Source organism: Eschrichtius robustus, chromosome 19 (genome assembly GCF_028021215.1).
Source record: "Eschrichtius robustus isolate mEscRob2 chromosome 19, mEscRob2.pri, whole genome shotgun sequence".
Lineage (NCBI taxonomy): Eukaryota > Metazoa > Chordata > Mammalia > Artiodactyla > Eschrichtiidae > Eschrichtius > Eschrichtius robustus.
The window spans coordinates 14903782-15038143 of NC_090842.1; the positions used below are offsets into that span (position 1 = coordinate 14903782).

Consider the following 134362-nt stretch of genomic DNA (forward strand, 5'->3'; position numbering starts at 1 on the left):
TCTGCCTGTGTCTCTTGAAAATTGTGGGAAAGAAATAAGAGCCTGGTTGGGGTTCATTCCAAGAGTTCAAGGATGTTTCAGTATTATAAAATCTTCCTTTATTTACTGATATTGTGAATTAAATTAGCAGATCATTCAACTTACTATGTGGAGAAATAGATTCACATGCCCGGTTTTATGTCAGGTCCCCTGGCTTTACATCAGGTGCCCCAGCTTTATGTCACGTGCCCTGGTTGGTTTTTTTTGTTTTTTGTTAATAAAACTATTGTTATTTGTGGTTTACAAGAATATGTAGATGAAAAAAATAGTCAAAAGAATCTACATACAAGCTAATAGAATTAGTAAATTATTTTAGCTAGGTAGGTCCCTGGATAGATCAATAAACAAAAATTGTATTTCCATGTACTTACGACAAAAGAATTTGCAAATGAATTTTAAAATGAATTCCATTATAAGAGCATGAAAAAATATTAAATACCTAAGCATATAAGTATATCCTCCTTATCTGTGGAGGATATGTTTTAAGACCCCCCAGTGGATGCCTGAAATCAAGGATAGTACTGGACACTATGTATAAAGTTTTTCCTATACATACATACCTATGATAAAGTTTAGCTTATAAATTAGTCACAGTAAGAGATTAACAACAATAACTAATAGTAAAATAGAACAATTATAACAATATACTGTAATAAAAGTTATGTGAATGTGCCCTCTCTCTCTAAATATTTTATTATACAAATTTAATGCCTTTTCCATCTTTTAACTAAGCACTTATCACACACTGTGGCCGTATCTTTTGCAGCTTGAGGTTCAGCAAAACTAGCACAAATTTCTTTTTCTTTCTTCACAATTTCATGACAGAACATTTGTTCTTACTAGATCTTAGCAACCTCAGCATAGGATTTTTTTTTTTCCTTTACTAAGTCAAGAGCTTTCACCTTTTCACTTAAAGGAAGAACTTTATGGCTTCTCTTTGGCATATCCGAATTGCCAGCATCTCTACTCGTGCGCTTTGGGGCCATTGATAAGTAAAATAAGGCTTCCTTGAACACAAGCACTGTGATGCTGTGGTAACCAGGCAGGACCTACGGGGCCTTCCCGGGAAAGACCCCCTCCCCCCAAGTCCTCTGCTTTGGCTCCTCTGTGAAGTACCTAATAACAGTATCTGATGCACATTTCCCGAGTTGTTTTACAGATGCTAAAACCACTACTAAATGGAAGAAGTTAACTACTTGATGACCATGATGAGCACATAGCCCCCAGACCAAAGGGAGCCTCAGTATTGATAATGTTAACCCCTGTGACACCGCCCTCTTACCTCACATCAACCAATGAGAGAATTGTGTCCGAGCTGATCACCTACGCAGGGACTCCCCTTGCTCAACTTGCCTTTTAAAATGCCTCCCGGAAACCCACTGAAGAGTTCAGGTGTTTTTGAACATTAGCTGTCCTGGACTCCTTGTCTGATGCCTTACAATAAACAGTGCACTTTCCTTCACCATAACCCCGTGTCAAGTAGATTGGTTTTACTGTCCGTGGGCAAGTGGACCCAAGTGTGGTTCAGTAACACAGTGACAGTCGATTTGATAACCACGACGGCTGCTAGGTGAATAACGGGTGGGACAGAGCAGGAGGGCGCGAGATTTCATCACGCTACTCAGAAAGGCTCACAATTTAGAATTTATGAATTATTTCTGGAATTTTCCGTTTAATATTTTCAGACTGCGGTTTGGTGCTCTGGTTTTGCATAAATCTCATCTGTATTACTTAAAATGGCTCAGCATCCTGAAAATTGACCATAGTGAACTTTAGGGTTTAACTTGCTAGCCACTTGATCTCAAATTCCTAGATTGACTTTGAGTGTCTCCTAATGGTCTATAGTCATGTGTCAGTTTTATATTGAAGCAAACATCAAACCTCACTTAGTTATGGTATTTGGAGCTTGCTTACTCATAGCATTAAAAATAATTTCAGAGAACTTAACTGAAAAAAATAAGACACTACCAAATAAAAATAAATCATGACTAGCTTGTTACCAGGGAAATAAAAATACAGGTCTATAAAACTGAGGCTGCCTCCAGGGGACACCTCTACATCGCCTGGCTCTGGTGGCCGTGGGGCCTATGCTTTCAGCCCAACAGCACTGTTTGTATTTGCATGTTTTAAAATCTTCTGCCTGAGGGTCTGGCTTCCAATCAGCCTGAATCTAGGTGCTGACTGAGATTCCCCTGCTTTGGAACACCGACTGGTCTTAGCAAACCCTCATCTACTAGGAGCCATTAAAAATAAAATAGGCTGCTTGGACAATCACTGAGGTTTGAGAGACAACAAGAGTGAGGCAGGATTGAACGGTCAGGCTCATCTCCTGCAGGAGGCCACTCCTTTAAGTCTGGCTGCTTTATCTAATGCATAGAAACCAACAGAGAGTCAAGCAAAACGAAGAAACAAAAGAATATGTTCCAAACAAAAGAACAAGATAAAACCTCAGAACTAAACCTTAATGAAACAGAGATAAGTACTTATTAGACTGAAATAGAGCTGTTCAAAACACAAATAAAAAATTATTGAAACACAAGCACTTGTGTGGTTCTGGATTAGATACTAATTTGGACAACCAGCTATAAAAAACATAATTGGAACATTTGGAAATTTTATATCATGTTTCAGGTATTAGGTGAGAAAAAATTTATTGATCTGTAGAGACCGAGATAGTCAACTGAAAAAAGCATATTATTGTACAATGTGTATGATCTGTATAGTTAAAAATATAATATTACAGAGGTTTATAAGGGCAGTGAAAATGCTGTCTGTGATACTGTCATGGTGGATACATGTCATTATACATTTGTCCAAACCCATAGAATGTACAACACCCAGAACAGACTCTAATGTAAAGTATGGATTTTGGTTGATAATGATGTGTCAAGGTAGATTGATTAGTTGTAACAAATGTGCAAGATCTCTGTTTCTTCTCAATTTTTCTGTGAACCTAAAAATGCTCAAAAAAAATCCTTTAAAAATATAGATACATAGACTTCCCTGGTGGTGCAGTGGTTAAGAATCCGCCTGCCAATTCAGGGGACACAGGTTCGATATCTGGTCCAGGAAGATCCCACATGCCGCGGAGGAACTAAGCCCGTGTGCCACAACTACTGAGCCTGCACTCTAGAGCCCGCGAGCACTCTAGAGCCCGCAAGCCACAACTACTGAGCCCCTGTGCTGCAACTATTATTGAAGCCCATGCACCTAGAGCCCGTGCTCCACAACAAGAGAAGCCACTGCAATAAGAAGCCTGCGCACCACAACAAAGAGTAGCCCCGGCTCACCGCAACTAGAGAAACCCCGTGCACAGCAATGAAGACCCAATGCAGCCAAGACTAAATAAATAAAATAAATAAATTTATTTTTTAAAAAAAGAAAAGAAAATGGACCAGAAGAACTGTTCCCATGCACAATGGATGGCGTCTGTGAAAAGAAACACCTGTTTATTTGGATGTTATTTCTTTATCAAGGTGCTTATTCACTGATCCTTCTTCTAGGAAGCATGCTAAAGATGCTGCCAACATATTACATCAGCACAGGAGCTGAGAAGCCAGTTGAACGTTTCTCTGACCAAAAATACCACATTTTCAAGGCAACCATCTCACCTGTGTGTGGGAGGACGTGGGACTCTGCTTCCAGGGGATACCTATGTATTTTAGTTTGCTCAGGCTGATTTTACAAATACCACAGGCTGGGTGGCTTCGACAAAGAAGTTTTTCTCTCAAGCCTGGAAGCTGGAAGTCTGAGATCAAGGTGTCAGAAGGGTTGGGGAATTCCCTGGCAATCCAGTGGTTAGGACTCTTCGCTTCCACTGCAGGGGGCACGAATTTGATCCCTGATCAGGAACTAAGATCCCACATGCCACGTGGCATGGCCAAAAAAAAAAAAGGTGTCAGCAGGGTTGATTTCTTCTGAGGTCCCTCTCCTTGGCTTGAAGATGGCAACCTTCTCCCTGTATCCTCACATGGTCTTCCCTCTGTACGTGCCTGTGTCCTAATTTCTGCTTCTTAATTGAGTTAGGACCCATCCCAATGACCTCATTTTAACTAAATTACATCTTTTAAAGCCCTATCTCCAAATACAGTCACATTCTGAGGTACTGGGGGTTAAGATTTCCACATGTGAATTTTAGGAGATCTAATTCGGCTCATAAGACTGGATACTCATGCTTCCTCATCTCTCTACCATATTCTGAGCAGACGGGGTATTTTGCAGCCAAGACATCAATCACAGCAGTCCCATTTCTCAGAAGCCACATGAATGACTTAAAAAGCTGATGATTTTCTGCTGAAAGCCAGAAGACCTAAGGAGAGAAAGATTTTGACTACAAAATAAAGATCTCAGTTTTCTAAGCTCTTATGTGACATAAATATGAATTGAGAAAATACCCCAAACTAGAATCATAATAACAGGAATAATAGTGACCCTCACAGGGGACCAGAGGATGTCCTGACTGTGACCATGGCATCCAGTGGTCAGATAACAGGATGTGACGACATTCTGAGTGTGACCTCAGGGCTAGGGGTCAGAGGACAGGATGTGAGGATGTCCTGGGTGTGACCAAGGTGTGTGAATGTCCCCTCCCTCCTGTCACAGCCCAGGTCTGAGTGTCCCCTCCCTCCCGTCACAGCCCAGGCTCTGAGTGTCCCCTCCTCCTGTCACAGCCCAGGGTCTGGATGTCCCCTTCCTCCTGTCACAGCCCATTGCCTTTCGACAATGTTGAAGGTGACCTAAAGGTCCAGAAGTCCCCTCACCCTCTGTGTCTGGGAAATGGCTTCCTGAAAAGACCCTTCCCCACAAAGACTCTGCTGAGACTCAGGAGCCCCCCTTTCCTGATCAGGCCACACAGATCCAGTCCCTCCCCGGGCTCATCTGCCAGGAGCTGACCCGCTCCTTCCCAGGATCTGTCAGAACAAGGGCTGGTGACCCACGCGTCCCCCTCCTCCCCGGCCCGAACTGCAGCCGTCGGGTCAGAAGCCCCACTCAGGGCACCTCCTGAGTCGGGGCTCTTGATCCACGTGCCGTCAGGCCACCTTTCGTGCTAACCCCTCACCTGGGCCTTTATACTTGTGTTTATTTACTCCTCTCCACGGAGAAACCGCCTTTGCCCCAACTCTCCAGATGCTTCCAGACCTTGTCTCTTTTCCTCCAGATTTTCAGTCTCAGAGTTACCTGTCACCACTCACAGTCCCTGCAGAGCCCAGAGATTTCTCTTTGAAGGAAAGGTTCTGGAGAAATCGGAGGGTTAAATAAAGAGTGCAGCCATTTCCCGCCTGGTGCTGATGCCCAAGAGGGTGAAGAGAATGAGTGTTTTGTTAACGCAAGTTCTTGTGCCCACTCACGGTGAGGTCAAACAAACTGAAACGTTGGAGTCTGGAGCAGAGAAAGGTTTATCGCAAGGCCACGCAAGGAGACGAGGTCGCTCATGTCCCCAAAAGCCTCAAGCTCCCGGGAGGGTTTGGCAAAGCATTTTTAAAGACCAGGGGGTGGGGTGGGGTGGGGTCGGGTTGCATGGTGTGTGGTCAGCTTGTGCACAGTTCTCTGATTGGCTGATGGTGAGGCAGCAGGGCGTGTCACGGGGCTAACATTATCAGTCCTTAGGCTCCAGGAGGCCTGGGGCTACGTGCTCGTGGTCATCAAGTAGTTCTTGCACCTGGCGGGGGGGGGGGCGGGGCGGGTTTCACATCTGTAAAACAACTCAGGAAATGTGCATCAAATACTATTATCTAAGGCCTTCAGAGAGGAGCTAAAGCAGAGGATACGGCGGAAGGCCTGTCCCGGGAAGGCCCCATAGCGTCCTGCTCCGTTACATTTTCTCGCTAGAATTTTAAAATCCTCCAAGTAATAGATCATTTGGGAGCATGCTGTGTCTTCCTGTTCGTTCTAAGAGCATGTCCCTCTTGAATTTTAAGGGGGGAAATTCTTTATCTCATAAATATGCGGAGTGGGAGATCCATTTATAAAATATTATCAAGGTCACTGCAAAGGTTTCCAAAAAACCAGGACACAGCGCCCGGTGCTCAGACACTGGCTGAGAGGTTCCCGCCTGGAGCCTCAGGCCCGTGGGATGGCGGGGCAGTCATGACCCTCCTCCCACACGTGGGGCTCTTCACGCGGGCCCAGATTGGCCAATGGCAGGCAGCTGGCTACATTTGCGAACGAGAGAAAACTGCTCAGCAGCCTGGGACCACCCCTGGGCGTGGCCTAAGGAGCCTGGTCCAACCCAACAGCTCCTCTGCGGAGCGCCGTGCTGCGCCAGAAGCTCCTCTGGTCCGGCGTGTGTCAGGAAACTGAGTTGAAAGGAGAGGTGTTTGGGGGGGTGGGGGAGCTTTCCGCTGAAAATAACTTCTGCTTCCACCCCTGCCGCCGACTTGGTGTTTGGTCTCCAACAAGCCCCTTCCCCCCTTGGCCTGGGTTTTCTTACCTGTGGAGAAATGCGTTAGATGCCGGCTTATTGAGTTTTCCTCTGAGTTTGAGGTGCTCCTGCGACACCCCCCCAGCCCCACGGCCCCTCCTTCCCACTCAGGCACCTATTGGTTTGGGGTTCTCAGTTGATGCAATTTTAATAGGTTTCCATCATTTCCTGAGGGAAAAATGGGAGGGAGGGTGGTTTGTTGTAGAGACGGATCTCACTGCACCTGGGAAGGCGGGACACTCGTTTACCCTTTAGCTCCGCTGATAACCCTCCACTTTCATCAGCAGGTGAGTGAATGTGGCTTCTTCCCAATCATGGTACAAAATGTATAATTTCTCCTAATGAAATTTGATTTTAATGAGAGGCTAGATCATAGGAGAGAGTAATTATTTAGATGGTATGCACGTGCCAGGTTAATTTTAAATCAGCTTTTAGATCAGTCTATCTTAGTTATTCAATTAAGTGTTTTCAACTAGCGATTTCAATAGTTGTATTAGCACAATGCCTGGCAATGTAATTGCTTTTTAGATCCTGATCATTGTGACATCAAAGTCAGTGCCTGGGCTCTTTCTCTGGGCTGGTTTAAGTGTGTGTGTGAGAGTAGAGTGTGTGAGAGTGTGCACACACACGCTGGGGGGAGGCTCTTTCTCCTGATTTTTTTCCCCTACATTAGGACTTGTTTATTTTATATTTAGTAGTTTGTATCTGCTAATCCCCAACTCCTAATTTATCCTTCCCCTCCCTTTCCCCTTTGGCAACTGTAAGTTCTCTATGTTTGTGAGTCTGTTTCTTTTTTGTAAGTAAGCTCCTTGTGCCATATTTTAAATTCCACATATAAGTGATATCATATGGTATTTGTCTTTCTGACTTAACTGCACTTAGTATGATAATCTTTAGGTCCATCCATGTTGCTGCAAATGGCATTATTTCATTCTTTTTTATGACTGATATTCCATAGTAGATATATACCACATCTTTATCCATTCCTCTGTTGATGGACATTTAGGTTGCTTGCATGACTTGGCTATTGTAACTAGTGCAGCTATGAACTTTGGGGTACATGTATCTTTTCAAATTAGAGTTTTCTCCGGATCTATGGGGTTGGCGGAACCCCAAGGACGTGCAGAGAGGAGGGGTTCATTACCGGGCTCCTCTGACTCTCCAGCCCAAATTGCCTCGCCTCGTAGAGGGGACATAGGTCTGCCTTCAGCACGTGATGGGGCACTTCTAGCCTGGCCGGGTGGCCCACTGGCCGGACAGCCTAACAGGCTCTCTGCAGTCTGACTGCCCTTTGTTTCTCTAGAGGCAGAACTCTAGACCCAGAAATACCTGGCTTGACTCTTGGGCTTGCAGTTTTCAAGCTGCAGGCCTGCGTGGGTTTTGGCATCTGGAAAGTGGTGCTGGTGGTCGTGAATACGGAGCATGTAAAAGCCGTGGTATTTTGGTGCGCAGGCAGTGCTCATCCCTGTGCCCTTTCTCTTGAGAGTTCTCCACAAACTTCCTTCTCCCCTTTCCGTCTGAGCCTCTTTCTCCTGTCCCTGTTAGCACAAGTTCGTGTGCCTGATGCACAGTGAGGCCAAACAAACCGAAACGGAGTTTGGAGCAGAGAAGGGTGTATTGCAGGGAGACGTGGCTCATGACCCCCAAAACCCCGAGATCCCCGAAGAGTTTCAGCAAAGCATTTTTAAAAGCCAGGTGAGGGAGGGGTGGATCAAATGGTATGTGATCAGCTTGTGCACATTTCTCTGGCTGATGGTGAGGTAGCAGGGTGGTGTCACAGGGGTTAACATTATCAAGCCTTAGGCTCCCGGAGGCCTGGGGCTATGTGCTCATGGTCATCAAGTAGTTCTTCCACCTGGTGGTGGTGGGCGGGGCCCGGGGGTTCAGATCTGCAAAACAACTCAGGAAATGTGCATCAAATACTGTCATCTAAGGACTTCAGAGAGGAGCTAAAGCAGAGGATATGGGGGCAGGCCTGTCTCAGGAAGGCCCCATAGGGTCCTACATCCCCACACCCCTCCCTCAGCAGAAGGTTCTCACTTATCCGTCTGTTGAACAACCACTGATAGCCTCTATGCCAAAAGCTATGTTAGGCCCTGGAATCAACAGGAAGTTCCAGTTTTTGAACTCCTCCAGCTTTTGCAGGATTGAGGGGCAGGCGTGGCATACATCAGGGTTAGGTGACATAAAACCTGGGAAATTGATATAAACAAAGTCTGTGATTGTGCCGTAAAGCAGGGCCAGGTGCTGTAAAGCAGGGTCAAGTACCGTAAGGCACGGTCAGGTGCCGTAAAGCAGCGCCAGGTGATGTAAACCAGGGTCAGATGACGCAAAACTCGGGAAATTGATGTAAACAAAGCCTGGGGGGGGTGCCGTAAAGCAGGGTCACCGGCCATAAACGTTGGTAAGTGACGTAAAAGAAGCTTCGGGGAAGTGCCGTAAATCACAGGTGAGGTAATGCCTGGCACCTGACCAAACTGGGCTCCTGCGGCAAACCCGGGCACGTGACGTATGAACTGGGATATATGAATACCCCAATTATAAGCCAAATCCAAAGTTTTACATAATGTTTAGTGCATAGTTTATGGGGATTAAGTACATAATTTATGTCAGACGTTATATTCCAACTTGAGGGATCAGATTTCTTGAATGGATACCTCCACAGGCCTTTTGTCCAAGTCCAGAGACCCGTATTCATTAGAAAGAAGTTCAGTGGCAGAGAAGAAAGGACACTGGGAATTAGGATATTTGTGTCCTGATCTTGGCACTGCCCCTGGGAAATTGGCATCAATCTTGTGTCTCTGTTTCTTAAACTGTTAAACAAGGCAATTGGACTACATCTGTATTACTCAGGGTGCTCTAAAAACCGTCTTTGTAACAGCGCTTCTGGGATCAGGAAAGTTGTTAAAAAAAAAAACAAAAACCTGCATACTCCATGGGGTATTCAAACTATAATATTAGAATTCCCTAGACGTCCAGTGGTTAGGACTCTGCTCTCACTGCCAAGGGCCCGGGTTCAGTCTCTGGTCAGGGAACTAAAATCCCACAAGCCGCGAGTGGCGGCAAAAAGCCAAACCAACGCCCCCGCCCCCCAAAAGTATAATATTAAAGTTTATATAGATAATATCTAAGAGATATAATATATTATGTACATGACATAGGAATTTTAACATGATAAATATTAAAGTTTATCTATAGTATTATATATTGTGATATGCATTCTATTAATATTGTAAAATGTATAAAACTGTGCATTTTAGCAACCACGAGGCTCTGAGAAGTCTGTGGGGTCAGAAAAACAACAACGAGCCACAGATAGTGTTGACTACAAACCATCTCTGCTGAGAAAGCTGTTAGCATCATATGGGCCACCTGGAGGATACTGGATTTGATGAGTGTAATATCCTCTCTACCTCCAGCATGCTATGGATATCTTTAGAAAGATCTGGCTTTGGTGAAATGCAGCAATGGCTTATCTTCCAGGAGGCTGAGGTGCTTTGTCTTTTTGTCTCAAGGAGACCTGGAATGTTCAGAGTACACCGTGACTATAGGGAGGCTGGTGAGCCTCCTTTTGTTTTCTTCATAGACAACAGCGGCACCGTCGACAGCATCTTCTTTGGCTGTTAGGAAGGCTGCATTTATTCAGCTGTAATCTGCCCTTTCCAATTTTATCTTGATTCTTTGATTTGACGAGGGTGTTGTAATGGGAAGTTTTGTGTTAAATTAGAGAACACATTTAAGTCTTCTGAGGGAGTAGTGGCTCCCTTTCTCCACTTCTCAGCTCCTGGTCCCTGCGGAGAGGATCCGTGGACCCTCCAGCTGGGCAGTGCTGTCCCCACAATGACGTCCCTTCTGAAGTTGGGGGTTTGCTCCCTGTGTTGCGCTTGGGGCAGGTCAGCTCTGGGAGGTGGCTCCTCCCGCACCCTCACAGGAGTGGGTGTTTCACATCCAATCACGGCCCAGGAGTGTTTCGGCAAGTGCCTGAGGCTCCCCCGGAGAGGGACAGGGAGAGCCGGTGGAGCTGCAGCCAGAAACGCTCCTGAAGTCAGCTGTCGTGGTGAGTCCCGCCTGCCTGTCTCAGTTCAGAGGCTCGAGATGGGGCGGTGGTGAAGGGTGGTCCGCGCTCCCCTCAGGTCCCGGCTCCTCCTTCCTTCCTGGGACCCAGGGGCTGGAGGGGCAGCAGGAGAGCTTGGAGGGCGCCGGGGTGGGGGGGGGCAGGGGCCCCCAGGGGGAAGCGTCCGCTCGCAGGCTCCGGCGTTCCCAGCGCAGAGGGTAGGAGCCCCGCTGGGTCAGAGCCGCTGAGCCGGCAGGAGCCCCTGGACAGTGGCTCACGGGGGGCTTTGACAAGCCCACTGTCTGCTGTGCCGCGAACTTAGTCGGTAGGACAGGTCTGGGTCAGGCACGAACTTGTTGGCTGAGGCCTCCTTTCCTGTCCTTATGCTGAGGGGACAGGGTCATCTAATCTGGGCAGGTGGGTGTGGGTGAGCATTTGGGGAGCCCACTGAACGTTCAGGGGGTCTGATGAGTACTTGGGGAGCCCGCTGAGTGGGGAGACTGGTGAACATTTGGGGGGCCCAGTGAGTGTGCGGGAGGCCTGGTGAGCATTCGGGGAGACTACTGAGTGTTTGAGGGCCCGCAGAGTATTCTGGGGGCCTGGAGATTGGGGAGCCCACTGAGCACTTGGGGAGCCTGGTGAGCATTCAGGGGGCTAGTGAGCATTTGGGGGGCGCCTGGCGAGCATTTGGGGAGCCCGCTGAGCATTCCGGGGGGGCTGGTGAGCATTTGGGGAGCCCGCTGAGCGTTCGGGGGCCCAGGTGAGGAGGAGGATGGGAACTCCAGTGGGTTTGCCAGCAGTGTGCACGTCCATCCGTTCCTTTACCTGAGAACTATTTCCTGAGTATCTACTCTGTGCCAGTCACCACCTGCAGGTGAGCGTGGGCACAGAAGGAGCCTTGCTGCCACAGTCACAGGTTGGCGGCTCAGATTTCTCACCTGGTCACCCAGGAGGGTCAGCGGGACTGGGGCCTTAGCTCATCTTGCACCCACTGCATTTTGTGCAAGTGTCTCCTTGTGCTCACCTGAGTCCCATGTTGACTGAGAAGGCAAAGGGTGGAGTGGATCCAGCTGAGGAAGTGCTGGGTGGGGAAGGCATCGGGGTGTGCGGGGGGCACCTGGCTTACTCCCAGGGGTGCTGTCCCAGGGCTCGAGGTTGGGGCTGCACCTGGGGAGCGGGGATCGCCTGGGCGGTTCTGGGATTGTGCTAGTGCTGAGCACACCTGAATCTGTACTTGGAAACCAGAGAGCTGGGGTCTGCAGTCGAGGGAGAGGGTGGGTAACTCACACCTGTGCACCTGGGAGGAGGTGAGTGCCTGGCAGGTGCAGGATTGGTTTCCACGGCGATGGGACGATTTTCCTCCCACCATGGACAAACCCATGACCTTCTCAGGTGGGGGCAAATGGGAGGATGAGGGACTTGTTACAAAGTGACCCAGATTCTGATGAAACGGGGGGATGTGGGACAGGAGGGGACATGACACTCAGTGCTCAGGTGACCTGAATTATGGGGAGAGGCCTGGGGACATGGGGACAGGAGTTGACAAGACACCCTCAGTGTCATGTGACTTGTGTTTGGGGAGAGGTCTCCTCTGTGATGGGGATGCAGACAAACACCTACAGGTGTCCCCACAGTGGTGACAGTCACACGCACAGGTGCCCCATGGTGGTGACACAGGCACACTAACAGGTGGCCTACATGATGGGGGACATACATCCACAGGCGCCTCTACACCACCCATGCCTGGGCCCTGCAATAAGTGTTTTGCTGTATGTCACCCTTGCAGTCCCTTGAGGCCTATAAAATAAAATCAAGTCTGGGTTAGAAAGGAGACTTTTATTTCAAAAGAATTATTGCGAGGAGGAAGGGGGACTATTACAAGGGGATGAGAGTGTACTAGTAGGGGGAGGGACTATTACAACAGAGGGGGGACCCTTACTGTAGAGGAAGGACTATATCTGTACAAGGGGCAATGTTAGTGTAGAGAGGTGACTAATATCATAGAGGGGGGAAGATGACAATAAATGGGGGCTCTGACAATGGGGGGATATTACTTTGGAGAGGGGACTCATACAGTAAAGGAGGACTACTGTAGTGGGGGGACTATTACTGTGGAGGGGGGAATGTTACAATGGGGGGCACTATGATAATGCAGGGAGCTGTTACAATAGAGGAGAGACTATGACAATACAGGGGGAACAATTATAATAAAGGGGACGATTACAATAGAGGGGACCACTACAATAGAGAGGACCTATTACAATAGAGGCAGCACTATTTCTGTAGAGAGTGAACTCTTACCATAGAGGGGGGACTATTACAAAAGAGGACGACTATTGCTGTTGAGAGGGAACTATTATAGTACAGGCGAGACTGTTACAATAGAGGGAGGTCTATCACTGTAGAGGGGGGACTGTTACTGTACAGAGGTGACTATTATAATAGAGGAGGACTATTACTGCAGAGGGGGGACTGTGATAATAGAGCAGCATTGTAACTGTAGAGGGGGGACTGTTACTAGAGAGTGGGGTCTATAACAACAGAGGAGCACTGTTACTGTAGAGGGGGGATATAACAATAGGGGAGCACTGTTACTGTAGAGGGGGGATATAACAATAGGGGAGGACTATTGCTGTAGATGGGGGGCTATGACTATAGAGATAATTCCTGACAAGGTCTGGAAGCATCTGGAGAGTTGGGGCAAAGGCGGTTTCTCTGTGGAGAGGAGTAAATATACACAAGTATGAAGGCCCAGGTGAGGGGTTGGCACGAAAGGTGGCCTGACGGCACGTGGATCAAGGGCCCCGACTCAGGAGGTGCCCTGAGTGGGGCTTCTGACCCAACGGCTGCAATTCGGGCCGGGGAGGAGGGGGACGCGTGGGTCACCAGCCCTTGTTCTGACAGATCCTGGGAAGGAGCGGGTCAGCTCCTGGCAGATGAGCCCGGGGAGGGACTGGATCTGTGTGGCCTGATCAGGAAAAGGGGGGCTCCTGAGTCTCAGCAGAGTCTTTGTGGGGAAGGGTCTTTTCAGGAAGCCATTTCCCAGACACAGAGGGTGAAGGGATTTCTGGACCTTTAGGTCACCTTCAACATTGTCGAAAGGCAATGGGCTGTGACAGGAGGAAGGGGACATCCAGACCCTGGGCTGTGACAGGCGGAGGGACACTCAGACCTGGGCTGTGACAGGAGGGAGGGGACATTCCACAAACCATTTACTCTGGACCCAGCCTGAAAACATAGTGTGACGTGCATCACAGGTGGCGTCGGGGCAGACCCCCTGAGAAGCTGCAGAGACAGAAGCGTCTCAGCCTTCGTGCAGCTGAGTGGAGACCACCCACTCCACCCATGTTCCCAGGAAAACAAGCACTGTTGTCTTCATAATGGAGGCGGTGTTGTGTTGGAGCCAGGCCCCAATGGACTCAGGCCTCTCTTCCCAGGAGCAGGGAGACGGGGTTTCCTTCTCCATCACATTTCAGACACACGCCCAGGTCTGCAGGAAACATTCTGAGCTGTGGTAGTGTCAGAGGTGTGTTCTGCCTGTAAAAGATGTGTACACGCTTCAAAGAGACAGAGAAGGAATTCCCATATTTTCTAAAGTAAATGTCCTACAAAAGGGGAAGAAGGGAGTCTTCCTTTATTCTCCAGGGAAATTAAGCCCCGTGGTTCGGATTTGGATTTGCTGTACACTGCCTACTGTGCGTCCCGGGTGGGCTGTGTAGGAACCGAGTTCCTCAGCCTGCTTTGCAAATGCATCTGCACTGTGGGTGGATGTTTTTTGTTCTGTCTCAGTGTAGATGAGGCCCCAGGAATTATTTCACTCGGTTGAGGATTCAAATTGCAAAGCAATATGCGAGTACTGTAGTGGAACAATTACCACCACCATCCCCACTTCTGGAACAGCTGCCACTAATATTAGTCACAGGCACATCGATCAGGTGTGTGTGCCTGAGGATGCAGAGCAGGTGGGTGGGCCTAGGGGAGGTACGCGGTAGGTACAGGGAAGGGGTGATCTTTTCATTTTCAAGTCCACGTTTTTGATGGATTTTCCTGGAGGAACACTGGATCCTATAAGTAGAAATGTCTGTGCTTCTATGGTACAGGGGTAATCTTAAAAGGTAGGGGCTCTTGTGACTGTATCTGGGAGTGCCATTTGTTTGTTTACTCAACATATTCATGTTTGGGGTCAAGGAGCATGTGTGAGGGCCTGCAATGCAGGTGTCGGGTGAGCTCCCTGTTGGGAGTGACTCTGGAATTTCTCTCGGGGAGGGGCTGGGGTCCCTGTGGACACCCTGCTGGGTTACCACCAGTTCCTTCCTTCCTTCATTCTTTTCTTCACTCAGGCATGAGTGAGGCTGAGGTCTACTGGGGTGACCCTTTCTCCTGTGGTGACAGTGCCCGGACGCAGACGTCCTGAAGCAACGGCATCCTTGTCTGGTTCTCAAGTGAGGCTGTCGGCTTCACCACGGCCATAATCATGGACCTGCTGGTCGGACACAATGTTTTCCTCCTCTTCCATCTCGTAGGAGCTCTGCCCACTGCCCTTGCTGACATCTGAATGTGCAAAGTGGCCGTGTTTATCCAGTTTGGCAAGTTGTGGAATTGAGGTGAAAATCTGGAAAATCCATACCCTTGGACACCTAGGTTTTGGGTGTGAGTCCAGCCGATGTTTCAGGGTCTGAGTGCTGCCAGGGGGTGGTGACAGGGTCAGGGGCAAGGACGTACTGGCCAATGGTCAGGACCCTGCTCTCCAGGGAAAGAAGAGCCAGCATGCCTGCACAGTTTATGATGTAAGATGATGTGAAGGACAGTGGTACACAGATAACAGAGATGACGCTGTGCTGATATCACGTGATAACAGGTAACACACAATCCTGATTCTCAAGGGCTCCCCCAAAAGGTGCATATATGGGCACATACGTTCATTAGCTGAATTGATACCCAGGATGTAGCAAACAATTAACAAAAAATACTAGTGGACAGGACTTTGGTGTAAATTCCAGAGAGACCAGGGCTTCGTGGGATGCTTTTGTGGATTTTTGCCCGGCTCCTGTTCCCCCACCACTCGTGGTCCCCTAGTCGACACATGAGAGCAGTTCTGGTATTGCTTGGAATTTTCTTGTAATTAAGGAGTAAGACTACGAACTCCACGTGTGTAGAACCTCACTTCTTCCTCCACGACGTCAGCAGCCTCTGCTGAATTGCGTCCTGGGTTTCGGATGCAGAGTGTTCTCTCGGTCTTTACAATGCAACACCACAGGCACACACCTGCACATCCGGTCTGCATGAGTCACACTTCTCCCATCACTTTCTAAGTCTAGACCATCAACAAAACAATCACCCAAGGCTGGATGGTGGCATCTGCCGTTTCTGTGGTGTAGATATTCCCACGGTGGCCAGTTTCGAGTTTCCGATGTGATGTTCGTGAACGCGGAGCCGGGAAGAACCCCAGAGAGTTTCCACCACACACACTGTGGGTGGGAGAGGGTAAGAGTGAGCAGAGACGGTAGTAAATGCAGTACGATAACCAGTGAGGTCTACAGTAATGGTAGTGAGTTTTGAGAATTCGCTGCCTTTATTCTGAATATAGTTTATTCAGTGTAAGGCTGTAAGTTAACTGCTAACGCTAGCTGTGGTTAACGTGGCTCACGCCATTCCTGAAGATTCCAACATGGCTTTCACGATGGGTGGCAGGCAGCCCGCTCCAGCGCCCTCTCCCCTTCCAGGTTCAGTGCCTGGAACCCAGATGTTAAACTGAGAAAAGGCAGACTAACAAGAGGGGAAAAAAAGATGGAATGTGTGGGAGTTTATAAAGCAGTATTCCTCAAGAGGCAGTGAGAATTGGGGGCTGAAATACCGTCATGGGCTGGACAGAGGGAAGGGGTTCGGGGTTGGGGGGGGGAGTAAGCCGTGGGAGGTCAGTCCAGAAAGCCCGGTGAACAAGAGTGTTAGTGGGGCTTGTGATGTAGATTCAAGTCGGTGCCTTTTTTACTGGTGAGAGTTGTTATGCGGCCTCCTCTTCCAGGTGTGGGAGAAGAAGAGGTCCCTACAAGTGGGCATTTCCTTTATAAATGTGAATTTCCTTTATGGAAGGAATGCTTGTGCCTTGTTCTCAGAGCGTTTCCTGAGTCTGCTGGTTCTCAGTGGCCTTCTATTCAGAATAATCCTTATGCCAAACATGCACATTTGGGTTGGTGAGTCCTGGTTCCTTTCATTTGAAACTCAGCGGTTTTCCCTTAAAAGCAAAATGGGGAAGTCCCAGGAGTCACCTGAGCCCCTCGGTCTGGGATCATTGCGACCTGGCCCAACTTGGATAGGATCCAGGTGGGCTTGGATTCCAGTCAGTACTCCAGTTGGCTGTGAAGGGGGCCCGCTGGGGTGCGTGGTTGGGAGGGGCGCAGACCCACCCCTGTTCTCCTGAGGACAGCAGAGGTGTGTCTCCCTACATTGAGGCTGACCACACTCCTAATTGGGGTCCCTATGATGCAGCCATCCCACACTACAGAGCCCTGAGTGTGGGGTTTTGGGGTCTGAGCCCTGGCCCTGATCCACCAGCATTTCAGAAGCCTGAGTGGGCGATGTGCGGGCCATTGTAGCTGGAGGGCACTGGGATGCAATCATCCCCGGGTGTGCTGCATGGCAGAGTCCAGCGCCAGCCACCTGGACACTTGGTGCTGGAATGTCACACCCCCCCCCAGGTGGCCTGGGGTCCCGGGTTCTCACCTCGGGGGACATTTATGAGACAGGGTGTGACTGAGGGAGCCACGGGACAGGCTGCGAGAGAAGATGGAGGCAGGAGTGCTAGTTGAGTATCTCATAGGTGGGGAGAGGGTTGGTGTCTGTTGCTGCTGAGGCAGAACAAGAACAAAGGGGAGGTTGGCTGTTGGTGTATTTGACGTGGTGTAGGGGATGAAAAATTTTTCCTCTACTCTCTTATGTTCTGTCCCAGGGACCTGCAAATTGAACTGACAAACAACAGATTAACAGGAGCAAAAGGTTTTTTATGTCTGTGTACAGAGCCCTGCCCAGAAAAGAAGTGGAGATGCAAAGAGACAGTTAGACTTAAGGACTTATGTGCCATGTTAACACAGAGTGATAAGTTTCTGGAGAAGTGACAAGACAAAGGAAAACAGGTTTCAGTTTCTAGGGACAGGAAGTTGTGGGAAGGTAAGTAAGTGGGGGAAAATAAGAGAGGGCAGAGCTGACTTAGTGAGGTTTGTTATGCAGACTGAAGTCAGTACCATCTCAGACGATAGGATTGTTTCTTCCCTTCCTGGAACAGGAGAGGGAGGGGGACATCCTCACAAAGGGATCAGGCAGATGGAGGAGGGCAGAGTTTTTCTTTTTGCAGCTTCTCAATCACCTCAACTCCAAATAACCCTTATGCCAAAGTGACATATTTGGGGTGGCAAATTCTGAACCCCCTCAGCTGTATACAAAGAGTTTATAACAGCTGGTTGTGGTACCGGTGGATGGGCCTCCTCTAGACTAGAGGGAAGACTTCCCTACCAGAGGAGAGGGTCCAGAAGGGTCGGGGTGATGGCCAACATGCTGCAAGATTATTGTGGGCCTCAGTTCTGAGTGCCTCACATGCTTTAGCTCACAGAATCCACCCTGCGACCCTGTGAGATGGGGTACTATAACCAATCCCATTTTACAGGTGAGAAACCGAGGCCCGGATGGTGGGGTGACTGGTCCAAGGGTGGCTCGTTGGTGGTGGAGCTCAGGTGCAAACCCGACTCTTCACCGCTCTCCATAGAGGGTGATGTCCGTGTTTCCTGGGGCTGCCATAACAAACACCACAGACCAGGTGGTTAAACAACAGACATTTATTTATTGTCTCCCAGGTTCCGGAGGCTGAAGCTCCGTGTTCAAGGTGTTGGCAGGGTTGGTTTCTCTTGCTGTCTCCCTCTTTGGCGTGTTCTAGAGCTTTCCCTGCATCTGCTGGTTCTTGGTGGCCTTTAGCTCAAAGTAATCCACATGGCAAAGAGGCACATTCTGGAGTGGAGTGTTCTGGTGCCCTCATTTCTGCACTGACTGAGCAGGATTCTTGCTGAGACCGGGCTGTGCAGGCCCCGCAAGGATGGGGCCAAGGTGGAGGCCAAGGACAGGGTCTGGGTGAGATATGGTTCAGGAGAGTCTTGGTCACCTCGGGTGGTCCTGGGCACGTGCCTGGTGTCTCTGTGTCCTGATCTCCTCTTCCTGTAAGGACACCTGTCATATGGGATCTGTTACCTTAGAGTGAAGGGGGATTGTGTCTGCCCACCCCACCCCCACCCATGGAGAGAGACAGCCCATTCCTGACCCCAGGGCCTCAGGACATGACCTTATTTGGAAATAGGGCCCGGTGCTGTAAGTAGTTAAGACAAGGGCATTGGGGTGGCCCTCATCCTGTGTGACTGCGTCCTTATAAGATGAGGGGAGATGACAGACACAGAGGAGAAGCCACGTGAAGATGAAGGCAGAGATGGGAGGGATGCAGCCACAGGTCTAGGGATGCCTGGAGTCCCCAGAAGCTGGAAGAGGCAGGAAGGACCCTCCGCTGCAGCCTCAGCACTTTGCAAGTAGACAGTTGCAATGGGTGGGCCTGAACTGAAGGCAGTGCTGTGGCCCTTGACCGTTCTGTGTTCCCCACACGGTGCCCTGAGGACTGCTGTCACAGGACACTGACCAGCAAGTTGGTTTCACAAGAGACTGCAGGGCTGGTCCTCCAAACATGCAGGCCTGTCTCACCCTTCCTCCTGGGCTCTGGTCGCACAGGATGACTGTGCGCCGTGTGGGGCTGGGCTCTCAGCTCCTGCACAGGACCCCTGGGTGTTGGTTAAAAATGCAGGTTACGGCCCAAGAATGACGGGAGGTGAATTTCTCATCAGCCCTATACAGTGTGGGCAGGGAGTCACAATAAATTATAGAGTTAAAAGTAAGGGGGCGGGGGTGGGGAGTATTAACTCAGCCATGAAAAGGAGTGAAGCGCTGACATAGGCTGCAACATGGATGAACCTTGAAAACACGATGCTCAGAGAAAGAAGCCAGACACAAAAGGACAATTTATTAATTCCACTTACATGAGACATCCAGAACAGGCAAACCCATAGAGACAGGAAGTGGATTAGTTCCGCGCTCAGATGGCTTCTGTGCTCCAGCCTCTCCCTGTGTTCGCCCCTCACATCAGCCCTGGTGCACGAAGCCGCCTGGCTGGGTTGCTGTAGGAGCCCTCACCGCCCGGCACACGCTGCCGGGAAGCAGGACCTGTGCGCGGTGCTCTCAGCTGCCCTGAGCGTGCTCGCCCGATTTGCCTCGCGGGATGCACCGTCCTTCCTGGGCTTCCAGTGAGGCCGCCTCCTGTTGGGGGCCTGGGAAGCTGGAATCAGGCCACTTCTTGGACTGGGCTGCACTGCAAGAATTTCCAGGGTTACCCCGGGATCCTGACCATCACGTGGCCAGAGATATTGGTAACGTTTTTGTTTTGCATGTTGAAATGTTTAATGTCAGAAAGATTTTGTTTAGTTTCCTGATGTGGGTAAAGTGTGCAAGCCCAATGTTGCTTTATTCTCTCAGAAATGTACATCCTGGTTCCCGCACGAGGGTGAGACCCTGTCCAGAGATGAGAGACCCCACATGTGTGACCTGTGCCTCCTGGGAGAGCAGCCCTAAGCTAGTTTAAACCTGACCAAGTTCTGTCTACACGGTAGGGTTAGACAGCTCCATGTCCTGTCTAAACTATGTTTAGACCTGACCTTGTGCTGTCTACAATGAGAATGTTTAGACCTGACCGTGTTCTGTGTGCGCTAGGACATGGAGACCTGGCCTGGCCTCTGTCCTGGGAGCTTCAGGGGGATGTGGAGACCTGGCCTGGCCTCAGTACTGAGAAGCTCCATGCCTCTCTCCGAATGTCAGTGCTCAGACGTCTGGGGTCTGGAGCTGAGGTGGGCTTGTCTGGGTGACAGCGCTCTGCTCTGAGTGTGGTTACATGGCCCTCCCAAAGGAGCCATGGTAGGGGCCTTAGTCCTTGCCCCTGCAAGGTTCACCTTCCCTGCGGCTGGTGGAGACTCCTCAGGTGGGCTACCTCATGATTATTCCAATTCACCAGCACACGCAGAGCGAGCAGGGAGGCAGGTTCACGTGGTGAATTGATTGCCGGCATGTGGATCTAGGTGTAAGGCCAGTCGGCAGCAGGTGAGGTGTGCCTCTGTAATCTCCTTCTGGTCAACCATCTCTGCTCAGCAGAGTCCGGACCTGCCCCTCCTCTTTCAGCCCTGCTGTCCTGTGAGTTTTCTCAACACCCCAGCAAATCAGGAGAGGACCGAGCCTGCCAGAACCAAGGTAGTGTGTTCAACTTCAGCACAAAAAAAGTTAAAAACAAAAGTGAAAACAGGAGGGGACTGACTTCTCTGGGGCAGGTGTTAGGAGAGGAGACAGACCCTACACTTCTTTCTCTGGTCCCAGGGACCCGGCTTGTTCCCACGCTGGGGGCTCACGCAGCACAGCCATGATATCCTGACCAGGGGGACGTGTGACCCTAGTTGCGGTGTCTGGGGATTGTGTGGGGCTCACCCCATCCGTGTGGGTCAGGCTCATGTGCAGACCGCATATCTGCTCTTTGCCTGCAGTGTGTCTTGTCCCCTCTGAGATTTCCAACATCCGAATTGAGGGTGTTGCCCTGATTAACCTGTGGTCCCTTTTCTTCTCTTAACCTTGTCAGGTTCATATGAGGACAGGCACCTTTGAGCAGGGTGGTCCTCCTGCTGAGTGACAACCCTTGGTGGTATCATGTTGATATCATAGCAGATCATATGTCTCATCTATGGGGTCGCTGCTGTCTGGGTTCCCGTGGACACAGCTCAGGTAACACAGACTGGCCCCCCCTAAGAATGGTCCTCCACATGCCATGTGCCTGAGGTGGGGGACAGTGCTTTGACCGTGCACATTTGTAACAAAGGGGTCAGATTGGAGTCTCAATTAACTAGACAATTTAAAATTTTAAATGAAATAAAACACACATCACATACCATTTACCATCATCATCATTTTAAGCGCATGTTTCTGAGGCATCAGGTACATTCACCTTGTTGTGGAGCCATTACCACCATCTCTAGAAAATTCCACAACCATGAAAGTCTCACTTCCCATCCCCTCCCGAAGCCCTGGTACCAACGACCACTTAGGTCCGTGAGTTGTCGACTCTTGGGCCCCTATTTGAGTGGAATCCTGCAGTGTTTGCCCATCGGTCATTTTGGAAGAGCTGACTTTCAGTCTGAAGCTCTGCCTGTTTGCATCTGCATACCCTATATTTAGGGAGAGGGCGTAAGAGGAAGAGGCTGTACGAGGGACAGGGTGTGCAGGGCACAGATGAGCCAGGACCCGACCCGCCGCCTCTGGGGCCCTCCGCTCCCGTTTCTTGGGCTGTTCCTCATCTGCATCATTGCTGTCCACGCTGGCAGCCCTGGGACACTGATGTCTGAGTGAGTGAGATTCCTCTGGTGCCCCGCCTTCCACCTGCTCTTCCTGCTGGTTGGGGAGAAGGCTGCTAGCTGGGTGGTCTCTGCTCCTGCAGCAGAGAGGACCCTGCAGGGTGGACCCACAGAGTGTGGAATGCGATCCCTGGAGCTTGGGGGGCGGGTCACAGCGTGAGGGCCGTGACAGATGCTCAGGCTGCCACATCACGGACAGAATGTTCCCAAGGCCCCGCTCAGGAGGGAGTGGTGGGTGGCCCGGGACCCCAGAGACCCCCTTCCTGTCCTGGAGCTCAGAGAGCACATCCTCTGTGGGCTCTGGATTCACCCCGTGCCTCACGCCACCTCCCTCTGTCCTGTCTTTGAATGAAGGAAAATGATTTCTACTGATTAGTGTCCGCAATATAGGTCTGGTCCCGTCGATATTATGGTTCTTTAATTTAGGCATCCTGGAATAGCTCATGAGTATAAAACATTTTCAGATGGAACTAATATTCAATGACTATGCTACTTCATTGTTGAATTAGTCATAATTCTCCTGGTTTTAGGTCTGATGTGGGGATTATAGAGGAATAAAAATTTAAATCTTCATAGTCTGTGTATTCGTAGCTTCAGTATCATTGATGACCCCCAGTTTTTACGGTTAGGGAAGGGTTACTGATTTCATGTATCATGTAAAAGATTCGTAATGAGGATAGGGCAATTAAGATTCGAATGATAGCCGGTACATGGTCCAAATTTTCTCTACTTGTGCATCTATTGTGTGTACATGAGTCAGTTTAGTTGTCAATATTAGTGAAATAATACAGAGGGCTAGAGAACTTATTTCAAAAGTGATTATTAATGTATGATCATGAAAATGTAAAAGTTTTTCCATAATAGGTGATGTTGCATCTAGAAAGCCTAGGTGAAATGGATTTGCCATCGTGTTATACAGTATTTTTGTCTATGATTCAACTTTGACAAGGTTACATAATTTTTTGCTATTATCTCACTTATTAAGAAAGACATAATAGTTATGGTGTTGGCTTGAAACTGGTTGAGAAGGATTCAGTTCCTTCCTTATTTTAAATTTACATAGGTATGATCTTCAAGTATAGAATATGGTGGAGGGCATCCATGTAGCCATTCTGGGTTAGTAGTAGTTAATTCCTCTTCTGAAACTTCTCATTTAGATGCAAATACATCTCAAAATTTGAAGATTATTAGCATTACTGCTGTTAATGAGATGAATGAGTGAAATATTTCTTGTTGTGTGTGCATGACGGTAGCTGGAGTAAAGTCGTGGCATCCCTGAAAAGCCAAGAAAGTGCTGCAGGGGGAAAAAAAAATCATATTTTCTACTACAAATAAAATTGTGAAGTGAATTTTTGCTCATGTTAAGTGTATAACCTGAGGTTAGTGGAAATCAGTGTACAAAGCCTCCTGTAATAGTGAAGACTGCTCCCATTGACATTACATACTGGAATGTGCTACTGCATAGTCTGTATCATGGAAGACAGTGTCCTGGGAAGAATTGGCTAAGATGATTCCTGTCAAACCACCTACTGTAAGAAGAAAAATAAAGCATAAGTCTCATTATGCTATACTATACCATAATCTCTATGAAGAGTTGTTAATCAGCCACTTTTACTGCTAAAGGAATAGCAGTAGTTATGGTAGCTGATGTAAAGTATGCTCATGGGTCAACATCTCTTCCTGCAGTAAACATATGATGGGCCCACAAGATAAATCCTAAAAAGCCAGTGGACATGGCTCATACTGTTCCCATATATCTGAAAGGCTCTTTTTGTCCCAAATAGTATGTCATGATATGTGAGATTATTCTGAACCCTGGCAGGATAAGAATATAGACTTCAGGGTGACCACAGAATCAAAATAGCTGTTGGTGTAGGATTGGGTCTCCTCCTGTAGGGTAAAAGAAAGCAGTGTTTAGATTTTGATCTGTTAACAGTATGGTAATTCCAACTGCTAGAGCTGAGAGTGATAATTATAGTAATATGGCTATAATTAGGGCAGATCAAATAATGGTGTTTAATATTGGGATAATGGCTGGTGGTTTATATTAAAGATGGCAGTAATAAAAGTAACAGCACCAAGAATTGAGGAAACATCTACTAAATGTAAGGAGAAAATGGTGAGGTGGACAGAGGCTCCTGCATGGGCCAGACTGCCGGCTAGGGCTGAATATACGGTTCCACCGGTACCAGAACCAGCTTCTACTATTGATGATACGGGTAGGAGTAAGACTGATGGGGGAAGTAGTCAAAAGTTTATATTATTTATTCGGGGAAATGCTAAATTGAGTGCCCCAGTTATTACGGAGACAAGCCAGTTTCTGAACCTTCCAATCATAATATGTATAACTATAAAGAAAATTATGACAAATGCATGTTCTGACTGCATTATGGATTTGGTCAGCTCCAAGCAGCACTCTGTTGGCCTAGCTCAGCACAGATCAATGGACTTAAAGTGGCGCCTACTATTTCAGTTCAAGCACCAAATAATAAAGTCCTGATATCTTTGTGATTTGTTGAAAATAATCAGCGGTTTGTGAACATAGGTAAAAAGGCTGAGCAAGTGTTAGACTGTAAATCTAAAGACAGAGGTTATGCCCTCCTTTTGTCAAGCCCTGGGGTGGATCAACAAATTGAACTGCAAATTCAAAGATGCAGACGTTTAGAACGGACTTGAGGACACGGTGGGGTGGGGAAGGGTAAGCTGGGACGAAATGAGAGAGTGGCATGGACATATATACACTACCAAATGTGAAATAGATAGCTAGTGGGAAGCAGCCGCATAGCACAGGGAGATCAGCTCGGTGCTTTGTGACCACCTAGAGGGGTGGGATAGGGAGGGTGGGAGGGAGGCTCCAGAGGGAAGAGATATGGGTATATATGTATATGTATAGCTGATTCGCTTTGTTATACAGCAGAAACTAACACTAACACACCATTGTAAAGCAATTATACTCCAATAAAGATGTATAAAAAATTTATTTTAATTTAAAAAAAAGCAGCTTCAGTTCTGCTGGATCTTCTTCCACCTCTTTTTTTCTTGACGGTGGGAGAATTAGATTCAAGCCAGTTGACTAGAGAATTTACCTGTTAACTAAAATTTTGTGGGGTGGAAGCCCAGCAGTCTAGTAAGGATTTAGCTTGAAGTGTTTGATTTGCATTCAATTGATGTAGGATAGTGTCTTGCAATCCTTATTTTCAGGAATTAAGTAAACTGTACTTGCTTAGGGTTTTGAAAGCTCTTGGTCTATACTAACCTAAATTCCTAGTCCAGCGCTGATAGAATGGGTATTAAGGGTGGTAATAGTGTGGATATTGAGGATTAGTAATGATAGGAAGGTTATTTGTTTTGTATGTTTGAATTGTCATTTTATTTTTAAGTTATTTATTGAAGGAAATATAGTTAGTAATATGGAGTATGTTAGCCGAAAGCAGAAATACCTGTTGAGTAGTGCTCTGATGGCTGTTAGTGTTGACAGAATGATGTGATTGTTGTTTGTTTTCTGTTGGATAATTACTCATTTGGGTAAAAACCCTGATGGGGTGGGAGACCTCCCAGTGATAATATGATGGTAATGATAAGGATTGTGTTGAAAGGTGTTTTGTTTAATGTGTGTGATAATGACAGTGTTGCAGTACATGAGCTGGGCATAAGTAGTAAGAAGATAGTGTTATTCTGCACTGATGAAAGAAATGTTCACATATTGAGGTACGGGGAAGTCATTCTGGCTTATACATGATTTAACTCAAATTTTATGCTAACTTAAAAATAGCCAGTTTGTGGGCTATCAAACATACATTGTTCACCTGCTTTAATTGTTAAAGAAAAGGGCACAGTGACCAGAAGTAAAGAATGTCCATGTTAAAAATAAAGATTAAATGCCTCCCTTCTTGGGATGCCAATGCTGGTAAGACCCTTCAATGATAAGACGCTTTCCCAGGTGTCAAGGTCATACTGACTTGTTGTATACATGTGTGGTTTTCTTTCTCTTTTTTATTTATTTATTTTTGAAACCTTGAAGGAATGTATCCCTGACTTTAATGTCCTTTGTTCTGATGAGATATAAAACTGTACTGAAAACCATGCTTCTCTGAAGCAGTTCCTCAGAGTTATCTGAGAGGTTGTCTTCTGGGTTATAGTCTTCAGATTGGCTCTTTTATAAAACAAAACTCTTTTCTATTCCTATTCTAGATTGTTTATTGATTATTTTCACTGAAATTACTTGGCATAGTCGGCAGGATATCAGAAAAACCCGCCTGAGGTCACCTGGATCTACTTTGGACCGGTGCTCGGGAGACCAAGCCTGGGCCCTTTGAGCCCCTCCGGCTTCAAAGCACCCTTCAGGTGCTTTGGTGAGTTCTTCCTCATATCTGGATCTCCTTGTGCTAAGTGACAGTTTGACTTTTATTTGAGCTGTTATCTTAAGACTTGGAGTCTTAAGGGGATACTGGTACATTTCCTAGGTGAAGAGGTCCTAGGGATAAGTTTCCAGGGAGAGGACCTAGGGGGGGATTCCTAAACAGAGGACCTGGGGGAATTTCTAAGCAGGAAGGCCTGGAAGAAATTTTGGAGTGAACTGCGTTGGCTGACTTTTTAAAAATATGGCTTAAAATTGGAAATTTAAATTTAATTTTAGATGTGTACTTTATAATAGAATGAAACTAGAAGAAAGCAGGAAATTGCGCTTCTAAAACCTACCAGCTCCCCGGCTGGCATCCACCCACTGACACTCTAGCTGGCTTTGACAACTGGTATGGAGCTAACACTTACAAGTACTTACCTAATCCAAAAATGGCCAGGATGGAACTTTTTTGACATTCAAAACTGATTTTTGTGTGCACAATTAAAGAAAGCTGGCTTGATACAACATCTTTTCAAAATTCTGACCCTGTAAGAATAAAAGTACTCCTAGGAGAAAACTTGTAATTATGACTCTTATCATGTCCTTGAAATGCGAACGCAGCCCACATTGTTTGAGACTACAGCCTTGGCTCAATTAGTAGAATGTAAAACTGAAGGGAATAAAAAGGCCTTTTAAAACTCAGGCAGGAAAACTACGAGATCTCTGTCTATCTGGATGTGCGTATGCTTGTATGTACGTTACAAGTATGTTTCTACTTCCGGATGATATCATCAAAATGAATTCATAAAAGAGCTCTATTTAATTGACTTAAAAATAAGCATTTACAAATCAGATATTTCTATTCTACTTCCGGATGATATCATCAAAATGAATTCATAAAAGAGCTCTATTTAATTGACTTAAAAATAAGCATTTACAAATCAGATATTTCTAATTGTAAAAAAAGCTAACCCAAATTTTTAGAGGAGCATGCGATCTAGGATTAATCTTCAGTAAATGAAATAAGTTTAAGTTGTTGGTTTGATGAATACAAACATGCCTTTAGGGTCATCAGTATGAAGTATAATACTTTTATTTGGTACCTAGGTTTCCTAAAAGTCAATAAGCTCATGCTACCTGTTACAAAATTTGTCAACAAGAAAGTTAACTTACTATGGTGATATTTTCATAAGTAATAAAATTGAGATAAATGGGATAAAAGCTTTTAGGTGAACTCTTTAAAAATGATTACGTTTTAAAAAAAAATGATTATGCTTTATGGTATGTATACCTAAAAAGAGTTTGTCCAGATTTGGGGTAACTTGAAACCTTGGAGTCGTGCTAAATTAAATTAAATGATGGGAATTCACTAACTATCCAGATCATTTCCAATTAAGATAAAAATACTAGAACATTAATTGCTCAGCATGTCTAAATTTACCTACTTTGTCTTATCAGAGAAAAACTAAAGATGTTTGGGTTTATTGGACACATGTCTTGTACCACACTGAGAAAAGAAATCATGCTATGAGAAAATGTGTGTTTCTAAAGGTTGTTGAAATATGTTGATAAGCTTGCCAATCAGGAAACGCTGGTATAACAGACAGTTCACAATGGACTGTTTCTTGGTTTTTGTTAGGGATTAAGGTTTTCAAGGGTTAAATATTGTATATGTAATTAAAGTTAGTAGAAATAATAAGGTAAACATTTGAGTATTCAAGGAAAAAAAAAGATGTGTGTTTTCAGTAAAAGGAGGATTGAAGAAAGAAAATGGATTTAGTTAATGGAAAATAAAGTGATACTGTCCTGAAGTGTCTCAAAGAGAGAGATATTCAACTAATTATGCTTATTTGGTCTATTATATTACATGGGAAGCATTGTCAACATTAAGCCTTCTTTATGTCTAAAGTATATAGTGTAAATGTTCCAGAAATTATATGAAATTCCTGAAAATCTTATATGTCCTGACATAGAATGTTTCTTTGTCATCAAAATCGAGGCTCACACTAAAGGGACTGAACCCCCGAGTATCAGGGAGATGCTCTTTCATGCAAAGGCAACAACAACAGAGCTGATGGCACTTGTAGGTGAAGTCCATTCTGTGTCTACAGAAAGTTAACCCCTCATTGTCAGACTCTTGCCGTCCTGATGTCCTTATAACACGGCAACAGTCTGCTCCTAAATCAGAGAAATTAAGATGGGTAAACAATAGCTGTGAATTAAACAGTCCGGGATATGGGAAACCAAGACGGCTGCTTGGCTTTTCCTGGCTTCCTGGCAAACCCCATTTCTATTTGATGGATTAAGGCCTTCCCTGGCTGCAAGGCTGATGCCCTCACAATGACAAAGAAACTGTTGGAAAATGTGTTTTCCACTTGGGATATACTTTCCACAATCTCCAGTGAACAAGGCACCCACTTCATGTGACAAATCATATAAGCCTTAACAAAAACCTCAAAAACTTTTAAAAAATATCCTCAATCATCAGGCAAGGTCACCAAAACTAATGGGAAAACTGGACTCAAGCAGAACAAAAATTAATTATATGGGATTGAATGAGCTTATAAATATGATTATAATTTTTATGATTTTTTTGTCTGAAATATTACTAGCTTTTCATCTTTGTTTTCCAGATATAAGGAAACCTTTCCCCTTAAGCAAAGTATGACTTACAGCAATTTGGTAAATTATTCCTTTGTAAGCAGAACTGAAGCATTTATCTTTTCTACCTGATTCCTCCTGAATGTAGGATCTCTTAGGTTCCTCGCAGCCTTTCCAGGTGAAAAAGGAAGCCCACTTCCTGGCAGAAATAAGAACCTCAAGATATTTTGGAACATAGTTAGAGAGGAATCCACCTAAATCTGTAGGTATTGCAGGTAGAATCTAATGGCATGGCTTTCCTGGCTTTGAGAGGCCTTTTAAAAGTTCAGTTTGAGATCCCTTATGAAAAGCTGATATAAAGCCAAATTTAAAAGGGCCTATATGATCAATTACACTTACCTAAATAATCAGGGTAAGTGTATAAAAACCAGATTTATGGGCTTCCCTGGTGGCGCAGTGGTTGAGAGTCTGCCTGCTAATGCAGGGGACACGGGTTCGGGCCCTGGTCTGGGAGGATCCCACGTGCCGCGGAGCGGCTGGGCCCGTGAGCCACAACTACTGAGCCTGCGCGTCTGGAGCCTGTGCTCCGCAACGGGAGGGGCCGCGATAGTGAGAGGCCCGCGCATCGCGATGAGGAGTGGCCCCCGCTTGCCGCAACTGGCGAAGGCCCTCGCACAGAAACGAAGACCCAACACAGCCAAAAATAAATAAATTAATTAAAAAAAAAAAAAACAAAAAAAAAAAAAAAAAAAAAAAACCAGATTTATTCTGCAAACAAATTAGTCTTAATCTGACTATGTTTGGTCAAAATGAAGATAATTTATATAGAAAAATTAAGTTTCAGTGATATACCTTTGTGGATATTGAGGTTTTATATGTACTGAGGTGTTGTACTTACTGCCTACATCCGAGATGCCACTTTGTTATGTCACATTATTGTAAAGTTTAATTGAATTATTAACAGGATATTCCAAGCTTGCTTCTGAAGCCGATCACAGTGTTCTATCTTCGGATGAAGATTAGATGCTCCGTGACCTGCACCTAGGAGACTGGGCATACTGGAAAAGATATCATTTAAAGGACTATCTCAAACCTAAAAGGAAGGATCCTTATCAGGTACTCTAAACTAGCTCATGCACAGTAAAACTGAAGGGAATTAACTCAAGTTTTATTTCTCACTTAAAAAGGGCCTCTGCATCAGACTGGTCTATAGAGGGGACTGCTGACCTCAAACTCACCTTGAAACAACCATCAGGCCAGGACGAGAAGACGATGACAACAGTGGTGGACAGCTGACCCAAGAATCCAGGCCAAGCCTGTAAGACCCATCCTACTAGTTCGATTGAACTGTTATTCAAATGTTTGTCTCCCTATCAAAACTGAAAGTTACTCTTTTACTTCTAGCTATACTTTTGCCCCAATATTGAGGATGGAAAGAAAATTCTTTAGTAAAGTTGTCACAAAGCATAGCTACTGGGATAGACCCCTCAGAATACCTGTCACTGACTTTTCAGATGTTGCTAATGTTACCACTCACCCAGACCAACCTCTCTCTGACCTAATCTTTCAGGTTTAAATTCTTCAACGTATTAATATGGCCATTCCTTGTCTGATACTATCTTCAGTCCCTAGAGACTGAGCAATACTTACCCCAGGACCCCCTCCCTCTGTCCCTTACTTAACTGAAAAATGTCTTAATAGCTGACAAATAGAAGGTTTATATTTATTAGAATATTATGTTATCCCATTGTCTATACATCAGGAAATAAATGAATCTCCTTTCTCTCTTCATTAAAGAGTCAAGCAATCTATGTTAGCAAAATACCAAGATACCAGTGGCAAATCTTTTGGTAATCTTGGTTCCTAATGCAGGAGTGTATGTAAACAAAACGATGATCAGAAATTTATCAGCCACCACTGGTCAAACAGCCATAAAGACTGCACTGCAGCACAACAGATACCCCTAAATTCCTTAGCCCAAGTAGTATTAGATAACTGGGTTGCCTTAGATTTTCTACTGGTATTTGTGCTATTGTTCACACTTATGGGTTAAATTTTTTTTTTTTTTTGATTAGAATGGGGATAATAGTAACCTGTGTGAGCTTGTTATTTCAATTATAATTCCTGAGATAATGGTTAGTAGAATGATAGTAAACACAAGAGGGTTTATTAGTACTGGAAGGATATAAACCAACATTTTTGGGGTATGGGCCCAATAGCTAGTTAGTTGACTTTACCGTGAAGAATTTAAAATTCTTAAGGGTAGGTTCAATTTCTATGATTCTAGAAATAAGAGGGTTTAAACCTCTATTATTAACTCTATCAAAATAACTCTTTGTCAGACATATTTCTTACGTTTGTGGTGGGATGCCTGATGTGATGACAGGTAGTGAAACTTCTCATACACATAGGGCTAATGTTAGTGGTAAAAATTTTTTCATAAGAGATATATAAGCTGATCTCATCAAAATTGTGGGCAGGATGCTTGAATTCATAGAAAGGAGATTGTTAGGAGGAGTGTTTTAATGATGACATTGGCTGTATAGAATTCTAGCATGTAGGGGTTGTTAAATGCTCCTAAAAATAGGATTGTTGTGAAAATATTTATTATAATGATATTGACATATTCTGCTAGGAAGAATAGGGTGAACAGGCCTGCTACATTTTCTACATTGAAGCCAAATATAGGTTAAATCAAATGGGACTCCGTTGGTTTCTGCTAGAGTAGAGATAAATCACATTCTGGCTAGGGGTCAGGATGGGAAAATTAGTCATAGGTATTCTTGTGTAATAATTACTGCTGAAAGTGTAAATGATCATTTATCACTAGAACTGATAAGAGAATAATTGCTACTGTTACATCATATGAGATTGTCTGTGCTACTGCACGGAGACCTCTGATGACTGTGTATTTTTAATCCAAAGCGCATCCAGATCAGAGGATGGAAAAAATGGCTAGGCTTGATATAGCTAGTATAAATAGTACACCTAGGTTTATATTAACTAGTGGAAAGGGTAGGGGGAGCGGAATTCATCTTGTGAGAGCCAGGCTCGAGGCTAGACTTGGTGCGATAATAAATACAGAAATTGATGAGATTGATGGTCACAGTGTTTCTTTAATAAATAATCTGACTGTATCAGCAATGGGTTGTAATAATCCATAAGGGCTGACGATGTGTGGCCCTTTCTGGATTTGTATATAGCCTAGGAATTTCCGTTCCATTAACGTGAGGAATGCTACAGCTAGTAAAAGTAGAATTAGTGAAAGAATGCAGATTATAAATATTTCCGTAGGAAAAGGACTTGAACCTCTGCGGATAAAGGTTTTAGTTTTACACAATTACCGGGCTCTACCACCCTAACAAACCCTGTTCTATAGTGGGGTATGTATAAATAAATTGAATTGAGATTATATCATCAATTAGTTTGAAGACATTTTGTAAAGTAGGACTTATTTCTCTTGTTCTTTCATACTGAGAGAAATATAGAATAGAAACCAACTGGGATTACTCCAGTCTGAACTCAGATCAAACAGGACTTTACTAATCACTGAACAGACCGTTAATAGCAGTTATACTATTGCGATGTACTGATCCAGCATCAAGGTCATAAACCTTATCATCAGTATGAACTCTACAATTGTGCTGCTACTCCTAGGGTAACTTATTCCACTTATCAACATTTTGGATCAGTAGTGATAAAGCATTTTGACTACCTGGTCTAAATTTTAATCACTCCAATGTTTTATTCTCCAAGGCTACCCCAACCAAAATTGTTAATCCATTAAAAGCTATGTTGGAGGCTTTCAGGATGGCAGAGTGGAAGGACCTTGAGCTTACCTCCTTCTCATGAACACACCAATATCACAACTGACTGCTGAACAACCATCGATTAAAAGAAAGACTGGAACCTACCAAAAAATATCTTCTACATCTAAAGGCATAAAGAAGAGACCACAATGAGACGGTAGGAGGGGCGTACTCGCAATATAATCAAATCCCCCCCATCCCCCCACCCCCGCCCATGGGTGACCCACACACTGGAGAATAATTACACTGCAGAGGCTCTCCCACAGGAGTGAGAGTTCTGAGGCCCACATCAGGCTTCCAAGCTTGGGGGTCTGGTGTTGGGAAGAGGAGCCCCCCCAGAGCATCTGGATTTGAAGGCCACCGGGGCTTAACTTAATGCAGAGCTCCACAGGACTGGGGGACACAGAGACTTAACTCCTGAAGGTATCGCACAAAATCTCACGTGCACCGGGACCAAGGGCAAAAGCAGTAACCTCATAGGAGCCTGGGCGAGACCTACCTGCTGGTCTTGGAGGGTCTCCTGGGCAGGTGGGGGGGTGTCTGTGGCTCATGCTGGGGTTATAAAAGCTGGTGGCAGAAGGGGATTGTTCATCTGCATGAACTCTCCTCGAGCACCAAGACCCGGCCCCACCCAACAGCCTGTAGGCTTCAGTGCCAGATGCCTCAGGCCAAACAACTAACCAGGTGGGAACACAGCCCCACCCATTAGCAGACTGGCTGCCTAGAGACTTCCTGATCCCACAGCCGCCTCTAGACACGCCCCTAGCCCTGCCCACCAGAGGGCCAGGACCCAGCTCCACCCACCAGTGGGCAGGCATCTGCCCTTCCCACCAGGAAGCCTACCCAAGCTTCTAGACCAGCCTCACCCACGGGAGGCAGAAACCAGAAGGAAGAAAACTACGACCCAGCAGCCTGTAGTCTCAAACGCAGGCCGGACACTACCCTGGGGCCCCTGGCCCTTGGGTGACGAGAGAGGAGTGCACTGCTGGGACACACAGGACGTCTCCTACAGAGGGCTACTTCTCCAAAGTCGAGAAAGGTAATTAACCCAAAATGAGGTGGCAGAGGAATGTGTTTCAGATGAAGGACCAAGATAAAACCCCAGAAGAACTAAGTGATGTGGAGGTAAGCAATCTACCTGAGAAAGAGTTCAGAGTAATGATTGTAAAGGTGATCCAAGAGCTTGGGAGAAAAATGGATGCACAGATCGATAAGTTACAAGGGTTTTTTAACAAAGAGTTAGAAAATATAAAGAACAAACAGTTGAACAATACAATAACTGAAATGAAAAACACACTAGAAGGAATCAATAGTAGAGTAAATGAAGCAGAACAGATCAGTGAGCTGGAAGACAGAGTATGGGAAGTCACTGCTGTGGAGCAGAAGAAAGAATGAAGCACGGAGGGTTCCATACAGGATAAACCCACGGAGGAATACACCACGCTGTGCTGTGATCAAGATGACAACAATTAAAGAGAAAATATTAAAAGCATCAAGGGAAAAGCAACAAATAACATACAAGGGAACTCCAATAAGGTTATCAGCTGATTTTTCAGCAGCGACTCTGCAAACCAGAACGGAATGGCATGATACTCTGTTCACTTACTATTTTAAGTGTATCTGTCAGGCAAGAGCTGCTGTGATGGTTTACAATGATGCCAATAAAAAGTGGGTATCAGCTGGTGGTTCAGCTGGGTTCAGCACAGTTCATATGTATCATCATACATGGAACACCACCTTCACAGTGGTGGGCAGGAAGATTCAGGACCATCAGGTCGTGATAAACTGTGCCGTTCCTAAAGGGCTGAAGTACAATCAAGCAACACAGACCTTCCACCAATGGTGGGACGCTAGACAGGTGTATGGTCTCAACTTTGGCAGCAAAGAAGATGCCAGTGTCTTCGCAAGTGCCATGACGCATGCCTTAGAAGTGTTGAATTGACAGGAAACGGCCAACGTCGCCTAGACAAAATTCGCAGCTACCTGCCCAAGTTCAGAATGGCGCATCACAAGAAGAATTGGAAATTCAAAGAAGGCAACTACGAGAACAGCAACAACAAAAGGAGCTGGAGTGGGACAGGCTAGAGAGAGAAAGAATGGAAAGGGGAGAGACTGGAGAGGGAGAGGTCAGAAAGGGAAAGGCTGGAGAGGGAGCGACTGGAACAGGAACAGCTGGAGAGAGAGAGACAAGAAAGGGAACTGCAGGGTCACCTGGAGTAGGAGAGACGAGAGCGGGAGAGGCTGGAGAGACTGGACCAGGAAAGGCAAGAACGAGAGCATCCAGAGCATCCAGAAAGGGAGCAGCTGGAATGGGAGCGAGAGCAAAGGATATCAGATGCTGCTGCCCCTGCCTCTGTGGAGACTCCTCTGCTTCTGAGCCAGCCTTGCAGGCCGCCTCTCAGCCAGCCGAGACTCCAGCCCAACAGGGCATTGTCTTGGGGCCACCTGCACCTCCAGCCCCTCCTCTGCTTCTGAGCCAGCCTTGCAGGCAGCCTCTCAGCCAGCCGAGACTCCAGCCCAACAGGGCATTGTCTTGGGGCCACCTGCACCTCCACCCCCTCCTCCACTCCCACCAGGTCCTGCCCAGGCATCAGCCGCACTCCCTCCTCCCCCAGGATCCCCTCCACCCCCTCCACTTCCGTCCTCAGGGCCCCCGCCTCCACCTCCTCCACCACCTCTTCTTAATCAAATACCCCCTCCTTCTCCACCACCTGCTCCTCCCCTCCCTGCATCTGGATTTTTTTCGGGATCCATGTCTGAAGACAATCGCCCTTTAACTGGACTTGCAGCTGCAATTGCTGGAGCAAAACTTAGGAAAGTGTTGCGGATGGAGGATGCCTCCTTCCCAAGTGGAGGGAATACCAATGGTGTGAATTCAGCGTCATCTAAAACAGATACGGGTCATGGAAATGGACCCCTTCCTTTAGGGGTAGTGGTTTAATGGAAGAAGTGAGTGCCCTGCTGGCCAGGAGGAGAAGAATTGCTGAAAAGGGATCAATACAAACAGAACAAAAACAGGACAAAAATGAAAATTCAGAGCCTGTAACTTCTAAGGCCTCTTCAACAAGTACACCTGAACCAACAAGAAAACCTTGGGAAAGAACAAATACAATGAATGGCAGCAAGTCACCTGTTATTTCCAGACCAAAAGCTGCGCCCTCGTCAGAGCCCAGTGCCAGCGGAGTCCAGACAGAGGGACTGGACTGTGACAGGCTAAAGCAGAACATTCTAGATGAACTGAGAAAAGAATTAGCTGAAAGAAGAGCTCATTGATGCAATCAGGCAGGAACCGAGCAAGTCAAACACCGCACAGAGAAACAAACTAAGGAGAGATAGGACTTCAATCTGGAGGGAAAAAAAAAAAAACAACCCTACAAACAACAACTGTTAATAACAACAAAACCCCTACATTTTGTGAGCTGTAAGAAGAAAATGGAAATAAACAGTCAGAAGGAGGGAAAAACCAACATACTTTGAAAGCCTTCAGACATTACTACTCTGGTGATAAGCCATTTCCCCCCCCAGTTTGTTGCTTTTTTCTGACCTTTACAACAGGATGGAAGAGAGTCGCATAGGAGTTCTTGTATCAGTTATGCAGAAAATACTAAACCCATCAGGCAAGATGACTGCAATGAAATATTTTCATGTCAAGAGAAAACCGCACATTTTCCACAATCCATTGCTAAAATAAAGAGGAGAAAGGCTTGAGAAGTTTTTTTCAGAGAATGCTGATGAAGAATTTAGCAAGTTAGGCTATTGTATTGTAAACGCTTCTCTCAGGTTTGTCTTCCTATCATATTTAATATTCCATGAATAACTGAGATCAGCCCTATGTAGTTAAGATCATAAAGCGTGGGACAAAAGGAATTGTATTTGCTTTCAAAGGGTGATATTTATAAGAAAGAGTCCTAGAAATGATTTGTCCAGAGTGAGGAATTTTAGAATGATAGGAAGTCTCTCAAGTTAGCCTTCATGCAATTTTGTAGATTCAAACATAAAATTCATCCAGAATTTAAAGATTTAGATGCCTTCCTGAATTGTTACAGTGCTTTACCAAATCTATTGACTCCTACATAACACAAACCAGTGGTCAAATGTAAAACAATATATTGTAGATTTACTGTAGGTTTTTTACCTTTCTTAGATTAATGCCTGCAGACATTTTTGTAATGTAATTACAATCTCCACAAAATTAGCTTTTTAAATTGCAGACAGTAATGCATGTCAAACTAATATATAGTGGCCTTTTCAAGGCTTAGTCCCAGGGAAAACATTTTGTAGAGTATAGGGGAGTGGGAGGAAGGGAAGGAATAATTTTTTATTTAAAGTTAACTTCTGTACTATCTTTTTTTCTCAATTATCTGCATGAATAATAATGAGGAATATTTTGTGACTTTGATAAATATCTTAACAGAACCAAGAACTTAATCTTTTACATCATGTCTTTGGCTATTTGTATTTTAACTTCAGTAAGTTCAGTGGTCTGAAACATGATTCTGAGCTTCACATGAATTATATCTTACTGTGGAACTCGAAAGTTCGATCCCTGAATTTGGCAGTTATTATTACCTAGGGGCCCTGCAGTTATACAGGTGTTCAGGTACACGTTCCTGACTACAAAGTTGCTTTTGAATTTTTGTTATGTTGAAATACTAAAAAAGTAACAATGATGGCAGCAATTAATGTCACAGAAATCATTAGATAAAGGGAAAACGAGGGGTCCTGCATAATTTTCTTTTAATAGACTTAGGTGGTGGGAAGAAGGAACTAGATACTCTACTTACCACCGTGTGCATGTGTGCGTGCGTGTTTGTGTGGGCACTCACATGTGTGTATGTTATGCACTCCCTTTTCTTTGAAACTTCTAAGATTAAAATAGGGGAGAAATCCTGTATGTTGCAAAGATAGAATTTTTTGAAAATTTAGGAAATCAAAAATTCTCCAGGCTCTCCATCTTGATTTATGCTTGAGTTATGTGCCATATTTGCTTTGAAATCTTTGGTTATCAGTAGTTGTACTAAAATTTTGAATAATCCACTTTCATCTGCTTTCTAGATTTCTTAATCTAAATTCATAAGACAGAGCTTGTTGATAGCATAGTTTTCTAAATGCTGCAGGTTTGCAGCCATTACCACTTCAAAGAGGTTTGAATGGAGGAATTTTTTTTCCTTGTTAAGATAGTTCCTGTTTCTGTAGAAACTTCATTTTTAGATTAATTTGTGACGGATGAGCTATCATAATTCAAGTATACAGTTCTTTTTTTCTACCAACTATTGTCATCCAATAGTAAAGACATTAAAGATGCAGCAAGCTTATGAAGTACTACTTTCTAAAAGAAATAGGAGGCATTTTCATCTTTATTATTGTACTTCTGGTTATGCAAACACTTTGAATTTTTTTTTTAATTAAAGATTTATTTTTATTTTTGGCTGCATCAGGTCTTAGTTGCAGCATGCAGGATCTTTCATTGTGGCGCACAGGCTTCTCTCTAGTTGTAGCGCGGAGGTTCCAGGGTGCGTGGGCTCTGTAGTTTGTGGCGCACAGGCCCTAGTTGAGGCGCGTGAGCTCAGTAGTTGTGGCGCGTGGGCTTAGTTGCCCTACGGCATGTGGGATCTTAGTTCCCAAACCAGGGATTGAAGCCGCGTCCCCTGTATTGTAAGGTGCATTCTTTACCACTGGACCACCAAGGAAGTCCCGATGATATAAATGTTTATGTCCCCCATAAATCTAGTCAGAAATCACTTTGGATTTTGTTGATTAAGTTAAACAGTCTATAGTAGGATAGAGTATTGGGTACAAGTGGTCCAAACTACGATAAAAATGCTAGATCTTAAAAAAGAAACTGGTTTTTTAAAAATTAATTAATTAATTAATTAATTTTATTTATTTATTATTTTTGGCTGTGTTGGGTCTTCGTTTCTGTGCAAGGGCTTTCTCTAGTTGCGGCGAGTGGGGGCCACTCTTCATCGCGGTGCGGGGGCCTCTCACTATTGTGGCCTCTCCTGTTGCAGAGCACAGGCTCCAGACGCGCAGGCTCAGTACTTGTGGCTCACGGGCCCAGTTGCTCCACGGCATGTGGGATCTTCCCAGACCAGGGCTCGAACCCGTGTCCCCTGCATTGGCAGGCAGATTCTCAACCACTGCGCCACCAGGGAAGCTCAGAAACTGGTTTATGCACTAAACGTTTTGTGCCTTGGTCTAATAGTAACATGATGTCTGTGTAAAAACAACAGAAAGAACCAGTGTTGAATCACGTTTTATTTCCTGTCATTCTGCATTATCTCAGATTGCTAAATGTGTTCTTTCCAAGAAGTTTTATTGAATTACTGTATACATTTACTGTCCTGTGACAGTTTTGTCATTGTTAGAGATTTCAATAATTAAAATTGGAAACAGAGGCTTAGGTTATTTTCCTTATCAAAACTGTTACTTGGAGCCACATTACTATGATGATTTTCATGCCCTGTACATTGGATGTCTTAAGCTGAGTGCAGTTTAGGGGATCCTTTCTAATTACAGGAAGGTGATCTGACCTGTGAGAAGTCTGTACTATACACTATTTAAATAGCTAACTAGTCAATTGCAAACCAACTGAATGTACAAATCTTAGTGCTGGTGCTGAAATCTCTTTAGAATAGTCATTATGATCTCAAAGTTTGTTTGAAAACTTGCAAGCATTAAGTGTCAAACAAAACTGAAGATGAAACACTAAACACTAATTCTTGTGCTTTAGGTGTACTTCCTTTTTAGAGTTTTTGGTTCTCTGCTATTTTTATTGTACTGTTTCATTTATATTTCCTACACGCGAACTTCGTTTGTGCAACTGAAATAAAACTGCAGTATACACGTTAAAAAAAAAAGCTATGTTTTTCTTTAAAGTACAGTTATTGTTTATTTTTTTGGATTAATTAATCAATTAAATCTCCATAGGGTCTTCTCATATTATTCCTGCCTCTTCACGGGAAGGTCAATTTCACTGATTAAAAGAGACAGTAATACTCTCGTGTGATCAGTTATACAGGTCCTTATTTAGAGAATAAATGACTATGCTACCTTTCCACACTCAGGATACCATGACCGTTAAACAGATGTCACTGGGCAGGGAGTGCCTCTAATACCAGAAGTGCCAGAGGTAATGTTTTTTTATAAAGGAGCAGGGTTTGTGATTGCTGAGTTCCTTTTACTTTTTAAAATCTTTCCTTAAATGCATGCCTGTGTTGGGTTTAACAGTTGTTTTAATAAATAACTAGGTATTGGTTAAGGTTTATTTTACTTTTAACTCTCAGTAGGTTAATGTTCTGATATAAGCATATGCAAGGAGTAACACTGCTTGTTACTCATACTGACAGTATTGCTTCTATTAATTAATAGATTAGTCCAGTATTAAATTAGGGTTGGTTTATTTACTATTGGTATTTAAGATGAATGTGTGGTTGACCTTGAACACTTCTGTAATTGGTGGCTGCTTTTAAGCCAAGTGTTGTTTATGCTTACTCTCTGCGGAACTGTGTATCCTGATACTAAAAGCTGTACCTTTTTCGAATAACATTTAAAGTTATAATAAAAGTTATGTTTCTAAAGTAATATTTAAAGTTGAACTAAAATTCTTTTCTAGACAACCAGCTATCATTAGGCTTGTCACCTTTACTTGTAAATCTTCTCACTATTTTGCCATATAGGTGAGTTTGTTCTTGTAAACTGTTCATAAGTAGCTCATCTGCTTTCAGGTTACCTAACTTACGTTCTCTATGTTAAAGTTTTCTAGTTAAATCATTATGCAAAAGGTAAAAGAGGTAAGCTTTGCTTTTTGGTACTTTTAATACTTCTTTCATCATTCCCTTAGCATACTTTATCTGTAGCACCAGATTTAAATTTCTGTCTCCTATACTTTAGATGTTGAATGAATGTTTAATTCACTTACGGTAGTTGAATTTGGTGGGAAGTTTGGGCTAGTTTCAGTACAAAGTGTTCATGCAGTATGAAATCTCCTGGGTGTAAACCAGGTACTTTTCTTTAAGCTACACTTTGATTCATCCAAGCATATTTTCCAGTATGCTCCTTACAACTTACCTCCTCTTGTATGTTTGGAACTTATTACTCGGATATGAAGTTATCACTTCATAACTTCAAAGGGGGGAGTCAGTGTGTGTGTGTGTGTGTGCGCGCGTGTGCGCGCGCGCGTGCGTCACTATTCTCAATTTACTACTAAATCCTCCTTTGGTTTTTTATTTCATACAGACTTTTATATAAATTATTTTATGTTCCTGAGGTACAGAATATAGCCTATTTCTTCCCCTCCCAGAGGTTACAACTTGATCTAACGTTTTGATGTCTGATAATTTTGCTTACTATTGTTCTTTACCAAAGTTTCCTGAGGATGGCAATACTTAGGGCTGGTGAGGTTTATCAGAGTTTATCAATTACAGAATAGGTTCCTCTAGAGGAGTATGAATCACTGCCAAGTCTTTTGACTTTTAGGTTGATGCTGGTAGTATTCTAGCAAATCATTTTATTGTTATAATTATTTGAATTTACGGCTAAGCATAGTGGGATATCTAATCCCAGTTTAGATCTTAGCTGTCGTGCAATCAGAAATGTGAAAGTCACTTTCATAGCTTATTTTTGTTTTAGCTATGGCTTTTTACAGCTTAGCTAGGACTTCATTTTATTTTGGGGTAATCTTTAACACGCTTTTCACTGGATTTCTAGTAACACGGGTTAATCTTATGACCAAGGTGGCTGACACGAAATTTACCAACCCTAATTAGTTAAAAATTAAGCCAAAAACAAAAGTTTTTGAGTAAGTTATATTATCACTGCCATTTCCCATAAGGGTGTAGTTAAGTAAGTTGTTTTGAGCTACTTTTTAGTGTGCTTGATGCCTGCTCCTTTTAATCTTTTTTTGATTTAAAGGACATTCTCACTGGGATGCAGATACTTTCATGTGTAATTTTATTTGAAATTAATAGAAAGTGTAGGACCAAATCTATGGGTTTATGGAGTTAGTAAACTCAACTAGGTATTTACAGTGCCTTGCTTTAATTATTAAGCTTCATCATGAGGTTGAGTCGGATTCTGTATGTATCATATTTATGTAATTAATTGACAATGTGTTGTGTTAAAATATTGAAATAATTTTTTTCTTGTGGAGATTATTAAAATGTAATTTTAATTTTGTTTGAGGTAAATGACAGATCGAGGGGGATGGCTGTCTGTATAAGCCTTATATATGTATGTAATTCAATGGTATAGTTAAGAGGCAAGTTTGGAGTTGTTATACTTACTTTGGGTTGGTGAAGTGAGGGCAGTATGTTTGTTAGGTGAGTTAGTTGAATCTTATATGCTTTGACTTGTTTTGGGGGTTTGGCAGGGTGATAATGGCATATAAAATATGAGAATTAGTGGGGTAGGGGTTTGATTAAGCAAGCTGTTTACCAGATATGAGTGTGCCTGTGTGGTATGTGTGTAATTGCTCTATATCCTGTGACCATTGATGCAACAACATATTATGGTAGATGATGTTGGAAAATAATACTCAATTCAAGCTCAGCTACAAGTTTCTCGGCAGTGTTAAGACCTCTGATGGCCAGAGCTGAGTCACAGCATGCCCCCCAATTTAAAAATACCAAAAGCATGAAACCAGTTATGTGTGAACATGGCTGATTAGTCATTAGTCCATCGAGGTGTATTATTGAAGGGGAAAGAGTAGGCGATTTTAGGTGAGATGGTCCTGAAGTAATAAGAACCAGATGCCAGATATAGTTCATTTATAGAAATCCTCATGGTTCATTGGCCTAGAATGAGGAGAGAGGCATGTCTGTGGACGGGCTGATTGTGGCTTGATGATTAAGCTCTGGTTATCAGTTATGATAAGCATGATGACTGGGAATGATTTGACTATGTGATATGTATGATTAATAAACATATGTCCTGTGTAATATCAATCATCACTTCAGTTACCCCTGGAATCTAATGTGAGTTGAACTGTTTAATGTGTATGTAATATCAATAGGCTGATGTACTTGCTTATATACATGGGATAATTAATTTATGATTATACATATCATGTATTATGCATAAGAAGGTGTATATACTTACATATGTTGAAGGGCACAAAATGCACAAAGTACACAGTAATGTTAGTTTTCAAGATGTCACTTTTAAATACTTACACAGTACTTAAAGACAGTGTTAATGTCCCATAAGCAAGTTGTTCAGGGAATTGTTGAAGTGGAATTTCAGCTTCGGGTGTTGATGGTGGGGCTGGAGCTTCTTCCTCGAGTCTTAGGGAAAAACGTTGTTTTCCTTTTCTGGTTTAGAAGAACAAAGTAATAAATAACTACAAAGACTCTTCATTTTCGGAGGTTATTTTCAATAATGCTTGTTAGTGGTATAAGGACTATAATTGTAAGAAAGTATAGAATAGATCCTGTTTGTCCGATGATAATAAATGGGTGATCAATGGTTTGTCTTCCAATTCATGTTACTGTTAATAGGTCCCTTACAAGTACTCAGAATAAACATTGGCTAAGAGGTCATGTTATATACTTCATTGTTTCACTGTATGAAGTACTGGGACAATCAATCAAATTAGGAATGAGATGCTTAATGCTAGTACACTTCCTATTTGTTGTGAATAGATCACAGAATTGCATATGAAAATAAGTATCATTCTCGTTTGATGTGAGGGAGAGTGCTGAGGAGGTTAGGTGGAGTGTAACTGTCTCTACCTAGAAGGTCAGGTGAGACTAGTACTAGTATTAGTAAGATTACAAATAGGAACAAGGAACCCAAGATATCCTTAATTGTGTAGTATGGATAAAATGGGATTTTGTCCATATAGGATGAGATCCCTGTTGGATTATTAGAGCCTGTTTCATGAAGGAATAATATGTGAAGAACTGCTAAAGCTGCAATAACGAATGGGAGGATAAAGTGGAACGCGAAGAATAGGGGAAGGGTGGCTTTATCAACTGAGAATCCTCCTAAGAGTCCTTTGACTAGGTTAATGCCAATGTAAGGAATTACTGAAAGGAGACTTGTAATGACTGATGTTCTTCAAAAGGATGCTGGACTATTACCTTAAATAGTAGGATGATTCCGTTGTTTCATATTTCTAGGAAGGTGTAAGATCCATAATACAGGCCTCTCCCTACATGGATAAATAAGCAAACAAAGAATAAGAATAGGAAAGGTCCGTTTGCATATACATATCAGATAATTCATCCATAGTTTATGTTTTGGTAGATATGAGTTATAGATGAGAAGGCAGTTACTGTATCTGATGTATATAATGTATTGTTAAGAATAACCCTGTCGGGCTTCCCTGGTGGCTCAGTGGTTAAGAATCCGCCTGCCAATGCAGGAGACACGGGTTCAAGCCCTGGTCTGGGAAGATCCTACATGCGGAGCAACTAAGTCTGTGCGCCACAACTACTGAGCCTGCGCTCTAGAGCCTGCGAGCCACAACTACTGAGCCCATGTGCCACAACTATTGAAGCCCATGCGCCCTAGAGCCCATGCTCTGCAACAAAAGAAGCCACTGCAATGAGAAGCCTGCGCACCGCAACAAAGAGTAGCCCCCACTCACCACAACTAGAGAAAGCCCATGCACAGCAACGAAGACCCAACGCAGCCAAAAAAAAAAAAAAAAAAAAAAAAAAGAACCCTGTCAAGATTTGTAAAATTAAATATAAAGCAGGGACGAAATTTTCATCATGATGAGCTATTTGATGGGGCTGGTAGATCATTATATGCATTATTAACAATTCTGATTAATGGGTGGGATTTTTAAATGTTGGTCGTTAGTGTTCCTATAGCTGAAATACAATGATGATTTTTCAGGTCATTGGCCATGATTACACTGCATTTAAGAAAAATGATGACACACTGTATTTGTTTTAAGTACTATTTTGGCAGTTTTGTAGGTCTTTCTTCAAAACCTTCACAAATTTATGGTGGGCTTGGGTTAACTGGATTAATTGAGTGGTTGTGATATTGTAATGAATTTTGGTGGATCGTTTTTGTGCTTAATGGTTTTTAAAATTTGTTTAAAGAGAATGTGAATAGTTTTTGGTTATACAACAGTTATGTCTACTAAGCAGTATCCTGAGGTTTGAGAGTCTAATAAAACCCTCTTAGGTACATTTCTTTAATGTTATGATGGACATGCAAATTAAAACCACAAAGTGACATCCATTCACATGTAATAAATGGTTATAATCAAGAACAAACAAAAATGCTGGCAACAATGTAGAGAAATTGGAACCCCCTTACACATTGCTTGTGGAAATGTATAGTTTGGCATTTCCTCAAAAAAGGTAAAATACAATTAGAGTCTGGTTCAAGAACTCAATGCCTAGATATATGACACAAAGAATTGAAAACAGGAGTTCAAACAAAAACTTGTACATGAATATTCATAGCAGCATTGCTGACATTGGCCCAATGGTAGAAACAATTCAAATATCCATCAGTGGATGAATGGATAAGCAAAAGAGGGTAGATCTATGAAGTTCCATATTATTCTGCCATACACAGAAATATAGCAAAATGGTGCCATCTGCTGTGGAAAAACAGTATGGCAGTTCGTCAAAAACAAAGTATGATTCATCACTTCCACTTCAGGGTATATACCCAAAAGGTTTGAAAGGAGGGAGTTAAACAGATATTTGTACACCCATATTCACAGGAGCATTACACTGGCCAAAAGGTGCAAGCAACCCAAGTGTCCATGGATAGATGAATTGATAAGCAAAATGTGATATATACACAAAGGTACGTTATGCAGCCTTAAAAACTAAGGAAATTCAGACACATGCTACAACATGTATGAGCCTTAAAGTCATTATGCTAAGTGAAATAAGCCTGTCACAAAAGGACGAATATTATATGATCCCACTTCTATGAGGTATCCAGAGAAGTGAAATTCAGAGACAGAAAATAGAATGTGGTTGACAAGGGTTGAAGGGAGTTAGTGTTTAATGGATGCAGTTTCACTTGGAAAAAAAGAAGTACAGGAGATGGATGGTAAGGATATTTGTACAATAATATAAATGTGAATGTCACAGAACTATATACTTTAAATGGTTTAAGTGGTAAATGTTATGTTTGACATTTAATCACAATGGAAAATGTGAATGAAGTACTGATACAAGTTACAACATGTATGAATATTGAAAACATCCTAAGAGAAAGAAGCCATGCAGAAAAAGCCACCCAGATCATACTCATCTTGTGTGCTTTAAATCCATCAAGGCTGTGAAAATGAGGGGAAGTCTCAAGATTGCTTCCAGAAAAAGAAAACTGGGTCAGAATGGAAAAAGACATTTTCATGCTTTGGGGCAGGTGATGGAAGTGGGCCAGTGGATTGGATTAGAAGGTAAAAACCGTAATGATTTCTCATATGGGGGTTACAGGGGTGTTCCCTGGGAGAGTGTCCCTTTTTGGGGTGAAACACAATGGAAGCAGTCATTTAAATTGGCATATGTGGTAAAACAGTGATGACTGGGGAATCTGAACTTACAAATAAAGAGTACATTGTACTGCTACTGCAAGTTTTCTGTATGTTTGAAGTTAGTAGAAAGTAAATAACTTTTCAAAACATGTCAACACCATGCCAGAAGAATAGATAAGACATCAAACTTCATGATGAGGCCAAGCCCTACCCAGATTCAGTTCACCCAAAATGGTTAAGCTAATTGCTCTTGTAGGAATCATATATTATTAAGAGGTACTGTGGGAAGATTATATTACTAGTAGTCACTATGTCTTGGGGGTTGTGGATGACCTGGGATGTGGTAGAAACAAAGGGATTTTTGAATTACAATTTTCCACATGAAACTGCCAAAAGTTACAAGTAATACATGAATTTAGTAAAGTTGCATGATACAAGAGCAATACACAAAAATCAGTTGAGTTTCTATACACTAATAAAGAAGTATCAGAAAGAAAAATTAAGAAAACAACCCCATTTACAGCTGCATCAAAAAGAACAAAATGCCTAGGTATAGATTTAACCAATGATGTGAAAGACATGCACAATGAAAACTGTAAGACACTAATAAAGAAACCGAAGAAGACACAAATAAAAATATTCTGTGATCAGGCACTGGTAGAATATTCTTAAAACGTTCATCCCTCCAAAGCAGTGTACACATTCAATTCAATCTCTAACATAATTAAGTGGCATTTTTCACAGAAACAGAACAAACAATCCTATCTATCCTGTGTGGAACCAAAAAGGACCCCAAATAGCCAAAGCAATCCTAAGGAAGAGAGCACAGCTGGAGTCAACTCGCTCCCGGACTTCTAACTACACTATGAAGCTACAGGAACCAAAACTGTGGAATTGGCGTAAAAACAGGCACACGCACCAGAGGAACAGAACAGAGAACCCAGAAATACACCCACCTGTATGTGGTCAGTTAATTTATGACAAAGCTGCCAAGGACATACACTGGGGTAAAGTCCCCTCAATAAACTGATGCCAAAGAAACTAGATACCATACACCAAAGAAAAACACTGGAAACTGTCTACACTACACACAAAATGACCTGAAATCCACAGTTTTCCACATCAAGCCCATTGTCTGCTGGCTTCTCTGAAAATAGACCCCCTTTCAGCAGTCAGCCACATACAGGAAGCTTCTCCCCACTTTTTCTTTACCTTTTACTCCCACGGCGGTGCCTCCCAGCAGGTCCTGAAGACACTGGCTCCTGTCTGCACAGACTAGTGTGTCCGGAGGAGACCAACCTTCTGTCTGTGTTGACTCAGCCAGTCATTGTCCGGAAGCCAAAGCCCTGGAGAATCCTGAGAAGACCAAGCCCCTGTCAGCTGCATGGAATCAAGTCCTCCAGCTGAACATGCACGAGCCTCGAAAGTCAGAGAGGTGGACTTGGCTCCACCTGCTGGCCAGTTGGGAAGTGCAAGCCTCAGCCACTTACCTTCCACTGGAGGCCCTGCTCTCAGCTGGCAGGTCTGATGAATCCACTAAATTTGAAAATTCAGACTCAAATGGAGCCCAAAATCCCATGATGAGCCACAAATGGAAAGAAAAAGATTTGCAAAACACTTACCTGATAAAGGATTTGTACTCAAATTATATCAAGAACTATAGAACAGGGCTTCCCTGGTGGCACAGTGGTTGAGAGTCTGCCTGCCAATGCAGGGGACACGGGTTCGAGCCCTGGTCCGGGAGGATCCCACATGCCGCGGAGCAGCTGGGCCCGTGAGCCACAACTACTGAGCCTGAGTGTCTGGAGCCTCTGCTCCGCAACAAGAGAGGCCGCGATAGTGAGAGGCCAGCGCACCGCGATGAAGAGTGGCCCCCACTCGCCGCAACTGGAGAAAGCCCTCACACAGAAACGAAGACCCAACACAGCCAAAAAATAAAAATAATAAATAAATAATAAATAAAAAATTAAAAAAAAAAAAGAACTATAGAACAAACAACCCCATTAGAAATGGGTAAAATCTGAATGGAGACCTGGCCAAAGTAGATTGTAGGTAAGCATACAAAAATATACTCAACATCATATATCATTAGAGAATTACAAATTAAAACAATGAGATAGCACTACACAACTATTAAAACTGCTGAACTCCAAAAAGAAAAAAAAAAAAAGACTACCAATTGATGGAGTGTGAGGAACAACGGGAACTATCCTTCACTGCCAGTAAAATGAATATACAGCTACTCTGCAAGACATTTTGGAAGAGTTTTGCAAAGCTAAACAAATCTCACCTAAAGAGCCAACATCCTGCCTCCAGTATTTAGACAACTGCTCTGCAGAACTAGGTCCAAACAAAAAGGATGCAATTAAGCATAGCATCTCTATTCAGAATGGCTAAAAACTTAAAGAAATCAGTATGCCCTTCAACAGATGAACACATAAGAAAACTCGGGTACATCCATGTTAGGGGAACAGAATATGCCACCCCAAAATATGCCTGTTTGGCGTAAGGATTATTTCGGCTTGATTGATTGTGTTTAAAAAAGACGATTTCTGAAAACCAAGTCAAGATTACACTTTTGTGAAGGAAATTTACATTTATAAGGGAAATCTCCATTTAAAAAGTTGTCTCCCTCTCTGTACCAGGAATAGACAGATGAGTAAATCTCATGAAACACTTATCAGTGGAGAAGGCCGAGACTTAAATCTGCGTATCAAACATATCCTTTTTTTTTTTTTTTAATTTTAATTTATTTTTATTAATTTATTTTTGGCTGCATTGGGTCTTCATTGCTGCGCACGGGCTTTCTCTAGTTGCAGCCAGCAGGGGCTACTCTTCATCGTGGTGCACGGGCTTCTCATTGTGGTGGCTTCTCTTGTTGCAGAGCACAGGCTCTAGGCTCACGGACTTCAGTAGTTGTGGCACGCGGGCTCAGCAGTTGTGGCTCATGGGCTTAGTTGTTCTGCGGCATGTGGGATTTTCCCGGACCAGGGCTCAAACCCGTGTCCCCTGCATTGGCAGGCAGATTCTTAACCACTGCACCACCAGGGAAGCCCTTCTTTTGTTTTTTAGGTGAAGATGGTATTTAAGGTGATGACTTAGGCCATTTCAGGGACTAACTTTTCCTGGGCATCTCCCATGCATATAGGAAGTACAAATGTTATTAAACTTCTCTTTGTTTTTCTGATGGTAATCTTTTATTATGGGGGGCACTTCTCAACCAAGAACCTAGGAGGGTAGAGGGAAAATTATTTTTCCTCTCATACACATGCAATGGAATACTATTCAGACACAGAAAGGAATAAACCATCAACCCTTGCAAAAAACATGGATTAATCTTACATGTATACAGTATTGCTAAGTGAAAGAATCCAGTCTGAGGAGGTACACACTGTATGACCCCACTTATATGACATTCAGGAATAGGCAAAACAAAGATGGTAGGGCTTCCCACTGGTGGCGCAGTGGTTAAGAATCTGCCTGCCAATGCAGAGGTCATGGGTTCGAGCCCTGGTCCAGGAAAATCCCACATGCCACAGCGCAACTAAGCCTGTGTGCCACAACTACTGAGCCTGCGCTCTAGAGCTTGCAAGCCACAACTACTGAGCCCATGAGCCACAACTACTGAAGCCCGTGTGCCTAGAGCCCGTGCTCCACAACAAGAGAAGCCACCGCAATGAGAAACCCGTGCACTGCAATGAAGAGTAGCCCCCACTCACTGCAACTAAAGAAAGCCTGTGCACAGCAATGAAGACCCAAAAATAAAATAAATAAATTTATTTTTTTAAAAAAAAGATGGTAAACAAGTTATGGGGTGGGGGTTGAAATGTTCTATATGGTACTTTGGTGATGGATACTTGCCACTATGCATTAATCTAAACCCATGGGTTTTTACAACCCAACAAGTAAATCATAATCCAATTTATTTAGGATATGGGAGTGTCACAGGATGGAATACAGAATGTGACAAAGAATCTAACTGATTTAGAAATGTACGAAAAAAACTCACTGTTGGTAGGGCAAAAGGTGCTGACTTAAGTAACTATGGAAATAAATGGACTCTGTAGAGTAAAGGCAAAATGTACCATACATAAATACTGGACTCTATAAGTTCTTTCCCATGGTGGTAATAGCTAACAATAGTAAAACTACTATACCTGTAATCTGGAAGGGAGCAAGCAATGAATTCAATGTAGGACAGAGGTGGTAGGTGGGCATCTTACATTTGGAATCGGAAGTTACAGATAAGCAAAGGCAGAAGGTTACAATAACCATGCAATAATGGATAGATTATATTTCCTCAATTTTAAAAACTTTTGTGCATCAAAAGATGATATCCAGAAAGTGAAAACACAGCCGGCAGAAAGGAAGAAAATATTTGTACATTGTATTATAACAGACAAGAATCTGTTCTTCAGAATATATCAAGAACGTTTACAAAACATCAACAAAAAGACAACACAAAGTTTAAAATGGAAAATGACTTGAATAGACCTGTCTCCAGACAAGAAAAGCAAATAATCAACAAGCACGTGAAAAGGTGTAAAACATCAGCTGTTGTGATGGAAATGCAAAGTAATACCATAATTCAGTACTCCTTCACACATACTAAAATGGTTATAATCAAAAAACAGAAATTAACAAATGTTAACACCGTAGAGAAAGTGAAACCCCACATTGCTTGTAGAAATGGAAAATGGTGCAGCTTATGTGTACAATAGTTTGGCATTTCCAATAAAAGATAAAAATACAATTATCATACGGTACAACAACTCCACACCTATAGACCCCAAAAAATTGAAAACAGGTATTCAAAATGTTGGAGAGGATGTGGAGAAAAGGGAACCCTCCTACACTGTTGGTGGGAATGTAAGTTGGTGCAGCCACTATGGAGAACAGTATGGAGGTTCCTCAGAAAACTAAAAATAGAACTACCATATGATCCAGCAAGCCCATTCCTGGGCATATATCCACACAAAACTCTAATCCAAAAAGATACATGCACCCCTATGTTCACAGCAGCACTATTCACAACAGCCAAGACATGGAAACAACCTTAATGTCCATCGACAGATGAATGGATAAAGAAGATGGGATACATATATATGATGGAATACTACTCAGCCATAAAAAAGAATGAAATAATGCCATTTACAGCAACATGGATGCAACTAGAGATTATCATACTAAGTGAAGTAAGTCAGAAAGACAAATACCATATGATATCACTTATATGTGGAATCTAAAATATGACACAAATGAACCTATCTATGAAACAGACTCACAGACATGGAGAACAGACTTGTGGTTGCCAAGGGGGAGGGGGGTGGAGGAAGGATGGATTGGGAGGTCGGGGTGAGCAGGTGTAAGCTATTATATATGGAATGGATAAATAACAAGGTCCTACTGTATAGCACAGAGAACTATATTCAGTATCCTATGATAAACCATAATGGAAAAGAATATTTAAAAAATATATATATATATGTATAACTGAATCACTGCTGTATAGCAGAAATTAACACATTGTAAATCAACTATACTTCAATAAAAAATAAAAACAGGTGTGCAAACAAAAACTTGTACACAAATATTCATAGCAGTGCAGTTCACAATAGCCAAAAGGCAGAGACAAGTAAAATGTCCTTCAAAGGGTGAATGGATAAATAAAATGGGGAAATCCATAAACTAACCTATACCATATAAAGGAATAAAGTAAAATGGTGGTGCCACTGTGGAAAACAATATGGTAGTTCCTCAAAAACTTAAACAGACAATTAATATATGATCTGTCAATTCTACTTCAATGTATATACTCAAAATATTTGAAAGCAGAGACTGAAACAGATATTTGTACAACCATATTCATAGCAGCATTATTCATAATAGCCAAAAGGTGGCAGAAACCCAAGTACCCATCAACAGATGAATAAGTTAACAAAATATGGTATGAACGAATAAACACAATGGGACATGATTCAGCCTTTAAAACTAAAGTAATTCTCATACATGCCACAACATGGATGAACCTTGAAGTCACCACGCTGAGTGAAATAAGTCAGTCCAGAGAGGTCAAATTCAGAGACAAAAAGAATGTGGTTTCCAGGGGCTGAGGGCTGTGAGTGAATGGATACAGAGTTTCACTTGAGAAAAATTTTTAAAGTTCTGGACATGGATGGTGAGGATATTTGTACAACAGTATGAAGGCAGCTAATGCCACAGAACTGTACACTTAAAATGTTTAAATGGTAAATGTCATGTCATGTATTTTTAATAACAGTGGGGAAAAATGAATTAAGTACTGATAAGTGTTACAACATGGCTGAACACTGAAAACATCCATACAGAAAAGGCCACCCTGATCACACACTTGTCTTGTGTGCCTTAAATCCATTAAGGTTATAAAAATAAGGGAAAATCTAAGTAATCATTCCAAAAAAAAGAAAACTGGATCAGAATGGAAAAAGATACTTTCAAACATTTGGACAGCTGGTGAAAGTTAAAGTGGGCTTGTGGATTAAATTATAATGTGGGTACCATATAATTTCTTGATTTGGGGGTTATGTGCTGGTTCTCAGGGAGAGTATCCCTGTTTTGGGTAAAACACACTGGAGTATTTTGTGTGAAGTGGCAAATGTGAATACTTTTTACCTTTGTGGAAAATTTTCTGTATGTGTGAAATTACTAGAAAGTAAATTACTTTTCAAAACAACCATGTCAATACCATGCCGAAAAAACAGAACACATTGAACTTCATTATAAATGCCAGGACTTACCCAGATCCAGTTCAATGAAAGTTGTGATGTTAATTGGCCTTGTAGGAGTCCACATGTTATTAAGAGACACCGTAAGATTACATTAGGAGCCACCATGTCTTGGGTGTTATGGATGACCTGGGATACAGCAGAAACAGTGGGATTTTAGAATTACAGTTTTCCACATCACTCCACAAAAAAAAAACTGTTGGAATAAAATTTAGTGAAGTTGCAGACTATAAAATCAATGTACAAAAATAAGTTAAGTTTCTATGCATTAATAATGAACCACTAGAAAGAAACAGTAAGAAAATCCCATTTATAACTTCATCAGAAAGAACAAAATACCTAGGAATAAATTAACCAAGGACATGAGAGACCTGTACTCAGAAAACTATAAAGCACTGACTTAAAAACTGGAAGAAGACACAAATAAATAGAAAAATATTCTGTGCTCATGGATTGGAAGAATTACTATTACTAAAATGTCCATTCTACCCAAAGCCATCTACAGATTCAATGCAATCTTGATTAAATTTCCAATGGTGTTTTTCATAAAACTAGAAATAATAATATTTGTATGGCACCACAAAGGACCCTGAATGGCCAAAGGGATTCTGAGAAAAAAGAAAACAGTTGGAGGCATCCCCCCCTCTGACTTCAAACTGTATCACAGAACTAAGGTAACCAAAACAGCGTGGAACTGTCACAAACACAGACACACGGAATAAAGGAACAGAATAGAGAGCCCAGCAATAAACCCACATGTGTGTGGTTAGTTAATTCATGACAATAGGGGCAAGAACATACAACAGGGAAAGGACAGTCCCCTGAAAAAATGGTATTGGGAAAACTGGACACTACCCTCCAAGTAATTAATTAGAAAACACATGGAATGAAATGAATATAGACACAAACTTTACAACTTATACCCAAACTCACCCAAAACTGTCCACAAACTTAAATTACAAAACTATAAAAATTCTAGAAGAAAACGGAAAAAAAATCTACATGACCTTGGGTGTGGAGATGACTTAACACACACCACCAAAAGCCTATCAACAACAAAAATAAGTTAATAATGTAGATTTTATAAAATTAGAAAAAACACAAATTGAGAGAAAAATATTTGCCAAGCACATAGCTAATAAAGGATTTATAATCAAATTTTCCCAAGAACCCTAGAACAAAAAACCTCATTAAAAATGGACACAGAGGGGCTTCCCTGGTGGCGCAGTGGTTGAGAATCTGCCTGCCAATGCAGGGTACACGGGTTCGAGCCCTGGTCCGGGAAGATCCCACATGCCGTGGAGCAACTAGGCCCGTGAGCCACAACTACTGAGCCTGCGCGTCTGGAGCCTGTGCTCCACAACAAGAGAGGCCGCGATAGTGAGAGGCCCGCGCACCGCGATGAAGGGTGGCCCCTGCTTGCCGCAACTAGAGAAAGCCCTTGCACAGAAACGAAGACCCAACACAGCCAAAAATAAATAAATAAATTTTTTTTAAAAATGGGCAAAGATTGGAACAGACTCCTGGCCAAAGAAGATATACAGAGTGTAAAGAGGCATACAAGAATATACTCAACATCATATACCATTAGGGAAATACAAATTAAAACAACAATGAGCTAGCACTGCACACCTATTAGAACTGCTAACTCCAAAAAATGACAATATCAACTGGGGGAAGAACAACAGGAACTTTCCTTCTCTGCTGGTGGAGTACAGGTACAATCACTCTGGAAGACAGTTTGGCAGTTTTTTCCAAAACTAAAAAAGTCTTGGCATAGCATAGAAAAATCAGACCTCTAGTATTTAGACAAGTGCTTTGAAAAACTGTGTTCAAACAAAAACTACCATAAAATTATACACAAGTTCTATTCATAATGGCTAAAAGCTTAAAGATATTAGGATGTTCTTCTGTAGATGAATGCATAAGATTATTGGGGCACCTACATATCAAGGGTAAGAGCATATGGACCCCCAAATATGCCTGTTTGACAGAATTATTTTACTGATTTTTTTAAAACTGCGAACATGAAACAATATAAACCCATCAGAAGTTGCTTTTTATGAGGTCATTACAGGGTGGGATCTGAACCAAGAACAAAGAAGGGTAGAGGAAATTTTTTTCCTCTCCTATATACGCAATGGAATACAATTTAGCAATAGAAAGAAACGAACCACAAGCCCAAGCAAAGACAAATATGACTCTACATGTATATTGCTAAGTGTGTCAACCAAAAAAAAATAACATAATGCAGGAGACAACAAACAGGAAAAGAATTTATTTGGGGTCTTAAGAATTGCTGTTTGGGAGACACAGATTCAGGTAACCCTGAAAGTGTTCCTGGTGAAAGGTTCTTGCCTCGTCCCAAGCAGAATTCAGAGATGAGACAGGGAGGTCAAGAAAGTAAAGTGAGGATTTATTTCAGCTATAGTACGCTCTCGGGGAGAGCGGGCAGGCTCAGGTGAGTAGCTGCCCTGAGTTTTTTCGGCAAGCCGGTTACATGGGGTTTAATATTCATTGGGGAGGGAGGGATTTGGGGGTCATATTCCCTGATTTTCACCCCAGTGCCACCTTCCCCGGGGGAGGAGGAATTTTTGTCCTTATTTAGCCTTGATCAGAAGAGTCATGGCTTCTGTGCATGATGGGTACTTCTTATCTGCAAGGCTAATTTTATTGTAATGAGAGCATAATGAGCAAAAGGTTACATTCGGACACCAGATTCCCGCCTTTTCCACCTTTCTTTGCCTCCAGGACACTTATCCCAAAATGTATGGTTTCCTGCCAGTTTGGAGGTTCCAAGAATCCCACCCCACCCCTGCCTTTTACAAGACGCATGGTTTCCTGCCATCTGGCCCATGCCCCCCTTTCTCTGCTCACATCTAGCTACCTTCCTGCTTTAACAAAAGAATTTCTGGGGAAGAGAAAGAGGGGCTTTTAAAAACAAAAAAGCAATGAGGTTGATAAAAGTTGCCTGGCAATAAAGGCAACTGATTCTGTTGGAAGTCTGAATATATTTGTCCTTAAAGAATCGCCAGTTGTTAGAGGTAAAATAAGTTGATAGATTTTCATGAATTATTTTAGTGTAGGAGTCCAATAAGTATATAGACTGTCAGGAGTTTCTGGCAGATGTTCTGGATGATTTCAACAGGTGAAAAACACCCCATGTAATATGGAAAATACAAGCAGACCAATTAACCATCCTCTGACCCTTTCTCCCTGCTAGTTCTCCTCTCTGTGTTCTGGGATTTCCCTCTCCTGGGACACAGAGAAAACAGGGACAGAGTTGTTTGGCAGCTCCCCTTAAATCTGACCCCACCCAATGTCTTCATCTTCCCCAGACATGCCCCGCCCAATGAGGACACCATGCCAGAGGGAGTCTCACGATGATCCTGATGTGGGCTTCCCTGGTGGCGCAGTGGTTATGAACCTGCCTGCCAATGCAGGAGACATGGGTTAGAGCCCTGGTCCGGGAAGATCCCACATGCTGTGGAGCAACTAAGCCCATGTGCCACAACTACTGAGCCTGCGCTCTAGAGCCTGCAAGCCACAACTACTGAAGCCCGAGTGCCACAACTACTGAAGCCCGCACGCCTAGAGCCTGTGCTCCGCAACAAGAGAAGCCACTGCAATAAGTTCATGCACTGCAACAAAGATTAGCCCTCACCGCAACTAAAGAAAGCCCGCGTGTAACAATGAAGACCCAACGCAGCCAGAAGTAAATAAATAAAAATTTAAAAATGATCCTGATGTGTCAGGACTTATTTGATTATAAGGGACTAGACACGCTTACTCAAGTAAAATAAACATTTTAAATGATAGAAATTAATCCTTACAAGAGACAAGTCGAAGACTGGGTTCAGAGGTGTCAGGTTCAAGGGTTCACATGCTTGTAGTGTGACCTGGTCCCTCCCCGACCATCAGCCTGCTGAGTGCCTTGTGGTCCCATTCACAGGCACAGTTTCTCTCATTGCATCCAGCAACTCCAAGATGACACAAGCTCAAAGTCCATACTGGGAATGGTTTCTCCTTCAGTAGGCTTCCTTGAAAACTCATGGCTTGGAATGCCTTTGGCCTGGCTTGGATAACATTCTCATCCTTGCACTGATCACAGCAATCAGAGGATGGAAAATGGGATCGGCCAGGTGGGTGGAACGTGGGGTCAGCCCTCTGAAACTATTTGGACTGGAAGCAGGTAAGATGTAGCTCCCAAAGGAAAGCTGAGGTGCTGCACTTGGACATGAGGACAGATGCTGGCTCGGTGAAAGCAGCAGGTTCCCTATCACTGACCACCTACTGCACAGCACAGAATCTGAAGCACAAGGTAGAAAGGGATTCACTTAGGGTCAGGGGCTGCAGCCACCCATCTAATGTTCTTGCTATCCTTTCACGACAGCAAGAAGTTTTTCCATTTGCTGAAAAGCAAGGTTGATGATGATGGTAAACTCAAGGCTCCTGCCTTGGGCATCGGGTCCTTGCATCTCAGAGACTGGCCCAGAATAGCTCATATGCCCTAGGAAGGCACACAGACCTCACTCTTGTTCCTGGGAGGTGGTAGCCCAGGATTCATGCCTGCCCCCTGGCCACATTAATCAACCACTCCCAAAGAACAAACATTGCTCATTTTTCCAGTCTCCTCTCTCCATGACAAAGAGCAGACACCAAATGCTAAGGGTGATAGAAAATTCTTGTTCAGTGAAGTACTCGTAGGTTCGAGGATTATTCAATACCATGGAATTCATAATTGGCAGGCTTTCCAAAGTCCACATGGGTGCATGTGGCTCTCCAATACCATTCAGCCACTGTGAAACTGCCCATTAGGAGGCCCAGCTGCTTAACGAGTATGAATGATTAAGATCTTAATGAGTAGGAATGTCAAAAGTTTGTTAACAACTGGAAGGCGAAAGGATTGCCAGGCCACAGTCTGCCGTCTGGTTGTTGTGCCAGGGCCACACTCACCATTTACAAGGTTATTAACTCTTGCCAAGTCTGGGATTCTAACTGGACTATCTTGGGTTATCTACTGACATCTGAACCAACAGCTATAGCTTGAGGGAAGGAATCTGCAGCTGAGCTGGGCCTGTGTCACAAATTCTACCCCTGCGGGGAAGACGGAATCCAAAAGGAAATGTAGTGTACTATTACCAGTAAAAGGGGGTAAAAAATTCTGGGAGGCCAAAACATCCAACATCCAGCACTGGCTTCTCTCCAGGGTGGACATGATCTAGCTGGGAAGAAGTCCTAAAGGTTTTTTCATACTTGACACATTCACAGGGTTTCTCTCTAGTATGGACTCTTCGATGCTGAAGCAGATTTCTTTTGCTAGTAAAGACTATTCCACACTCATCACACACATAGGAAGTCTTCTGAATATGTATTCTTAGATGCCTTTTTAATTGATCCTGAGCACTAAAGGCCTTTCCACAATCTACACAGTCAAAGGGTTTCACCTCACTGTGGACTCGCTGGTGCCGAGTTAGTTTTGTATGAAAATTGAAGGCTTGCCCACATATTTTACAAGAATAAGGCTTTTCCCCTGTGTGAATACGCTGATGCTGACTAAGATAAGAAGGCCGTCCGAAGCTTTTGCCACACTCATTACACTCATAAGGTTTCTCTCCAGTGTGGATTTTCTGATGTCGCAGCAGTGGTGAATTACCAACAAAAGCTTTTCCACACTCATTACACTCATAGGGTTTCTCCCCAGTGTGAATTCTCTGGTGTATAACAAACTCAGAACTACTGGTGAAACCATTTCCACACTCCTTGCAGAGATAGGGTCTGTCCCCACTGTGGATTCTCTGATGCCTGATCAGATTTGCGTTATCATTAAAGGCTCTCCCACACTCTTCACACTGATAGGGTTTCTCTCCAGTGTGGATTCTTTGATGTCGAATTAATGAAGAATTGCCATTAAAGGCTTTTCCACACTCATTACACTCAAAGGGTTTCTCCCCAGTGTGGATTCTCTGGTGTCTAACATAGTAACAAAAATAGCTGAAGCATTTCCCACATTCCTCACATCTGAAGGCCTTCCTATCATAGTGGATTCTTGGAACCTTTCCTCTAATATTTTTCACTGTGGGGATTTCCTGGTGCTTCTCCAGTTCACATGATTTTAGGAAGCTGTTTCTCTTAAGAACATTCTTCTGTGGCCCATGTGACATCATCATGTCTCTTTCTTCAGAAACTCCCCATGTTGGTGTCAACTCATTGTCAATGTTGGTCCCGGCATCTGACATAACAAACAGAAAACAAAAATGCCACCTGAGGATTATACTAGAAAACAAAAGAATATTGAAAGTTATTGTCATCCCCCCTTATCTGCAGTTTCCCTTTCTGTAGTTTCTGTTTCCTTGTCAACCATGGTCTGAAAATATTAAATGGAAAGTTCCAGAAATAACAATTCTTAAGTTTTAAATTGTGCACTGTTCTGAGTAGAATGATGAAAACTAGAGCCATCCCACTCTGATCAGATGTAAATCATCCCTCTGTATATGCTACCTGCCTATTACTAAGTAGCTGATTCAGTTATCAGATTGACCATTGCAGTACTGCAGTGCTTGTGTTCAAGTAACCCTTATTTTACTTCATAATGGCCCCAAAGTGCAAGAGGAGTGATACTGGCAATTTAGATATTCTCTTACTGTGCCTAATTTATAAATTAAACTTTATCATAGGTATGCATGTATAGAAAAAGACATGGTATATCCACAGTCGGTCCTCTGTATCCATGAATGAAGAACCCGCAGTTACAGGAGGCCTACTGTACTATGCCATTTTATGTATGAGACTTGAGCATCTGCAGATTTTGGTATCCACAGGGGTCCTGGAGCCAATTCCCCCACAGATACTCCGGGACAACTACATAGGGTTCGGTATTATCTGCAGTTTCAGGCACCCACTGGGGGTCTTAGAATGTATGCCCCACAGATAAGGGGGGACTACTGGATACAGATTTTAGAGATTACTAAAACTCCCAACATCAGCCTGCTATTGAGACAAGACTAATAAAATGAAAGTGCCAAATACTCAAAGGCAGAGAACAGTTGAGATGGAAAGTTGTTTATATATTTCAGATACTAGTCTCTGTCAGATATTATATTATGCCAGAAATTGCAGTGGATCTTCTATTCCCTTCCTCCAGTCAGACTACCTTCCTTTTTTTCCCATCTGCAACCCATTCTTATCTGTTGAACTCAAACAAATGGCCCTGCCACTGAAGGAGCATCACCTGAGCTTCTAAACTGAAATTACTCTGACCTCTCCTCCTGCTATGCTTCACAGCCCACTGCCTATATATCAACAACAGCACTTGACACATTTTTTGCAGCTCTGAACATCTGTCTCCATAACTTGTATCCTCCAGAGCTTCTAAAACAAAGCTTGGCACATGGCAAGTGCTCAAAAACTGCTCCTGAATAAATCTATCCCATCCAAGGAAGGAGGGCCTCTGAGACAGGCAATGATGAAACTCAGAAAGGAGCAATGGACACAAAAATTAACTCAAAATGGATTAAAGACTTGAACATAAGTAAGACCTGAAACCATAAAACTCCTAGAAGAAAACATAGGCAGTAACCTCCTGACATAGGTCTAGGAGATGATTTTTTGAACCTGACAGAAAAAGCAAAAGCAACAAAAGCAAAAATAAACAAGTGGGACAACATTTAACTAAAAAGCTTCTGCACAGCAAAGGAAACCAACAAAATGAAAAGGCAACCTATGAACAGGAGAAAATATTTGCAAACCATATATCTGATAAGGGGTTAATATCCAAAATATATAAAGAAGTCATACAACTCAATAGCAAAAAAATCCCAAACAATTCAATTAAAAAATAAGAAGATCTGAACAGACATTTTTCCATAGACAGATGGCCAACAGGCACGTGAAAAGATGCTCAACATCACTAATCATCAGGGAAATGCAAATCAAAACCACAATGAGATATCACCTCACACTGATTAGAATGGCTATTATCGAAAAGACAAGAAATAAGGTGTTGGCAAGGATGTGGAGAAAAGGGAACCCTTGTGCAATGTTGATGGACATGTAAATTGGTACACCCACCATGGAAAACAGTATGGTGGTTCCTCAAAAAATTAAAAAGAGAACTACCATGTGATCCAGGAATTCCAAAGAAAATGAAAACACTTGGTATTTAACCAAAGAATATGAAAACACTAACTAGAAAAGATATATGCACCCCTATGTTCATTGCAGCATTATTTATAATAGCCAAGATACTGAAGAAAGCTAAGTGTCCACTGATGGCTGAATGGATAAAGAAAATGTGATTGATACATACATACACACACACACAGAAGAATGTTAATTCAGCCATAAAAAAAGAAGGAAATCTTGTGATTTGTGACAACATCGATGGACCTCGAGAGCATTATGCTAAGTGAAATAAGTCGGACAAATAAAAACAAATACAGTATAATCTCACTTATATCTAAAATCTAAAAAAAAGAAACCACACACACAAAAACAAATAAACCAAGCTCCCAGTTGAGAACAGGTTGGTGGTTGCTAGAGGCAGGGGTAGGGAGTGAGAGAAATAGGTGAAGGTACAAACTTCCAGTTATAAAATAAGTCATGGGAATGTAATGTACAGCATGGTGACTAGAGTTAACAATACTGTACTGCATATTTGAAGGTTGCTGAGAGTAAATCAAAAGTTCTCATTGGAAGAAAAAAAATTTTGTAATTATGAAAGGGAACGGTTGTTAACTAGACTTCTTGTGGTGATCATTAATGCAATGTATGCAAATATCAAATCATTATTTGTATACCTGAAACTAATTTGTTATATGTCAATTATACTTCAATAAAAAACATTTTTTTAATTAAAAAAGAAGAAAGGAGCAATAGATTCGAGAATTATGAGATGTGTTAATTGGAAATATGTTAGAAAGAATTAAGATTGGTGGAAATGGTTTCATATTTTACTATTTTGAGAAATCATCTGTTTTATTTAAATCCTTCCCAGCATGGTCCATTTTAAAATATACTGCTCTGTAAAGCTCTGTAGCTGCTGTTCCTAAACGTGCCTTACTTACTTTTACAGATGTCTTTGGTCCCCTGTGCAGGGTGATCATCCCGTGTCCCCAGGCCCCAAGGCAAATCCCCTCTCTCCAGAAGTGAGACCAACGCAGGTTTGGGAACTGGGTATCCTGAAAAGGGGTAGAAAATGGCACCTTTCAGTCGTGTTTCTGCTGTGTCGAAAGAAGGAAAAGCTCAGGAGTCTCAGTGAGAATAAAACAGATCCACAGAATAGGGCTCAGGACTGGAGAAAGCCAAGGCTTTTGCTCAAGTGGAAACTGAGCATTTGTGACCTCTTCCTAAAGCAACACGTAAGAGTACGTAAGTTAGTGATCCTGCAGGACATATGCAAACACAGGGAAGGGGTCATACCCTTCCCTAGACTACGGGGAGACAGCAACAAGCTGAGAACTTATCTGGCAACGGATGCTACTTATTCCTTACTGTGCAGAGCCCCTGAGAGGACAGACCATACTCTTACCAGGCGACAGCAATTCCCTATATTGAGACCAAACTGACCCGAGACTTGTCCCTACCCAGCAAGCTCTCAAGTGGGTCATTTGGTCTCAGTCCCAGAACCATCAGTGAAGGATACAAGAGATGACTCCTCCCTTTCCACACCACACCTCCGGCTGATAAGGAGGAAAAAAGGAAGGAAATGGGAAAGCATAGATCTGAGTCCCAGGAGAAAAGTGGCCTTACCCAGAGACGTCAAGTTCCCATAAATCTCCAGCATCACACTTCTGTACAGGGCCCTCTGTGCAGGAGAAAGGCCAGCCCATTCTGTCTGGGTGAAGTATACAGCCACGTCCTCAAAGGTCACCACCTCCTAAAACAAGAGGTTCCTGCTGCCCCAGAGCCAATTCTCTGGCTCAGGGCCAGAGTGTGGGGTACAGGGGACAGTATGAGGGAGGGGCCTTATTAAGGATGAGTAATGAGAAAACATGAAAGAACTGAGTGTTAAATGACTATTGCTACAACCAAAAATCTGGAACTTCTCTCACTACCAGAAGAGTTTCCATTTGGACACAAAATTTAGTGTCATAAAACACAACACATTTTGAAAACCCTGGAAAGTCTCCCATTAATTAATATTTCTAGAGCAAAATCTCTTTGATTTTATAAAACTTTGTCTTTTATTGTTGCACCTACAAGGAAACAATTAGTTTCAGTCTCTCCAGACACCACTCAGAGGTGGCATCTCAGGACTGACCTGTTCCCCCTTCACTGCCCCAAGTGCCCAGTCAATCCATCTTTTCCCCACACGTGCTCATTCTACCCTAAACCTCAAGTCCACATGACAGGAACAGAGTCACATTTTGCCCTGATGACTGGTCTCATCCAACCCTCTTCTGTTGCTTGAAGAAGGGGTTGTACAGCTTGTGCTCAAGAATGTCCAGTAGAGAGAGCTCAGTGCTGCCGGGGGCAGTCTATTCTGCTTCCTGATGCGTTTTCCTGGGAGAAGATGCTTCTGGAATCAAATTGCTGCTGGGTAGTTCTTTTAGCTGCTTTTCTTTATACCTCCAAGACAATCTGTAATTGTTTCTGCCAACTAAGGCTCATGCTTTTTTAATAGTCACCCTTTCCCTTCCCTGATGGTCCCAACTCTACCTTCCCAGAGAGCTCAGGATCTGGTTTATAAAACTCTCATTCATTCCCCAGACTTTGGTATCAAACCTGGTTACCTGAACGTGCAGTGAATATCCTGCCACCTTCCAACACCTCAACTGATTCTGCAGATCTCCCCAGCACTGCCTCAGACTCCCTGGGGGACCTAACACATCTGACCCATCTAACACCAAAAGCATCCCCCCTTCCTGCCCCCTGCCAAACTGACTTTATTTTCAATTCACATAACTAACTGACACAGTGAGTGACAGTGTTGTTTCTCAGTTAACTGCGAATTTCATCCCAGTCTCCTAAGTTAGAAAATTGAAATTCATACTAGACTAACTTGCCCTAGTCACTACTCATTTCCGATAAATAGTCAGTAATCAAATCCTGCCAATTTTATTGTCTAAATGTTTCTGGAATCTGACTCCTCTTCACTATGGTACAATCAGTACAGTAGTACGGGCTGGGGATACTTAACTCCAATTCCAGGCCTGTTCTCTTCTGAATCCATCCTCAGCCAGCCATACAATCAACAACTTAAAATGACAAACTGACTCAGTCAACTGAATGACTTCCTTGAATGAGTCACCACTAACTACAACAGTGGTTCTCCAAGTGTGGTTCCCCAGAGCAGCAGCAGGATCACCTAGGAACTTGTTGCAAAGGCAAATTCACAGGCCCCATCCGAAAGCAATTTGTACTTCCATAAGCCCTCCAGGTGATTCTGGCGCACACTGAAGTCTGAGAACCCTGGACTACAGGATAAAATCCGAGCTCAGGAAACCAAGCTCTATCAGGTAACAGTTGGTGATGGGAAAGCACAAGACTGTACACAGAGAAACTAGTTGGGAAACTCTGCAAACAAAATCCCAGAAAAGGAATGACAAACCCTGAATGAGGGCAATATAAAAGATGGGACAAGTGGAAGAGATAGTAGGCAGAAGCAATGAGACTTGGTAACTCTCTGAAAGTGGTATCAAGGGGGAAGAGAGTCAACAATTACTCAGCAACCTAAAAACTGAGTGGTCAGGATTGCGACACGGTGATACCAATAACTCACTAACAACTTACAGAAGATCAGAAGAGGACGGGAGCAACAAGAAAGACAATGTCTTTGTGAGATAGTAGGCAGAAGGACCTGCCAGACACCAGAAATCCAGGATTGGGACTTAGGATATAGTTCACAGATGCTAAGTTACTGGATAAATAAGTCCCAGGAAGAAGGAAATGGTTAAGGAACACCCAGCATCTCATCAGTCTCAAAAAGTGAAATCAACTCAAGAAATCAATTTCCCTGTCCCACAAATGTAAGGTTCTTAATGTTCACCTCACAGATGAAGTTAAGGTGCAAAGAGGTTAAGTGACTGGGTCAAGGCCACAAAGCCACTGAGGCTTTATGGGATCCCTCACTTCAGGTGTTCTGTCCTAGTGCAGATTTTTCCTATTATAGCCCCCTGCCTTGATTAGCCAACAGCACTGACCTCAAGGAAAATATATTTTCCCTGATTCTGAAGCCAACTTCTTTAATAAATGGGACAAGCCCACCTTTTCTTGTCTTCTTCCTGCCATTGCTCTGCCCCTACTTCCCAAGAACCTTGTGACCTCGTTAATCTCGATTACTCTCACTGTGTAATCAATACCTACAGCACCAGCCTGAGTCCTTCATTCTCACAGGTCCCTCTGTAGGAGGAACCAGTGAACCTGGGAACCATCTAGCTCAACAGAGATCCTCAGAGTGCAGGAGCCTAGGCTTCTGCTGCCCAGGACACTCTCTCCAGCCATCACTTGCTGGGCTTCTGGCTGTTCAATCCCTCATCATCAGCTTTCCCTGGCACCCAGTCCTATTGAAGAGAATCAACAAGGGTTTTCCTACTGCTTTGGCTCTAAGACTTTTGCCGGAATCATCTCTCTCATCCCCCATTTCCTTCAAATCAGATCTCTCCAAGGCTGACCTGAGGGAATCACAGCTCACCTGGTGCCAGGCTCTCAGCGGCATGACAGCCATCACCTGGGCTTCCTCTCAATGAAGGGCAGGAGCTGAGGGAAGAAGCAAAGAGAAACACGAGTGAGCCCGACCCAGACAAAGGCTCTCCTTTAAAACAACAAACTTGCCAGTAACAGTAGCAATCATTTACTAAATGCCACTGGGTAACTGGTGTATGAATATTTCCTCTTTTAATCCACACTATGCCATGAAGTTTGAATTCTGAAGAAACTGAGAATTTGAAAAGTAAGTAACTTGCCCTCAGCACCATAGGCTGTACTCACCAACATCATGCAATGCTGCCTGTCCTAAGACATGAGTACAGGGGAACATGAATACACAAAGAGCAAAACAAGCAAAAGACACCAGAAAACTCAAAGCAAACCCTAACAAGAGGAAATCCAGACCTTCATTTTTAAAAATAAAATTTTACTGAGAAACATAAAAGGTAAAAAAAAAATAGAAATATGTTTTTGGAGGAAAAATACATATTCTCTCATTCAATCTCCACAATAATCCTTTGAACCTTTTCTTTTTTCCAAATAAGAAAACAAGTCTAAGACAATAATTTTCTCTACCAAGGTCCGTCACCCAGTGGAAACCAAGCTCTATCCACCTAGTGGATGGATGAACTTGGATCCCAAACCAGGTAAGCCAGATTCTAGAGGCCAAGCTTTTAATAACTACATCAAAGTGCTTCCAATAGTAATCCCAACAGGATTTTTTTTTTTTTTAGAACTTGATAAAGTGATTCTAAGGTTAATATGGAAAAATAGGTAAAAGTAGCCCCCAAAAAATCAGAAAAAGAATCTTAGAGTAGGGTTTCCTTTTCTTGGATCTTGGGGCAGGCATCTTTTTTGATCATCACCCCACTCTACACCCAGTGATAACCAGAAACAAATTAGCAAAGGACCCTGAAGAGGCCACACAACATGCCAAAAGGTCTGGGTTATTACTTTAATTATGTCATCCCCTACAGACACTTTGCATTCTTGTTAATCAGTCATATTCTACCAAAAAGCCAGCATCTTCCGAAACTCATTGCATGCTGCAATTTCCTGCTAGCCTCATCTTGTGCCACCCTCCTGCTTTCTATTAGTTTAGCCACACTGGTCTTCTTTCAGTTTCTCTACTGTGCTAATTCAGGATCTTTGTACCTACTGTTCCTCTGCATGAACCACTCTTCTCCAACCTTAGAACCTTTGGAACTGACAGTCTCTGTGTGCAATACTCTCCAGCAGCCTGACCTCTCTTCATCTAGGTAACTGCCTGCTCACCCTTCAGATCACCGCCTGTCTCCACAGATCAGGTCGGGGGCCCTGGGTTACACACTCCACTAGCACTGTATTCCCTTTCTTGTATACCACCTCTCCCAGTTTGAGATAATACACTGATGTATGTTTTCTTCATCCCACAAACATTTATCACATATTTATTTCATTCCAGGCCAAGCGTGAGACACAGGAGATAACAGTGGAGAGAGAAAGGTTTGATCTCTTCCATCATGGTGCTTAGACTAAAGAAATCAAAGATTCTCAGTTAGCTTTAAAGACCACAATCGTGATTAGTGCCAGGGAGAATTTATCCTAGATGGGGAGGCTTAAGAATAGGAATTAGGGCTTCCCTGGTGGCGCAGTGGTTGAGAATCTGCCTGCCAATGAAGGGGATACGGGTTCGAGCCTTGGTTTGGGAGGGTCCCACATGCCGCGGAGCAACTAGGCCCGTGAGCCACAATTACTGAGCCTGCGCGTCTGGAGCCTGTGCTCCGCAACAAGAGAGGCCGCGATAGTGAGAGGCCCGCGCACCGCGATGAAGAGTGGCCCCCGCCTGCCGCAACTAGAGAAAGCCCTCGCACAGAAACGAAGACCCAACACAACCAGGAATAAATAAATAAATAAAAATTAAAAAAAAAAAAGAATAGGAATTAACTAGGCTGAAAGAAAAATCTTTCCGAAAGTAACAGCATGTGCAAAGACAGGTTCTCGAAATGAAAGTCCAAGAAGACTGTAGCATAGCTAAGGGAAGTGTGCTGAACACGAGGGTGAAGAAGTTGCAAGAGGCCAAGTCCCACATGGCCTCTGCACGTCAAGGACTTCATCTTCAACCTAAAAGCAACAGACCGCAACTACAGGGTTCGGAGCAGGTGGAGTGAAACGATCGCACTGGATTAATGGGGGGCTTTCCATTAAACTGAAAGCTCCCTGGGGGAGGGGCCCACGGCCGTCTCATTCGCAGCTACATCCTGGGAACCTACAAGAGCAACTGGCATTTCGCTGCTCAGTAAGTAGCTGTTGGCCCAGGGAACAGGGGAGGCTGCGGCTGTGTTGGGTCAAAGGGCGCCTCCTTTCCATACCCAGCCTCCATTTCCTAAGGCGGCCGCAGCGGGCTGGGGAAAAGGCGCCAGGGCGGGCTGGACTGCCCGGCGGGCGCCCTCGCTCCTCGGATCCGGTGGCGCCGCCCGACTCCCTCCACCTCGACATCAGGGACTAAGGCGACACCCTCCTCCAGGGGAGTGAAGAGCGAGACCCCAGCACCTTTGCTGCGGCCGCAAACCCCCAACACTCACCTCAGGAAAGGCGCAATGTACGGCGTGACCGGAAGTGCGTCACTACGTCGGCTGCGGCGCCCAAGCTTCACGAGCTTCCTCTCTAGGAAGCCAGAACGCACCTCTCTGTGGACTCTGGCTTTCCTCCCCCTGGCGTACGTTTTTAACCGCGGACCTAGAACAGAAAAAGCTTATCCTTGTTTAAGCTAACCTCTAGCTGAAACTTAGCATTTCCTTCAATTATATGTTGGCAAAAACCACAGTAGTATCAGCAGTGCCTTGCGACTTTGTCAGCAATAGAAATCATAGATGTTTTTATGTCACATTGCAATTGATGAAGTTACAGTGGAACTTAAGTATCATGCATGGTCACTTTTGCCTTGGCTGACAAAAAAAGTAAAGTTAACCTATTGTTTTGTTGCAGTACCTATACTGACTACATTTGATGTGATTATCTCCTTGCTGCTGAAAACATACTTAATGGTGAGAGAACGCCTTCCCTGTAAGGTTGGCAACAAGGCAGGTATGTCATCTCTTCCCACTACTATTCAACATCCTCCTGGGAGTCCTAGCAAGTGCAAGAAGGCCAGAAAAAGAAATAAAAGGCATAGAGATTGGAAATAAAGAAATAAAACTGTTACTATTTGCAGAGGACATGATTGTCTACACAAAAAAAATCCCAAAGAATCTACAGAACTTCTAGAACTAACAGTGAGTTTAGCAAGGTTGAAACAGGAGGGAAGGGGGCAGGGCACAACCTTTAAAGGAATGACAGCCGTTGAGGATACGACATAAACTGGTTAGAACCAACTAGGTCCGGCTTACCTGACCGGCCAGTGGTTGAGACTCTATGCCCCCACTGCAGGGGGCATGGGTTCGACCCCTGGTGGGGGAGCTAAGATTCCGCATGCCTCACAGAGTGGGAAGGAAAAAAAAAAAAAAAAACCAACTAGGTCCAAGATAGCAGGAGATTCAACTTCCTGTAAACCTTGCGTCTCATTATACGCTCATTGTAACACACTGGCATATGCTAATGACACACCCGCAGGTGCCATGACAGTTCCAAGGCTAACCCTAAAAGGCCAAAAAGTGGGCGGTGGCCCAACTCCTGGAAATCCCCACCCCCTTCTCCAAGATAATTGAAATAATATACCCAGTCATTAGCCTATGAAATTACCCAGCCCATAAAAACTAACCACCCCATATTTCAGGGCCTCTCGCCTGCTGAGATGGCCCATACTCTCTCTGTGGAGTGTGTATTTCTCTCAATAAATCTACTTCGCCTCTCGCTGAATTCCTTCCGCGCAGAGACATAAAGCACCTAAACTTCAGTAGGTCCTGAGACAAGGTGTGTGATTTTTATTAAAAGACAGTGGGTCAAGTCCCAAACTCAGTTGTGTGGCTTCAAGGTCACAGAGTTAAAGGTGCAAAAAAGATCAATTGTTGGAAACCAAAATTTCCAGCAATAAAATTTCCTGCAACCTTAATAAATTTTTAAAAACAGTACCATTTATAACAGCATAAAAAACATGAAATACTTAATGCTTAACAAAATATGTACAAGATATGCATGCTGAAACTATAAAATAATGACAAAAGAGATGAATGTATACCTAATAAATAGAGATACTGTGTTCATTGATTGAAAAACTCAATATTATTAAGATGTCAATTATCCCCCAAATTGCTCTATATATTCAAAGCAAGCCAATCAAAATCCCAGCAAGACCTTTGTAGAAATCAATAAGCTGATTCAATTGCATGTCAATCATTTAACAGAGCTGAAAAAAAGCAGTGGAGAAAGGAGGGATTTTTCAATAAATTATGCTGGAACATTTGGATATCCCAATAGAAAAATAAGATTCTTACTTCACACCATCGCTAAAATAAATTCCAGGTGGACAAAAAATCTAATTGCAACAAATCTACATCTTTGATGAGAAAGTACGGGCAGTATGATTTCTACAGATGTGTTAATCCTGTCTGCCCACACATCTGATGCCTGAACCCTGTAATGGATACCTCAACATGGGGCTGCTCAAGCTACAGTCCAGCATCCCCGGCAGATGGACGTGGTGCCTTCAGAGGCATCTCGCATGGCCTCCCTGTACATGTTTGTACCCACTTGCCACCAACCTTGCCATAATGCCCAGTGGCACTGATTACCTCTTCATGTCCTCTGTTGTCTCCTATGACTGCCCCTCCTGCCCTTCTGCAAGCCAAGGAAAAAGGCCTCAGGAGAAATCAAACCTGCTAACACCTTGATTTTGAACTTCCAGCCCCCAGAATTGTGAGAAAATAAATTTCCGTTGTTTAAGCCTCACAGTCTGTGGTATTTGTTATGGCAGTACATGCAAACTACTTTAGACATATAAAGTTAAGACATGTTGGCAGTGTCAGAGGCTGCTAGTTGCCTGTACAAGCATCTATTTGTCCCTCTTATTTAGTAACAGAAAAATGCATCAGGGGTTGGCACCTTGTCTCTCACCCAAGGACATTTCTTGCCATCCTTGTAAGTCTGTGGGTCTCCCAGGACTAAGTTCTGCACAGTGAAGTGGAAGTGTTCTCAGTACTTACAGGATATTTCCTTGAAAGGAAGTTGACATGCTCTTCTTCTTTTCCTCCATCCTGCATCCTGGAATGGCTGGAGCTCTAGCTGTTGCTTTAGACTATGAGGATATTGCCCCATCTGATGGATGGCAGTGCGGTGAACTGGAAGGAGGCAGGATTCCCGCTGCCAGTGTGCAGCTGCCTATCTCCAGATCTCTTTTATTTTTTTACATATATTTTTAAATTAATTAATTAATTAATTTTTTGGCTGCCTTGGGTCTTCATTGCTGCACGCCGGCTTTCTCTAGTTGAGGCGAGGGGGGCTACTCTTCATTGCGGTGCCCGGGCTTCTTATTGCGGTGGCTTCTCTTGTTGCGGAGCACAGGCTCTAGGCGCGTGGGCTTCAGTAGTTGTGGCACGTGGGCTCAGTAGGTGTGGCGCATGGGCTTAGTTGCCGCGGCGTGTGGGATCTTCCCAGAGCAGGGCTCGAATCCGTGTCCCCTGCATTGGCAGGCAGATTTCCAACCACTGCGCCAACAGGGAAGTCCCCAGATCTCTTTTAAAAAAAGGAAAAATCAACTCCAGTCTTATTTTAAGCTCTATTATTTTGGATTTTCAATTATGTGCGCTTGAACCTAACCAAGCCTGATCCAAAGACAGTAAGTCAGTTAGAGGGGGACTCCAGCAGTGGTACCTAGGTCACATATCATGGATAATCTGCTAGATACTCAAGTTCAGGAAGATGGAGCTACTCCGGTACGTTAGAGATAAAAGACACATTGGGGGTCCAGCTCAGGCACTTACTATGAAGGTACTACTTTCAAATAGTTGTAGCAACAAAAATGCCAGTGCCACACAGCCACTAAGCCTTACTGGGGAATCTAGGAACCAGGTCCTCTGCCTCCTAGAGCTGTATTTTCAACTTCTGCACATGCTACCTCCCTGACAACAGCAGTTTTGAGACTGTCAAACACACAATGAGCCACTCTGTACTAGATATGCCTCACTGTTTTATCTCAACCCATTCACCGCCCTCTTTTCTCCAAAGCCAATATACAGCCTCCCTGTGCCTTGACCTGATCCCCAGTGTCTTCCATTCACAAAGAGCATACCAAAGTCACCTCAAATGTGTCTTTTCTGTCACTGAATTACATTTGTTACAGATCTTGCATCCAGCCTTTAGGGCATCACTCTGTGACAGTTAGAGCATGGGCTCTGAAGCCAGACTGCCTGGGTTTGAATCTCTGCTCTTCCATTTACTAGCTGTATCTTTGGGCAACCTACTTAACCTCTCTGTTCCTCACTTTCCTAATTGAAACAAGATAACAGTACTTCAAAGGCTGTTGGGAGTTAGTAAGTTACTGCATTGTGGAGCACCTAGCAGAGATAAGTGCCACAAAATGTTACTGGTTATTAGCATTTATTAAAGAACAGCTATGGCAAATTAAAGACTAGTATTCTGTTGGGGAAGCAACAACAGGAACTAACAAACCTCAACTCAAGTGACTTCAACCATTTCTTCATCTGAATCACTTTGGTTTCGGCAGAATTATAAGTCCACTACTAAAAATGATTCCCCTCCCCGGGCAGGGGTAGATTGCTGTCAAGTACAGAGGAAGTGGTGAAGTCATTTTCTCAGGCCCAGATTTCAGACAACAGGTTAAATCTGGAATTGAAAACTGCCATGACAGTAGATGACAGTACAAGGTGGCATGGGAAGTAACAAGGCACAGGTTGACAGGCATCCAAAGAAGAGAACTTCCTCCTTATTTTTACAAAAACATATCCTCAGTATCTCTTTAGACCAGTGGAAACAATTTTGATTGTTATGAATGAGGGTAGGGGAGAACATCACAAATAGTATCTAGTGGGTAGAGGCCAGTGGGTAGGCTAAACATCCTACAACTCACAGGACAGTGTCCAGCAAAAAAATTATCAGGTCCTAAATGTCAATAGTGCTGCATTTGTAAAATCCTGCTTCAGACTGAGAACCAAAGCCATTTCCTTGGGTGTAAAAGCCCCCTAACCAGATCAAAGGGCAGGGCAAACATGCTATGCCGGGCATTATAATGATAATATCAAGCTTTTGCATGCAAATATGAGTAATAAAAATCTTCCTATAGGTTTTATAGACAAACAAACTTAGGAATGACAAGGGGCATATTTGAAAATATTTTTTAAAATAAGAAAAATAACTTGGGTACAATGCTAAGCTAATGATTTATAAAAGTCAGTAGGAAATTATAAATTACCAACATTGATTCAAGAAGAAATAGACAATGTAATGGACAATGCCAGGAAAGAAATTATTAAAGTAGTGAAAGTTCTACTCTGCTCTACACTACCCCCAACAAAAGCAACTGGTCCAGGCAGCTTTATAGGTGAACTTTTTTCAAATTTCCAAAGAACAGATAATTGCTAGGCTTTTGAAACTGTTCCAAAGAACAGAGAAAGAATAGTCTCCTAACTATTTTTAGCAATGTGGTATAATTCAGGTCCCAAATCTTGACAAAGAGTGAAAAAAATTACAGGCCAATCACACTTATGAATATAGATGCTAATATCCTAAACATATTAATATAATCCAGCAACATTTAAAGAAACTTAACAACACTATACCCAACTAAGATTATGAGAACATAAGTATGACTCAATATTAGGAAAAACATTAATATAATTAACTATATAAATAGGTCAAAAAAGAAATATCATCTTTAACAATCTAAAATAAGATAAAATTCAGCATCCACTTCTATTAGAAACTGAGTAGGAAATAAATACTTAAAAAAAATATTTTCTAATTAATACATTCATCTACCCTACAGAATATTCGATAGAGATTTTGTTTTATAATAACTTGAAATTTTCATTAATGTGCTTAAATTGCTGTAACTTCAAACCATTTAGGATGCCTGAATGTTGACCTGGCTTAATCGAGGGTTAAAGGCTTTCCCACGTTCACAACACTTGAGTGGTTGCCTCTGTATGAACCATCAGAATCATAGCTACATCTTTTCCAATACATCACTCACATGAAAGGTTTCTTCATAGTGTGGATTCAATGAAGCTAAATCAAGTTTATGTTAACTCTGAAGGTTTTGAAACATATGAGACATTGAAATGGCTCAATATCAGTAAGGATTCTGTTACAAGTGAAAGAAATCCCAACTTAAAACTATTTAAGCAAAGAATTTAATTTTTTGATTTACATCACTGAAAAATCCAGAGGCAAGTTTAGTTCTCTCCATCTCTGTTTGCAGGGCTGGCTTTCTTCTCAGCCTTCACGTGGGTCAAGGCTAACATCCATGTCCAGCAGAAAAGAATGTCACTTCGTGGTAGGTTTTGCACAGTCAAAGGGTCCATTCTGATTGGATGAATTTGGGTCGCCTGAACCCACCATTGTGGTGGGTGGAAGGAACAGTACAGATGGGCCAGACTAGGCTACATGTTCCACCTTTGCAGTAGGGAATAGAGCCTCACCCAAACCACATGAACTGTTGTGTTGGGGCAGAGTGGTATTTTCCCAAAAAGTAGGGCAGTAATTACCATGAAAATGGGGTAAAAAATGCTGGGAGGCCAAAAGAACCAAGGTCCAGGACAGGCTTCTTTCTAGGGTGGGCATACCCAAGATGATGTAGCTGGGAGGAAGTCCTAAATGTTTTCCCACACTTGCTACACCCATATGGTTTTTCTCCACTGTGGATTCTCTGATGCCGACTTAATGTTGACTTAACAGCAAAAGCTTTGCCGCACTCATTACATTCATAGGGTTTCTCTCCCGTCTGGATTCTGTGATGTATAACAAGGTTCAGAACTACTGGGGAAGCCATTTCCACACCTCTTGCAGAGATTGGGTCTGTCCCCACTGTGGACTCTCTGATGCCTGATCAGACTTTCACTGTTATTAAAGGCTCTTCCACACCCCTCACACTGATAGGGCTTCTCTCCAGTGTGGATTCTCTGATGCTGAATTAATGAAGAATTGCCATTGAAGGATTTCCCACACTCCTCATGTGGATAGAGTTTCTCTCCAGTGTGGACTCTCTGGTGTCGAATATAGTAAGAAAAAAAGATGAAGTATCTCCCACACTCCTCACATCCGAAGGGTTTCCTTGCATAGTGGATTCTCTCATCCTTTCTTTTAATGTTTTTCACTGTGGGGATTTCCTGGTGCTTCTCCAGTTCACATGTTTCTGGAAAGTCAGGTTCTTGAGAAACTCTTCGGCAGTCTACATGATATCATCACCTCTCTTTCTTCAGAAATTCCCTGTGTTGATGTGGGTTTGTTGTCAATGTTGGTCTCAGCATCTGACATAGGAAATGAAAAACACATGTCACATGAGAATTGTGACATGTGACACATGAGAATTGTATCAGAAACAACAGAGCACTGAAATTATAAGGTCTTTAGAGATTCCAACCTCCATGTGGCCTGCCAGAAATATGAAGCTATTAAAATGGAAGTGCCAAATGTGACAGAGGCAGAAAATAGTAGCTGTGTTACAAGAAATTAGATTTTGAAGCCAGGTCATTACATAAGCTTTTCCAGACCTACATAGGATACATATCCCTAATAATTTGTGACTTCATAGTACTTAAATGCCTGAAATGCTCAAGGTGGAAGAGGCATTCCCTGATGGCTTACAAGAGTTGAGTGAATGCCCTAAAATGGTTAAAAACTATAGAGTCTATGTGCTGTTGTCAGACTCAAAAGTGTATGCTGGATACTTGGAAAGGAAAGAGCATAGCTTGCTTCAAGACCCAGGAGACTTCCCAGTGCCCCTTTTCACATTGAAGAAAATGAAAACCTAAGGTGAGAAACAAATAGTAACAGATTGTCCGATGGCATTCGTATTTCCAAAAACTGGATGATATTTTAACTAAGTTAGTTTAAATTTAATCAATATTTTTATTTGTATTTTAAATTATTTATTAATTTATTTATTTAATTATTTATTTTTGGCTGCGTCCGGTCTTAGTTGCAGCCCGCAGGGCTTCGTTGAGGCATGCGGGATCTTTCCTAGTGGCGCACGGGTTCTTCATTGCAGTGTGCGGGTTTTCTCTTTAGTTGTGGCGTGCAGGCTCCACAGCGCGTGGGCTCTGTAGTTTCTGGCACGCAGGCTCTCTAGCTGAGGCGTGCGAGCTCAGTAGTTGCAGCGAGTGGGCTCAGTTACCCCGCGGCATGTGGGATCTTAGTTCCCTGACCAGGGATCGAGCCCGTGTCCCCTGCATTGTAGGGTGGATTCTTTACCACTGCACCACCAGGGAAGTCACAAAATTTAACCAGTATTTCTAAATTTTTGAGTTGTTAAAAAAATAAATTTTATATTCAAGTGTTGATCTTTATCATTTTGTACACTTTTGTTAATTTGTATTCTAAAATATTAGCTTTTTATATCTTTTGCAAAATAAAACTATGTGCTGAACACCTGCTTTATTTTTCCTTTTCTTTACAAATTAGCTGACCTTGATCTTAAACCACTAGAACATAAGCTCCATGAGAGCAGGGACTTTGTTTTCTTTCCTGCTATCGTGGGTGTCTTGAACAATACCTGGCACATAGTAGACACTAAATAAGTATGATAAATAAATGATTGAATAATTGTTTGTTACTCTGTATAAATAGGCATACAACTCTTGCACTGCAATAATGAAATTATTCTGGCTCAAAAATAAGTGTACAATTCCAGACCTGACCTCTCCCCAAGATTACAGAGCTGCATTCTCAACAGTCTGCTATACCCAGGGAGGTGGGTGTCCCAAAGAAACTCAAACTTTGTGGCATTAAGTCTAGTGTCGTCTACCATAAAAACTGTTTTTATATCAGGACTCCCCTACGTTACCCAACTCACTGACACTTTTACTAAGCTCTGTCAGTGGTACCAGGACATTTCTCACAATCCTTTTCATCCCTACATCACCCTGTCCCCAAACTTTTGTAGGCCTCCAAAGTTATTAATTGCAATATAATGCCAAGGGAACAGGGGTTTATGCCTTCATTTTCTTCTCAGTCCAATCAAATTACATACTATTTTGAGTTAGTATTTCTAAAACAGAGCCCATTACGGAACTCTGTCACTATGGCAAAGGCACCGTGGGGGGGGATCACTGCTCCTGCTCCACACTCTCATTTGACTGCTCTCTCATTTTCTGAATACGTGTTGTCAGGCCCTCGGGCCTCTTCCATCCTGGTCAAGGGGAGTGCTAACCTTCTCTCCTTTCATACAACACGACTGCTCTCTCATTCTCTGTTCCCATGCAGTAAGTTCCCTAGGACAGAACTCTTCAGGTTGGCCATAAACTCTGTGTTCTAGACTTTCCACATGCACCAACAACATTTATGCACGGATGGCTAAGTAAGGGGGCTTAAGGATATGCTCTGTAGTAGAAGAGGGATGTCCAAAGAAATATAATGTGAGCCATAAATGCAAGCTACATATGTAATTTAAATTTTCTGGTATCCACATTAAAAAAGTAAAAAGAAAATGGCAAAATTAATTTTAATAATACATTTCATGTAATATATTTAATATATTTAAATAATATATTTAATTTAACCCAATATATCCAAAATTTTATTTCAACATGAAATCAACATAAAGATTAATAATGAGGTCATTTACATTTTTTTACTTTTTACTTTTTTTTTTTTTTTGGCCGTGCGGCGTGGCATGCAGGATCTTAGTTCCCTGACCAGGGATGGAACCCACGCCCCCTGCAGTGGAAGCGCAGAGTCTTAACCACTGAACTGCAAGGTAAGTCCCCTCAATTACATTTTTTTATACTAGGTCTTCAAACTCTGGTACTTGCAGCATCTCTCAATCTGAATCAGCCCCACTTCAAGTGCTTAAGAGTTTAAGAGCTTTAATAAGCACATGTAGCTAGTGACTACCATGATAACAGCACAAAAGTAGAGAAAAGAAAATCTTGTTAGGTTTTCAGTCCTAAGCCCTATGCTTTTGAATGCTAACTAAGAAAGTCAGAAGAATGAATGCTTGAAGGAGAGACCCAGAAATATCCATTCTTTTTTTTTTTTTTTTTTTTTGCTGACAAAGCAAAAGACTTTATCGGGAAGGGGGCGCCCGGGCAGAGAGCAGCTGGGTAAGGGAACCCAGGAGAACTGCTCTGCCACGTGGCTCACAGCCTCAGGGTTTATCAGAAATATCCATTCTTACAACAGAAACTAACACAGTATTGTGAAGCAATTATACTCCAATAAAGATCTATTTTAAAAAATATATCCTTTTTTAAAAAAATAAATTTATTTATTTATTTAATTTTTGGCTGCGTTGGGTCTTCGTTGCTGTGCGTGGGCTTTCTCTAGTTGTGGCGAGTGGGGGCTACTCTTCATTGCAGTGCCCCAGCTTCTCATTGCAGTGGCTTCTCTTGTTGTGGAGCATGGGCTCTAGGCACGCGGGCTTCAATAGTTGTGGCCCGCGGGCTCTAGAGTGCAGGCTCAGTAGTTGTGGTGCACGGGCTTAGTTGCTCCGCAGCAAGGGGAATCTTCCTGGACCAGGGCTCGAACGCGTGTCCCCTGCGTTGGCAGGCAGATTCTTAACCACTGCGCCACGAGGGAAATCCATCTGAAGTGTAATTATTTCTAAGAACTTGCTTGTTTGGTCAGCAGCATTCCATAGCAGGGAGATCACCTTGCAGGGTGGTTACAGAAGTAGGAAATATGTCATAGATCACTGCACAGTCAAGAATGAATGTGCAGGGACTTCCCTGGTGGTGCAGTGGTTAAGAATCCACCTGCCCATTCAGGGGACACGGGTTCGAGCCCTGGTCCGGGAAGATCCCACATGCCGCGGAGCAACTAAGCCCGTGAGCCACAACTACTGAAGCCCACATGCCTAGAGCCTATGCTCTGCAACAAGAGAAGCCACTGCAATGAGAAGCCCGTGCACCGCAATGAAGAGTCGCTCCCGCTCGCCGCAACTAGAGAAAGCCCGTGCGCAGCAACGAAGACCCAAAGCAGCCTAAAAAAAAGAAAAAGAAAAAAAAGAGTCATGTACCACAGTGTTCATTGCAGCTCTATTTACAATAGCCAGGACATGGAAGCAACCTAAGTGTCCATCCACAGATGAATGGATAAAGAAGATGTGGCACATATATACAATGTAATGTTACTCAGCCATAAAAAGAAACGAAATTGAGTTATTTGTAGTGAGGTGGATGGACCTAGAGTCTGTCATACAGACTGAAGTAAGTCAGAAAGAGAAAAACAAATACCGTATGCTAACACATATATATGGAATCTAAAAAAAAGAAAACAAAATGGTCAGAAGAACCTAGGGGCAAGACGGGAATAAAGATGCAGACCTACTAGAGAATGGACTTGAGGATACAGGGAGGGGGAAGGGTAAGCTGGGACAGAGTGAGAGAGTGGCATGGACATATATACACTACCAAACGTAAAATAGATAGCTAGTGGGAAGCAGCCGCATAGCACAGGGAGATCAGCTCAGTGCTTTGTGACCACCTAGAGTGGTGGGATAGGAAGGGTTGGAGGGAGGGAGATGCAAGAGGGAAGAGATATGGGGACATATGTATATGTATAACTGATTCACTTTGTTATAAAGCAGAAACTAACACACCATTGTAAAGCAATTATACTCCAATAAAGATGTTAAAAAAAAAAATAGATCATCTACAAGGGCCTACTGTATAGCACAGGGAACTCTACTCAATACTCTGTAATAATCTATATGGGAAAAGAATCTGAAAAAGAATGGATATATGTATATGTATAACTGAATCACTTTGCTCTACACCTGAAGCTAACACAACACTGTAGATCAACTCTACTCCAATATAAAATAAAAATTAAATTAAAAATTTTAAAAAAAAGTAAGCTGCAGAAGAAAACATCAAGTATACTATTTATATACATTCAAAACATGTAAAATAATGTTATGATGTTTATGGAAATAACCATATATAACAAGTTTAAAAGCATCTATGAGCATGAATAACACCAAATTCATATGGTAACCACTTCTGGAACCACAGAGAGATAAATGCAATTCAAAAGATGTATACAGGGGACTTCAGTTCCATCTGTAATGCTTTAGTTCTAAAAAACACATGGAACAGCCATGACAAAATGGTCAGATACGATAAAGCTGAGGGGAGGTACATGGGTGTTGGTTATTCTCTTAATTTTTCTACACCTGAAGTATTTTAAAGAACTTTAAAAAAATCTCAATAGTTCCACTAGTAGAATAAAACCAGGAGAAATATCTTTTAAAAAATTGAGAAAAGAGCGGGACTTCCCTGGCAGTCCAGTGGTTAAAAACTTCACCTTCCAATTCAGGGGGTGCAGGTTCAATCCCTGGTCAGGGAGCTAAAATCCCACATGCCTTGAGGCCAAAAAACATAAAACAGAAGCAATATTGTAACAAATTCAATAAAGATTTTAAAAATGGTCCACATCAAAAAAATCTTTAACAGAAATTGATAAAAGAGCAAAGAAAGCAAAAGGGACAAAATAGGACACAAGTAATCATTAAAAACTAAAAGCATTCAAGATGACAGATGTCAGACCAAAATTTATCACAATAAATGTAAGTTGGTTAAAATATTCTTAAATGCATCAATACAGGAAATGTATGAAACATACTCTGCCTAGATGATTGGGCTACTTTCCATAAATGCAAGGGTAAATAAGCCTGTGAATAAGGAGATTGCCTTTACCTAGACATCCCTCACAAACCAGAGAGCTTCTGTTTCTAATTACCTGGAGAGCCCTTGTTCTTTTCACTGAGGACAAGACTCCATACACTCATGAAGTACACTATCCTAAACAGAAATTTCTAAATTACTAATGCAACAAATTAAAATATTAGTGAGGTCTCACTAATCATTTTCCTATATTCCATATACAATACGTGTTTTCCTGATATTTCTTGCCAAAGCCCAGGAATCATTAAAGACTTTGGGGAACAATAACTTCTGTGTTACATGTGGTGTACCAAACCGCTGGGTTTGGACGCTCCAAAACGACACGTCCACAGCCTTGGTTAAAGCCTCAGCTTTCAGTGACAGAACCCAGGGGGCTGTTCTGTCTCTCAGGGCCAGGAGGTTTCCTCATTCTAAAACTCTGCACGGCCTCCTCGCCTCTTTCCCTCTCATGCAGGGCAGTGCCATCTGCACACACGTCCCTTGAGCTCCCCATCCCCAGGCTGCTCTCTTTCCAGCTCAGGCTGCAGTAGTGGAGCTTGCAGCTGTGTGGCCTCCGACAGAGGGGTCGGGGTTGGGGAAGCTAGCGCAGGTCCGAGGCAGAGACCCAGAGGTGGGAACCGCTGCACGGGGAGGCCCTCCACCAGGAGCTTTGAGGCCGGCACCCTCCCTGGTGTCTCCCTTCGAGCTTGGACGGCCTCAAGCACTACCCGGCTCAAGGGATGAGGAATGAATCACACGCATGAGAAAATCAAGGTTCAGGGAGTTTTAATAAGGCCACAGTAATCATATACTGGGATCAGAAGAGGGGAGAAATGAACAATTTCAAACACTTGAAGGCTTCCCTCAGTCCTGAATATTAAATAGAACACCTGAATGTCAGCTACATTTTTCACAGCACAATGGTGACATCTAGTGTTAGCTGGGTAAATCTCAGCCTTGCAATTGACCTGAAATTCAGAGAGAGAGTCTTGGTGCCTCCTTTCGCCTCAGGATTCTCACCTTGGCTTCCTGCAGGGCCAAGAGATTTGTTTTTGTTTTTTTCCAATTTCTAACTTGCCTTTTAATTTTCTTAACAATTGCTCTTTTATTTTTCACACTGTTGAAGTAAAATTGATGTACAATAGACTGGACATTTAAATTTTTTTAATTGAAATATATTTGACATAACATTGTGTAAACTTAAGGTGTACAACATGCTAATTTGATACATTTATATATTGTCATATGATTGCCATTGTAGTGAGGATTTGCTCCTCTTCCACATTACATAATTATCCTTTCTTTTTAGTGGCTGGAACAATTAAGTTCTAGTCTCTTAGCAAGTTTGATGAATATTGTTGTCTATATTCACTACACTGGGACTACTCTGGGACTTATTTACCACTTGTTGCAAATTTGTAGCCTTAAACATCTGTCCTATCCTCCCACCCAAATTGGACAGTTTTAGGGTGTACGACGTGGTGAATTTTGACCAGCAGAGAACGAAATAGACAAAAATCCCTGTCCTCATAGGCTTGCATTCTTTTTTTAAAAATATTTATTTATTTATTTATTTTTAACTTTGGCTGCGTTGGGTCTAAGTTGTGGCACAGGGGATCTTTCATTGCGGCACGTGGGCTTCTCTCTAGTTGTGGTGTGCGGGTTTTCTCTCTCTAGTTGTGGCGTGCAGGCTCCAGAGCACATGAGCTCTGTAGTTACAGCATGCGGGCTCTCTAGTTGTAGCATGCAGACTCAGTTGCCCCTCGGCATGTGGGATCTTAGTTCCCCAACCAGGGATTGAACCCACGTACCCTGCATTGGAAGGCGGATTCTTAACCACTGGACCAGCAGGGAAGTCCTGGCTTGCATTCTTTTTTTTTCCGGCTTGCATTTTTTTTTTTTTTAAACATCTTTATTGGAGTATAATTGCTCCACAATGGCCGGCTTGCATTCTTAATGGCCAGAATTATGCCACATGGCTACTCCCAACAGCAAAGGAATTTGGAAGGCAAGTTTTTAGCTTTTTGGCTTCCACAATAGAAAGAAAATGGAAAGGGTGTTGTGTGAACCAACTTACAGCTCCTGCCACAGTGGGACTGAGGAGCATGCTAGAAATGTGTAAATGCTTATGCGCACCAGTTAGGTTTAAAGCATGTTTCAAAAGTACTGACATACCTACTTCTTCAGCCAGCCCCATTCATTATTATTATTACTACTGTTAGTATTAACTTAGATGTCTTCTTATTTGATAACATGTAAACAGATCCCCCAGCACAAGACCCTGGCCCGCAAGGGACCTCCATTCAATGGTAGATACTATCTTGGCACCAATAAGGTACCCCCCGATGGTCCTCGAGTGTTGTTTAGACCTTTCATTACCTCAGGTCCCTTTCATTAGCTTACTGTAAAGATTCCTTGTTAAGTTACATGCTCAGCTGGCTTTGCTAACCTCTCATGATGTTCACAGCCTCTTTGTTTTCGGAAGTCCCCTTAACAGAAAGAAACAGATGCTTACTAGATACGATGAATGGAACTGCTCATCTGGCTCAGAAGATACTCATTTTTACTGAATCAATATTAAATCACAGTTTATAAAAACCCACTCCAAAACTCCTGGGACTTTCCACCAGGATACGCTTCCCAAAGTAAATTCCATCAGATCACAGCTCTTAAACTGGAATGCACGTTGGAATCACCTGGGAAGATTTTTTTAAACTATGATGCCTGGGTCTTGCCCCCAAAGCAGTGATTTTCAATTGGGTGATTTGCTCCTTCCACCAGGAAACACTTAGCAATGTCTTTTGGTTGTTACAACTGGGAGAGGGTGCGACTGGTATCTAGTGGGTAGAGCCCAGGGATGGTGCTAAACATCCCACAATGCAGAGAAAGAGAAAGGCCTCCACGGTAAAGAATGTCTGGTCCCAAATGTCAATATGGCCAATGCTGAGAAACCTCATTAAAGATTTGACTCTCTAGATATGTGTTCACCCTGCGCGTGGGAGTTTTTTTTATCAATTAAAAAAATTTTATTTTATATTGGAGCATAGTTGATTAACAATGTTGTGTTAGTTTCAGGTGTACAGCAAAGTGATTCAGTTTACATAACCATGTATCTATTCTTTTTCAAAGTCTTCCCATTGGCATGGGAGTTAAAACTTTCCCAGGTGATTCCATTATGCAGCTAAGTTTGAGGGAAAAAAGCTAGAAACCTGTTGCTAGAGAACATTTGCATAAGTGGCTAAATTGCTTTCAACCCTGTGCCATTGAGTTTCAACTGGAAAATTTCCACATCTTCTCAATGGATCATGAGTTGGGTTGGAGGTTGAAGGTGGTTGGAAGGAGGAAGAGTTGGTTGCTTTTGTAAGGAGGAACCTAAGTTTCCCACAACATGCTAGAATGGACATCTCCACAAATATAAGTTTTGCTGCTTATTATTCACCTACTTATGAGTTGGCCTCGCTGGTGTAGATCAGAAGGATCATTAACTACAAACAGTCACATCCTGGGAAATTGGCCATTAGGAGTCACACATGGGGGAAGCAAGCTAGCTAATCATTGCCACTGCTCTGGGAGGTGACAGCTTCTTTGGGGGGAACTCCAGGAAGGGCCACCGCAGTTGCACAACTTCAGGGGCACTGTTCACATAGAACACAACACGAATGGTGCTTCCTGGCTCCATAGCCCCCAAAGTAAATTTTTACATTCACCAGATTGCCTAGACTTTTAAGCTAAACCGTTTTAAATACTTTTGCCAAATGAAAATAGCTCTATATATTCTTTTTTTTTTTTAGATTTTTTTTTTTGATGTGGACCATTTTTAACATCTTTATTGAATTTGTTACAATATTGCTTCTGTTCTATGTTTTGATTTTTTGGCCGGGAAGCACGTGGGATCTTAGCTCCCTGACCAGGGATCAAACCCGCACCCCCTGCATTGGAAGGCAAAGTCTTAACCACTGGACCACCAGGAAAGTCCCTATTCTGATATTTACACTGTCTCAGATAATACTAAGGAGAATATATTTTATATTATATATATGATATTTGCATGTATATGTGTGTATATATATATATAATATAAACAATTTTTAAACAAAAATGGTATCATATTATACATACCAACTGCAACTTGCTTTTTTTTTTTTTGGCCATGCCATGCGGCTTGCGGGATCTTAGTTTCCCAACCAGGGATTGAACCCGGGCTATGGCAGTGAAAGCGCAGAGTCCTCACCACTGGACCGGCAGGGAATTCCCTGCAACTTGCTTTTTCATTTAACTCTCTCTATTGCCCACTCCACAGGTTCAGACATGTAGCTATGTTATTCCATCTAACAACTACAGAGTATTATTACATTGTGTGGAACTGATGACCTTAAAGAGTAGTTGCTTATTAAATAAGGGTGGACTGAACACAAGAATTCCTGGAATCCCATAACATGACACTAAAAGTACAACAAGGATAAGGATTTACAAGGACAAGAGAATGAGAAAGGAGATGAAAACCGATGAGAGATGTCAACACAGCGTGAGCAGATGGAAAGAGAGAAAGAAGTGGTAACCAGAGAAAACCAGAAGCCTTGCATGTGACAAGAGTGGGGAGGAGGGTGGCTAGGACACGTGGATAATACCACAAAGCAAACTGATTCACCCAGCAGAAAGGCTCAGGAATCAGGCGTCAGACACTTCGCACAGCAGACACAAGACACAGGGAAGAGGAAAGAGGGAAGAGGTATAGGGACAACTGGACCTATAGATCCCATCCCCATGTATACAGCCCAGAGATTTCTTCCCCCAAACCCTGTAACACAGGAGGTTTATTCTCTGGGGAAAAAAAAATTACAGAGGGCCAGATTGAAGCAGTGGATTTAGAACAAGGAGATGAATGAAAGTCTGCAAACTGTACAGAGAAACACCACAATGCCTCAACTCCTCCTCCCCCACCCCCCCCAGATCTATTCTCCCACCTGGCTCTCAAACTCTATCAACCCTGCTTTATACCGTCTGCACAGGAGCTTGGAAGGGCCTTCTTTAGAGGCAAGGAATAAAAGGAATAACACTCAATAAATCTACAGACATCTGTGTTAATGGTCTATCAACAAAAAATCCAACAGTCTCTCGAATTCTTCTTTACTACAAAGTGTTGGATGTGATTCTAAGGTCCCAAGCATGGCCATGGCTATGTGTAGGTCGAAGGTAATAGAAATATAATGGAAGTAGAGGGAATGCTCTAGAAATAATGATCAAGGATATAGGGGATATTTTATGTTTAAGCTGGGAATCTTAGGAACACAGTGGTGGGGGTAATGAAGAGCTGCTGGAGGATGTCAGACTGAGACGGACAGGAATGAGCGAGAATCAGGACCAGCGACCAGGATGTCTACTTCCTAATTCCCACCAAGGAGACAGTCATCATGGGTCAGAGTGTCACCAGTGCACTTTCCCATTCAGCAAACATCCTGTGTGTACCTACTATGAGCCAGGTTCTGGGTTAGGGAACATATAAAGATACAGACTAAGATGCTGTTCTTGTCCTCAAAGAACGAACTATTGATCTATACAGAGGATATTGCCAATTGTACAGCTCCCTGCTGTCCTAGGGTAGACATGGGGTCCTGAGACTCTCCTGCTACTTTCACAGATCCCTGCCTAGGCACAACTTTGTGCAGATCCCTCCTCATTTCCTCACTCTCCTCCAGCCTGACACAAAAATGTCCTTCCCTTAGCATTCCCACTCAGTCTGTGAGAACCACAATTCGGCACAGCTGAAGGTCTCTTCTGGCTGTCATGTCAAACTAACAAATAAGCATGGAAAAAGCTCACTATGTGCAAGGGGCTAGCTAACTCTGGCATTCAAATTTCATCATATAGGCTTGGAAGTTTAGCATTTATAATGATGTCTTCAAAATAGAAGAGGGCTAATAAAAAGAAACGAAACTGAGTTATTTGTAGTGAGGTGGATGGACCTAGAGTCTATCATATAGAGTGAAGTAAGTCAGAAAGAGAAAAACAAATACTGTATGGAACACATATATATGCAATCTAAAAAAAAAAAAAAAGGTTCTGATGAACCTAGGGGCAGGACAGGAATAAAGACACAGACGTAGAGAATGGATGTGAGGACATGGGGAGGGGGAAGGGTAAGGTGGGATGAAGTGAGAGAGTAACACTGAAATATATACACTACCAAATGTAAAACTGATAGCTAGTGGGAAGCAGCCGCACAGCACAGGGAGATCAGTTCGGTGCTCTGCGACCACCTAGAGGGGTGGGATAAGGAGGGTGGGAGGAAGACGCAAGAGGGAGGGGATATGGGGACATACATATGCCTATAGCTGACTCACTTTGTTATACAGCAGAAACTAACACAACACTGTAAAGAAATTATACTCCAATGAAGATGTTAAAAAAAAATAGAGGAGGGCTAATTTGGTAAATAGCAGAGAAAGAAGATTTTTCTTTTCTTTTTATTTTAGATTTGGTTTTCTAGTTGTAGTTTCAGTCTGCACAGACTCTCAAACCACCCCACTGAGAGGGAAGTTTTTTAAATTGCAGTTCTGCCCTTTGAGAAGGTAGAAGGATTGCTCAGACGAATTCTCCCAAAGCCTCGGGGCCATAGCATGATGCTGCTGGAGAACAGTGGCACAGTCTGAGCAAGAAATTCAGAAACACAACAGCTTAGGGACTTCCCTGGTGGCGCAGTGGTTAAGAATCTGCTTGCCAATTCAGGGAACACGGGTTTGATTCCTGGTCCAGGAAGATCCCACATGCTGAGGAGCAACTAAGCCAGTGTGCCACAACTACTGAAGCCTGCATGCCTAGAGTCCGTGCTCCACAATGAGAGGAGCCACTGCAATAAGAAGCCCGCGCACCGCAAGGAAGAATAGCCTTCTCTCGCCACAACTAGGGAAAGCCCACACACAGCAACAAAGACCCAACAAAGCCAAAAATAAAAAAATAAATATTTTTTAAAAATCAGAAGATGAAAGAGGGGGGTGATCTGCTTTATTAAAAAAAAAAAAAAAGAACAGAAATATAGATCAATGGATCAGGATAGAAAACCCAGAGATAAACCCACGCACATATGGTCACCTTATCTTTGATAAAGAAGGCAAGAATATACAATGGAGAAAAGACAGCCTCTTCAACAAGTGGTGCTGGGAAAACTGGACAGCTACATGTAAGAGAATGAAATTAGAACACTTCCTAACACCATACACAAAAATAAACTCAAAATGGATTAAAGACCTAAATGTAAGACCAGACACTATAAAACTCTTAGAGGAAAACATAGGCAGAACACTCTATGACATAAATCACAGCAAGATCCTTTTTGACCCACCTCCTAGAGAAATGGAAATAAAAACAAAAATAAACAAACGGGACCTAATGAAACTTAAAAGCTTTTGCACAGCAAAGGAAACCATAAACAAAATGAAAAGACAACCCTCAGAATGGGAGAAAATATTTGCAAATGAAGCAACTGACAAAGGATTAATCTCCAAAATATACAAGCAGCTCATGCAGCTCAATATCAAAAAAAAACAAACAACCCAATCCAAAAATGGGCAGAAGATCTAAATAGACATTTCTCCAAGAGGATATACAGATTGCCAACAAACACATGAAAGGATGCTCAACATCACTAATCATTAGAGAAATGCAAATCAAAACTACAATGAGGTATCACCTCACACCGGTGAGAATGGCCATCATCAAAAAATCTACAAACAGTAAATGCTGGAGAGGGTGTGGAGAAAAGGGAACCCTCTTGCACTGTTGGTGGGAATGTAAATTGATACAGACACTACGGAGAACAGTATGGACGTTCCTTAAAAAACTAAAAATAGAACTACCATATGACCCAGCAATCCCACTACTGGGCATATACCCTGAGAAAACCATAATTCAAAAAGAGTCATGTACCAGAATGTTCACTGCAGCTCTATTGACAATAGCCAGGACATGGAAGCAACCTAAGTGTCCATCAACAGATGAATGGATAAAGAAGATGTGGCACATATATACAATGGAATATTACTCAGCCATAAAAGGAAATGAAACTGAGTCATTTGTAGTGAGGTGGATGGACCTAGAGACTGTCATAGAGAGTGAAATTAAGTCAGAAAGAGAAAAACAAATACCATATGCTAACACATGTATGTGGAATCTAAAAACAAAAAGAAAAAAAATGGTTCCGAAGAACCTAGGGGCAGGACAGGAATAAAGACACAGACATAGAGAATGGACTTGAGGACACGGGGAGGGGGAAGGGTAAGCTGGGATGAAGTGAGAGAGTGGCAAGGACATATATACATTACCAGATGTAAAACAGCTAGTGGGAAGCAGCCGCATAGCACAGGGAGATCAGCTCAGTGCTTTGTGTCCACCTAGAGGGGTGGGATAGGGAGGGTGGGAGGGAGATGCAAGAGGGAGGGGACATGGGGATATACGTATCTGTATAGCTGATTCACTTTGTTATAAAGCAGAAACTAACACACCATTGTAAAGCAATTATACTTCAATAAAGATGTTAAAAAAAGAAAAGAAAAGAAACACAGCAGTTTAGGCCTAGAGTCATGGGCCATACATTTTTTGTTTGTACACCTCCTAAGGTAATTTTGTGAATACTAGGTAGTTGCAGTTAACAAGCATATTAAAAGATGCTCAACATTGTTACTCGTTAGGAAAATGAAAATGAAAATCACATTGAGATACCACTTCACACCCACTAAGTTAACCATAACTTTTTTCTTTTTCTTTTTCTTTTTTTTGGCAGTTCTATAACTTTACTGGACAATCAGCAGTTAGTTCTCATCCACATTAACTGTCTGTAGATTTTTGAAAGTGGTGACAGGTACACAGGTAACCAATGTATAGAGCTTGTTTGGTGAATCTTCATCTTCATTATGTTTTCTGGACAACCGCACACTGATACAGTATGGGACATTCCTTATTCCTTTGGCCCAGACAGCTTTGTTGAGCCTGGTGTCAACGAGTACATCTGGAGTTCCCATCTCCTTCATGGCAAATTTCCTGATTTCTTTGAGTGCCTGAGGGGCACGCTTCTTGAAACTCACTCCACGATGCGCTTGTGAACATTGATGGTGTATTCTCTGGTCACCACCTTGTTGATGGCAGACTGGACCTTCTTCTTCTTGCCACCCTTCATTGTGGGAGCCATCCTGCCCGGCCAGGGTTGGAAAGCCCATGACTTTTTTTTTTTTTTTTTAATTAATTTATTTATTTATTTTTGGCTGTGTTGGGTCTTCGTTTCTGTGAGGGCTTTCTCTAGTTGCGGCAAGCGGGGGCCACTCTTCATCGCGTTGCACGGGCCTCTCACTATAGTGGCCTCTCTTGTTGCGGAGCACAGGCTCCAGGCGCGCAGGCTCAGTAGTTGTGGCTCACGGGCCTAGTTGCTCCACGGCATGTGGGATCTTCCCAGACCAGGGCTTGAACCCGTGTCCCCTGCATTAACAGGCAGATTCTCAACCACTGCGCCACCAGGGAAGGCCCCATGACTTTTTTTTTAATGGAAAATAACAAGAGTTGTCAAAGATGTGGAGAAATTGGAACCTTCATACATTTGCTGGTGGATTAAATGTAAAATGTTGCAGTGGCTGTGGAAAAGTTTGGTAGCTCCTCAAAAAGTTAAACAAAATTATCAGCAACTTCACTCCTAGGTATAGAACCAAAAGAATTGAAAATAGGTATTCAAACAAATACTTGTACACCTATGTTCATAATAGCAGCACTATTCATAATAGCTAAAAGGTAGAAACAACCCAAATGTCCATCAGCTGGTGAGTGAATAAGCACAATGTGATATATCCATTCAGTGGAATATTATTCAACCATAAAAGGGACTGAAATACTGATACATGCTACAACTTGGATAAACAGCAAAAACATGTTAAGTGAAAGAAGCTAGACAAGGTTACATACTGTATGATTCCATTTATATGAAACGTCCAGAGTAGTAAATCCATAGAAACAGAAAACAGATTAGTGGTTGCCAGGAGAAGTGATTGCTTAATGGGTGTAGAGTTTCCTTTTTTAAAAAATTTATTTTATTTATTTATTTTTGGCTCCGTTGGGTCTGTGTTGCTGTGCGCGAGCTTTTCCCTAGTTGGGCGAGCAGGGGCTACTCTTCGTTGCGGTGATTGCCATGGCTTCTCTTGTTGCAGAGCACGGGCTCTAGAGCGCAGGCTCAGTAGTTGTGGCGCACAGGCTTAGTTGCTCCGTGGCATGTGGGGTCTTCCTGGACCAGGGCTCAAACCTGTATCCCCTGCATTGGTAGGCAGATTCTTAACCATTGCGCCACCAGGGAGGTACCCTAGAGTTTCCTTTTGAGGTGATGAAAATGTCTTGGAAATACAGGTGATGGTTGTGCAACACTGTAAATGTACTAACTGCTACTGAATTATACAGTTTAACATGGTTAATGGTTAATGTTATGTTTTGTGAATTTTACTCAATAAAAAAATCAATAAAAGAAAAAAAGACCTAAGTAGTCCCCCTACTCGTTTTTAGCTAATATTTAACATTTCTGAAGTTTAAAGAGTTGCAAAGAATGTAACTTCCGGTATATTATATGAGCCTGATGCGCTGCTGGCTGCGCTTAGAGGGCAGCTCTCGGGTATATTATAAATAATGACAATTTAAAATAAAACTGTTAACATCATTCTTTTAAATATATCCATACAGTCCTAATGCTCTAATTGATACCCCATCACCTATTTGTAAAAATACATGAATAAACTCTTCTTTAACTATCAGATATTTTATCTATTTTTCCAGAGTTGCCACATTATTTTACTTAAAATGTGGCTTTCAACAACCAAAAACCACTTATGAGATATACAAAGAAACCAGAATGTATGGCTCATACACATAGGAAAAAAGAACTATCAGTATTTTACATCACTCCTTTTTCTCCTTAAAATGATATTGCCATTACATTTCCCCACATATTTTTATCCTTGTGTAATTTTTTATGGTTTTTGTTTTTGTTTTAGTTTCCTGATACCAAAGGTTCCAAATATTAAAAATTTCTTCTGGATTGGGTTGTTATAATTGGTATTAGTATACATTTGATCAAAACAACATAAATATTACAAATTTTGATAAATAATACAAACAATTATTAAACACAAAGAAATTTGTTGAAAATATAGATCTCTTAATAGAATGGATGGGGCTTTTTTTTTTCTGTTTATTCTTGAATTCATGGATAAATATTACCTCTTGCCAAAATGAAAAAGTTCAGCATAAACCTTTATTTCTTGATTTTTCTTCTACACATTCAAGCACTGTTCACATAAGCAAGTAGATGGGAATAGAGAGTTTTGTTATATCAATGTCAGTCAATCAATCCTTTGAAGGTATATGCCAAAACCCACCCAATGGTCAATCATCAAAAGATTAGTTTCAGTGATCTATCTGCTGACAGCTAGATTAGGTATTTCTTCAGTGAGTTTATTTTTTAGATTCATTTATTTATTTATCTTTTAATTTTTGTTATTGATGAGTTCAAGTCTATACAAATGTAAAAGAATAATGAAATGAATCTCTACATGACCACCATCAAGCTTTCGACAACTTTACCAACCTATGGCCAATCCTGTTTGATCTCTATCCTCCCCCACTATCTGCTCTCCATCCCCCACCCTTCACCACTGCTGGATTACTTTGAAGCAAATGCCAAGTATCATGCCACTTCATCTGTAAATACCTCTATATACAGCTCTAAAATATAAGGACTCTTTTTAAAACAAACCAGTACACCTAAAAAATGTAAGTCATCCAGTATTCAGGCAACATTCAAATCTCCCCTGGTTGTCTCATACATGCTTTTTGTTTTGTTTTGGTTTGGATTTTAGTGTTGGTTTTTCAAGATCCTAACGATGCCCACGAATTGCTTTTGGCTAATATTTCTCTTGTCTCTTAGTGATAGATTCTTCCTCCTGTTTTTCTTTCCTCTTGTAATTGGTTTGTTGAAAAACTGGGTCATTTGTCTTGTAGGGTTTTCCACATTCTGGATTTTGCTGATTACATCTCCCTGGCCTCTGTATTTCCTGAAAATTGATATTTAGGCCTGGTCAGATTCAGAGTTGATACTTTGCCAAGAATCTTTCATAGGTGGACCAGTGGTTAAGATCCGCCTGCCAACGCAGGGGACACAGGTTTGATCTCTGGTCTGGGAAGATCCCACATGCCATGGGGCAACTAAGCCTGTGCACCACAACTACTGAGCCCACGAGCCACAACTACTGAAGCCCACGTGCCTAGAGCCCGTGCTCTGCAACAAGAGAAGCCACTGCAATGAGAAGCCGGTGCACCACAATGAGAGTCGCTCCCACTCGCTGCAACTAGAGAAAGCCCGCACGCAGCAACGATAGACCCAACGCAGCCTAAAATAAATAAATAAATTTATTTTTTTTTTAAAAAGAAAAAAGAAAGAAAGAATTACACTTCAGGAGAGTTTTGGGGTTGTTTTTGTTTTTGCTTCCTTTGAAGCAAAGTTTTAATTTATATAGATACAAAAGGTATTACAAAAGAGGTTTCCCTTCCACCCTTTTCCTCCTCCACCCTGTTCCTTTCACCAGAGGTAATCAATGAGAAAGAATTTAAAACATGAAATCTGTTGTAATCCTGTACATGCCTGGGGCAACACGAGATAAACCATTTGAGGCTAATCCATAGCCCAGGAAGTGTTTCGGTATTGTAAAACCTTTGCTACGGAAGACTAAGTGTAGAAAGTTGGAAGCAGGGTCAAGATAAAAAAGGCACAGAAGCAGAGAAGAGGATGGGGGACAAAGAAATGAAATAATGAGTCTGGGAGTGCTGAATTATAACTACGAGTTATGTGTGAGCCCAAGGCAGGAACAGGAGTTTTCAGAAGTCCACAGAGCAGTTAAGATCAGAATAAATCCAGGTAACCAAGACCAGTCAATGTAGAACCTAGGCATGGAGTCAGGCCCCAAGGCTGCTCCTCTTTTCTCAGACTGATTAACGATCTTGAGCCCCTGCCCTCCAAAACTGCTTCACGGAGAGAGAACCCCTACATTTTAGAGCTGAGAAGAAACTGAGAAATTATCTAACACATCTATTCTCAAGGACTTTGGTCTCAGGGCTGCATAATACTCTTAAAGATATTGAGGACCCCGAAGAGTTTTTGTTTATGTGGGCTACGTCTATCTATATTTACTATATGAAAAATGAACACTGATGAAGTTTTTAAAAATATTTATTAATATATTTTAAAGTAATAGTAAACACATTACATGTATAAGACTTTCTATGAAAAATAACTATATTTTCCAAAACAGAAAAAAAATAAGTGAAAAGATTGGCATTTTTTTTGAAAATCTCTTTAGCGCCTGACTTAACAGGAGACAGCTGGATTCTCATCTCTGCTTCTGCATTCAAGGTGTTTGATATCACATGGAGTGGAGCCTCAGGAAAAACACTGTATACATACAAGAATGGTTTGGAATGTACAGACTCCCCTGAAATGTCTTGGGAATCTCAGTAGTTCCTGGACCACAGTTTGAGAACTACTGATCTGATGTAATTTAGGAACGTTCCTGTAATGCCACTTATTAGCAACGGGACCTTCAGCAAGTTACTTGATCTCTCTAGACCTCAGCTTCCTTAGCTGTGAAGCCGGACTAATAATAGATGGTCTTTTTTATGACTTGTGTGAATTCCTATAAATGTGTGTCCTCCCAGTCATTTAAAATACATAAGTGAGGTGACACTGATAAATGTTTAATCTAGTGCTTGGCCCATAGTGATCACTCAAATGATGACTCTTCTACTATTGTTGTTAATATTTGTTATAACATGCCAAGCATTGTGCCAGGCACCAAGGATCACATCAAAGTGAGTAAAATAGCCCGAGTCACTTAAGAGTAGGGGAGATAAGATAAATGCATAACTGTAAGAACAAAAGATTACGTCAAGAATGATAGAAAAGAGAGAGAGATCACACTCATTCTCAACAAATATTAATGAATTGCTTCCCGTGTTTTAGGAGCAACACGCAGTAGGGGGCCAATATAGTGGAGAGGAAGGGTGGCAGGAGGTAAGGGGGGATATGGAGGGATGGGGGTGGGCCATGGACACATTGTGTAGGCCTTGGTAGGCCAATGTGATCTGGGATATAAGGAAATGTTTTATGAGGAAGTACCATGTGAGTTAGAATTTTGAGAAGAGGTAGGATTTGGGAATAGAGTTGACGTACACATTCTTTTATTTACTCATCCAACAAACATTTGATTTTTCTGCTGAGTCTGCTCCACGTTGTACAAACTAAGGATCCCTACTTTCAAAGATGATATCTTGCATTTAACCGTTTTTATAATATAGTATCACTTGAAAAAAAAACAAAACTGGAACATACAGGTGAGCAAAAATGAGAAAATAAGACCCACTCATAATCCCCCTAATCCACAGATCACCACTTCAGGACCAGGATTAAGGTGAGGTGAATTTTGCCTCAGGTGCAAAATTTCAGGGGAGGGGGAGGCGCTAAAAAAAATCAGTAATATTTTAATTTTTTTAAAAATCAAAATTATTGCAAAAAAATCCAGGATGACACAATACCTAAGTTTTAAAGAAAAGCAGGCTCCAACCCTGTGCCTGCCCCACTCAGCCTCACTGACTGTGCTTGGTTATTTTCTGTATGTTCCCTCTCCCCAACAGATCCATTCTCTGCCCTTCTCAGCCCTGCTGAGGTCCCTGGGGGGCTGGTCCCTGAGGACTGCATCAATGGGCTTCTTTGCCTTCTGGTTTCCAGTAGGGTTCAGCCAATAGGAGGCACCTATTAGAAACCAGAGGGCGGGAGGAGAGAGAGGTTGGAATATTTCTTTTCCCCACTCCATCCCTTCTCATCACCTATCGAAGGAGACCCTAGAGCTGGAGTAGTGGGGCCACCTAGGCCCCCCGCTTTGTTACAGATCTGAGGAATTCAAGGGGGGAGCAGCACACCTGTACTGGGTTCTTTCGGCATCCTGACCGGTTGTGTGTGAAGCTCCAGGACTCAGCTTCCCCAAGGTCCACCTGCCAGTTTCAACCCTAAGCCAGCCGACCAGTGGTTTTGTCCATAGGGAGCCTGAAGAAGCGGGAAGAGCAGGCCTGCCAGTGTAGACTTCCTCCTCGCCCCTTAAATAAACTGTGCTCACTTTCAATCAGTCCTTACCACCTGTTGATTACACTTCATGCCTGTCTGATTACAGATTTGAAAAGTCAGAAGGAACATTCACCGTATAATAGAAAACATGCCCCAGGGGCCCAGAGGAGTTAGCTCCCCCCCACCCCACCCCACCCCGGCTCTCCAGGGAGGCCCGGCGGGAGGGAGGCGAGGCTGTGGGTAGAGGAGGATGTGGTGGGGAAGACAGATCTCCTCAGAAGGAGGAAACAAAGTTCCCGGGCGACAGAAATGTGAGAAAACGGGGGCAAAGTGAAGTGAGGCGTGAGCATCCGCGCTGGAAACGCAGTGAAGCAGAAAAAGCAACCGTGCTGTGAGGGGCGCCCAGAAGCGAGACGTGCTCAGCAAACAACACAGGGAGTTGGCCTGGGGGCCCCTGAGGTGAACGTCTTTGCCCTGACGGCTACTGGAGGGCTGTGAAAACTCCCTTCCCAAACATTTTAAAGCAGGAAGGAAATGAATCTAGCTGGGGATGGTTTTAGGTGTTGCCCATTTTTCTTTTGCTCAGACTGTTGGCCGAGTTCAGAAGTTTCCACTTTGCCTTTAGATTCTCTCGCTTTGGATTCCACACCCCCCTCAACACCCCTGTAATCCCACAGGGGAGACAGACATGTAGAGAAACGTGCGTAACTGCAGAAGTCTGTACAACCCAGAGACCACTGCAGTGGGGCAGGGAGGGAGGAGACTGAACTGAGCAGGGGGGTAAGGAAACTTTGCACAGACAAGGCGTGTCTGAACAGAGTTTAGAAGGCTTAAAAGGAGTGTGTCAGGTGGAATGGGAGCAAAATTGAGAAAACATTCTAGAGAAAACATGACAAGATTTTAGATAAGGTATTTATCCTTCCTGACTAAATTCCACTTGCATAAAAAACAGTGACACCCACCTAGCAAATATAATTAGTGGATTATGAAACTCTTTTTGAGGACAAAATGACACCAAAGGTAAATGCTACCACAACTCAGGTGAGATGTGCTCCTGAGAAAGGCACTTAGAATAGTTTATTCCGATGTTGATTCTGGTTTTGGTTACATGGAGTCTCATTCATTCTTACATCTGACCTCTACCCCTGGCTATAATTAGTTTTTCACAGAATTAGACCAGCAGAGGCCAGGGGAGTGTATGGAAAGCAAAATAGAAGAAAATGAGACAACCCAATAGCCAGAGGGGGGAAAAAACAATTCATGGACCCCCAATGGACAACAGGCTAAATGATTGTCAGGGAGAGAACAGCAAACCTTTTCATCTCAAAATAATTCCTTGGTCACTGGCATCCAGCAGAAATCTAGACTTTAATAAGAGATGTGATTTAAAAATAAACGGGGGACTTACCTGGTGGCACAGTGGTTAGGAATCCGCCCGCCAATGCGGGGGATACGGGTTCGATTCCTGGTCCAGGAGGACCCCACATGCCTCGAAGCAACTAAACCCATGCACCACAACTACTGAGCCTGCACTCTACAGCCTGCGAGCCACAACTACTGAAGACCGCGCACCTAGAGCCCGTGCTCCACAACAAGAGAAGCCACCGCAATGAGAAGCCCGCGCACCGCAACGAAGAGTAGCCCCCGCTCACGGCAACTAGAGAAAGCCCACGTGCAGCAACGAAGACCCAATGCAGCCAAAAATAAATAAATCGATTAATTAATAAAAAAGATAAACGGGAACATAATCTGCATAATAGTATTTTTGTATTAAATTATTTGCTATGACTATTAGCCATATTTCTGCAAAAACCATCCCACACCATGCTGCTAGAATTTAGCATCTAAGATTGACCCAACCCTTCATTATGTCACTCCTTGCTCAAAAGTTAACTATCCCCTGCTGAGTAAAAGATAATGTTAAAATGCCCCTAACCTTATATTCAAGGATTTCCACGACTGGGCTCCATCCTGCCCTACCACCCCCAGACTTTTTTTTTTTTTTTTTACTCTCTCTCTGTAGAAACTCTCCTTAGGCAAAACTAGTTTGCTCAGTGTCCCCAAAACATGTGATACCATGTGATTGTTGCTGACCTTTCATAAGGATAATATTCTTGCCTTTCTCCCCCCAACCCCCATACCTGACTAGGCTACTAGATACGGTATTTTCCCCTGTAGACCCCTAGTGGAAGTTCTTTCTCTTTTTTTATATTAACACAAATACTTTTTTTTTAAGCCATGCAAGTTTCTTGACATGATTTAGGAAATATCAGTAGTTAACAATGGTTTGGTATTGTGTACTGAAGATAATAGTAAAGATATCTAGACTGAGTCATATCCATTTACACTCTACCCTTTCAAGTGTACTTACAGTATTTAGATTATCTTTAAACAGATCTATACAACATAATAAAACGTAAAATAGATTGCCCAATGTTTAAGAAATAGCCATTGTACTTGAGGTAGAAAAAAGCTTTAATCTGTGATGAGTGTTTATCATATACTGTAGCTTCACGTATCTTGTTGAACTAGGTTTTCTGTGGGTGCGTCCATTTGATTACACTGTTTAACTATGGGGAATTTTGCACCTGTTGTGCACAGAGAAGTAAGGCCCTTTGTAAAGGCTGAACAAAGGTTCATTCATTCATTCCTTTCACAAGATTTCACTGTGCACCTTCTAGGTGCCAGGCACTGTGCTAGGTGCCAGGTGTACACCGATAAAAATGTCCTAAGGGAGCTCCCTAACATTAGTTCAGGAGACAGGGCTAAGGCTTGTAGCAGAGCTATACCCAAGGGACTCTGTGTCAATGATCCAGTGCCATAATAATGCTAAGTAGCAACCAACCACGTAACTTTAGTGGATGAAACAGTAACTGATAATTTTGGTGGTTGCCTTGGCAGTCCTGCTGATTTTGGTTGGGCTCAATGAAGTGTCTGGGGGTTAGCTGCTGCTGGCTGATCTAGGATGGCCTCATCACGTTGATCTAGCTCTGTTTTATGTGTCTCTCATCCTCCAGCAGGTATGTTCTCACGGCACTGGCTTAGACACAAGAGGAAGAGCATACTCTTGATGATTTGTAAGCTTTTGCTTTAAAATATCCCATTGGTTAAAGCAAGTTGCATGGCTGAGACCAGAATCAGAGTTATATGGCACAGGGCATGGATACAGAGATGGAAGAATTGGAGTTGACATTGCAATCTATCACAGGCTCTGAACACACACACCAGGGGCACCTAACAGCCTAGGGAGATGAGGAATGGTTTCTCCAAGAAGGTGATGTTGACTTGAGTAGAACTTTGAAAGAGAAGATGGAAGTTAGCTAGGGAATAAAGAAGATGCTTTAAACAGAGCAATCCACATGAGCTATTGTAAGTACTTCCACATTTTTGCCTCATAGATGCATATACCCTTTGCCTGTTAACCTTTTCCCCCTTTCCCATTTGGAATTTAGATTTGAGTTCTAGATGTGCAGCAAACTTCTTATGACCATAAGGCAATAAGTGTCAGGTTGAAGGTCTGCAGAAAGACGGCACTTAACAGCACCACTGAGCCACTGTTAAGAGCCCCAACTGACTATGCCCAGACTTTCTGTCATATGAGTCAGCACCAGAAACTCCTGTAAAATCCCCTGAAGAATTACCTTGTTCTTCAGCGTTCCACACTCCACCCCTTTCTTCCTTCAATCAAAACTCCCATTTGTTCCGTCAAGCTGACTCCAAATGCTTTGCATCATTTGCAGAAATGGTGACACTATTTATCTCCAGAATGACATTTCTAAATTTCTAGAATTTCAGGTGCCCTGGATAAGACAACACCCCTCCCCTGACCTCATCATTGTGAAGAGTAAAGATGGGCATACCTTGGACGCTCCTGGAAGGTCCTTCATACCTCCCTTTCCTCAGTATTCACAGTTTGGCCACCGTTATCTGCCTTCAGACCATCATTATCTGTTATCATTATTCCCTTTACCCTGGTTTATGCTAGTCACACAAGAAGCCCCAGGATTCTAGGTCATTCATTATCCCTTGCATTTCATCCCAAATGGTCCTGTACATTCTGTTTTCTAACCCCATTTCCTACCCTCTTCATCTCCTGAAACTCTCAGGAATTGGTTATTGGGATCAGCAAAATCCCTCTTTTCTCAAAATCTCTGAATTTTTCCTTCTCCTTGCTCTAAAGGAAATCTGGGTCTCCTCTGAGGACAGTGATTCCTCTGCAGCCCTCTCAAGTGGTGGCTGTTTTTTTCCCACACCTTGCAGTGGAATAGGTATCCTCTTTGTCCTTTTTTATTTTTTTATTTTTCTCTTTGTCCTTATTGCTGCTTCCAGACCATTCTGCTTCCCTCCTTCCCAAAAGTGCCCAGCTTTGATTTTGATGTTAACCAGACTATGCTACCCTCATTGCCATCATATGGCCACTATCACTCTTCAACCCTGCTCCCACATAACCTCAGTATCCTTATAGATGATGCTTCCAAAACACTAATTTCTAAAATCCCTGACCGCCTCTCCTCCAAAAAGTTTGTCCTCCATTGTAGCTCAGTTATTCCCTTTGTGTCCTTGTTTCACCTCTTATCTCACTTAGATTCCATGGTCTGTTATCATAATCACTCCTTCGAATATAACCTTGGTTCCCTTTCCCCTCTCTCTCTCGCTTCATTGTACTTTTCTGACAGAACACAAGCCTTAATTAAATCTAACCCTCCACGTATGCATGCACAAGTGCAGCAGCTGAACACGACTGGAAAATTCACATACCTCTGCTAACTGCTCTCACTTTGAGCTTATGACCACTCACCTTAAAAAGGCCTTCAATGTCACTCATCAATTCTACTTACTTATCCTAGCACAGTCGTTAACCCATTCTCACAGATGGCCATTCCATACCTTCCCCTCTCTTTTCAAACTTTTCATAACTTCTTCCCCATCCTAAGATGACAACCTTGTCTCCTAGTTCACTGGGAAAATAAAAATAAGAAGAGAAAGTCCACAAGGTTCCCACCTCCCTGCATCCATGCTCATATACTCTGCCTTCCCTCCTATTAATAACGATGAACGGTATGTGCTCCTAACTTGGGCCAACTCCTCCACTTGTGTACACCTGATTCCATCACTCCAACCATTCTCCTCTCTCTCCTGGATCATTTCCCTCAGCAAATAAACAAGCCGTTATTTCTCTCATCTTCAAAAACAACAACTGTCTCTTGATCTCACTTCTCTTTCCAGCTACGGTCCCATTTCTCCTCCCCTTCAGACAATGAGAATTGGCTATTTTCCCATCTCCAAACCTTTCCTCCCATCAGATTTTCATACTTATGACTCCACAGAATGTCCTCTTGTCAAGGTTATGAATGACATCCAAATTGCTATATCTAATGGTCAGTATCTATCCTTAATCTTTCTGAAGCTTTAAACACAATTGATTACTCCTTTCTCCCCGGAACACTTTCTTCTCTTGGCACCACACGCACTTTGTTTTCCTCCTATCTTGCTGGCGACTCCTTGGTTTCTCTTGTCCTCTTCTCCATCTTCTCACTCTTCCTGAGTGCTCTTATCCAGCCCTGTGGCTCTCTATGTTGATGATTCTCAAATATACATTTCCAGCCCGGACCTCTCCTTTGAATTCTATATCTGTATGCATATACATATATCCAACTGCCTGATCAACATTCCCACTTGGTTGTCCAATAGGCATCTTGAACTTAACACATCCAAAATCAAATTCTTGATTTCTACACCAAAGCCTAATTCTTCCCATTTTTGAAAATGGCAACTATATACTTGAGTCAGCCTTGACTCCTCTCTTACTCTCATTTCCACATCTGATCCATCAGTGAATTATCTGACTCTACCTTTAAAATATATGTTTTAATAGATATTTTAGAATCCACTACCTCCACCGCTACTACCCTGATCCGAGACAATGGTCTCTTGCCTAGCCTCCTAGCTGACCTCCCAGCTTCTGTCCTTGACCCTCTTACGGTTTATTCCCCTCACTGTAACCCAAATGATCCCTTAGAATATGTCATTCCTAAACTTATACGCTCCAGTAGCTTCCCATTTCACCCTAAGTCAGAGTCAAACTCCAACTAATAAGGTCTACTGCATTCCTACACCATTTGTCCCATCCTGCCTTTGCTACCTTGCAACCTCCTCTCTTATACTCTCCTTGCTAACTCACTCTGATCAGTCACACTGCTTTCCTTGTGATTCCTGGCTTAGCACCTCTGCACTTGCCTGTTCCTTTTGCCTAGAATGGTCTTTCCTCAGGTATTTTCCTCACCTCCTTTAGGTTCTCGCCAAAATGTTACTTTCCCTGACCCTTCTATTAAAAATTGGAAAACGGAGTTCCCTGGCGGTCCAGTGGTTAAGACTCCATGCTTCCAATGCAGGGGGCCTGGGTTTCATCCGCGGTCAGGGAACTAGATCCCACATACATGCCACAACTAAGAGTCTGCATGCTGCAATGAAGATCCTGTGTGCCACAACTAAAAAATGAATAAATACATAAATAAAAAATAAAAATAAAAATTGGAACAACCCCACCCTTGGTCCCAATTTCTTCTTTCCTTATTTTTCTCCATAGCACTTATCACAATCTGATATACTACACATTTATGTGTTTGCCCCCCACCCAACAGAATGCAAGCTCCACAGACACAGAGAATTTTGCCTGTTTTGTTCACTGCTGTTTTCAGGGCCTGGAGTAGTGCCTGGAGTGTAAGAGACACCCAACAAGTATTTCTGGAATTTACTGCATGAAGGAGATTATGATGGAGAGTACAGAAACAACAGCACTTGAAAAAAATACTTCATGGCATGCCAAGGTTTCATCTTGCCTCTAATGAGCTCCACTGCAGCATTTCCAGCAGAAAGGTGATAGGGATCAGATCTGTACAATGAAAGATCACTCTGGCTGCAGGGTGGAGCAAAGACTGGAGGGGTGGGATTGGGGGTGGAGGGAATAGTTGAGGGGCTGTTGGCAGAGATTCAAGCAAGAAAAATTGAGAGTCTGAGCAAAGACAGTGGCTATGGACATAAAGGGAAAGGGAGCAAATTTGACAGTTACTTAGGGGTAGAACAGACAGACCTTGGTGATCAATGTGATACATGGAATACAGCCCAACAGAAGACACCCTTTTATTCTCCCCAGATTTCATCCCCAGAAACTCCTTGACTGGGCCATCATGGATCACCTGCAGCAGTCTCCAGAGATTTTTGAAAGCCTGGAGGCAGAATCATCAGATCACATCCTGTCCTGATTCCAGGTAAGGCACCATCCAACAATGTCAAGCTCCTGAACCACCAAGAACTTACAAGTTTGGGCTCTACAAGGAACTCCTGGCTCTATTTCCCATTTTCTCACCCACTCTGACCTGTTAAGGAGACTAAAGCAAGCAAGAACCAACAAGAAACTTAAAACCGTGTTTACCTTTTACCTCCTATGACTTACCTTAATTCAGCTTGTTCTCCCAGTGTTGACTGAAACAGATACTTCTAATACAGAGATAAGGGCTATCCTATTGCCAGGTGATCCCCACCCAGGTGTCCTCCCTCAGGGCCCAGCTCAAGGAAGCAAGTTCTACTGAAGGCAGTTGTCCATTTGATAATAGGATTTACAGCAACCAAGATTCCCTTCCTGGCATACTTTTTCAGAAGGTCTTGGCTCCCTAGGATGCTAAGGTCCAACTAATTGCTACAGTCTACAGATGCTTAGCCAAAACAGAAAGCTCCAGTCCTCCCGAATTCATTCTTTAAACCCAGCCGCTTAGCCAGTACCCTAGTTGGGACTGACAGCAGGCTTTGGTAAGCCACACAGGGCTGGTGAACAATGGAGGGAGTGTAACATCACTCAAGTTTCAGGCTTTAACATCCACATTGCAGGCTGATGCATCCTGAGTGAAATAAGGAGTGCTGGAGCCCCTACATGAAAAGGAACGCAAGGAAAGCTGGACTGTGCTTTTAGTGTCACCGTGGACACGAGAGACAGGTAGCCAAGTACAGCAGCTGAGAAACTCCAATCCTAGTACACAAGGAGTGATGGTCTGGGTGAAGGCAGCAGGAATGGGTAGTGTAACCAGCATAGAAATCCTTCTTGATCTCTTGAGAAAATCAGACTCTGGTTCAGGGGCTAACCAAGGATTTCTTCACCATTCAGATGGGTCCCCAGACTGTAAAGATCCAAGAGCAACTGATGGAGCTCAGAGCTCTGCTGTATAGTGGTCCCTGGGAGACAGCTCTCTCCACAAAAATCACAGTTTGAGAAGCACCTGAAGTGCATACAGACTTTTGTAAGGATTCTTAACTTGGGACCCCTTGAAATTGGATATGATTTGCAAATGTGCGTTTTTCTAGAGAGAAGGTCTTTATCTTTCATCGGATTCTCTGAGACTCAAAAAGAAAGGGACTGGAGGAGCCGGGCGTCCTGGGCGAGGGGCAGGCGGCTGTACCGCCCGGCCGGGGGTCGCCAGCGAGCCGCCGCCGGCTTCATTCATTCCCGCGGCTCCGCCTCCTTCCCCGGGCTCAGGCGGCGCGTCCGAGAGGATGGCATTCCCTGTGGATATGCTGGATAATTGCAGTCATGAGGAAATGGAAAATTCTGCTGAGGATTACATGTCAGATCTCAGGTGTGGGGACCCTGAAAATCCTGAATGTTTTTCTCTTCTCAATATTACAATTCCTATCAGCCTGCCAAATGTAGGCTTTGTACCTCTCTATGGTGGAGATGAGACCCAGAAAGTTCTTGCTCTTTTTGCACCCGAGGACTCACTCACAGCTGTGGCACTTTACCTTGCTGATCAGTGGTGGGCTACTGATGATATTGTGAAAACATCTGTCCCTTCCAGAGAGGGACTTAAGCAGGTGAGAACTCTTGGGGAGAGAGGGGTTCTGTATGTTCTGAATCGAATTATTTACAGAAAGCTGGAAATGGAGAGAAATGAGATCCCATTCTTGTGTCATAGCAGTACTGATTATGCTAAGATTCTGTGGAAGAAAGGAGATGCCATTGGGTTTTACTCAGTTAAGCCTACAGGAAGCATATGTGCCTCGTTTCTTACCCAAAGCTACCAACTGCCAGTTCCTGATACAATGTTCGTAAGAAAGAAATATAGAGGCAAAGACTTTGGGCTTCATATGCTGGAGGACTTTGTTGACTCCTTTACAGAAGATGCACTTGGCTTGCGGTATCCACTGACCTCTCTCATGTACATAGCTTGCAACCAGTACTTTGAAAAATATCCAGGAGAGGGGCTTCCCTGGTGGCGCAGTGGTTAAGAATCCGCCTGCCAATGCAGGGGACACGGGTTCGAACCCTGGTCCGGGAAGATCCCACATGCTGCGGAGCAACTAAGCCCGTACGCCACAACTACTGAACCTGTGCTCTAGAGCCTGCGAGCTACAACTACTAAGCCCGCGTGCCACAACTACTGAAGCCTGTGAGCCTAGAGCCCATGCTCTGCAACAAGAGAAGCCACTGCAATGAGAAGCCCGTGCACTGCAATGAAGAGTAGCCCCCATTCACCACAACTAGAGAAAGCCCACACGCAGCAACGAAGACCCAATGCAGCCAAAAATAAATAAATAAAATAAATTTATAAAAAAAGAAAAATATCCAGGAGACCATGAACTGCTTTGGGAAGTTGAAGGTGTTGGACACTGGTACCAGAGAATACCAATCACCAGAGCATTACAAAGAGAAACACTTAAAATTACTGCAGTTTCTCAAAATGAAGCTAAAAGACCTGTGTCTGGAGAATATGGTCTTGCATCTGTTCCAGACTATGAAGCAGGAGCTGAAGACAGTCTGTCTAGTGAGATGCAGCTAACTATTGATTCTCTAAAAGATGCTTTTGCAAGCACTTCTGAAGGTCACGATAAAACACCTGTTTCCACTCGTACTCGAAGTAGTCATCTAAAGCGGCCAAAGCTTGGAAAACGGTTTCAGGAATCTGAATTTAGTAGTTCTCAAGGGGAAGATGAAAAGACTCCCCAGACTTCACCTACAGCTTCAGTGAACAAATTGGAGTCTACTGCACGAACATCAGAGAGCTCAGAAGAATTCTTGGAAGAAGAACCCGAACAGACTGTGATTGAATTTGAGGATGAAAGTAGTGATAAAAATGTTCGACCAGCACCAGAAACCCAGCCAGGCCTGGAAAAGCAAGAAGGTGAAAAGGAATCTGAATTAGAGCCTATGAATGGTGAGATAGTGGATGATACTCTTAAGACTTCACTTGTAACAGAAGAGGAGGACTCCACTAGTGAAGTTTTAGGTGAAGAATTAAAATTGCAGTCTTTTAATTCCAGCGAAGACTCTACGAACCTTGTTCCACTGGTGGTAGAATCTTCAAAATCTCCTGAGGCTGTTGCACAGGATAAGACTTCACATGTAACTGACTCAGAAATGTTGCTAGATGAAGGCCCATCTGATGACAAGGGGCACACTGAAGAGAGGCTGCCTCTAGTTTCAAGAAAGAAAGCACATTTTGGGAGTTCAGACAATGTGGCTACTATCCCAAACGAAGAACGGTCCGACAGTGGTTTTCCAAACTCCGTGATAACTGACTTTTCTGAAGAATTGATTCCTGAAAATGTATCACCCAACACTACTGCCTCATTGGAAGACCAGGGTGAGGAGGGGGTAGCCGAGCTCCAGGAAACATCTCCAGCTGTTCCTCAGAGCTCTTTAATAGAGGTTGAACTTGAAGATGTGCCATTTTCACAGAACGCAGGACAGAAGAACCAGTCAGAGGAGCAGTCTGAAGCATATTCTGAGCAACTGGATCAGTGGACACAATCAACAGAGAAGACTGTGGATAGCAGCTCAGAGGAGATAGAAGTGGAAGCGCCTGTGGTCGACAGGCGGAATTTAAGAAGAAAGGCCAAAGGGCACAAAGGACCTGCGAAGAAGAAAGCCAAGCTGACCTGAATGAGGAAGAAATGCGGATGATAGATCCTCTTCTTTGTAACGTAATTGTTGTTTTTAAAATATGGCAGTTAATAAATAGCATGGGGCACAGGACAAAAACTCCAAGTTTTCAATTTGAACTTATTTATGATGCCGCTTTTCCCTCCCCTATAGGACCTAGGATTCACCGTTCATTTTAATTTTTCAGGCTATTTTGTGTAAATACAATTTTTTCAATTTTTATTAACATGTTTCGATTTTGGGAAACCAGATCATACCATATTTTCTTTAGCAGTTGGGGATATCTGACCATTAATATTTCAGAAAATATAAATTAAAAAATGTGAAAGTAGTAGGGTTTCCATCAATTGTAAGGATCACAGAAATCTTTTATACTAAGGGTTTTAATAGTAATCTTGGTGAAGGTTCTAGAAGTTTTATCTTAAATTTCAAAACTAATCACCATTTTTTAAAAGGTAGGCATGCTTAAACAAAAATGTCAGTAAGTCAGGATAAATGCAACTTCAACTAAATGAGAGCACAAATTTGGAAATTTATGGTCAAAGGTTTATGAAGGTGGTATTTTGGCCTCTTAGTTCTTAGTTGTAGGTGCAATTTCTTCCTTTGACTTCAATGTCTGTGGAAAGGCACAAACAAAATCTGTTTCCAGTTCACTCTTGATAACATCTGATATTAACGGTACTGCTAGGGATTTAACTCTGGCCTGTAGGCACTCGTATAATTATTTAAAATTTCATTTGAATCTGGGGACTCTACTTTTGTCCTCACCCAGTTAACATGTACACTTTAGAAGTGTGAGAACCCTTCCTAAGGCTTCTCCTTAATCCTGCCACTGCCTTTATTCTAGAATCTTCGTTATATTCCCCTCACTTTCATCCACTTCCCTAACTCATGGAGTGATTCCTGTCAAAAGATCTTTTTGCCTGCCTGCCAGCTTATGCCCTTGGCTTCCATTTTTGGTAGGTTTGGAACTGCGCCCCACAATCTTAGACCTAGATGGCAGGAATAAGCTGCCCTAGGAGCCACAGTTACAAGAGCTTAAATCAGATTGGAGGCTTCGTTTGTCCCTTTTGGCTTGCTTGCTCTTGATTTGTTCTGTGCGGACAGGTTACAATCTAGCCTGTGTGTACACCGTGGATGCCTTTGCCTTCGCAACACAAAGGCCTTTGCCTGGGTAAACTGAAAACAAAAAACATCCTCAATTGTTTATTTTTGTATAATAATTTATTTAAAAATGAACAAAATGGTTATTCTTAGAATCCAAAGAGAATCTTAAAACAATCCTACTCTTTGGAAGTATTATGTGTACTCAAAGTTTCATGTAAGTTTGAGAATGTTTTGAGGCTATTCAGATTGTTTTTAAAACTGCTTGGTCCTTACATGAAAAAAAATGTGTTATGACTTTGTGTCATTATTTGAGGTGCTAAGGATTGATGTTGAAGGTTTATTCAGTCTATGGTCAGGTGATACTAAATTTTATTTGGGGATGTTGGCATTTCAGGAAGATTTAAAGTTGAGGTAAAAATCTTTAGCAGACAAAATAGCAAACCCTCCTTATTCGTGTAAAATTTTGAATACTTGTATCCTCTACTATTTTCTTTAATTATTGGTCAGAGTTAGGCCAGATTATTCCATTCTAAATGAAAATTAAGCACTTTGGCCATTTGTTTTCCCAACAAATGCTAATCAAGTGAAAGAATAAGTATGACTAATATTAGTGTATCTATCGAATGTTTATGCTGTTTTATACATTTTGTGAGAAATTTTTGTTAATACCACAATTAGGGAAATAAAGATTTAGTAAATTCTTAACCTTTTCATTTTTAATTTCTTAAAATAGATTTAAAAACCTAACACTTACTTTTTTACTTGGATTCTTCATTGTTCTCTTTAAAATACTTTCTTTAAAAAGGTGTAGTTTAAGACTGAGCTCACCGACAACTCATGATGTGTGAATATAGCTGCTGAGGTTTACAAAAAAGAAATGTTTAGTTATTCATATATGACCACTAAGGACTCGCAGTATAAATTTATACTTGTTAAACTTGTTTGGTTTAAACAGTAGGTGCATTTTAAGCAGTCTCAAAACTTTCTGTTCAGCACACAATTTTTGTCCATATTATCTCTGACAGAAAATGTTATTTTGGACTTTATAGTTGGTAGAGGAAAAAAAGTTAGGTCACATGAAAAAAACCTAACTTTCATGTTCAGTAACAATGAGTTCTATGCTCAGTGAGTGAAGTGTAGAATTTATAACAAAATTTATCCTCAATAAGGAATCTAAATAAAACTTAATCACATTACTTGTACTTTTTGCAAAAGGCATTAGAAAAACTCTGAGAATGACAGAGGACTGAAATCTGATTTCAACCAGGTAGTCTAGTTGTTCAGTGTCCAGTCACATTCTATAGTCCTTTGTGAACTTTTTTCTGTTTAGAAGTCTTATTTGTGGAGAAGGGAGTTCAGTTCAGTTTGTGTAAATACATATATATTTCCTTGTGTAATATAAAGCAGACAGTTATTAGCAAAATTTTAGTTCTACTTTCAAGTTTATTCAATTGCTAGACATCACAGAAATATATTTAAGAATTTATTATAAAGTTCCTCTACAACTTTTAACAGTGAGAGGGTCTATTATGATTTTTTATAAAATCAAATAGCATGACAGAATGTCAATCTTCTGCTACTTAAAATGTGTCTCTATTCATGGTGTGTCCATTCAGTGCAGAGAATTATCATGGCAAGGATAAAAACTACTAGTGATTAATGGTTCACTTTTAGCTGACCACCAGAACACCACCTAAAATGATTTCAGTGACTTTAGAAAAATATCTTGAAGCTTTATGATTGCATCGAATTGAGCCTTTACCTGGTATCTAAATATCTGCTCTTACATTCTGATTTACCCTTAGGGATTACCTTCTAAGGTTTGGTCACACCAGCAGACTGAAACAGATTTTAATGTAAATAAGGAATTTATACTAACATTACTCATCTGTGTAACAGTATTTTAGAAATTTCTGCTTCGTATGTCCACTAGTAGCAATACCGTTTGAAGTGTTAACCCAGTCTTTCATGGGTGTGGTTAGTTACAAATGTTTATGCTTCTGTTTGCATACTTAGTATCAACCTTTATTTGTACAAGATAGTTTAACTTGCTTATTTTTGGTTGTGAAAAATAAGCAAACCTCAGTTCTGTATCCAGTGCTTACCTTTAGTCGATTTTTTTTCTTTCACCCTCCAAAACTTGTCATTCACACATTCCCCATTTCTATTAGCGGCAAAATCATTTGTTAAAATCTAATTGTAAGGAAGGTTCTGCTTCTGTTATCCTAAAGTAATTGTATCATACTGGATAGTAATTCCCAAGGAACTAGCCTTTCTTTTCCTTAGTGTCTGTGTGTTCTAAAACTTCTAAATCTACAATTTAGAAAAGATGTTACATTATTCAGAATAGCAAGACTTACTCAAGTACTTACGGTTGTTTTCTTGGTAGTTTCCTTTTTCTAATTTTTTTTTTTAACAGTAGTAATTAAACCTATATTTTGTGATTGTTTCCTGGTCTGTGTTTTGAAATTCCTTCCCTTTTCCCTAATTTCATTCGTGAAGATGTGTTTAGATATTGAATTTGTTTAGACACTGATTTTGTTTAAGGTACAATTAATCACATTGGTTGTACTTTCAAGACAGACTTAAAAAAATAAACAGAATTGAAAACAAAAACAAAAACAACAAAAAAAGAAAGGGACTGGATCTGTACAACCTTAACTGCACTTTCCAAAATGGCAGCATTAGCCACATTTCAAGTGTTCAATGCCCACAAGTGGTAGTTGCCACTGTATTTGTGTAAAAACATTCCTCACCACAGAAAGTTCTATTGGACAGTGCTGCCTTAAAGAAATGGTCCATGGTCATGTAGGAAGGTAACATTACCTGATGAGTAAGCCTGGGCTTTGAACACAGACCTGGGGTTGAGTCCATATTTTGCCACTATAAACCATGTAACTGTGGATACATTATTTAGCTTCTCCAAACCTCTATTCCATCATCTGGAAATTATGAAATTTACCTCCTAAGGCCATGGCAAAGACAATGTGATAACCCAAATAATTGTGAAGTATAGTACCTGGTTTGTCGCAAGCTCTGAAGGAGCAGTAGCTACAATGATCTTCTTTCATAACCTTCACACTCCATAATTCCTTTTTGGAAATGCCCTCTGTTCTGGATACCCTGAGTTTTCGATTAATTACCTATTTCTTTTTTTTTTTTTTTTTGGCTGTGCCACACAGCATAGGGGATCTTGGTTCCCCGACCAGGGATTGAACCCACACCCCCTGCATTGGGAGCGTGAAGTCTTAACCACTGGACTGCCAGGGAAGTCCCATGAATACCTATTTCTTAACGACTGCTTCCAGCCAGCCTTTCCAGAAGTTCTTCCTAACTGACTTATGAATCACAAATTAAAGAGGCTAACATCTGTAGTATTACACGTAAGGAAGGAGGTGGGATGGCTACTTGTACTGAGGACTGTGTGAGGTGCTTCATTAATCATTAAGACCACTGTGTTTGGGACTTCCCTGGTGGCACAGTGGTTAAGAATCTGCCTGCCAATGCAGGGGACAAGGGTTTGATCCCTGGTCCAGGAAGATTCCACATGCCATGTAGCAACTAAGCCCGTGCGCCACAACTACTGAGACTGTGCTCTAGAGCCCGCGAGCCACCACTACTGAAGCCCACGTGCCACAACTACTGAAGTCTGTGCGCCTAGAGCCCGTGCTCTGCAACAAGAGAAGCCACCACAATGAGAAGCCTGTGCACCGCAACAAAGAGTAGCCCCTACTCGCCGCAACTAGAGAAAGCCCGCGCACAGCAACGAAGACCCAACACAACCAAAAAAAAAAAAGATCACTGTATATGTCACAGAATTATATGCAAATGCAATAAGGAAAAACTGGAAACAATCTAAACGTCTGTCAATAGAATCCTGGAATACTGGCATATGATAAATCCATTCAAAATAATGTCTCCCAAAAATATGTGTTGAGATGGGTAAATGCCCACAATATAATGTGAGTGAAAAAAGCAGATCTAACCCCCACGACCCAGCCTCCATTAGAGACACCTGTATAAACGTGTGCCAGGAGACATGTCAAGAATATTCAGTCATAGTTCCAAACTATGAACAACTCAAATGTCCATTAACATGAGCCTGGACAAATTGTGGCATATTTACACATGGAACATTACACAGTAATTTTAAAAAACCCCATAACTGTATGTAACAATGTGATGAAACTTACAAGGATAGGGCTTCCCTGGTGGCGCAGTGGTTGAGAATCTGCCTGCCAATGCAGGGGACATGGGTTCGAGCCCTGGTCTGGGAAGATCCCACATGCCGTGGAGCAACTGGGCCCGTGAGCCACAACTACTGAGCCTGCGCATCTGGAGCCTGTGCTCCACAACAAGAGAGGCCGCAACAGTGAGAGGCCCGCGCACCGCGATGAAGAGTGGCCCCCAGGAGGAGGAACCAAGATGGCAGAGTAGAAGGATGTGCTCTCACTCCCTCTTGCGAGAACACCAGAATCACAGCTAGCTGCTGGACAATCATCAACAGGAGGACACTGGAACTCACCAAAAAAGATACCCCACATCCAAAGACAAAGGAGAAGCCACAATGAGATGGTAGGAGGGGCGCAATCAGAGTAAAACCAAATCCCGTAACTGGTGGGTGGGTGACGCACAGACTGGCGAACACTTATACCGCAGAAGTCCACCCATGGGAGTGAAGGTTCTGAGCCCCATGTCAGGCTTCCCAACCTGGGGGTCCTGCAACGGGAGGAGGAATTCATAGAGAATCAGACTTTGAAGCCTAGTGGGAATTGAATGCAGGACTTCGACAGGACTGGGGGAAACAGAGACCCCACTCTTGGAGGGCACACACAAAATAGTGTGCGCATCGGAACCCAGCAGAAGGAGCAGTGACCCCGGGGGAGACTGAACCAGACCTACCTGCTAGTGTTGGAAGGTCTCCTGCAGAGGTGGGAGGTGGCTCTGTTTCACCGTGGGGACAAGGACACTGGCAGCAGAAGTTCTAGGAAGTACTCCTTGGCGTGAGCCCTCCCAGAGTCTGTCATTAGCCCCACCAAAGAGCCCAGGTAGGTTCCAGTGTTGGGTTGCCTCAGGCAAAACAACCAACAGGGAGGGAACCCAGCCCCACCCATCAACAGTCAAGTGGATTAAAGTTTTACTGAGCTCTGACCACCACAGCAACAGTCAGCTCTACCCACCACCAGAGCCTCCCATCAAGCCTCTTAGATAGCCTCAATCACCAGAGGGCAGACAGCAGAAGCAAGAAAAACTACAATCCTGCAGCCTGTGGAACAAAAACCACATTCACAGAAAGTTAGACAAGATGAAAAGGCAGAGGGCTATATACCAGATGAAGGAACAAGAAAAACCCCCAGAAAAACAACTAAATGAAGTGGAGATAGGCAACCTTCCAGAAAAAGAATTCAGAATAATGATAGTGAAGATGATCCAGGACCTCGGAATAAGAATGGAGGCAAAGATCGAGAAGATGCAAGAAATGTTTAACAAAGACCTAGAAGAATTAAAGAACAAACAAACAGAGATGAACAATACAATAACTGAAATGAAAACTACACTAGAAGGAATCAATAGCAGAATGACTGAGGCAGAAGAACGGATAAGTGACCTGGAAGACAGAATGGTGGAATTCACTGCTGCGGAACAGACTAAAGAAAAAAGAATGAAGACAGCCTAAGAGACCTCTGGGACAACATTAAACGCAACAACATTCGCATTATAGGGGTCCCAGAAGGAGAAGAGAGAGAGAAAGGACCCGAGAAAATATTTGAAGAGATTATAGTCGAAAACTTCCCTAACATGGGAAAGGAAATAGCCACCCAAGTCCAGGAAGCACAGAGAGTCCCATACAGGATAAACCCAAGGAGAAACACACCGAGACACATAGTAATCACATTGGCAAAAATTAAAGACAAAGAAAAATTATTGAAAGCAGCAAGGGAAAAACGACAAATAACATACAAGGGAACTCCCATAAGGTTAATAGCTGATTTCTCAGCAGAAACTCTACAAGCCAGAAGGGAGTGGCATGATATACTTAAAGTGATGAAAGGGAAGAACCTACAACCAAGATTACTCTACCCGGCAAGGATCTCATTTAGATTTGATGGAGAAATCAAAAGCTTTACAGACAAGCAAAAGCTAAGAGAATTCAGCACCACCAAACCAGCTCTACAACAAATGCTAAAGGAACTTTTCTAAGTGGGAAACACAAGAGAAGAAAAGGACCTACAAAAACAAACCCAAAACAATTAAGAAAATGGCCATAGGAACATACATATCGATAATTACCTTAAACGTGAATGGATTAAATGCTCCAACCAAAAGACACAGGCTTGCTGAATGGATACAAAAACAAGACCCATATATATGCTGTCTACAAGAGACCCACTTCAGACCTAGGGACACATACAGACTGAAAGTGAGGGGATGGAAAAAGATATTCCATGCAAATGGAAATCAAAAGAAAGCCAGAGTAGCTATACTCATATCAGATAAAATAGACTTTAAAATAAAGAATGTTACAAGAGACAAGGAAGGACACTACATAATGATCAAGGGATCAATCCAAGAAGAAGATATAACAATTATAAATATATCTGCACCCAACATAGGAGCACCTCAATACATAAGGCAACTGCTAACAGCTATAAAAGAGGAAATCGACAGTAACACAATAATAGTGGGGGACTTTAACACCTCCCTTACACCAATGGACATATCATCCAAAATGAAAATAAATAAGGAAACAGAAGCTTTAAATGACACAATAGACCAGATAGATTTAATTGATATTTATAGGACATTCCATCCAAAAACAGCAGATTACACTTTCTTCTCAAGTGCACACGGAACATTCTCCAGGATAGATCACATCTTGGGTCACAAATCAAGCCTCAGTAAATTTAAGAAAATTGAAATCATATCAAGCATCTTTTCTGACCACAACGCTATGAGATTAGAAATGAATTACAGGGAAAAAAATGTGAAAAGCACAAACACCTGGAGGCTAAACAATACGTTATTAAATAACCAAGAGATCACTGAAGAAATCAAAGAGGAAATCAAAAAATACCTAGAGACAAATGAAAATGAAAACACGACGATCCAAAACCTATGGGATGCAGCAAAAGCAGTTCTAAGAGGGAAGTTTATAGCTATACAAGTCTACCTAAAGAAACAAGAAAAATCTCAAGTAAACAATCTAACCTTACACCTAAAGGAACTAGAGAAAGAAGAACAAACAAAACCCAAGGTTAGCAGAAGGAAAGAAATCATAAAGATCAGAGCGGAAATAAATGAAATAGAAACAAAGAAAACAATAGCAAAGATCAATAAAACTAAAAGCTGGTTTTTTGAGAAGATAAATAAAATTGATAAGCCATTAGCCAGACTCATCAAGAAAAAGAGGGAGAGGACTCAAATCAATAAAATCAGAAATGAAAAAGGAGAAGTTACAACAGACACCGCAGAAATACAAAGCATCCTAAGAGACTACTACAAGCAACTCTATGCCAATAAAATGGACAACCTGGAAGAAATGGACAAATTCTTAGAAAGGTATAACCTTCCAAGACTGAACCAGGAAGAAACAGAAAATATGAACAGACCAATCACAAGTAATGAAATTGAAACTGTGATTAAAAATCTTCCAACAAACAAAAGTCCAGGACCAGATGGCTTCACAGGTGAATTCTATCAAACATTTAGAGAAGAGCTACCACCCATCCTTCTCAAACTCTTCCAAAAAACTGCAGAGGAAGGAACACTTTCAAACTCACTCTATGAGGCCACCATCACCCTGATACCAAAACCAGACAAAGATACTACAAAAAAAGAAAATTACAGACCAATATCACTGATGAATATAGATGCAAAAATCCTCAACAAAATACTAGCAAACAGAATCCAACAACACATTAAAAGGATCATACACCACGATCAAGTAGGATTTAGCCCAGGGATGCAAGGATTCTTCAATATATGCAAATCAATCAATGTGATACACCATATTAACAAACTGAAGAATAAAAACCATATGATCATCTCAATAGATGCAGAAAAAGCTTTTGACAAAATTCAACACCCATTTATGATAAAAACTCTCCAGAAAGTGGGCATAGAGGGAACCTACCTCAACATAATAAAGGCCATATACGACAAACCCACAGCAAACATCATCAAAAACTGAAAGCATTTCCTCTAAGATCAGGAATGAGACAAGGATGTCCACTCTCACCACTATTATTCAACATAGTTTTGGAAGTCCTAGCCACGGCAATCAGAGAAGAAAAAGAAATAAAAGGAATACAAATTGGAAAAGAAGAAGTAAAACTGTCACTGTTTGCAGATGACATGATACTCTACATAGAGAATCCAAAAAATGCCACCAGAAAACTACTAGAGCTAATCAATGAATTTGGTAAAGTTGCAGGATACAAAATTAATGCACAGAAATCTCTTGCATTCCTATACAGTAATGATGAAAAATCTGAAAGAGAAATTATGGAAACACTTCCATTTACCATTGCAACAAAAAGAATAAAATACCTAGGAATAAACCTACCTAGGGAGACAAAAGACCTGTATGCAGAAAACTATAAGACACTGATGAAAGAAATTAAAGATGATACCAACAGATGGAGAGACATACCATGTTCTTGGATTGGAAGAATCAACACTGTGAAAATGACTATACTACCCAAAGCAATCTACAGATTCAATGCAATCCCTATCAAATTACCAATGGCATTTTTTATGGAACTAGAACAAATCATCTTAAAATTTGTATGGAGACTCAAAAGACCCCAAATAGCCAAAGCAGTCTTGAGGGAAAAAAACGGAGCTGGAGGAATCAGACTCCCTGACTTCAGACTATACTACAAAGCTACAGTAATCAAGACAATATGGTACTGGCACAAAAACAGAAACATAGATCAATGGAACAAGATAGAAAGCCCAGAGATAAACCCACGCACCTATGGTCAACTAATCTATGACAAAGGAGGCAAAGATATACAATGGAGAAAAGACAGTCTCTTCAATAAGTGGTGCTGGGAAAACTGGACAGCTACATGTAAAAGAATGAAATTAGAATACTCCCTAACACCATACACAAAAATAAACTCAAAATGGATTCGAGACCTAAATGTGAGACAGGACACTATAAAACTCTTAGAGGAAAACATAGGAAGAACACTGTTTGACATAAATCACAGCAAGATCTTTTTTGATCCACCTCCTAGAGTAATGGAAATAAAAACAAAAATAAACAAATGGGACCTAATGAAACTTCAAAGCTTTTGCACAGCAAAGGAAACCATAAACAAGACGAAAAGACAACCTTCAGAATGGGAGAAAATATTTGCAAGCGAATCAACGGACAAAGGATTAATCTCCAAAATATATAAACAGCTCATTCAGCTCAATATTAAAGAAACAAGCAACCCAATCCAAAAATGGGCAGAAGACCTAAATAGACATTTCTCCAAAGAAGACATACAGATGGCCAAGAAGCACATGAAAAGATGCTCAACATCACTAATTATTAGAGAAATGCAAATCAAAACTACAATGAGGTATCACCTCATACCAGTTAGAATGCGCATCATCAGAAAATCTACAAACAACAAATGCTGGAGAGGGTGTGGAGAAAAGGGAACCCTCTTGCACTGTTGGTGGGAATGTCAGTTGATACAGCCACCATGGAGAACAATATGGAGGTTCCTTAAAAAACTAAAAATAGAATTACCATATGATCCAGCAATCCCACTACTGGGCATATACCCAGAGGAAACCATAATTCAAAAAGACACATGCACCCCAATGTTCATTGCAGCACTATTTACAATAGCCAGGTCATGGAAGCAACCTAAATGCTCATCGACAGACGAATGGATAAAGAAGATGTGGTACATATATACAATGGAATATTACTCAGCCATAAAAAGAAACGAAATTGAGTCATTTGTTGAGACGTGGATGGATCTAGAGACTGTCATACAGAGTGAAGTAAGTCAGGAAGAGAAAAACAAATATCGTATATTAACGCATGTATGTGGAACCTAGAAAAATGGTACAGATGAACCGGTTTGCAGGGCAGAAGTTGAGACACAGATGTAGAGAACAAACGTATGGACACCAAGGGGGGATAACCGTGGTGGGGTGGGGATGGTGGTGTGCTGAATTGGGCGATTGGGATTGACATGTATACACTGATGTGTATAAAATTGATGACTGATAAAAAAAAAAAAAAAAGAACCTATACTGAATGGCACAGGGAACTCTATTCAATACTCTGTAATGGAAATATGGAAACAGAATCTAAAAAAGAGTGGATATATGTGTATGTAAAACTGACTCACTTTGCTGTACATCAGAAACTAACACAACATTGTAAATCAAGTATACTCCAATTAAAAAATTAATTAAAAAAAAAAAGAGTGGCCCCTGCTTGCTGCAACTAGAGAAAGCCCTCGCACAGAAACGAAGACCCAACACAGCCAAAAATAAATTTTAAAAAAAACCAAAAACTTACATGGATAAAATGAAATGAAAAAAGCAAATCTCAAAAGAATACATGTGCTATAATTCTACCTAGAAAGAGGTCAAATTGGGGAAAATTCAATTGTACTGCTTAAGGTGATAAACTATATGGAAGAATAAGGAGCTGCTTACCTTGGAAGTGGTCACCTCTGAATGATGAGGGAAGCGGGAGGGTGTGAGAGTGAAGGGATACTGAGGCAGCTTTGGCAATGTTCTGTTTTTTGGGTGTTTTTTTTTGGAGTGGTAGTTCCTTTATATTATTTGTTAAATTGTACCTTTACACCTTAATTTTAATTTCATAATTTAAAATGTTTTAAAGACTACGGAAAAATAAATACAAAACTATATTTTCAGTGTGATCCCAATTATACAGATTTCTGCAGGCATGGGAAAAACGATCAATGGTGCTCTTCTCTCGGCAGCAAAATGTAAAGAGATTCGTGTTGTCTTCTTTATACATTTCGTATTTTTCAAATTTTTTATAATTAACAAGTATTACTTTTATAGTAAGAATAAAAGCAGAACTAGCAACTGCCCAGTTTTGCTCTTCAATTTACGTCTCTGCAATGGAGTCACTTCGAGGAAGAGAAATTTCTCTTCCACCTGCTAGAGAGAACAGGAAGGGAGAGAAGGCCACACGACTGAAATCAATATAAGGCACCACCACAGGTCTGGTTATTTGTGCTTATGATAAGGCCTCAGGGGGCTCAGCTGATGGAAACCAGCAGATATACTGCCTAGATTATCCCAGAACTCACACAACTCTGCCTGTTCTCTCTCTTTCAAGGCCTTGGAAAATAAGCCAACAGATGAGAAAGAAAAAAAGAGGTGTTATTATGATTCTATAATAACTACCACTTTTAAATTCATTATTGTCATAATATTGTGTTAGGGGTGTTATATGCATGAATCCAATCCTAACATCCACAAGAATTCCATTAGGTGAACATATATTTTACACTGATATTTTACACCTTATTTTACAGTGATATTCTAGGGCTCAGAGAGGTGGAATGACTTGCCCAGATGCCTGACTCCAAAATCAGTCGCTTTTACACTCCACCACAATTTACCTTTACTCCTGTACATGTTGTAAAGAGTTTCCTCATCTTTTTTTTCCTTCCTCATAGCCAAGATGAGCCGAGTGAAATGTTGGTTCTATTTTCCCCAGGGAGTGACAGTTCATTTAATTCCAACAATAAACTCGCCTCCAGGAAGAAAGGACTATATAAAGGTCTGTGTGAATTACACAGTGATTATGAAGTTAATAATGTGACAAATCCAGTGGCTGAATCTATGACTACCTGACATAGTCCAAGAATATACAGTGTAAGAGGCTCTTTGCCGCCCACGAAAGAGAAGTCAGTTTGTGCCTGTGCTACACTATAGGCGACTTCTCTTCTGGATCTCCATTCTCTATGAAAGGGAGTAAACATTTATCGAATGGTTTCTGAATTAATCAGTGTCCTGGAAGCTACACAGGCTATATTTCGTGGCTGACTCAAGGCTTGGGAATTCTGGTGTGTTGCTTTATATAATCTGGCCTTTGACCTGAAGACTTCCCTTTAGTGATCTGCATATTTTCACCAGTACAATCATCCCTTCCTCCGTATCTGGAAGGGAATTGGTTCCAGGACCCTCGCTGATACCATGCTCAAGTCCCTTATATAAAATGGTGTAGTATATGCATATAACCTATACACATCTTCCTGTATACTTTAAATCATCTCCAGATTACTTGTAATACAATGTAAATGTTATGTAAATAGTTGTAAATACACTGTAAATGCTATATTAATAATTGCCTGTGCCTGGCAAATTCCAGTTTTGCTATTTGGAACTTACTGGAAAAAATTTTTTTTCCAAACATTTTCGATCGAAGTTGTTTGAATCCTCGGATGTAGAACCTAGGGATAAGGAGAGCCAACTGTACTTAGTGTCTATGATTAAATAACAGGCCATCATGACAAGCCTGTAACTTCCTGAAGCATTCTTTATTTAGTTATTTTTGGACATTTTATAATTTCTTTTCTCTTTGGAATATTTTGTAAACGGTAACTAAAACCCATTTTTAACAAACACCTATAAACACACCAGTTTTAAAAATAAGGAAGCAAAAAAATTATTGCCCAAACTCTGAGGTCACTGACATTGCTTTTGGAGAAAGGTATAACAACCACCGAATGCTTGCCACCTCCCAGCCCCTTTCAGAGAAAAATGTCTGTGGTTCCTATGCATTGGGGGGGTCATGGTTTTTTAAAATAATTTTTATTCAATTTATTTATAAGTTGAATTAATGATTTGTAATTAACTAATTAATTTATATTAATTTATTTAATAACTTGGGTGACTGAGTTTTTTAAGTTTAAGTTTTTTGGCTGTGTTGGGTTTTTGTTGCTGCGCGCGCGCAGGCTTCCTCTAGTTGTGGCGAGCAGGGGCTACTCTTCGTTGCAGTGCGCGGGCTTCTCACTGCAGTGGCTTCTCTTGTTGCGGAGCACAGGCTCTAGGTGTGTGGGCTCAGCAGTTGTGGCACACAGGCTCAGTAGTTGTGGCTCGCGGGCTCTAGAGTGCAGGCTCAGTAGTTGTGGTGCACGGGCTTAGTTGCTCCGTGGCATGTGGGACCTTCCCGGACCAGGGCTTGAACCCGTGCCCCCTGCATTGGCAGGCGGACTCCCAACCACTGCGCCACCAGGGAAGCCCTAAGTTTAATTGAATAAAAAATTCACCTAAACTGAGTCACTTTGCTATAGAGCAGAGATTGGCACAACATTGTAAATCCACTACACTTCAATTAAAAATATATATATATTTTTAAAATTCACCTATTGGGACTTCCCTGGTGGCACAGTGGTTAAGAATCCACCTACCAATGCAGGGATCACAGGTTCGAGCCCTGGTCTGGGAAGATCCCACGTGCAGCGGAGCAACTAATCTCATGCGCCTAGAGCCTGTGCTCCACAACAAGAGAAGTCACCGCAATGAGAAGACTGCGTACCACAACGAAGAGTAGCCCCCGCTCACTACAACTAGAGAAAGCCTGCACGCAGCAACAAAGACCCAACGCAGCCAAAAATAAGTAAACAAAAATAAAATATTAAAATAAAAAAATAAAAATTCACCTATTGTTTTACACTCACAACAATCATGTAAAGTAGCTCAGAGTAGTTGTGTGATTTGCCCAAGTACACACAGCTAGTAAGAAGATATAATTTTTCATGATAACTTGTTTCTTTTTTTCTTGAGGGGGAAACTTCTTTTCCCGTACCCCAACTAAACGCCAATACATATGTGTCCTCCCATAAAACGAGTTATTACATCTACGTAGTACCTCTAGTTACTACCTCCCGCAAGAAGGGTGAAGATGTTGAATAAGACACAGAGGCCAAAAAAAATGTTTTCTCCCTAAATCCAGTGGAGTGAGCAGGAAGGTGGAATCCAGAAATCTCTTCCAGGTTTTCTCCTCTTTTTGCAGCAGAGGTAAGAGCAAGGTTTCACATTGTTGTCCATTTTGGCTGTCATTGTCCTGCGATTTCCCTATCAACCTCATCTACTTCTGGGGTCCCTTTTCTTTTTCCACTTTGCCCTAAGGTAGTTAACCTATTCCGCTGCCTTCAAGGGATCTACATTCCAGGATCGCCTCCCAGTGGTGGGAGAGAATGCTTCCTCCTTTGCTTTTCCGGGCCCCGCCCATTCAGGCAGAGTCTCCCCACCCCTTGAGTATCTCAGGGCTAAAGCTGCTAATATCAAGTCTCTCTGGGAGCGATGCTTTCTTAACCCTGTCTTGGAAGGTGGGTAATTTTTTGCTAGGGAAAGAAGGCAGTGGAATTTGCTCTGAGTAGGGATGGTTATGCAAGATGCAAGGAGGAGGAGGAAGCTGAGAGGAGAGCTGGTGAGTCAGAGGACAAAAGCTGCACAACTTGGCTAGCAGTGAGCCTTTAGAGCAGTGGGGAAGCCTAAGCCATTAACAAGGTAAGGAGAGAATTTTCTCTACACCTCCAAAGCAGGGCCATTATTCCCAGGTTCTTGGAGCGGAGTATCAGATAACCTGGGGCAACTAAGCTGGGAATTTTCTGGGCGATGGCGGAGGGGAGGTGTTGGTGGGGGGTTGAATCAGAATCACCAGGATAATCTTCCCCGAAAAGCACAAGCTGCCTGCCAGCAGCTCCTCTCTCCCCACCCAGCTCTATCCCTAAAAGAGTAAGAAAGAGCCTAGAATGTGAGTAGGGCTATTCCGATGTATATTTTTGTAGCTAGTCCCCGTGATGTGTTTTACTCATTCAGATGCTGGCTTCAGACCTCAGTCTCTGTACTTCTTGCAGCTTCTCCTCTGCTCAGGTGTTGGGGAGTGGGGACCGGAGGTGCTGGGAGCTACAGATTTCCTCTAGCTCAGGTAAGATTTCGTGTGATAACTGAATTCTCAGACCTGGGACCCAAAAGATCCCGGTCTGATCAGGCAGGGCTATTTCTATCGTTGAGTCAATGAATTAAAGTTCACTTATTCTGAAACACAGAGGTGTGGCTCACCACTGCTCTATATATTTAATCGGACTGCTGTCCTTACTGTGGCTAAAAGGGCTTGCAAAGTTGTGGAGCGCTGTTCAGATGTAAAATAAGATTAAATTATGAGACCCGTGAGTCAGCCATGGTAGAAGAGACTTCTGTCTTGTCAGGCTGTGGATAAGCCTGGAACTTCTAATTGGAAGTTAAATACTTTTATATGTGCAAAATAAAAAAATATCTTGTCCTGCTTTCCTTACCCAGGTCAATGAGGCCACCTCAAATAGTAAAAAACACGCTACGAATGTTTGTTCATTCAGTCATTCATTCAATAGATGTTTCTTAAGCCCCTACTAGACGCCAGGCACTGTCGTTGTTACTAGAGACACAGAAATTGCAAAGACCCTTCAGTCTAGTTAGAGCTTGTTATTGTATGGATACCCTTTGCCCAGGTGCTTATCTCACAGGTTTCCAGGTTCTGCAGCTATGTGTGTGGATGCAGGTCTCCCCGATCCAGCTCTCCTCTCTCTCTGTGCAAATGTCTTCTGCCATCTCTAATTTCTGGTTTTGGGGGCATAATCTCACTGGGAAATATAAATTAGAAATTTGTCAGCGGCTGGAATCCAGGGCTCTTAAATTGATGTATGTTTGGTTTTTCCTCAGAATTCATCATTTTGCTTCTAACAGGCTACACGATATGGACTTGGGGGTCATCTATAATTCAGCCCTCTGTAGTCAGGCTGCTGGGTGAGGTCACCCATCCTGGTGCCTCAGAGTCCCTGTGCCTGAAGTAGGTGCTACGTCACTACCACCCTTTGGTGATGTTTTTCAAGGCAGCAGTGGATGAGGGGGAGAGCTGAGGGGGAGAAACGAGAGACAGAAGAGAGAAGCCACTTACTATGAAGACCAGGCTAGCGCACTCAGGATCAGATAACAGGGAGGGCAGGTTCAAGCGTGCCATCAAACAGCCATAACGGAACACTCAGGAAGGTGGGCTAGGGACTCTGAGATGGAAGTCACGTCACAGGCTGCTCACAAATGCTTCCTGACCCCAAGGACTACAGAGGAAGTTAATATAGGACAGCTGAGGAGAGGTGATGGTTAGAACAGAGGAAACTGCCATGAAAAGCCTTGAGTTTCCTTCTCTTCCTGGAGCCATCTCTACCACTGATTCCAGTGACTGCAGAGATAAGCTTTCCCTGAGACACATCCTAAAGTGTCCCCTGACTGTTCTCATCAGCCCCGTCATGGGTTGCTTAGATCCAGGTTGTGTCTAGATGCCAGCGACAAGAGATGGGACTCACTTTACAAAAGCATACTTTCCTTCTGGCCAGGGAAATTGCTCGTGGAAAGAAAAAGCAGAGATAGAAGTCGGAGGGTTTCCTTGGGAATTCCTGAGAACCGTGGTCAATTAAAGCCTGAGGACAACTGGGGATGAGTTCAAAGGCCAGACTCCAGCTCTGGGAGAGAATGGGCATGAGGCCAGGAGCTACTGGCAGGCAAAGAGGGCTCAGAGCATGCTAGCCTTCTCAAACACTGAGCTGGCCCAGGGCCAGATAGGGGGAGGGAGGACGTACTTTTGAAAGGTCTACATTGCTAGTCCCTAGGAAATGTTAGCTTTTTTCTGAGCCGATTATAGGCCCTGCATATAAAATTCTATCCTTATAATTGTACACAGGTAAAGTTCTTTCCTCTCTCTTTTGCTCCATTATTTCCTATCTTTGTTCCAAACTTTTCCTCATACTCATACTGCCTTTGGGAGAAGATCTCTTGCTAGTCATTTCCTCAATACTTGGGGGGCTGGGGGGTGGGTATTCTTGAGCCTTTGTCAAAAATGGCTTAGTTTCTAATCATTTCCTCTTGGGCTCAAGTTTAAAAGAATAGGAACATATCTTAGCTGGCCCCATTCTAACCTTCAGGGCCAAGACAAGGATTACCATTCATCGACATTTTCCTGGCATATAGCAAAGTGGGGTTTTTTCTGGCACCTAGGAGAGATGATCCTCACTGGATCTTTTGGCACATGTGGAGGAAATGCATTGTTGTAATGAATGAAAGAGAGGGGTTTCTGGGCCATTGTCACTCAAGGTTTGGTTGAGGTCATTACACACTTCCTAGAAGGTTCAGGGGACTTCCAAGGGAAGCCCATAGGCTGGCAAAGCATGCTCTACCTCTTCAGGAAGCAAGCTATAAACTCCAAGAGTCACATCTGTGACTGCCCAATTCCTCCTCTAAAATTTACTCTCTAGAATCTCTGGACTTCTAGACACACAGAATGGTTTATGACCAGTATGAAGGCTGTCTGGACAACAGATACCAAAGGTACACATACCCATACTCTTTGATTCAGCAATCCCACTTCTGGGGAGTAAGCTTACATACTTATATAATGATGTACGAACATAAAGGTCATTATTGACATTTTTGAAATGGCAAAAGACTGGAAACAACCCAAAAGCTCATCAGTGTGGACACTGGTTAAATAAATTGTGGTACATCTATACAATAAAATTCTACACAGTGGTAAAAAGGAATGAGGAAACACTTTATGTACTCCCATGGAAAGCTCTCCAAGGCATATTGTTAAGTTAACAAAGCAAGTTGCAGCACAGTGTGATAACGTGCAACTTCTTGTGTTATAAAAAGGGGAAAAATTAAGAATACATATACATTTGAATTTTCTTGTGTACCCATAAAGCAACTGAAAGGACACATTAAAAAATGAACCCAGTTGCTATTTGGGGGCAAGTTGGGAAATGGGCAGATGGAGGACAGGTGTTGGAAGTATATATTTCACTGTATAGTGATGATAAAACACCAGCTCGTAGATAAATACTAGCTGTCAGTAAATAGAGAAGAGATTATTGATTCAGGAGCTGGTAAAATTCTTAGGTGTTCTTTCCCCTAGAAAAATTCTATGACTCTTTCAAAAAGTATGTCATTACGCCTGTTTACAAATAGCTCTAGAAATTTTCTAATTTATGACTATAGGTCTCCTCCAGAGACATAACTGTTGTCATAGGATTTCCCCTCACCTAATATTCAATATGTTAAAGACCTGGCGTGTGACAGCCTAGGCTACAGGCTGGCAAGCACTGTCCTTATTCCCTTCCTGCATGTGGAATCTTAGGAAGGCCTTCTTTTAAATTCTGAGTCTGATTTAATGTCCATGATAATGATACTCTTAAAAGCAACATGAACCATGTGACTATTAGCTATTCAAAACTTTAAAAAAAAATTGGTGATGAGACCTATCAACAGGAAAATAGCATATCTTAAACCCAGCTGCAATTACTGTCTAGAAACATATTTTCTCTTCTTTATTAAAGCTTGAAGGAAGAATTTCTTGAGTATAGAGTGATATGCAAATTAGCACCTTGCTACTGTTAACATTTTACACCATGTGAAGTATCTATTATATCTCTCAATAGTTATTTATGCCAGGAAGTCACCCAAAATGATCCAGAGTCATCTCAACCCATAAAGAGAGTTAAGAGCTCCCCTGGAGTAATATTCTAGCATGGCACTGGGAATAGTGGTCTTTTCACACAAAGCCCTGGTGTGAAGGGAGTAAGTTCAGCGTTGCCACCAGTCTGTTTGAGCCTTAGTGTAAATTACAAAGTGAAATTCCTTTCTCTAGCTATTTAACATCTAAGAACTGGAAAACCATCCTAATGTACTTATCCTACTGAACCAAGATACTTAACTGTCACCTACCAGACATTTTGTTAAATAATAAATATCTTAAATTCTTGATGAAGTGGCATTCCCTAGGGTTGGGCAGTACACAACATGCCCAACTGTACTGAGCAACCCTGAGTAAGTTGTGTCAAGTGGTCTAACATTACCCCAAGCAGCAGCACAGTGGCTAACAGGCCACAGCATCACTATTGCAGCTCTTAGGTTGGCTTGCCACAGTTTCATACAGTTGGCTGCTAAGGCAACAACGATTCAACCCAAATAGATTCAGATAGTTTATTACATACACAGACATGAGGACAGCATTGGGTCAGCTCCTCATGTCCCTAGTCCCACAGGATGAGACCAAATCAGAGGGGACCAGATGATAGGTGCCACGGGCACTTTGCCACTGAGGAGACAACTCCAAACCAAAGCCAAGCAGTTTTATAGTCTGCAGCCATATCCTTCAGGGTATTGAAAGTCCTGTGCTTAACTGAGATGAAGGAGGGTAGTGAGAAATGGCCTTGGCACTATCCCTCAAGATGGGGGTGGGTGGGCGGGCCTCAAGGCAGCTCCTCACAAGTCAGCTTATCTCCCGTAGTTTCTGAAGGAATCATGGGGCATTCAACCAAAACTTGGGTCAGACTGTGGTTAAGCTTTGCCTACATGGCCTGTGTGAAGACATTTGTGTCACCAGGGTGAACCTGTTTCCCTATATTCATGAAATATGGCTGAGTTCACACATTTCTGTAGCTCCATGGACAAGGAGGACCAGGAGGGAGGAAGTAAAGAGCCTAAAAAGAAAGGGCTTACAAAGAAATAGAGCTTATGGACACACTAACTGCAAGGGACAGGAATTAATCTGGAGAAGGATTTGTGCAATGCATTGCAAGAAGGCTCCAGCATTCTATATTGCCCCTTGGTGCGGGTCAGGGAGAAAGTAGCTTTGGCTAGAAAGGGGATGGAAGTCAGATACCAAAACATTAGCCTAACATAGCCCCTCTGCTTGTTCCTTGAAGGTCTTCTACTTCAGCATGATACTGCCCAAAAAAATGAAGCTACTACTGTTCCTGGCTTTCCAGATGGCTGTCTTTGTTCTATTCATCCTTCTGTACTCCCACAACTTCAACTCCCATCAGATGAAGGAAGAACCCAAGCCCACGTACATGCACGTGCTCATCCTGTCTTCGTGGCGCTCTGGCTCTTCTTTCGTAGGGCAGCTTTTTGGACAGCACCCAGATGTCTTCTACCTGAAGGAGCCTGCCTGGCACGTCTGGATGACCTTCACACAAAGTACTGCCCAGAGGTTGCATACGGCAGTGCGGGACCTCATACGGGCCGTCTTTCTGTGTGACATGAGCGTCTTTGATGCCTACATGAAACCTGGCCCCCGAAAACAGTCCAACCTCTTCCAGTGGGAAGGCAGCCGGGCCCTGTGTTCTCCACCTGCCTGCAACATCTTCCCACGAGATCAGATCATACCCCAGGCTCACTGTAAGCTTCTGTGCAATCAAGAGCCCTTTGAGGTGGTGGAGAAGGCCTGCCGCACTTACAGCCACGTGGTGCTCAAGGAGGTACGTTTCTTCAACCTGCAGGTGCTCTACCCGCTGCTGAGAGACCCTTCCCTCAATCTGCACATTGTGCATCTGGTCCGGGACCCCCGGGCGGTGTTCCGTTCCCGAGAACACACCACGAGGGAACTCATGATTGACAGCCAAATTGTGATGCGGCAGCATCTGCAGAATCTCAAAAAGGAGGATCAACCCTACTATGCAATGCAAGTCATCTGCCAAAGCCAGCTGGAGATCTACAAGGCTGTGCAGTCCTTGCCCAAAGCCCTGAGGCAGCGCTACTTGCTCGTGCGCTATGAGGACTTGGTCCGGGACCCCCTGGCCCAGACTGCCCGAATGTATAAATATGCAGGGTTGAAATTCTTGCCCCAGCTCCAGACCTGGGTGCACAACATCACTCGAGGCAAGGGCATGGGTAAGCATGCCTTCTACACAAATGCCAGGAATGCCCTCAATGTCTCTCAGGCCTGGCGCTGGTCCTTGCCTTATGAAAAGGTTTCTCGGCTTCAGAAAGTCTGCAGGAATACCATGAATTTGCTGGGCTACCACCTTGTCACATCTGAGCAAGAGCAGAAAAACCTGTCGCTGAATCTTCTGTCTACCTGGAGCCCCTATGAGCAAGTCTACCAAGAGGGCTGAGGAGGCTCTGTCTCCACCTGGCACCAGCTTCAGCCACGTTAACTGATGGCAGCTTCTGAGGCTTGACCGTGTGTGTCAGTGTATGCGTGAGTATGAGTTGTGCCCAAACATGTTCAAGTCAAGAAATCTTTGCGTCTCTGCTCATATCTAGAGAAGAGACTTAGGAACCTTATGTGAGGGGCACACTCCACCAACAAAACAGAAGTAATGTCTTTATTCTCTTCTTGGCCTTCTTACCTATGTATATCTCAGAGACTTTGCGGCCTGGGTCCTATGTGGCACCATGCAGTATCACTGGAGTAAATCCATAAACTCTTCTGTCCACATCTTGCCCAGTGGGAAAGAAGAGAGACAGGAAAAACCAGGGAAATGGGTCTCCCACCAAACAGCCCACCAGCACATTCACCAGGGATGTGAACTCTGAGCCCTCAGAGCTCCCAGTGGATTCAAAAAGAGAATGGGCAACAGCGCTGGACGCTTACCTGTGAGCCTGGCCATCACAGCTATCGATCACCACAAATATGGAATAAAATCTCTGCACAACAGAGGAAGCTTTTAAGTTCACGGGATGGCTGGGCCCAATTTGGACATCAGTTCCCCTCAGTGTTTTCCTATTTTAACCTGTTAAGCTGCCATCTGTTAACACTAAAATTCCAAAATAAGATTCTGTTTGGAGTGTACCTTTTTATGCTTTCTAATTACTTAGTAGTAAATGCTCATTCTTATGGGATCCTAACTAAGAGCCTAAACATCTTTACAGATTCTTTTGACTGGAATATTTTATTTTTTAATTTTTAAAAAGTTTTTATTGAAATATAGTTGATTCACAATGTTGTGTTGGTTTCAGGTGTATTGCAAAGTGATTCAGTTATACATATATATATATATATTCTCATCTTTATAGATTTTTTAAAAATACTTGTTATTATCTATCACCCACACAAAGCAAAAACTGTTAAGACAGTGTTTGGTTCAGATGATGGACTAAGTCTAAACTGATCCATACTTATCGATACACTGCCCTCTTAAGAATTTGTAGAAAGTAGACAGCTAGCAGCTAAGCCCTTTCTTGTGTGCGGCGTAAGCTATAATAATACCAGGTGTATCACTCTAGGTTCTGGAGTTCTTTTCATCTCATACCTCAGCCAGAGGACCTCGGCTATAATATGATTGGTGCTCTTCAGCTCTTCCTGGTCACCGCCCCTAACAAGAAAAGTTGTTTCCCCCAATCTTTGCAGGATTCCCCAGATCTAGTTTGTGTATCAGAATCACCTGTTAAAGATGTGTTTTGCCATGCCCTACCTCAGATCTGCTGGAAATGGAATCTCCCAGGAGAGGCTGGGATTCTGCATGTTTATCACTTGACTCTGTGTAACTCTTCCACAGCCAGCCTGACAATGGTACACCCTGCCCTGGGCAGCAGCACTCCTTGCCTTCTTGCTCCAAGGCAGGTGACTTTTCAGCACATGCCAAGTATCTAAGCACTTACTCCTGACACAGGTGCTGTCCTCAGGTTGGAAGGAATAGGAAGGTCTATGTATGCCTGGAACTCCGTGAACCTCTGGGTCCTGACCTTCCAAACATTTCGCTTTATTCAGTTCTGAGAGATACCATTATTTCATCTTTCCTTTTGTTCCCACGCCCACTTTTGACATGGTCCTCACTTCACAAAGCTCCCTTGATGTCAGATGGGAATTCTCCCACTCCAATCCGCCGAGTAGCTCTTGGGCTGCACCACCACCTGAGATGCTTGAGTAGGCACCTTTGCCAGCTGGGTCTTTGATGTTAATTTATATGGGCTTTAAAGGAGTGAATTTATTCTAATACCTAAACCCAAGCCACTCTAGACCCTCCTCGAGAGCCTAGAATCTCCCAGGCAAATGCTTCTTGCCTCTCCAAACCTTCCAAAACTATGAAAATTTCCCCAATGTTGAAAATAAGGCCAGGGCAGTAGGTAAGGGTGCAAACAGAGTGAAGAGGGCCAGTGAGGGGGGAGAGACAGTGATAGACTCGACCATCTCTGATTTCCCCTCTGAAATTTCAGCCTCTACCTGAATTGTCTTAAAGTTAGCAACTTCCTTAGGAACCATCTCTGTGGGATGCTGGAGTACAGAGCTGCTTGCTTTTCCATCTCCAAAAGAGTCACCCATCCCAAGACAAGGGAAGAGATTAGCCACATGGAAATCTCAGGATCTTATTTAAGATCTACTTTAAAACAGCTTTAAATTTCCTATATTCCAAGTCCTAAGTCAGATGAGGTCCAGACAGCTAGTAGCCATCCTCTTGAAAGACAGCCTATACACTACCTTATATAGGAGCCACTGGTAGCTGTTTAGACTTAAATAACTTAAAATTAAAATAAAATTCAGTTCTTCAGTTGCACTAGCCATCTTTCAAGTACTCAGTAGCAACGTGTGGCTAGTGGCTACTGTACTAGACAGCACAGATATAAATCATTTCCACCACTGCAAAAGTTCTATTGGACAGCTCTGGTCTAAATTAATTTCTATTTGTTTGTAGCATCTTATCCTTAACCTCAAATTGCACCCTGCCCAAAAAAGTTTAGAGAATATATAACAGTACTATAATGGCACTTTTATATAACATAAGACTGTGCAGTATAAAGTCATGCTATATAACCTCTAAAACTCTGACCTAGTCGCGCTTCCTCAGGCAGCAGCCATGGTGGGACAAGAGGATCCCGTGCAGCGGGAGATTTACCAGGACTGGGCGAGCCGGGAGTACACTGACGTCATCACCAGCAGCATCAAGAAAATCGCAGCCTTTCTCAACTCGTTTGATGTGTCTTGTCGTTCAAGACGCGCAACACTAAACGAGAAATGGACAGCTCTTGAACAGAGAGCTGTTCAAGAAGCGAGGGTGACAAACGGTGAGACCCTCGCCTACAACTGTGCCATGCTGCTGCTGGGAAGCTGCTTTTACAGAACGAAAAGGCCTCGTGGGAAAGGCCCCAGCAGTCTTCAGCTCCTTCCTCTCTCCTTAAAGAACAACAGGGCTTATTCTTGTTTTTCTTTTTTTCAAAAATGTGGCCTTTGGGCTCTGCCATGTACACCCAGCAGTGTGATGTGGCATGTGGGGAGGAGTCCAGGGGAACTCTCAGAAACAACATTAGGCACTTTACCTCTTCAGTAACACTTTGTACAACTACTTGTCAACACATTTGAGGCGCTAAGAGCCAAAAGCCTGGGACTCTGTCTGGGTCCTCCCCACCTCTCTCTCTCTCTCTCTCTCAGCCTTTTGTTACAGCTCTCATGGCCTCTGCTTTGCTTCTATAAATAGTCTGTCTCCTCCCCAACTTTGGCCAGGGGTGGGAAGCAGTCCTGGCTGAGGAGCCCCGGTGAAGTGGCTGCCAGAGAATGTTGTTGCTAACCCACCAGTTTCTTGTCCTTTTGGGAGGGTCAAGGCCAGGCCTCCACTTGGCTTGAAAAGAGACATTTTCAGAGTTCTCTTCCTGTCACTTGGGGTGTCTTAACCTTTCATATTTCCCTAATAAACTCTTCAACTTTAAAATAAATAAATAAATAAATAAAACTCTGACCCAGTGCTGAGCGAGATTTAGAGAGCAATGGAACATCTCCTATTGAAGTGTTCAGGTGGCTGGCACCAGAGTTCAAGGATGCCAGTGGCAGTACATTCAGTTATGAGACATGGGGAATTCGGGGAGCTGAGGACCCATGATGAGTATAGAGGACTGTGTCCTGCAAAACAGCCTTTCCACTTTGGAGACATCTGTTCCAGCCCCCAACCCCCAAACTAGGAAGGCATTTGTTTGCCTCCCAAGCCTATTGAGCTGCATGGGATCTAAGGATGAGTTTGAACATAGATGAGGGATGAATTTGATCTAAATTTCTCAGGGCTAGTAATTAGGTTTGGGGAATGAGCTCTTTCATGTCTAGAGAAAACATAATGGCCTGAAATGCCTAACTGGGGGCTTCCCCAATGCAGGGGACACGGGTTCGAGCCCTGGTCCGGGAAGATCCCACATGCCGCAGGAGCAACTAAGCCCGTGCGCCACAACTACTGAGGCTGTGCTCTAGAGCCCACGAGCCACCACTACTGAGCCCGTGTGCCACAACTACTGAAGCCCACGCGCCTAGAGCCTGTGCTCTGCAACAAGAGAAGCCACCATGATGAGAAGCCTGCGCACCACAACGAAGAGTAGCCCCTGTTCGCCACAACTAGAGAAAGCCCGTGCACAGCAACGAAGACCCAACACAGCCAAAAATAAATAAATTAAAATAAATTAAAAAAGAACGTGGGCTCTAGAACTGGGTTGCCTGGGTGACTTTGCTATCACCAGTTGGGTGACCTCAGCAAGTCCCTTAACATCTCATGTCTCAGTTCCCTTACCTGTAGGGTGGGTAGAATAATAGTAGTACCAACTCCTTGGAGTTGCCAGGAGAACTAATGAGTTAATATATGGAACATGCTTAGAAAGCATCTGCTGCTCGCTATTGTTAGCTGTGAATATCTTGGTAACAACACTGGTCTCGGCTCTCAAGGACTGTCTTCCATAATTTCTGGTAACATCCTTATTAAGGTGATGTTTAATAGCAGATCACAAACCCTTTATGGCATTTCTGCTCATAATGATACCATTAGGAGATTGATAATTTTCTGATATTCTAGTTTCTCAATATCTGTAGTTCTCAACCAGAGGTGACTTTGCCCTGCAGTGGACATTTGGCAACGCCTAGAGACATTCTTGGTTGTCATGCTTTGGGAGGGGTGTGTCTCTGGAATCTACTGGGGAGGGGCCTGGAGTGCTGCCAAACCTACAATGTACAGGAAAGCCCTCCCTTAACTAATATATGATTAATATATGAAGGACAAAGAGCTAATGATTCAAATAAATTTCTCTTCCATCTTCATTCAATTACATTCAATCTCACTCAAATGAGATTGTAAGCGTCTTGACTGGGGAGATGTCATAACCTGGGCTCTTTTGATACCCACTCAAGTCATCTCAAAGGGAGAAGTGGAGGAGACACTATAACAATACAGAACAGCACCACAGAAGCCTGATGAGAGGAAGTGAGTGCGGCCAGGCTTCCCGGTCACTCACTGGCCAATCTATGCCTTCACCGGTCTTTGCTTGCGCCCACCCTAATTCAGTTAGCTGTAGCTTGAAGAGAAGAGTTTAAAGGGGCAAAACATGGTCATTTAGGGCCTTGGGGAAGACGGGCAGACAAATGAAGCCATGAGCAGACACTGTGCCAGACAAATGAGTTGTCTAACATGTCTGAGAACAGAAGAATCATTGACAAACGTCAAAAAGTTCCATGGGCACCACAGAGTTTACATCACAGTTCCTCAACCTTTTTTTTATTATCACCCCCTCACCCTCAACAAGCCTTTTTAGACATTTTTTCCCTAATTGCACCTCTGCCATGAAATGTTAATACCACAAATACACTGCATGTCTGTTTTTGTATGGTGGCCCTTTGGAGGGTCACAAACCACCATAATATCTACTCTTTTTTTTTGGTCTCCCCAAAACTGCTTTTCACCCCCTTGGTAATTTTCACCTCCATTGGGAATGCATGCTTTAGACTACTGTCCCCAGTATTTTTTAAACTCCTTTCCCACCCAGCTCCTATCTTTTTTTCCTCAACATGTCTTTTCATTTGTCATCTCCCCAAATTATGTTCCTTGCTCTCACCAATGATAGCTGTACCTTGCTCATCAAAAATTGATTGTGATTATGTAAAATAACACATATAAGTGTAATCTGTAAACTGTAAAGACCATGAAAACGCTGGTTATTATTAGTAGTAAAATAATAATACAAGTAACTCTTGACTGCTGTCCTCCCTGCCAGGCCTAATCCTAACCATATGGCATGGTCCAGCTTTCCTTGCCAATTTTCACTTTGGCTTC

At 42.6% G+C, this 134362-nt stretch overlaps 4 protein-coding genes and 4 pseudogenes across 11 annotated transcripts; 3 read left to right on the top strand and 5 right to left on the bottom strand.

Annotated features, from left to right (window-relative positions):
- Positions 1-10437: 10437 nt before the first annotated feature.
- LOC137752628 (protein enabled homolog) lies at positions 10438-36704 on the top strand (annotated as a pseudogene).
- On the bottom strand, positions 31277-33285 carry LOC137752360 (NADH-ubiquinone oxidoreductase chain 1-like; annotated as a pseudogene).
- A 1879-nt stretch (positions 36705-38583) lies between the features above and the next one.
- LOC137752626 (zinc finger protein 19) lies at positions 38584-70846 on the bottom strand. Of its 6 annotated transcripts, none has more exons than XM_068527342.1 (11): positions 70723-70835; positions 68167-68335; positions 65589-65653; positions 62705-62831; positions 62020-62133; positions 56788-59186; positions 52967-53083; positions 47403-47546; positions 43816-43886; positions 42907-43044; positions 38584-38950 (listed from the first exon to the last, which is right to left on the bottom strand). In XM_068527342.1, the coding sequence occupies exons 3-6, from the start codon at positions 65619-65621 to the stop codon at positions 58093-58095; spliced, it is 1368 nt and encodes a 455-aa protein (XP_068383443.1). In that variant the 5' UTR covers positions 65622-65653; positions 68167-68335; positions 70723-70835; the 3' UTR covers positions 38584-38950; positions 42907-43044; positions 43816-43886; positions 47403-47546; positions 52967-53083; positions 56788-58092. The 6 variants fall into 6 exon arrangements, with proteins under 6 accessions (XP_068383443.1, XP_068383440.1, XP_068383439.1 ...); XM_068527339.1 differs by having other exon boundaries at positions 38590-38950; positions 58097-59186; positions 68167-68320; positions 70723-70846; XM_068527338.1 differs by having other exon boundaries at positions 38590-38950; positions 58097-59186; positions 70723-70839.
- A 2989-nt stretch (positions 70847-73835) lies between these two features.
- LOC137752361 (zinc finger protein 19-like) lies at positions 73836-82555 on the bottom strand. The gene is given in 4 exon segments (XM_068527091.1): positions 73836-74501; positions 74503-74924; positions 80855-81082; positions 82534-82555. Coding segments are annotated over 4 exon segments (936 nt in total). The 3' UTR covers positions 73836-74237.
- On the bottom strand, positions 76817-76926 carry LOC137753990 (U6atac minor spliceosomal RNA; annotated as a pseudogene).
- Positions 82556-89141: 6586 nt separating the features above from the next.
- LOC137753273 (large ribosomal subunit protein eL31-like) lies at positions 89142-95204 on the bottom strand (annotated as a pseudogene).
- Positions 95205-104026: 8822 nt separating this feature from the next.
- LOC137753270 (soluble lamin-associated protein of 75 kDa-like) lies at positions 104027-106422 on the top strand. The gene is made up of 2 exons (XM_068528354.1): positions 104027-104759; positions 105109-106422. The coding sequence occupies exons 1-2, from the start codon at positions 104036-104038 to the stop codon at positions 106419-106421; spliced, it is 2037 nt and encodes a 678-aa protein (XP_068384455.1). The 5' UTR covers positions 104027-104035; the 3' UTR covers position 106422.
- Positions 106423-121772: 15350 nt separating this feature from the next.
- CHST4 (carbohydrate sulfotransferase 4) lies at positions 121773-129198 on the top strand. Of its 3 annotated transcripts, none has more exons than XM_068528208.1 (3): positions 121773-121861; positions 122355-122463; positions 127271-129198. In XM_068528208.1, exon 3 carries the CDS (start codon positions 127286-127288, stop codon positions 128459-128461), a length of 1176 nt encoding a protein of 391 aa, XP_068384309.1. In that variant the 5' UTR covers positions 121773-121861; positions 122355-122463; positions 127271-127285; the 3' UTR covers positions 128462-129198. The 3 variants fall into 3 exon arrangements, with proteins under 3 accessions (XP_068384309.1, XP_068384310.1, XP_068384308.1); XM_068528209.1 differs by having other exon boundaries at positions 121785-121861; positions 122393-122463; XM_068528207.1 differs by lacking the exon at positions 121773-121861 and adding an exon at positions 121983-122042 and having other exon boundaries at positions 122393-122463.
- Positions 129199-134362: the final 5164 nt, after the last annotated feature.

Excerpts from the sequence above, each read along its gene's own strand:
- LOC137752626 (XM_068527339.1), bottom strand. The coding sequence starts at position 65,621 with ATGGCTGTCATGCCGCTGAGAGCCTGGCACCAG. Across the intron at positions 59,187-62,019 it reads GACCAAAGACATCTGTAAAA|ATGCCGGGACCAACATTGAC; the intron begins GTAAGTAAGGCA and ends TTGTTATGTCAG. Across the intron at positions 53,084-58,096 it reads TTTTTTACCCCCTTTTACTG|GTCATCCATAACACCCAAGA; the intron begins GTAATAGTACAC and ends GCTGTATCCCAG.
- LOC137753270 (XM_068528354.1), top strand. The coding sequence starts at position 104,036 with ATGGCATTCCCTGTGGATATGCTGGATAATTGCAGTCATGAGGAAATG. Across the intron at positions 104,760-105,108 it reads GGGGCTTCCCTGGTGGCGCA|GAGACCATGAACTGCTTTGG; the intron begins GTGGTTAAGAAT and ends AAAAATATCCAG.
- CHST4 (XM_068528208.1), top strand. The coding sequence starts at position 127,286 with ATGATACTGCCCAAAAAAATGAAGCTACTACTGTTCCTGGCTTTCCAG.